This window comes from Triturus cristatus, chromosome 7, assembly GCF_964204655.1.
Source record: "Triturus cristatus chromosome 7, aTriCri1.1, whole genome shotgun sequence".
Taxonomy (NCBI): Eukaryota; Metazoa; Chordata; class Amphibia; order Caudata; family Salamandridae; genus Triturus; species Triturus cristatus.
In genome coordinates, this window is record NC_140590.1 from 902848213 (window position 1) to 902992391 (window position 144179).

The window sequence follows — 144179 nt, forward strand, 5'->3', positions numbered from 1 at the left end:
GGTCCTAGGAAGCTTGTTTCCGGTCCAGGGAAGGCATGGCTTGGCAGTTCGGGCTGGACTGTTCCCATGAGGCACAGGGTCAGACTGATTTGCATATGGCCATGTCTGAACTGGGGTGGCAGAGTGGGCTAAAGAACGGTGATGGATCAAACCCAGATCTGTTGACTGGGTGTGAGTGTTTGATTGGTTCTGATGCTCCGTCCATCACCACCCCCTTTTGTACCGCTTTGTTCGCCATAAGTTGGCAGGGTATGCTCAGACGTGAGTCCCATGCTCACTTTGCCACTGGATTCAAGCAAGCCTGGCTGAAGACGGCTGAAATGCCAGAAACCGGTCCTAGGAAGCTTGTTTCCGGTCCAGGGAAGGCATGGCTTGGCAGTTCGGGCTGGACTGTTCCCATGAGGCACAGGGTCAGACTGATTTGCATATGGCCATGTCTGAACTGGGGTGGCAGAGTGGGCTAAAGAACGGTGATGGATCAAACCCAGATCTGTTGACTGGGTGTGAGTGTTTGATTGGTTCTGATGCTCCGTCCATCACCACCCCCTTTTGTACCACCTGGAGGGGGTTAAGCAATTGTTTCCTAAAACGAGCTGGCTCCCCTCCATGAGGCACATGATTTAGCTATACAGGGTAAGATCCTGGTGTGAGTGGGTGTCTGTACATTTATTAATTTGATGAGTGAAAGGGTAATAAATAAATTGTAATGGTGTGCAAATTACAGGGCTTGACTAAGGCACAATGCAGACATTGTATGTTTTAGGCGTTGAGTGTGCATGAGCACGGGTGTGTTTGAATGCGGGTATTACTCACAATACTCATAGATGAGGAACTGCATTTTGGCATGCAAGCAGTTTGCTCAGAATCTTTTTTAAACAAACGCACTCTGGCTGTTCTGCAAAATACATTATCCTTTTTGATGTTGTGTGGTTGTATATTTATATATTGCATCCACTTAACCATCCAACCTTATCTCTTCTAGATAGTTTCCTTTTGGCACAGAAAAACCCGGAGTAAACCAAGGGTCAACTGGGTATTGTATGCATGCAATTAGCAAGCATGTAATAGGGAAGCACTGTTGGGAAATATAGGGTTCAATTAGTTCCTGAAGAAAGCGCGGGATCCCTGTTGGGGCCAGTTGGAGGCTGAAACATGCAGAATCGTTTGATATAACAGACCTGATTGTTTATAATCTGACAATTAGCACCATAACAGGGCTATCATTGTCCGTCTGCTTTTTAACCATCCCTCCCCCACAAATTAATAAAAGTTTAAAATGGAACCGGTTGGAATTTTTATTGGACCCCCCCTTCCCTTTTCTTTTTTCTCCTCAGTTTCCGGCTAATGCTTGAACTACAGCTTATTTGACATTAGAGGATTCCTTGGCGAACGTGGGGTGGTGATGATGAAGCCTGACACCTGGATGGTGTTTGAGGCAATCCTGTAAATTTTCTCGCACAACTCTGTGGGTCCATAATATTGGATGAACAGAGTAGCAAGAGTTTTTTCCTCGGTGAAGGAATACCTATACTATAAGGTGTGAAAAGCCCCCATAAGAGGCTGGGCTAGTAAACATAGGGGCTCCTTCGTTTCTTTGGTGGAATCCCTTTTTTCCCCACTGCCAACCATGCATGAGACTACTCTTCAAAAGAGGTGTCCTCATACAATGGAAATTAGTAATCAAACAAAAAGAGCAATTTCCAGAAGTATAATGCAGCCTAACTAAAACATGAACAGCCAGCTTTGAATAACAGAGGCGGTAAAAAACCTAATGCATCAAAGGGGCCCTTACTTCAACTCTTGGTAGCCAGAATGCAGAAAAGGACTATCTTTTGCGTGATGTTCCCCAGAGTATTGCTCTATCTGCTTTGCTGACTTGACATTTGTGCACTTTTCCCCTGCTATCCAGTAGTAAAGTGCATGTGCTTCTACTTTAAACATAGTGGAGGGCTTACTCCTAATTTGCACATTTAACTGGCCTATAAGTCCCTAATTTATGGTGTAGAAAGTACTCTTAGATCTGGAAGTTAAATTTCACTTGTTGGTTGCTGCAACTATTGTACCATCCACAACTGTGGAAGACAAACAGGAACTCAGGCCTACCTTGTGAAGTCTGACTACTGAAACCTGATCTGCATCCTGTCAATGTTAGACTTTTCCCCATAGAAAACCTTGTTTTTAAATAATGATATCACACCTGTGTAGGCCTTGGTATCCACAAGGTAGGGTGCATGGTATTTAAACATGTAATATGTAGAAATTCAATGTTACTATGGCCCTAGAGTGACTAGGCCTTGCATGCAATTTTCACTGTGGAAGGTTAAGCTGTGCTATGTAGAAAACCAGTTTACAGATTAAAATACTAATGCTGATAACTCAAAAAGGGAACAGCTGGAAAACTAAACAACTAATTGTAATAGCAATTACAACCCAAATCAATAGTGAAGTCAGATTTTTACTAAATATTAAGCAAAAATAATTTTTAGACATTTAAAAAATTTACCCTTTACCTGTCTCAGCTGCCAGAAGGCTAATTAGTAGAAAGTTCTTCCAGCTCTCAGCCTGTTGTCAGCCTAGAATAGGTGTGGAATAGTTGCGAAATGCCTCCCAGGAGCAAACAGGCTGAGCTGAATGGGCAGAGATCGCTCATCTGAACTACCCAGAATATTTAGAGGTGGGGGCTCTGGGCATTCTGTAGCATGACACTGTAAAATCCTGCTTGACAGGTCTGTTGAGCCACATGTAACACTTGAGGGACACTTGAAAGGCAGAGATTACAAGACTATCTGTGTGTATCCTCTGTTTATTACTTTTTTCCTGCCAGGAGTTTGTCTCTGGGTTTGTTGCTGGTACAGCGCCTGTCTCAAACCAGATTTTAGTGTTAGATGAGGGAGGACACTAGGATTACCATAGCAGGCTCGCCTCACACATCCCCAGCCCTTAGAGCACACATTTAGTGTTGCTGAAGACTATTGCAATCTTAGAAATACAATGACACATGGCATTTGGGGGTTATTTTCAGTAAAGCAAACAGGAACTCCCGAAAAAGGGGTAGGTTTAGCTCCAGGAACTTTTACATCATTGGTTAAAACTTGCCCAGGGTCACTCTCACCCACTAGCTAGTGTAAGGCATAAATGTGGCACCTCCAGGCACCTACCTCAGAACACTTTCAGGAACAGCAGAAGATCAGAAGATAACTGGGTCTGCTGTCTGTGACCCACAAAGAGCCCTGAAGGACTAGACCTGCTCCCTATTGTACCCAGGTTACATAAATTGTCTCAAAAGGTCAGTTTACCGACGTCCTGTGTGGCTACAGGAAGATAACAAGCTGGAAGAAACCTTTTTCAGGAAGTCCTGAACTGACCAGTGGCAATTGGACCTCTTCTGGACTCTGTTGTTGACCTGTGCCTGAGCCTTCCCCCTGAACTCATTGGGGCCCTGGAAGCATACTCCTGGGGTTGGTTTGGATTTGGAATACTAAAGGGCTGATTTATATTTAGGCAGCCTGCCCTCTTTCCACCACAGCTACAGAGTAAATTACTCTGTCACCCTGACGGAGGTGCCGATCACTAAGTTTTGAAATGTCTGTCAGCCCGGAAGGTATTTCAAACATTGACAGGAACCGCTGTGACAGCTATTCATGCCAGTGCATGGTAAACTAGCTGGATGGCTCCATGAATCATGATTGAATCATACTGCTAAGTTGCATTTTTGTTTATTTTTTAAAAGAATTCCAAAGCAGGATTTTCAGACTGAAAATAAAAAAAATCAATGCTCATCTCCCCATGGGAGTTTTCTCCCATGATGAGGGAGGGGGGCAGGGTTTATCACTTTTTAGTGCTCCTTACTGCCAAGTTTTTCCTGGTGGTGATGGATATTCAAAAATGCGTATATATTCGCTCATCGAAAATAGATGGGCCAACAGACAGCTAAATCTCTAACCGCCCTTACACCATCACGGTGTCAATGAAGTTTGACCACGGATGAGACACAGCAGTCTCCAGCATTATTAAACTGTAGTTTGCCTGAATCAAAATCGGATGGGCAGACCATAATGTTTTTGAGTAGGGAACTCTGTCACTGTTGTGATGGAGCACCCTCTCCACCAACATTTAAATCGGGCATTAAGTCAGAACGTAACATTTTTGACCAGGATGAACTTGGTTCATGTATCCAAACCTTGTTTCATCACAGTCAGTTTCAAGTCGAGTATAAGTCCAAGCCTACTGCAATTTATTAATTTATTTAAAAGGTTTTATATAGCGCTGGCTGGACCCGAGAGTATCAGAGCACTTTACAAGGGTCTAGGCAGGCAAGATTGCATTGAACATTTGGAAAATAGGGAAAAATACAAGCCATGGGGACATAAAAAACAATAAGGAAAAGACAGGGGAGGGTAAAATAAGGAACCCAATGGGTAAACATCCAATCCTAAGTGGATTCAGAGGCCAAGGTAAATGGGGATGGGGAGGAGGAGGGGAGTAAGGGTTGGGGGAAACAGTGGAGGATGATGGGTAGGAAAATAGTACGAGTGCAAGGGCAAAAACAGCGAGAGAAATCAAAGGGAGAGAGACAGTAGTATTGGAAGATAAGTCAAGAGGGGAGGGAAGAGGGAGTCAGAGCATCGAATGGAGGAAACCTATACAGTAGGGAAGGTGGTGGGGAATAGCGTCCAGATAAAAGAATTAAAAGCCCCAATATTTGTTGAGAAGGTGCAGCTTTCGGTCCTTTTTGAAGCTAGGGTAGGAGGGGTTACAGCGTATTTCTTTATGGAGGAAATTCCAGGTGGTAGGTGCATTTCCGGAGAAGGAACGTGTTTGAGTAGATTTCTTATTTAACAGAGGATGGGACTAGGACAAGAGCGTTTGTGCTCCTTAATGCTCTAGAGCAGCCGGCTTTGTGGAGTTTATCAGGGAGGTACTGAGGGGTGTTTAGATGGAGGGCTTTGTGAGTAATGCAAGCAGTCTTGTAGATGGATCTGCCTTCAACGGGAAGCCATTTGAGGGTTTTGAGAGCGGGGAAAATGTGTTCAGTATGCTTGCAGTACATAATGAGCCTGGCAGTGAGGTTAAGGACGGATTTGATTGGGGCTAAGTGTACTTTCGATGTTCCAGAAAGAGTGGCGTTAGCATAGTCAATTCGGAACAGGACCAGAGATTGAACCACTAATTTAAACTCATCTGTAGGAATGAAGGGTTTGATTTTCTTAAGGTGATGAAGAATGTAGAGTGCGCCTTTAGCCAAATTTTTGATGTGGGAAGTAAGACGGAGGTTCTGGTCAATACTGATTCCAAGGAATTTGCCTGTGTTGGATATGGTGAGAGAACAGTTGAGGGCTTTAAGGTCAGTGATCCAGTGTGGAATTGGGAGTGGGTTATTTTTAGGGGAGAAAAGAATGACTTCAGTTTTTTTAGGGTTGAGTTTAAGGTGGTTGTGATGAAACCAGGATTGAATCTTGGACAGAGTATCATTGAGGTGAAAAACTTCTGCACAGGATTTAATCTTGTAGTAAAGTTTGGTGTCATCAGCATAGAGGTGGCAATTGATTCCCGCTTGCTTAATGATGAGCTGTACAAAAGGGGGTGGTGATGGACGGAGCATCAGAACCAATGAAACACTCACACCCAGTCGACAGATCTGGGTTTGATCCATCACCGTTTTTTAGCCCACTCTGCCACCCCAGTACTGACATGGCCATATGCAAATCAGTCTGACCCTGTGCCTCATGGGAACAGTCCAGCCCGAAGTGCCAAGCCATGCCTTCCCTGGACCGGAAACAAGCTTCCTAGGACCGGTTTCTGGCATTTCAGCCATCTTCAGCCAGGCTTGCTTGAATCCAGTGGCAAAGTGAGCAAGGGACTCACGTCTGAGCATACCCTGCCAACTCATGGCGAACAAAGCGGTACAAAAGGGGGTGGTGATGGATGGAGCATCAGAACCAATGAAACACTCACACCCAGTCAACAGATCTGGGTTTGATCCATCACCGTTTTTTAGCCCACTCTGCCACCCCAGTACTGACATGGCCATATGCAAATCAGTCTGACCCTGTGCCTCATGGGAACAGTCCAGCCCGAACTGCCAAGCCATGCCTTCCCTGGACCGGAAACAAGCTTCCTAGGACTGGTTTCTGGCATTTCAGCCATCTTCAGCCAGGCTTGCTTGAATCCAGTGGCAAAGTGAGCAAGGGACTCATGTCTGAGCATACCCTGCCAACTCATGGCGAACAAAGCGGTACAAAAGGGGGTGGTGATGGACGGAGCATCAGAACCAATGAAACACTCACACCCAGTCGACAGATCTGGGTTTGATCCATCACCGTTTTTTAGCCCACTCTGCCACCCCAGTACTGACATGGCCATATGCAAATCAGTCTGACCCTGTGCCTCCTGGGAACAGTCCAGCCCGAACTGCCAAGCCATGCCTTCCCTGGACCGGAAACAAGCTTCCTAGGACCGGTTTCTGGCATTTCAGCCATCTTCAGCCAGGCTTGCTTGAATCCAGTGGCAAAGTGAGGAAGGGACTCATGTCTGAGCATACCCTGCCAACTCATGGCGAACAAAGCGGTACAAAAGGGGGTGGTGATGGACGGAGCATCAGAACCAATGAAACACTCACACCCAGTCGATAGATCTGGGTTTGATCCATCACCGTTTTTTAGCCCACTCTGCCACCCCAGTACTGACATGGCCATATGCAAATCAGTCTGACCCTGTGCCTCATGGGAACAGTCCAGCCCGAACTGCCAAGCCATGCCTTCCCTGGACCGGAAACAAGCTTCCTAGGACCGGTTTCTGGCATTTCAGCCATCTTCAGCCAGGCTTGCTTGAATCCAGTGGCAAAGTGAGCAAGGGACTCACGTCTGAGCATACCCTGCCAACTCATGGCGAACAAAGCGGTACAAAAGGGGGTGGTGATGGACGGAGCATCAGAACCAATGAAACACTCACACCCAGTCGACAGATCTGGGTTTGATCCATCACCGTTTTTTAGCCCACTCTGCCACCCCAGTACTGACATGGCCATATGCAAATCAGTCTGACCCTGTGCCTCATGGGAACAGTCCAGCCCGAACTGCCAAGCCATGCCTTCCCTGGACCGGAAACAAGCTTCCTAGGACCGGTTTCTGGCATTTCAGCCATCTTCAGCCAGGCTTGCTTGAATCCAGTGGCAAAGTGAGCAAGGGACTCACGTCTGAGCATACCCTGCCAACTCATGGCGAACAAAGCGGTACAAAAGGGGGTGGTGATGGACGGAGCATCAGAACCAATGAAACACTCACACCCAGTCGACAGATCTGGGTTTGATCCATCACCGTTTTTTAGCCCACTCTGCTACCCCAGTACTAACATGGCCATATGCAAATCAGTCTGACCCTGTGCCTCATGGGAACAGTCCAGCCCGAACTTCCAAGCCATGCCTTCCCTGGACCGGAAACAAGCTTCCTAGGACCGGTTTCTGGCATTTCAGCCATCTTCAGCCAGGCTTGCTTGAATCCAGTGGCAAAGTGAGCGAGGGACTCACGTCTGAGCATACCCTGCCAACTCATGGCGAACAAAGCGGTACAAAAGCCACTGGAATCAAGCTATCCTGGCTGACGAGGGCTGAAAGCCCGAAACCGGTCCTAGGTTGCTTGTTTCCAGTCCAGGGAGGACCTGGCTTGGCAGTTCGGGCTGGACTGTTCCCATGGGGCACAGGGTCAAGACTGATTTGCATATGGCTGGGTTCAAACTGGAATGGCATGGTGAGCAAAAAAACTATGGATTTAGGCCCAGATCTCTGTACTGGGGTGAATGTATGACATTGTTCTGCATTCTGTCCATCAATTGTTATTTTTGCATTTGTCACCCCGAGTGGAAAGGGTATGCTCAGACGTGAGTCCCTTGCTCTCTATGCCACTGGAATCAAGCTATCCTGGCTGACGAGGGCTGAAAGCCCGAAACCGGTCCTAGGATGCTTGTTTCCAGTCCAGGGAGGACCTGGCTTGGCAGTTCGGGCTGGACTGTTCCCATGGGGCACAGGGTCAAGACTGATTTGCATATGGCTGGGTTCAAACTGGAATGGCATGGTGAGCAAAAAAACTATGGATTTAGGCCCAGATCTCTGTACTGGGGTGAATGTATGACATTGTTCTGCATTCTGTCCATCAATTGTTATTTTTGCATTTGTCACCCCGAGTGGAAAGGGTATGCTCAGACGTGAGTCCCTTGCTCTCCATGCCACTGGAATCAAGCTATCCTGGCTGACGAGGGCTGAAAGCCCGAAACCGGTCCTAGGATGCTTGTTTCCAGTCCAGGGAGGACCTGGCTTGGCAGTTCGGGCTGGACTGTTCCCATGGGGCACAGGGTCAAGACTGATTTGCGTATGGCTGGGTTCAAACTGGAATGGCATGGTGAGCAAAAAAACTATGGATTTAGGCCCAGATCTCTGTACTGGGGTGAATGTATGACATTGTTCTGCATTCTGTCCATCAATTGTTATTTTTGCATTTGTCACCCCGAGTGGAAAGGGTATGCTCAGACGTGAGTCCCTTGCTCTCCATGCCACTGGAATCAAGCTATCCTGGCTGACGAGGGCTGAAAGCCCGAAACCGGTCCTAGGATGCTTGGTTCCAGTCCAGGGAGGACCTGGCTTGGCAGTTCGGGCTGGACTGTTCCCATGGGGCACAGGGTCAAGACTGATTTGCATATGGCTGGGTTCAAACTGGAATGGCATGGTGAACAAAAAAACTATGGATTTAGGCCCAGATCTCTGTACTGGGGTGAATGTATGACATTGTTCTGCATTCTGTCCATCAATTGTTATTTTTGCATTTGTCACCCCGAGTGGAAAGGGTATGCTCAGACGTGAGTCCCTTGCTCTCCATGCCACTGGAATCAAGCTATCCTGGCTGACGAGGGCTGAAAGCCCGAAACCGGTCCTAGGATGCTTGTTTCCAGTCCAGGGAGGACCTGGCTTGGCAGTTCGGGCTGGACTGTTCCCATGGGGCACAGGGTCAAGACTGATTTGCATATGGCTGGGTTCAAACTGGAATGGCATGGTAAGCAAAAAAACTATGGATTTAGGCCCAGATCTCTGTACTGGGGTGAATGTATGACATTGTTCTGCATTCTGTCCATCAATTGTTATATTTGCATTTGTCACCCCGAGTGGAAAGGGTATGCTCAGATGTGAGTCCCTTGCTCTCCATGCCACTGGAATCAAGCTATCCTGGCTGACGAGGGCTGAAAGCCCGAAACCGGTCCTAGGATGCTTGTTTCCAGTCCAGGGAGGACCTGGCTTGGCAGTTCGGGCTGGACTGTTCCCATGGGGCACAGGGTCAAGACTGATTTGCATATGGCTGGGTTCAAACTGGAATGGCATGATGAGCAAAAAAACTATGGATTTAGGCCCAGATCTCTGTACTGGGGTGAATGTATGACATTGTTCTGCATTCTGTCCATCAATTGTTATTTTTGCATTTGTCACCCCGAGTGGAAAGGGTATGCTCAGACGTGAGTCCCTTGCTCTCCATGCCACTGGAATCAAGCTATCCTGGCTGACGAGGGCTGAAAGCCCGAAACCGGTCCTAGGATGCTTGTTTCCAGTCCAGGGAGGACCTGGCTTCGCAGTTCGGGCTGGACTGTTCCCATGGGGCACAGGGTCAAGACTGATTTGCATATGGCTGGGTTCAAACTGGAATGGCATGGTGAGCAAAAAAACTATGGATTTAGGCCCAGATCTCTGTACTGGGGTGAATGTATGACATTGTTCTGCATTCTGTCCATCAATTGTTATTTTTGCATTTGTCACCCCGAGTGGAAAGGGTATGCTCAGACGTGAGTCCCTTGCTCTCCATGCCACTGGAATCAAGCTATCCTGGCTGACGAGGGCTGAAAGCCCGAAACCGGTCCTAGGATGCTTGTTTCCAGTCCAGGGAGGACCTGGCTTGGCAGTTCGGGCTGGACTGTTCCCATGGGGCACAGGGTCAAGACTGATTTGCATATGGCTGGGTTCAAACTGGAATGGCATGGTGAGCAAAAAAACTATGGATTTAGGCCCAGATCTCTGTACTGGGGTGAATGTATGACATTGTTCTGCATTCTGTCCATCAATTGTTATTTTTGCATTTGTCACCCCGAGTGGAAAGGGTATGCTCAGACGTGAGTCCCTTGCTCTCCATGCCACTGGAATCAAGCTATCCTGGCTGACGAGGGCTGAAAGCCCGAAACCGGTCCTAGGATGCTTGTTTCCAGTCCAGGGAGGACCTGGCTTGGCAGTTCGGGCTGGACTGTTCCCATGGGGCACAGGGTCAAGACTGATTTGCATATGGCTGTGTTCAAACTGGAATGGCATGGTGAGCAAAAAAACTATGGATTTAGGCCCAGATCTCTGTACTGGGGTGAATGTATGACATTGTTCTGCATTCTGTCCATCAATTGTTATTTTTGCATTTGTCACCCCGAGTGGAAAGGGTATGCTCAGACGTGAGTCCCTTGCTCTCCATGCCACTGGAATCAAGCTATCCTGGCTGACGAGGGCTGAAAGCCCGAAACCGGTCCTAGGATGCTTGTTTCCAGTCCAGGGAGGACCTGGCTTGGCAGTTCGGGCTGGACTGTTCCCATGGGGCACAGGGTCAAGACTGATTTGCATATGGCTGGGTTCAAACTGGAATGGCATGGTGAGCAAAAAAACTATGGATTTAGGCCCAGATCTCTGTACTGGGGTGAATGTATGACATTGTTCTGCATTCTGTCCATCAATTGTTATTTTTGCATTTGTCACCCCGAGTGGAAAGGGTATGCTCAGACGTGAGTCCCTTGCTCTCCATGCCACGGGAATCAAGCTATCCTGGCTGACGAGGGCTGAAAGCCCGAAACCGGTCCTAGGATGCTTGTTTCCAGTCCAGGGAGGACCTGGCTTGGCAGTTCGGGCTGGACTTTTCCCATGGGGCACAGGGTCAAGACTGATTTGCATATGGCTGGGTTCAAACTGGAATGGCATGGTGAGCAAAAAAACTATGGATTTAGGCCCAGATCTCTGTACTGGGGTGAATGTATGACATTGTTCTGCATTCTGTCCATCAATTGTTATTTTTGCATTTGTCACCCCGAGTGGAAAGGGTATGCTCAGACGTGAGTCCCTTGCTCTCCATGCCACTGGAATCAAGCTATCCTGGCTGACGAGGGCTGAAAGCCCGAAACCGGTCCTAGGATGCTTGTTTCCAGTCCAGGGAGGACCTGGCTTGGCAGTTCGGGCTGGACTGTTCCCATGGGGCACAGGGTCAAGACTGATTTGCATATGGCTGGGTTCAAACTGGAATGGCATGGTGAGCAAAAAAAAAAAAAAAAAAAAAACTATGGATTTAGGCCCAGATCTCTGTACTGGGGTGAATGCATGACATTGTTCTGCATTCTGTCCATCAATTGTTATTTTTGCATTTGTCACCCCGAGTGGAAAGGGTATGCTCAGACGTGAGTCCCTTGCTCTCCATGCCACTGGAATCAAGCTATCCTGGCTGACGAGGGCTGAAAGCCCGAAACCGGTCCTAGGATGCTTGTTTTCAGTCCAGGGAGGACCTGGCTTGGCAGTTCGGGCTGGACTGTTCCCATGGGGCACAGGGTCAAGACTGATTTGCATATGGCTGGGTTCAAACTGGAATGGCATGGTGAGCAAAAAAACTATGGATTTAGGCCCAGATCTCTGTACTGGGGTGAATGTATGACATTGTTCTGCATTCTGTCCATCAATTGTTATTTTTGCATTTGTCACCCCGAGTGGAAAGGGTATGCTCAGACGTGAGTCCCTTGCTCTCCATGCCACTGGAATCAAGCTATCCTGGCTGACGAGGGCTGAAAGTCCGAAACTGGTCCTAGGATGCTTGTTTCCAGTCCAGGGAGGACCTGGCTTGGCAGTTCGGGCTGGACTGTTCCCATGGGGCACAGGGTCAAGACTGATTTGCATATGGCTGGGTTCAAACTGGAATGGCATGGTGAGCAAATAAACTATGGATTTAGGCCCAGATCTCTGTACTGGGGTGAATGTATGACATTGTTCTGCATTCTGTCCATCAATTGTTATTTTTGCATTTGTCACCCTGAGTGGAAAGGGTATGCTCAGACGTGAGTCCCTTGCTCTCCATGCCACTGGAATCAAGCTATCCTGGCTGACGAGGGCTGAAAGCCCGAAACCGGTCCTAGGATGCTTGTTTCCAGTCCAGGGAGGACCTGGCTTGGCAGTTCGGGCTGGACTGTTCCCATGGGGCACAGGGTCAAGACTGATTTGCATATGGCTGGGTTCAAACTGGAATGGCATGGTGAGCAAAAAAACTATGGATTTAGGCCCAGATCTCTGTACTGGGGTGAATGTATGACATTGTTCTGCATTCTGTCCATCAATTGTTATTTTTGCATTTGTCACCCCGAGTGGAAAGGGTATGCTCAGACATGAGTCCCTTGCTCTCCATGCCACTGGAATCAAGCTATCCTGGCTGACGAGGGCTGAAAGCCCGAAACCGGTCCTAGGATGCTTGTTTCCAGTCCAGGGAGGACCTGGCTTGGCAGTTCGGGCTGGACTGTTCCCATGGGGCACAGGGACAAGACTGATTTGCATATGGCTGGGTTCAAACTGGAATGGCATGGTGAGCAAAAAAACTATGGATTTAGGCCCAGATCTCTGTACTGGGGTGAATGTATGACATTGTTCTGCATTCTGTCCATCAATTGTTATTTTTGCATTTGTCACCCCGAGTGGAAAGGGTATGCTCAGACGTGAGTCCCTTGCTCTCCATGCCACTGGAATCAAGCTATCCTGGCTGACGAGGGCTGAAAGCCCGAAACCGGTCCTAGGATGCTTGTTTCCAGTCCAGGGAGGACCTGGCTTGGCAGTTCGGGCTGGACTGTTCCCATGGGGCACAGGGTCAAGACTGATTTGCATATGGCTGGGTTCAAACTGGAATGGCATGGTGAGCAAAAAAACTATGGATTTAGGCCCAGATCTCTGTACTGGGGTGAATGTATGACATTGTTCTGCATTCTGTCCATCAATTGTTATATTTGCATTTGTCACCCCGAGTGGAAAGGGTATGCTCAGACGTGAGTCCCTTGCTCTCCATGCCACTGGAATCAAGCTATCCTGGCTGACGAGGGCTGAAAGCCCGAAACCGGTCCTAGGATGCTTGTTTCCAGTCCAGGGAGGACCTGGTTTGGCAGTTCGGGCTGGACTGTTCCCATGGGGCACAGGGTCAAGACTGATTTGCATATGGCTGGGTTCAAACTGGAATGGCATGGTGAGCAAAAAAACTATGGATTTAGGCCCAGATCTCTGTACTGGGGTGAATGTATGACATTGTTCTGCATTCTGTCCATCAATTGTTATTTTTGCATTTGTCACCCCGAGTGGAAAGGGTATGCTCAGACGTGAGTCCCTTGCTCTCCATGCCACTGGAATCAAGCTATCCTGGCTGACGAGGGCTGAAAGCCCGAAACCGGTCCTAGGATGCTTGTTTCCAGTCCAGGGAGGACCTGGCTTGGCAGTTCGGGCTGGACTGTTCCCATGGGGCACAGGGTCAAGACTGATTTGCATATGGCTGGGTTCAAACTGGAATGGCATGGTGAGCAAAAAAAAAAAAAAAAAAAAACTATGGATTTAGGCCCAGATCTCTGTACTGGGGTGAATGCATGACATTGTTCTGCATTCTGTCCATCAATTGTTATTTTTGCATTTGTCACCCCGAGTGGAAAGGGTATGCTCAGACGTGAGTCCCTTGCTCTCCATGCCACTGGAATCAAGCTATCCTGGCTGACGAGGGCTGAAAGCCCGAAACCGGTCCTAGGATGCTTGTTTTCAGTCCAGGGAGGACCTGGCTTGGCAGTTCGGGCTGGACTGTTCCCATGGGGCACAGGGTCAAGACTGATTTGCATATGGCTGGGTTCAAACTGGAATGGCATGGTGAGCAAAAAAACTATGGATTTAGGCCCAGATCTCTGTACTGGGGTGAATGTATGACATTGTTCTGCATTCTGTCCATCAATTGTTATTTTTGCATTTGTCACCCCGAGTGGAAAGGGTATGCTCAGACGTGAGTCCCTTGCTCTCCATGCCACTGGAATCAAGCTATCCTGGCTGACGAGGGCTGAAAGTCCGAAACTGGTCCTAGGATGCTTGTTTCCAGTCCAGGGAGGACCTGGCTTGGCAGTTCGGGCTGGACTGTTCCCATGGGGCACAGGGTCAAGACTGATTTGCATATGGCTGGGTTCAAACTGGAATGGCATGGTGAGCAAATAAACTATGGATTTAGGCCCAGATCTCTGTACTGGGGTGAATGTATGACATTGTTCTGCATTCTGTCCATCAATTGTTATTTTTGCATTTGTCACCCTGAGTGGAAAGGGTATGCTCAGACGTGAGTCCCTTGCTCTCCATGCCACTGGAATCAAGCTATCCTGGCTGACGAGGGCTGAAAGCCCGAAACCGGTCCTAGGATGCTTGTTTCCAGTCCAGGGAGGACCTGGCTTGGCAGTTCGGGCTGGACTGTTCCCATGGGGCACAGGGTCAAGACTGATTTGCATATGGCTGGGTTCAAACTGGAATGGCATGGTGAGCAAAAAAACTATGGATTTAGGCCCAGATCTCTGTACTGGGGTGAATGTATGACATTGTTCTGCATTCTGTCCATCAATTGTTATTTTTGCATTTGTCACCCCGAGTGGAAAGGGTATGCTCAGACATGAGTCCCTTGCTCTCCATGCCACTGGAATCAAGCTATCCTGGCTGACGAGGGCTGAAAGCCCGAAACCGGTCCTAGGATGCTTGTTTCCAGTCCAGGGAGGACCTGGCTTGGCAGTTCGGGCTGGACTGTTCCCATGGGGCACAGGGACAAGACTGATTTGCATATGGCTGGGTTCAAACTGGAATGGCATGGTGAGCAAAAAAACTATGGATTTAGGCCCAGATCTCTGTACTGGGGTGAATGTATGACATTGTTCTGCATTCTGTCCATCAATTGTTATTTTTGCATTTGTCACCCCGAGTGGAAAGGGTATGCTCAGACGTGAGTCCCTTGCTCTCCATGCCACTGGAATCAAGCTATCCTGGCTGACGAGGGCTGAAAGCCCGAAACCGGTCCTAGGATGCTTGTTTCCAGTCCAGGGAGGACCTGGCTTGGCAGTTCGGGCTGGACTGTTCCCATGGGGCACAGGGTCAAGACTGATTTGCATATGGCTGGGTTCAAACTGGAATGGCATGGTGAGCAAAAAAACTATGGATTTAGGCCCAGATCTCTGTACTGGGGTGAATGTATGACATTGTTCTGCATTCTGTCCATCAATTGTTATATTTGCATTTGTCACCCCGAGTGGAAAGGGTATGCTCAGACGTGAGTCCCTTCCTCTCCATGCCACTGGAATCAAGCTATCCTGGCTGACGAGGGCTGAAAGCCCGAAACCGGTCCTAGGATGCTTGTTTCCAGTCCAGGGAGGACCTGGTTTGGCAGTTCGGGCTGGACTGTTCCCATGGGGCACAGGGTCAAGACTGATTTGCATATGGCTGGGTTCAAACTGGAATGGCATGGTGAGCAAAAAAACTATGGATTTAGGCCCAGATCTCTGTACTGGGGTGAATGTATGACATTGTTCTGCATTCTGTCCATCAATTGTTATTTTTGCATTTGTTACCCCGAGTGGAAAGGGTATGCTCAGACGTGAGTCCCTTGCTCTCCATGCCACTGGAATCAAGCTATCCTGGCTGACGAGGGCTGAAAGCCCGAAACCGGTCCTAGGATGCTTGTTTCCAGTCCAGGGAGGACCTGGCTTGGCAGTTCGGGCTGGACTGTTCCCATGGGGCACAGGGTCAAGACTGATTTGCATATGGCTGGGTTCAAACTGGAATGGCATGGGGTTCAAACTGGAATGGCATGGTGAGCAAAAAAACTATGGATTTAGGCCCAGATCTCTGTACTGGGGTGAATGTATGACATTGTTCTGCATTCTGTCCATCAATTGTTATTTTTGCATTTGTCACCCCGAGTGGAAAGGGTATGCTCAGACGTGAGTCCCTTGCTCTCCATGCCACTGGAATCAAGCTATCCTGGCTGACGAGGGCTGAAAGCCCGAAACCGGTCCTAGGATGCTTGTTTCCAGTCCAGGGAGGACCTGGCTTGGCAGTTCGGGCTGGACTGTTCCCATGGGGCACAGGGTCAAGACTGATTTGCATATGGCTGGGTTCAAACTGGAATGGCATGGTGAGCAAAAAAACTATGGATTTAGGCCCAGATCTCTGTACTGGGGTGAATGTATGACATTGTTCTGCATTCTGTCCATCAATTGTTATTTTTGCATTTGTCACCCCGAGTGGAAAGGGTATGCTCAGACGTGAGTCCCTTGCTCTCCATGCCACTGGAATCAAGCTATCCTGGCTGACGAGGGCTGACAGCCCGAAACCGGTCCTAGGATGCTTGTTTCCAGTCCAGGGAGGACCTGGCTTGGCAGTTCGGGCTGGACTGTTCCCATGGGGCACAGGGTCAAGACTGATTTGCATATGGCTGGGTTCAAACTGGAATGGCATGGTGAGCAAAAAAACTATGGATTTAGGCCCAGATCTCTGTACTGGGGTGAATGTATGACATTGTTCTGCATTCTGTCCATCAATTGTTATTTTTGCATTTGTCACCCCGAGTGGAAAGGGTATGCTCAGACGTGAGTCCCTTGCTCTCCATGCCACTGGAATCAAGCTATCCTGGCTGACGAGGGCTGAAAGCCCGAAACCGGTCCTAGGATGCTTGTTTCCAGTCCAGGGAGGACCTGGCTTGGCAGTTCGGGCTGGACTGTTCCCATGGGGCACAGGGTCAAGACTGATTTGCATATGGCTAGGTTCAAACTGGAATGGCATGGTGAGAAAAAAAAACTATGGATTTAGGCCCAGATCTCTGTACTGGGGTGAATGTATGACATTGTTCTGCATTCTGTCCATCAATTGTTATTTTTGAATTTGTCACCCCGAGTGGAAAGGGTATGCTCAGACGTGAGTCCCTTGCTCTCCATGCCACTGGAATCAAGCTATCCTGGCTGACGAGGGCTGAAAGCCCGAAACCGGTCCTAGGATGCTTGTTTCCAGTCCAGGGAGGACCTGGCTTGGCAGTTCGGGCTGGACTGTTCCCATGGGGCACAGGGACAAGACTGATTTGCATATGGCTGGGTTCAAACTGGAATGGCATGGTGAGCAAAAAATCTATGGATTTAGGCCCAGATCTCTGTACTGGGGTGAATGTATGACATTGTTCTGCATTCTGTCCATCAATTGTTATTTTTGCATTTGTCACCCCGAGTGGAAAGGGTATGCTCAGACGTGAGTCCCTTGCTCTCCATGCCCCTGGAATCAAGCTATCCTGGCTGACGAGGGCTGAAAGCCCGAAACCGGCCCTAGGATGCTTGTTTCCAGTCCAGGGAGGACCTGGCTTGGCAGTTCGGGCTGGACTGTTCCCATGGGGCACAGGGTCAAGACTGATTTGCATATGGCTGGGTTCAAACTGGAATGGCATGGTGAGCAAAAAAACTATGGATTTAGGCCCAGATCTCTGTACTGGGGTGAATGTATGACATTGTTCTGCATTCTGTCCATCAATTGTTATTTTTGCATTTGTCACCCTGAGTGGAAAGGGTATGCTCAGACGTGAGTCCCTTGCTCTCCATGCCACTGGAATCAAGCTATCCTGGCTGACGAGGGCTGAAAGCCCGAAACCGGTCCTAGGATGCTTGTTTCCAGTCCAGGGAGGACCTGGCTTGGCAGTTCGGGCTGGACTGTTCCCATGGGGCACAGGGACAAGACTGATTTGCATATGGCTGGGTTCAAACTGGAATGGCATGGTGAGCAAAAAAACTATGGATTTAGGCCCAGATCTCTGTACTGGGGTGAATGTATGACATTGTTCTGCATTCTGTCCATCAATTGTTATTTTTGCATTTGTCACCCCGAGTGGAAAGGGTATGCTCAGACGTGAGTCCCTTGCTCTCCATGCCACTGGAATCAAGCTATCCTTGCTGACGAGGGCTGAAAGCCCGAAACCGGTCCTAGGATGCTTGTTTCCAGTCCAGGGAGGACCTGGCTTGGCAGTTCGGGCTGGACTGTTCCCATGGGGCACAGGGTCAAGACTGATTTGCATATGGCTGGGTTCAAACTGGAATGGCATGGTGAGCAAAAAAACTATGGATTTAGGCCCAGATCTCTGTACTGGGGTGAATGTATGACATTGTTCTGCATTCTGTCCATCAATTGTTATTTTTGCATTTGTCACCCCGAGTGGAAAGGGTATGCTCAGACGTGAGTCCCTTGCTCTCCATGCCACTGGAATCAAGCTATCCTGGCTGACGAGGGCTGAAAGCCCGAAACCGGTCCTAGGATGCTTGTTTCCAGTCCAGGGAGGACCTGGCTTGGCAGTTCGGGCTGGACTGTTCCCATGGGGCACAGGGTCAAGACTGATTTGCATATGGCTGGGTTCAAACTGGAATGGCATGGTGAGCAAAAAAACTATGGATTTAGGCCCAGATCTCTGTACTGGGGTGAATGTATGACATTGTTCTGCATTCTGTCCATCAATTGTTATTTTTGCATTTGTCACCCCGAGTGGAAAGGGTATGCTCAGACGTGAGTCCCTTGCTCTCCATGCCACTGGAATCAAGCTATCCTGGCTGACGAGGGCTGACAGCCCGAAACCGGTCCTAGGATGCTTGTTTCCAGTCCAGGGAGGACCTGGCTTGGCAGTTCGGGCTGGACTGTTCCCATGGGGCACAGGGTCAAGACTGATTTGCATATGGCTGGGTTCAAACTGGAATGGCATGGTGAGCAAAAAAACTATGGATTTAGGCCCAGATCTCTGTACTGGGGTGAATGTATGACATTGTTCTGCATTCTGTCCATCAATTGTTATTTTTGCATTTGTCACCCCGAGTGGAAAGGGTATGCTCAGACGTGAGTCCCTTGCTCTCCATGCCACTGGAATCAAGCTATCCTGGCTGATGAGGGCTGAAAGCCCGAAACCATTCCTAGGATGCTTGTTTCCAGTCCAGGGAGGACCTGGCTTGGCAGTTCGGGCTGGACTGTTCCCATGGGGCACAGGGTCAAGACTGATTTGCATATGGCTGGGTTCAAACTGGAATGGCATGGTGAGCAAAAAAACTATGGATTTAGGCCCAGATCTCTGTACTGGGGTGAATGTATGACATTGTTCTGCATTCTGTCCATCAATTGTTATTTTTGCATTTGTCACCCCGAGTGGAAAGGGTATGCTCAGACGTGAGTCCCTTGCTCTCCATGCCACTGGAATCAAGCTATCCTGGCTGACGAGGGCTGAAAGCCCGAAACCGGTCCTAGGATGCTTGTTTCCAGTCCAGGGAGGACCTGGCTTGGCAGTTCGGGCTTGACTGTTCCCATGGGGCACAGGGTCAAGACTGATTTGCATATGGCTGGGTTCAAACTGGAATGGCATGGTGAGCAAAAGAACTATGGATTTAGGCCCAGATCTCTGTACTGGGGTGAATGTATGACATTGTTCTGCATTCTGTCCATCAATTGTTATTTTTGCATTTGTCACCCCGAGTGGAAAGGGTATGCTCAGACGTGAGTCCCTTGCTCTCCATGCCACTGGAATCAAGCTATCCTGGCTGATGAGGGCTGAAAGCCCGAAACCGGTCCTAGGATGCTTGTTTCCAGTCCAGGGAGGACCTGGCTTGACAGTTTGGGCTGGACTGTTCCCATGGGGCACAGGGTCAAGACTGATTTGCATATGGCTGGGTTCAAACTGGAATGGCATGGTGAGCAAAAAAACTATGGATTTAGGCCCAGATCTCTGTACTGGGGTGAATGTATGACATTGTTCTGCATTCTGTCCATCAATTGTTATTTTTGCATTTGTCACCCCGAGTGGAAAGGGTATGCTCAGACGTGAGTCCCTTGCTCTCCATGCCACTGGAATCAAGCTATCCTGGCTGACGAGGGCTGAAATCCCGAAACCGGTCCTAGGATGCTTGTTTCCAGTCCAGGGAGGACCTGGCTTGGCAGTTCGGGCTGGACTGTTCCCATGGGGCACAGGGTCAAGACTGATTTGCATATGGCTGGGTTCAAACTGGAATGGCATGGTGAGCAAAAAAACTATGGATTTAGGCCCAGATCTCTGTACTGGGGTGAATGTATGACATTGTTCTGCATTCTGTCAATCAATTGTTATTTTGGCATTTGTCACCCCGAGTGGAAAGGGTATGCTCAGACGTGAGTCCCTTGCTCTCCATGCCACTGGAATCAAGCTATCCTGGCTGACGAGGGCTGAAAGCCCGAAACCGGTCCTAGGATGCTTGTTTCCAGTCCAGGGAGGACCTGGCTTGGCAGTTCGGGCTGGACTGTTCCCATGGGGCACAGGGTCAAGACTGATTTGCATATGGCTGGGTTCAAACTGGAATGGCATGGTGAGCAAAAAAACTATGGATTTAGGCCCAGATCTCTGTACTGGGGTGAATGTATGACATTGTTCTGCATTCTGTCCATCAATTGTTATTTTTGCATTTGTCACCCCGAGTGGAAAGGGTATGCTCAGACGTGAGTCCCTTGCTCTCCATGCCACTGGAATCAAGCTATCCTGGCTGACGAGGGCTGAAAGCCCGAAACCGGTCCTAGGATGCTTGTTTCCAGTCCAGGGAGGACCTGGCTTGGCAGTTCGGGCTGGACTATTCCCATGGGGCACAGGGTCAAGACTGATTTGCATATGGCTGGGTTCAAACTGGAATGGCATGGTGAGCAAAAAACTATGGATTTAGGCCCAGATCTCTGTACTGGGGTGAATGTATGACATTGTTCTGCATTCTGTCCATCAATTGTTATTTTTGCATTTGTCACCCCGAGTGGAAAGGGTATGCTCAGACGTGAGTCCCTTGCTCTCCATGCCACTGGAATCAAGCTATCCTGGCTGACGAGGGCTGAAAGCCCGAAACCGGTCCTAGGATGCTTGTTTCCAGTCCAGGGAGGACCTGGCTTGGCAGTTCGGGCTGGACTGTTCCCATGGGGCACAGGGTCAAGACTGATTTGCATATGGCTGGGTCCAAACTGGAATGGCATGGTGAGCAAAAAAACTATGGATTTAGGCCCAGATCTCTGTACTTCCGTGAATGTATGACATTGTTCTGCATTCTGTCCATCAATTGTTATTTTTGCTTAATGATGAGGGCAAGGGGTTCCATTAATGTTGAATAGAGAAGGAGAGAGTATAGATCCCTTGGTGACACCTAAGGAGACTGGCATGGATTTAGAAAGGCAGTCTAGTATTTTAATTTGTTGGGATCTGTACTGGAAAAAGGAGGAGAACCATTTGAGGACTAAACTGTGAAAGCCAAAACGATCTTTCAGAGTGTTAAGCAAGGCGGAGTGGTTGACAGTATCAAAAGCTGCAGAGAGGTCAAGGAGAATCAGAAGGGTGGATTACCCCGATCAAGGGAGTGATGAAGGTTGTTGTTTATGTTAAGCATGGCAGTTTCTGTACTGCGACCCTTTCTAAAGCCAGACTAAAATGAGTCCAAGTGGTTGAATGTATCAATATGTTTGTCCAATTGGGGTAGGGCACATTTTTCCAGTGCTTTAGATAGCAGAGGAAGGTTAGAGATAGGACGCAGATTGTTAAGGTCATTGGGGTCAGCTGTGGGGTTTCTGAGGGAAGGGGTGATTTGTCCAAGCTGAAGGGAGACAGGGACACAACTAGAGGCAAAGGATGAGTTGATTATCGAGGTCCAATATGGAGCAAAGGTGAATTTAAATGTTGGACCAGGTTAGCAGGGAGAGGATCTCTGGAATGGGAGGAAGGTTCAAGCTTGGTAATGATGTTGAGGACTTCAGGTTCAGTGACTGGGCGAAAGAAATGCCAAGAGGCATAATTTTTTGCTGGAGGTTGGTTGAGTAGGGGTCGGCAGGGGGACCAACAGGAGAGAGATGCAAAGCGCCATGGGTAGGGGCGGGTAGGGCGGGTTTCCATTGGCTAGTGGATCATGAGGGGGGAATGGGTAAAGCGGGGGGGATAGAGATAAAGGATTTATCAATTTTAGAGACTTTATCTGAAAAGAAGTTCGCAATTTCTTCGCATCTCTCAATAGTGGCCGACAACTTAGGAGAGGCAGAGGCTGTTTGATTTTTAACAATGTTAAATAGTGCACTGGGTCCGTTTTTGGCCCGGTTGAGTTGCGAGCAGAAGAAGGAGGTCTTTTCATTGAGAATGTGTTTTTTATAATTGGCCCTGGCTGCTCTGAGGAGTGTAAGATTAGGGGTGGACGGATGTTGCCTCCACTTGCGTTCAAACAACCTAAGTGAGCATCTCTCTTTGCTGAGATCAATGTTAAACCAAGAATTGGAGGGATTGTTTTTTGTAGTTTTAATTTAGCAGGGGCGATTTGGTCAAGGACCTTGATGATGGATTGGTTGAAGTGCTTGGTGAGGTCATTAGCATTTTGGGAGGGAGGAGCAAGCAGTAGTTGAGCTTTAACTTTGGTCTCCAGTTCCCCCAGGGGAATAAGTTTCAGATTTCAAGTCAATTTCCTGTGTTTAATGGCTTTAGGGGGAGGGAGAGGCAGAAAGCGGGAGATCATGAAGAGGATAAGGTGGTGGTCAGACCAGTCTAGGGGGGGGATGCGGGAAAGGGAGGCCAGATCATTGCTAGTGATGATGGCATCAAGTGTAGCCCCTTTAATATGTGTAGGAGAATGGCAAAGCTATTTCAAGTCATTAATGTCGAGTAAATCATTGAGTAGGTGGGTCGATTGTTCTTCGGTTTTGTTCCCATGGAGATTAAGGTCTCCGAGGAAGAGGTTTTTGGAGTTGGAAAGCGAGGATTGGGTAAGTAGGTCAGATAATTCCTCAGCAACGGGAAGTGGGTCACTAGGAGGATGATAAATATTATGTGGACGTATAGGAGGGAACTCTGAACTCTAAGTTCCGCTCCAAGGTGTTCAAAAGTGGTATAATCGGAGCTCTGAACAAGCGACAGTTGGAGTTTATTTTTGTGTATTATGGCTAGACCACCTCCAACTTTGCCAAGTCTATCTTTCCTGAGGATGGAGTACCCAGGGGGAGAGATTATCACTGATTATCATTGGCGCATTGTTCCCCTTATTGGATTTTTGTTATTTTGATGTCATGTTTATTCACTATTTTTCTACAATGTTTTGATATTTTTATTCTTTGATGTTTTGGCTTTCTTACTGTTTTGTTACCGCATAAATACTTTGCACATTGACTGTCTGCTCCATGCCATAGCTATAAAGTGGGATGAGCACAGGTTAATTTAATGACTTTGAAGGTTCACCCTGAAAAGAGTTGTGAATATTGTTTGAGGTATGTAATCACATGCCCCAAATAATAATCAATTTTTTTACACAGAGTTTACTGGGTAGTATTTATGGTGGGCACTGTCATTCACCCTTGAGTTGTACATGTGCTCCTTTAATACGTTTTACACTTCAAAGATACAATTGGAAAGCAGTTAGTTTCACTCCATTTAGTCATGGTAAGTTCAAATGTAGATACAATCTGATCACATTTTACTCAAAATAAATTCGATTCCCAGTCAGAGCTATAAAGTTTTTCATTTCAGGAAAAGGTATGGCAGTTTAAATATGACACAACAAAAAACACCAGAAAGTTCTGTCACATTCTCGGGCTGAGACATGATCCAAACTTTAATTTAACTCTTCTGCAGTAAGGAACACTAGTGCATTGCACCTAAGTCCCTACAAGCAAAGTTGTTCTCCAGTACTCTACTGGCTGTATTATGTGTTTCAGGTACCCTCCTCTAGTGAAATGCATCAGTGTACCCAACAATAGTATACAATACATCATAAGCTTTAGCTAAGCCAAAAGCTACGTCCTTTTGCATACCTATAGTAATTCAGGTCATTATTAGATGTCTCTTTGGAATCAGAAACAACAGCCATGAGTCTTAAACAAGGCTCCAGCCTTTCAACGCATTAGTAGATGTCCCTTGTCAGATGCAACTGTATAACAAGTCTATCGCAAAGCTGCAATAATTGACATTGTTACTCGTCCCTCCCAAGTCAGATGCAATTGCTTGCAATTTCCATCGCAAAATTAAGGGGATGCAGCTTCAACATTAAAATGTACAGATACATCTTTGATACTCTGATGAATTGAGTTTCTTTTTATATAGGATAAGCAAATATGTTAATTCTGGTATATGATGATGATGGGTGCAGCAATTTGCAAGAGAGGTGCATAAAGAAGCAAGAGCAGTGCAGTAAAAAACAACAGAGGTGCAGAAGGAGGCAAGAGGGGTGCAGAAAGAGGCAAGAGCATTGCAAAAAGAACCAAGAGACATGCAGGAAAAGTGAAGAAGGGTACAGAAAGAGGCACGAGGGATGCTGAAAGAAGGAATAGAAGTGCAGAGAGAAGCAACAGAGGTACAGAAAGAGACAAGAGTGGTGCAGAAAGAGGGAAGAGGGTGTAGAAAGAGGCAAGAGAGTTGCACAAAGAGGGAAGAGGGGTGCAGAAAGAGGCAAGCGTGGTGCCGAAAGAAGCGTTTGAGGTTCAGAAAGAGGCAAGTTAGGTGCAGAAAGATGCACAAGAGGTGCAGAAACAGGCAAGAGAAGTGCAGCAAGAGAACTGCTAAAAGAAGCAACAGAGGTGTAGAAAGAAGCAAGAGGAGTGCAGAAAGAGGCAAGTGAGATGCAGAAAGAGGCAAAAGAGGTGCAGAAAGAGGGAAGACGAGTGCAGAAAGAGTCAACAGGGCTGGAGAAAGAAGCAAGACAGGTGCAGAAAGAAGCATGGGAAGTGCAGAATGAAGCAACAAATGTGCAGAAAGAGGCAAGAGACTACTTCAGAAAGAAACAATAGAGTTGCAGAAGGAGGCAAGAGAACTGCAGAAAGAGGCAAGAGAGTTGTAGAAACAGGCAAAAGAGGTACAGAAAGAGGGAACAGGGGTGCAGACAGAGGCAAGAGAGGTACAGAAACAGGTAAGAGGGATGTAGAAAGAGGCAAGAGGAGTGTATAAATTTGCAAGAGAGGTGCAGAAAGAAGCAAGAGTAGTGCAAAACAACCAACAGAGGTGCAAAAAGAGGCAAGTGGGATGCAGAAGGAGGCAAGAGAACTGCAGAAAGAGGCAAGAGAGTTGCAGAAACAGGCAAAAGGGGTGGAGAAAGAGGGAACAGGTGGGCAGACCGAGGCAAGAGAGATGCAGAAAGAGAGAAGAGGGGTGCAGAAAAAGGCAGGAGTGCTGCAGAAATTTGGAACAGAGGTGTAGCAAGAAGTAAGAGCAGTGCACAAAGAACCAACAGAGGTGCAGAAAGAGGCAAGAGGGATACAGAAAGAGGCAAGTGAAGTACGGACCAAAGCAAAAGAGGTGCAGAAAGAACCAACAGAGGTGTCAAAAGAGGCTAGAGGGGTGCAGAAAGGGTTAGGAGAGGTATACAAAGAGGCAAGTGGGGTACAGAAAGAGACAGGAGGGGTGCAGAAAGAAGCAACAGAAATGCAGAAAGTGGCAAGAGAGGCACAGAAAGAAGGAAGAGTGGTTTGCACACCATTCATACCAATTTAACACCCACATATAGCAATAAGTAACAGGTGAGCATTCTAGGTTTGCAAAGGACCTTCAACCACACTGTAACACTTGTCGCTGCATTTTTGGTAATGTTTGAGCTATTTGAGCTAGAAACAAGGCTTTTTTTGTTCAAATCTGCAGATTAGACAGCAGATGATGGATTATGTGGCTAATGCAGAAAATGTATAATTGTGGGAAAGTTGGTGCAGTCAAACAGTCGCATAATTCCAGTGGCCCTGCTCATACCTCTGACTAGGTCCAGAAGTGCTCCTCAGTGATTCCTACTTCTTTTTGTCTCATTGAGTTCATAATTTAGCTTCTATGAAAATGAGGAAGACTAAACCTGAGGTTACTACTCCACAACACAGACTATCATACCACATAATTACTCTCCATAACGCATAATTCCACTCCTATTCCTATACACTAAATAGCACATACTTTCTATCCACATAGTTTCACTGCACAACATACCACATAATTCTACTACACACAAAGTACATCAACTCCACTCCAAAAAACATTAGTAAAACACGTTTAGATTTACAATGCCAATAGCTCTAACTCTTGCAAATGTGAGACCTATTACATTACAAATGCTTCTTTAACTGGTAGTCTCGTTTGCATAGTGGTGTAGTATGGGGGCTTGGCCTCCAACCAGCACTCAGGAATTAAGCTGCGTAGGACTTACAAGAGGTACCAGGAGGGCTACTTGGCTGCCAAAGTCCCTCAGGAGTAAAGTGGACGTCATCCCCCAACCAGTACTGTGCCAGGAGGCGCATTTGTAGAGTGGTGGAGAAAGATGAGCGTGGCCTCCGAAGACCTCTCAGCAATCCCACTGTGTAGGACTTACTGGAGGTAACAGGAGGGGTAGGTGGCCCCCAAGGTGAACCTTGGGGGCCATCTACCCCTCCTGTTACCTCCAGTAAGCCCCACACAGCAGGATTGCTAAGTTCTCATAGCAGGCCACACCCCTTTCCCCACCAGTCTGTAAATGCACTTCCTGGTGCCCTCTTGGATGAGGATTAATTTCCCCTTCGCTGCTGGGGGTCCTTAGGGAGCAACTAGCCTACCTGATACCTCCAGTATATCCCAGATAGTCGGATTGCTGAAAGGTGGACACAGGCCATGCCCCCTTTCTCCACCACTCTGCAAATGCGCCTCTTGGTGCATTCTGGGTTGGGGGATTAAGTCCCCTTGAATCCTGAGGGTCCCTTGGGGCCAACTAGCCCGCCGGGTACCTCCATTGAGTGCCACACAGCTGGATTGCTGAGAGTGAACCGAGTCCACATCCTCTTTTTACACCACTCTGGAAACGCGCCTCCTTGCACACTGCTGGTGGGGCAATGAGGTCCTCTTGTGTCCTGAGGACCTCAGGACTAAAGTGGACTTCATCCCCTGAGCAGCAGTGTGCCAGTGGTGTAAAAAGGGGGCATGGCCTCGGACCACTCTCAGCAATCCAGCTGTGTGGGGCTTACTGGAGGTACCTGTTGGGCTAGTTGGCTCCCGGCGACCCTCAGGATTCAAGGAGACTTAATCCCCTAACTTAGAAAACGCCAGGAGGTGCATTTGCAGAGTGGCACAGGGAGGGAGCGGAGCCTCTGGCAGGATGCCGGCATTTTTAAAAAAAAATAATTACATTTTCAGGAGGGGGGCCACATGGTCCGCCTTCCCTGGGCCACTACTGGCCCCAGGGACCCCATCCCCAGGGACCTGGCAAGCCTTGACATTTTTTTATTTTAAAGGGGGTCCGCGTGGCCCCCATTCTCAGGCCCCAGGGACCCCATCCTCCAGGGTCAGCCTACCATTTAAAAAAATAAAATAAATTAAAGGGTAAGGGGGCCGAGTGGCCCCCCTCCTGGGCAATGTCTGGCCCAGGGGACCCCATCCCCTGGAGCCTGGCCTCAGCGTTGGGGACCGTGGGGGAAGACCCAATGCCCCCATGGTCCCAGCCAGCTCGCGCACCTCCTGCGGGAGCCGGCATTGCTTTTGGGCAAGGGGAGCTGCTAACATTCAAGAAGCAAAGCAGTGTGTGGTATGGCAGGAGCCGTGCTCCCGCCCTGCCATAGCAAACAGCAATGTTCCGAGGGTGGGCACCCTGGGACATTCAAGGAGCCAGCCCAGGGCCATTTAGGGCTCCAGGAGGGGGGCTGCAGGCCCCCCTCCCAACTGTTGGAGGTCCCTGGGGCCTGGGGGTCCGCAATTGACCCTCATATCTAGATAATTAGTGCCCTGGGGAGGTGGTGGTCCCTGGAGCAGTGTGGGTGGGCAGGAGCCTCCCCACTTTATAATTTTTATTTAAGCCCCGGGGAGGTGGCACTCCCCGGGGCTTGGGGGGGGCCAATGAGGCCCCTGCCCATAATGATAAATGCCCTGGGGAGGTGGCAGTCCCCAGGGTGGCATGGGGGGCTGCGTGACCCCGCACATAATGGATAAAGCCCCGTGGAGATGGCTGTCCCCATGGATGCGGAGGCCCCCGTGGGCCCCCACTAATTTATTGCACAATGCCCCCGGGAACTGGCCCACCCAGGTGCTTATGGAAAAGGAAGCACGGTAGCCCACACTTCATTTTTTTTTTTTCTAGGCTTGCTTCGTGCACCCAGCATCGATTTGGATGATTTAAAAAAGTAAATGCTTTTTTTGGCCGTGGTGGTCCTTGTTGGCCCCCAGAGTAGGCCTAGGAGGTCAGGGTGTTTCTACCCTGCACCCTTTTTGTTTTTTATCAATTTTATAACTGTTTTCTTGTGACTCGGTTACCAAGTCACAAGATGGCCACCAACACTTCCTGGTTTGGAGTGTTGGCCACCAATCAAAATAAAGCTCATGCGCAGTAGGGTTTGCGAATCCTCGGTGCTCAGATATCAATATTTTTATTTTTTTACTTTCTCAGCAACTACTGAACGGATTTACACCATTTAAACAAACTGCACTTTCTTAACCAAGAGCTTCCTTTTTGCCAAATTCGGTGTAATTCCATTCAGCAGTTCAGGCTGTAGCCTGTTCCAAAATTCCTATGGAAATTAACATAGGGGAAAACGCTTTTTGGGACCCCCTTTTTTCTTGGCCCCCACTTGATGAATCACCCCCAAACTTTCAAGACAGGAGCTGGCATGAGCTAGTCATTACTTTGAAAAATTTCGCAAAGATTCGTCAAACGGTGCAAAAGATATTGACAAAAGAAAAAACGCTTTTTGGAGAGAAACAAGGTCCTAACTATAACTACCTAGTGGCGACCGCCAGTAGGTAATATACATGTGTGTATATATGTATATATATATATTAACTTAAAAAACCATAGGTTTCACACATGTTATAGTTAGCTGGACATTTCCCTCGTAAAAAACCAATGAAATTCCCCCGTTATAGTTAGTGCAGGCAGCTATAACTCGCGCGACCGCAATCCTCTGCTGATGACGTCAGATATTACATCACTGATTACATATGTGTCTTTCTGAAAAATAAATATTTGTAATATATGTATAGCTAAAGATTAATGGAAGAAGACATGGGTAAATAGGTGTCTAAATACAGTGATGCAATATCTGACGTCATCAGCAGAGGATTGCGGTCGCGTGAGTTATAGTTGCCTGCACTAACTATAACGGGGGAATTTCATTGGTTTTTTACGAGGGAAATGTCCAGCTAACTATAACATGTGTGAAACCTATGGTTTTTTAATTGAATTTGCAAGGTTTTTTAAATGCTAATTCCTAACTATAACGTGTGTGAAACCTATGGTTTTTTAAGTGAATTTGTACGTTTTTTTAAATGCTAAGTTATGTATTTATTAATATTTTTTTTTTCAGGTTTTTCACCGTGCGTGCACCGTGCGCGCGCAGTGGGCACTCGGTGCGCTTCACGCACCGAGCGCCCACGATGCGTTGTGCGTGCCGTGCGCGCCCGGTGCGCGCACCCCACGCTTTTTCGTCAAAAAAATAAATGTTTTTTTCACCCTTAGGGGTCCTTCAGTGACCCCCTGACAAAGGCTAGGGGGTCAGGAACTGTCCACCCTGCCCCCTTTTCACGTTCTCCACCTTTGTTTTTCACTGCCTCAGACTGCGAGAGACAAAATGGCGGCCGACACTTCCTGATTTCGACCGATTCGAATGTTTACTGACATTAGTAAGGCCTGCTCTCTTTCGAGACCAGACCTTTATGGGACGCCCCGTTGTGCGTTCCCTTGTCAACCTCTCCTTGGAGTCGGGGGTAGTTCCAACTAAATGGAAGCAGGCGGTGGTGTCCCCGATCATCAAAAAACCCTCCTTGGACCCGTCTAAGCCTGAAAGTTTTCGCCCCATCTCGCTGCTACCTTGGCCGGCAAAGTTGACAGAGGCCCATGTTAATCTGGCCCTGTCAGAACATCTAGCCCGGACCAACGCCCTCGATCCCACACAGAATGGCTTCCGTGCTGGTCACAGCACGGAGACCGCTCTCCTTGCAATGGTGGAACATCTGCGTGCAAGGCTGGATGCGGGTCAGACGGCGGCGCTGATATTGTTAGATCTCAGCGCCGCCTTCGACACGGTATCTCACAGCATCCTCCTGCATCGGCTCGAGGAGATTGGTATCAGTGGTCTGGCGCTGCAATGGTTCCGCTCCTTCCTGGACAACCGCTCCTTCTGTGTGGCCATTCCTCCCTTTTCGTCCAGTTTGCAGCCTCTGGCCATGGGGGTTCCGCAAGGGTCCTCGCTCAGCCCCACGTTGTTCAACCTTTACGTGAGACCGCTGGCTGATGTCGCGAGGCAGTGGGGCCTAACTTTGGTCTCATATGCCGATGACACTCAGCTGGCAGTTACTCTCAGCGGGGATGTACAACAAGATGCCCCCAGGTTTCAGTCTGGACTGAAGGCGGTGGCTAGCTGGTTGACAGAAAACTGTCTCCAGCTTAATGCCACAAAAACGGAGGTAATGGTTGTTGGGAACGGAGTAGAGCTTTGGGGCGATCAGTGGTGGCCTTCTGAGCTGGGCCCCACTCCGACCTCAGTGTCGGAGGTGAAAAATCTGGGGGTCTGGTTGGACGTTGGCCTTACCTTTATAGGGCATACCAAAAAAACTGCAGCCTGTTGTTTTGGTCTGTTAAGAGGACTTAGACCAGTTCTTAAATATTTCGATGCCCCAACCAGACAGCTTGTAGTCCAGGCAACTATCATCTCTCGTCTGGACTACGCTAGCTCTCTTCTGGCTGGGGCTAACCAGGCTGAGTTAACTCGCCTACAGCGGGTTCAAAATTCTGCGGCTAGAGCCATTGTTGGCCTACCCAGATTTTGTCCGGTGGCGAATGTCCTCCGCTCCCTGCATTGGCTCCCTGTAAGGAAGCGTATTCTTTTCAAGGTCCTTTGTTTGGTCTTTAAAATTTTAAGAGGTATAGGCCCTGAAATCTTGTCCAATTGTATCTCTTTCTATGTCCCCACCCGTAGTCTTCGATCTCAGGGCCAGGCCCTTGCTGTGGTCCCCAGATTTAGACTCAGTCGGATGGGGGGCCGTTCCTTCAGCGTGAAAGCTGCACTAATTTGGAACACCCTCCCAGTTGAAGTCCGTCAGTTAGATGATCTGCTGTCTTTCCGGAGAGCTATTAAAACTTTCTTGTTTTAGCTGTTCATTTTAGGTTTTTTCTTTTCCTGTTGTGTTATGTTTCTCCTTGTCTCTGCGCCGGGACGCTCCTTGGCTGGAGTAGCTGTGCGCATAATAAATTAACATAACATAACATAACATAACATAACATAACATCTAACAACCAATCAGAATTGCGCTCGCGCACGTCACCGTGCGCGCACCGTGCGCGCACCGTGTGCGCCTATAGATATATAGGTACTTTTAACTGAAATTGTCTCAGGAACTACTGAACAGATTGACTCCAGATATTCAAAAGGCACATCCCTGACCTGAGGACTACCTCTCTGCCAAATTTCAAGTAATTCTGTTCAGCCGTTCAGGCTGTACCTTGGACTAAATGTCCCTCTGGAAAAATGCATGGGGAAAACGCGTATTGGGACCCCCATTTTTTCTCGGCCCCTGCTTGACTAATCACCCCAAGACTTTCAGGGTAGGAGCGGAGCGGAGCGCCCCACATATTTTGAAAAATTCACGAGGATTCGTCAACCGGCGCCAAAGTTATTCAAAATAGAATTTTCAGATTTCCTATGGAAACACGGTCCTAACTATAACTATCTACTGGCGACCGCCAGTAGATAATATATATCAACAGCGCTGTTGTATTAAAGTTTCTATACACAGCAGCAACGGACTCTTGAAGGTTTTAAACACAGTGATTTATCAGCAGACAAAAACCAACTCGACGCGTTTCGGGACAAGTTCCCTTGTTCGCGAGTACTATGGTAACATCTTGTTTACACTTAAATAAACATGTGATGTATTCAAACAGGAAGTGAAAAAAGACTTACAAGGCCAGAGTTACTTCACTCTGCCTACACTTCTGCTTGCAATGGCACGTTACATAAATACAGTTTGTTTGACAGAATGCAAAGACAATGGCGTAAAGAAAATTAAGGGAACTTATCCCGAAACGCATCGAGTTGGTCTTTGTCTGCTAATAAATCACTGCATTTAAAAGCTTCAAGAGCCCGTGGCTGCTGTGTATAGAAACTTTAATACAACCGCACTGTTGATGTTTTGAGGCTCGCCCCCTTTCTACGGACCACCATTGGAGAGGCAGGGAAACGGCGATTCGGATGACCGTGCAAGAAGACACCCGCACTCCAGGAGATTTTTCAATAAGGTTTATTTGGTTGGGACATTTTGACCTGTCCGGTCTTTGTCAAGCCACAATGCCATAAGGGAAAGTGCCTATTTTCTATAAACAAAAGTTAGTTGCAAGAGTAGACTTGTGGGCTCGTTCAGTTATAATGTCTTACAAATTGAAAAAAAGACTGGTTTAGGTATTTTTGTAAAAGCGGTTTGATGTACAATGTACAATAAAATAAAACAAAAACATTTTGTTTGTGCACCAATTGTGTTTGTATATCCAAAACACAATAAAGACATGTGTGTATTATTTACATCAGGTTAACCACCACCTGCTCAGTGCAGTGTGGGGGGACCACATTCGCAAGCCTTTGCGAATATATTCCCTTTCCCAATTATTGGCCAGTGCCCAATATGAATTTTTGCACTTGTAACCCCTATGGCAGCTGAAACATTCCTCCACACATGTCCAATTCTTGTAAACTTTACCTATCAAACCGTGATAGTCTCAGATTGCATCCATTTGCCCGCTGCATGTGCATTTAATTACCAGTATCCAAAATCAAGGTCTAGTGACATAATCTGGATGATGACATCACCACACCTGTAGCTACTACCTGGCCCAGTACATTAAAAATAATTTTTCTTTTTTCATCCCAGAATATTGTCCAAAGGATAAACACTAAAAACCCCCCTAGGTACAAAGTGACAATTGTAAATAATAATGAAAAAAAGGAAACAAGATCTACTCTAAATGTGCAATTCTTAAAGAAATTAAGTTGCCATCAAAGTTCATTATTAATGGCCGCTACAAAGGTCTGTTATACGAGTTAAAAGCCACCTGAAGTTCGAAAGTAGACAATGGAGGTGTCTCCTAAATGTACGAGGCGCTCCTCTTCCTGGTTGAGGCCACCCGGATGTTTGCTGCTGAGGTGAATTATGTATTCTAATTCTAGATTCCTCAGAACTTGCTATTTGTCTCCTCATAGCAGCAAACTGTTACGTTCCTTCAACAATATTCTTTTCAAAACATCAGTGACACTATACCGTGCCAGATAAATACAGTTGTTTTATTTGTCATTTGAGATGTCATCAGGGATGTCATCAGTGATGTCACTGACCATGTCATGAGTGATGTAATATGTGAGGTATTAAGCGGTGCATTGCGGGGGCATGAGTTATAGTCAGCTCAGCTAACCACAACTGCTGAATTTCTCTTGTTTTGTCCCGATAAAAGGTCAGCCTAACTATAACATCCCAGTAACCTTTGTTTTTTTAGTGAATTCCTAAGTTTAAACAAATTCTATTTCCTAACTATAACAGCCCTGTAACTTTTGTTTTTTCTGTGAATTTCTAAGGTTTTTTACATGCACATTTCTAAATATAATGTCCCTGTAATAATCTTTCTTAATTGTAACTTCCATTTTTTTAAGTGACCCTCTAATATTTTTGTATTTTCTTTCTATAATTGGAGTTTGTATATTATATTTATATTATATGTGTTTATCGGAAAGTACATTAATAAGTGGTTTTCGTTTTAACAATTTTTTGGGTCGGCACAGCATTGTCACCTTTACTGTGGAGAATCTGTGATCAGCAAATATATTTCACATACTGAAAAATACACTTAAAGACTGTGGTGGCAATGACCTGGGCACATTGAATGGGGGGGCTGGAAAACCTAATGAAGAATACCTTTACAGAACTGATCTCGTTTTTCCCTCACATTGTCTTAGTGTACTTTAAGTTATGCCTTTTTAGGGGGTGCAAAACAAATATATGCACACATTTCACAATATCTGAGACACTAGGGTTTCATTACTGCACTGTATAAAGTCATACATTTTGTAGGGAGTTTGTATAAAAACAACCTTTTAAACCAATTTTCTGTTTTTACGGTGCTGCCGGGCATCGCGCTGATATCGGTAGCTGCGGTCACTGCAAATACATCACAAAATGACAAAACAAATGCAGACATTCAATAGCCACCACCACATTCAGAATAAAAGCATGTTCAACTCCCTAAATATCTCTATAACACAGTGTATACCTTTTCAGTGAGTGTAATCTATGACTGCATGCATCACTGTATCACTAAGTCTCACATTCACTGTATAAGTATTTGAGAGGATCTGTGAGACAGTGCACCAGTCTATCAATACTTCTGTAACGAAATGTGTGACTGCAGCAGTGCATCTATGAGTGGGTGCATCAATATCACAATGGGTCTATGATTTCTTGCGTAAGTCCCTTACTCAATCTGTGAGTAGGTGCATGAGTGTCTTTGTGCATTTGTAAGTATATGACAGTCTGACTGGATCAGTGAGTGGATACATGAGTGTCTAAATGTGTGTGTGAGTGGGTGAGTAAGTAGGTGACTGAGGGTCTGGGTGGATCTGTGAGGGAGTGCATGGGTCTCTCAGTCAGTCTATGACTGGCAGTGTGAATGTCTGAGTGGTTCTGTCAGTGGGTGCGTGGGTCTCTAAGTGTGACTGTGAGTGGTTACATGAGTCTCTGAGTGTATAACTGACTGGGTGCATAAGTCTCTGAGTGGATTTATGAGTGGCTGTGTGAGTGACTGTATGGGTATGTGAGTGTCTGAGTGGGTCGGTTAGTAGATGTATGAGTGTCTGAGTGGATCTGTGAGTGGGTGTATGAGTGTCTCAATGGGTCTGTGAGTGAGAGCATAAGTCACTGAGTGGGTGAGTGAATGGGTGCATGCATACATGTCTGAGTGGGTCAGTGACTGGGAAGGCAAGTGACTGGGTGGGTCAAGTCAAGTCAAGGAAAGCTTTATTCAGCAGTTGCATTTAACAATCATAAAAGCACATAAAACATACAGATAAAATTGCATTTAAAACTATACAAATTAGTAAAATGATCAAATATCAATATTTACAGAATAAATAAATATTAACCCCTTCCATGCTGCGCAAATTCCGCCGCTGTGCTGACGGAATCTTGCGCGGGCGTGGTCATGACGGAACGGTTCCGTCATGAGCACAGCTCAACCGTGGCTCATGACGGAACCGTTCCGTCATGAGCACCGAAGGGGTTAAATCAACTCTACTAAAAACCACATACAGAAACAGGGGGGATACACAGCAGTTATAATTCATCAGTTAACATAGTCTTCCTGAGTTGAAGCACCGTCTTCAGGAACATTGATAACCTCCATGCTACGTGCTCCGGTAACTGCAGTCGGATTAAAGCTGGGCGACATTGCCTCAACCCCTGTTGTTTATAAAGTGGTATTATCCACACTTTCGTCAACTCTACATAAAGGGGCCGATTCCAATCCTGGAAAAAGGCGTATGAATCGTCGTACGGAGCTTTTTCTCCATACGACTCGTACCCGGTAAACTGTCCCTACATCCTAGGAAGTACGATTCGTACAGAAAGCCTATTTCCGTACGAATCGTACAAAAGACCGTACGGGTAAAAAAAATCTCCGATTCTGATCCGGAACAGCCTGTACGCGACGTCCGGGTGTATTCAGGCAGCAGTTTCCAGCCCAGCAAGTACGATTCGTCCCTACGTCACTCTGTACGTCTCTTTTTTTACGGGAGTCAAACACAGCCAGAAAAGCAGAGTCCGACGCGAACCGCTACGCTACGGAGCCCCGGTACGCGACGTATATGCCATGAACCCCATCGTACGTGTCATCCCGGTCCTCTTGGCCTACGACCTGGTGCACCGCACCGGACGCACACGCCGCAGAAGGTGAGAACAACACCCAGGGGCCAGGGTGGAGGTTAGGGGCAGGAAACAAACCCCATACTCAAAGCCAAACCTATAATATGGAGGCCATACATTACCACCAGGGTCTGGTCACTTGGGGGGGCGTGGCCAGCAACCCCTGCGTACCGCAACAACGGAAGTGGATGTGTATGGTGCATTGCACACGTACCCCTACTGCACGATTAGAACAGTGATACGGACCGTACACACGCAATGAATGTGTGGGTACGGTGCATACCAAACGTACCCCTATGGCACAGTAGAACAGTGATACGGACCGTACACACGCAATGAATGTGTGGGTATGGTGCGTACCACACATACCCCTACGGCACAGTAGAACAGTGATACAGACCGTACACACGCAATGAATGCGTGGGTACTGTGCGTGTCACACGTACCCCGCTACAGCACCAGTACATTTGGGATGTGAGGCGTACACATGCCAGGAATGTGGGCTTAGAGGACAGGCCCAGCATCTTACCTTCATATTGGTGTGTGTGTAGGTCCAGGCCAGCAGTGTACTGCTCCAAGGGGGTGCGTGGGTGGGTGCAGAGGACTCCCAGCAGTGTCCAGACATATGAGGGGTGGGTGCATATGACTCACAGCAGTGGCCTGCAATATGAGGGTGGGTGCAGAAGACTCCCAGCAGTGTCCAGACATATGAGGGGTGTGTGCATATGACTACCAGCAGTGTACAGACATATGAGGGGTGGGTGCATATGACTCCCAGCAGTGTCCAGACATATGAGGGGTGGCTGCATATGACTACCAGCAGTGGCCTGCAATATGAGTGGTGGGTGCATATGACTACCAGCAGTGGCCTTCAATATGAGGGGTGGGTGCATATGACTACCAGCAGTGGACAGAGATATGGGGGTGGGTGCATATGACTCCCAGCAGTGGCCTGCAATATGAGGGGTGGGTGCATCTGACTCCCAGCAGTGGCCTGCAATATGAGGGGTGGGTGCGGAGGACTCCCAGCAGTGTCCAGACATATGAGGGGTGGGTGCAGAGGACTCCCAGCAGTGTCCAGACATATGAGGGGTGGATGCATATGACTCCCAACAGTGGCCTGCAATATGAGGGGTGGGTGCATATGACTACCAGCAGTGTCCTGCAATATGAGGGGTGGGTGCATATGACTACCAGCAGTGGACAGAGATATGGGGGTGGGTGCATATGACTACCAGCAGTGGCCTGCAATATGAGGGGTGGGTGCATATGACTCCCAGCAGTGGCCTGCAATATAAAGGGTGGGTGCAGAGGACTCCCAGCAGTGTCCAGACATATGAGGGGTGGGTGCATATGACTCCCAGCAGTGGCCTGCAATATGAGGGGTGGTTGCATATGACTACCAGCAGTGGCCTGCAATATGAGGGGTGGGTGCATATGACTACCAGCAGTGGCCTGCAATATAAGGGGTGGGTGCATATGACTCCCAGCAGTCTCCAGACATATGAAGGGTGGGTGCATATGACTCCCAGTAGTGGCCTGCATTATGAGCGGTGGGTGCATGTGACTACCAGCAGTGGCCTGCAATATGAGGGGTTGGTGCATATGACTACCAGCAGTGGCCTGCAATATGAGGGGTGGGTGCATATAACTCTCAGCAGTGGCCTGCAATATGAGGGGTGGGTGCGGATGACTCCCAGCAGTGTCCAGACATATGAGGGGTGGGTGCATATGACTCCCAGCAGTGGCCAGCAATATGAGGGGTGGGTGCAGAGGACTCCCAGCAGTGTCCAGACATATGAGGGGTGGGTGCATATGACTCCCAGCAGTGGCCTGCAATATGAGGGGTGAGTGCATATGACTACCAGCAGTGGCCTGCAATATGAGGGGTGGGTGCAGAGGACTCCCAGCAGTGTCCAGACATATAAGGGGTGGGTGCATATGACACCCAGCAGTGGCCTGCAATATGAGGGGTGGGTGCATATGACTACCAGCAGTAGCCTGCAATATGAGGGGTGGGTGCATATGACTCCCAGCAGTGGCCTGCAATATGAGGGGTGGGTGCATATGACTACCAGCAGTGGCCTGCAATATGAGGGGTGGGTGCATATGACTCCCAGCAGTGGCCTGCAATATGAAGGGTGGGTGCATATGACTACCAGCAGTGGCCTGCAATATGAGGGGTGGGTGCAGAGGACTCCCAGCAGTGTTCAGACATATGAGGGGTGGGTGCATATGACTCCCAGCAGTGACCTGCAATATGAGGGGTGGGGGCATATGACTACCAGCAGTTGCCGGCAATATGAGGGGTGGGTGCATATGACTACCAGTAGTGGCCTGCAATATGAAGGGTGGGTGCATATGACTACCAGCAGTGGCCTGCAATATGAGGGGTGGGTGCATATGACTACCAGCAGTGGACAGAGATACGGGGGTGGGTGCATATGACTACCAGCAGTGGCCTGCAATATGAGGGGTGGGTGCATATGACTCCCAGCAGTGGTCTGCAATATGAAGGGTGGGTGCATATGACTACCAGCAGTGGCCTGCAATATGAGGGGTGGGTGCAGAGGACTCCCAGCAGTGTCCAGACATATAAGGGGTGGGTGCATATGACACCCAGCAGTGGCCTGCAATATGAGGGGTGGGTGCATATGACTACCAGCAGTGGCCTGCAATATGAGGGGTGGGTGCATATGACTCCCAGCAGTGGCCTGCAATATGAGGGGTGGGTGCATATGACTACCAGCAGTGGCCTGCAATATGAGGGGTGTGTGCATATGACTCCCAGCAGTGGCCTGCAATATGAAGGGTGGGTGCATATGACTACCAGCAGTGGCCTGCAATATGAGGGGTGGGTGCAGAGGACTCCCAGCAGTGTTCAGACATATGAGGGGTGGGTGCATATGACTCCCAGCAGTGACCTGCAATATGAGGGGTGGGGGCATATGACTGCCAGCAGTTGCCTGCAATATGAGGGGTGGGTGCATATGACTACCAGCAGTGGCCTGCAATATGAAGGGTGGGTGCATATGACTACCAGCAGTGGCCTGCAATATGAGGGGTGGGTGCATATGACTACCAGCAGTGGACAGAGATACGGGGGTGGGTGCATATGACTACCAGCAGTGGCCTGCAATATGAGGGGTGGGTGCATATGACTCCCAGCAGTGGCCTGCAATATGAAGGGTGGGTGCAGAGGACTCCCAGCAGTGTCCAGACATATGAGGGGTGGGTGCATAGGACTCCCAGCAGTGGCCTGCAATATGAGGGGTGGGTGCAGAGGACTCCCAGCAGCGTCCAGACATATGAGGGGTGGGTGCATATGACTCCCAGCAGTGGCCTGCAATATGAAGGGTGGGTGCATATGACTCCCAGCAGTGTCCTGCAATATGAGGGGTGGGTACATATGACTACCAGCAGTGGCCTGCAATATGAGGGGTGGGTGCAGAGGACTCCCAGCAGTGTCCAGACATATGCGGGGTGGGTGCATATGACTCTCAGCAGTGGCCTGCAATATGAGGGGTGGGTGCATATGACTACCACCAGTGGCCTGCAATATGAGGGGTGGGTGCATATGACTCCCAGCAGTGGCCTGCAATATGAGGGGTGGGTGCATTTGACTACCAGCAGTGGCCTGCAATATGAGGGGTGGTTGCATTTGACTACCAGCAGTGTCCTGCAATATGAGGGGTGGGAGCATATGACTACCAGCAGTCGCCTGCAATATGAGGGGTGGGTGCAGAGGACTCCCAGCAGTGTCCAGACATATGAGGGGTGGGTGCAGAGGACTCCCAGCAGCGACCAGACATATGAGGGGTGGATGAATATGACTCCCAGCAGTGGCCTGCAATATGAGGGGTGGGTGCAGAGGACTCCCAGCAGTGTCCAGACATATGAGGGAAGGGTGCATATGACTCCCAGCAGTGGCCTGCAATATGAGGGGTGGCTGCATATGACTACCAGCAGTGGCCTGCAATATGAGGGGTGGGTACATATGACTACCAGCAGTGGACAGTGATATGGGGGTGGGTGCATATGACTACCAGCAGTGGCCTGCAATATGAGGGGTGGGTGCATATGACACCCAGCAGTGGCCTGCACTATGAGGGGTGGGTGCAGAGGACTCCCAGCAGTGTCCAGACATATGAGGGGTGGGTGCATATGACTCCCAGCAGTGGCCTGCAATATGAAGGGTGGGTGCAGAGGACTCCCATCAGTGTCCAGACATATGAGGGGTGGGTGCATATGACTCCCAGCAGAGCAGTGGCCTGCATTATGAGGGGTGGGTGCATATGACTACCAGCAGTGGCCTGCAATATGAGGGGTGGGTGCATATGACTACCAGCAGTGGCCTGCAATATGAGGGGTGGGTGCATATGACTCCCAGCAGTGTCCAGACATATGAGGGGTGGGTGCATATGACTCCCAGTAGTGGCCTGCAATATGAGGGTTGGGTGCATATGGCTACCAGCAGTGGCCCGCAATATGAGGGGTCGGTGCATATGACTACCAGCAGTGGCCTGCAATATGAGGGGTGGGTGCGGAGGAATCCCAGCAGTGTCCAGACATATGAGGGGTGGGTGCATATGACTCCCAGCCGTGGCCAGCAATATAAGGGGTGGATGCAGAGGACTCCCAGCAGTGTCCAGACATATGAGGGGTGGGTGCATATGACTCCCAGCAGTGGCCTGCAATATGAGGGATGGGTGCATATGACTACCAGCAGTGGCCTGCAATATGAGGGGTGGGTGCATATGACTACCAGCAGTGGCCTGCAATATGAGGGGTGCGTGCAGAGGACTCCCATCTTTGTCCAGACATATGAGGGGTGGGTGCATCTGACACCCAGCAGTGGCCTGCAATATGAGGGGTTGGTGCATATGACTACCAGCAACGGCCTGCAATATGAGGGGTGGGTGCATATGACTCCCAGCAGTGGTCTGCAATATGAGGGGTGGGTGCATATGACTACCAGCAGTGGCCTGCAATATGAGGGGTGGGTGCATATGACTCCCAGCAGTGGCCTGCAATATGAGGGGTGGGTGCATATGACTACCAGCAGTGGCCTGCAATATGAGGGGTGGGTGCATATGACTACCAGCAGTGGCCTGCAATATGAGGGGTGGGTGCAGAGGACTCCCAGCAGTGTCCAGACATATGAGGGGTGGGTGCATATGACTCCCAGCAGTGACCTGCAATATGAGGGGTGGGTGCATATGACTACCAGCAGTGGCCTGCAATATGAGGGGTGGGTGCATATGACTACCAGCAGTGGCCTGCAATATGAGGGGTGGGTGCATATGACTACCAGCAGTGGCCTGCAATATGAGGGGTGGGTGCATATGACTACCAGCAGTGGACAGAGATATGGTGGTGGGTGCATATGACTACCAGCAGTGGCCTGCAATATGAGGGGTGGGTGCATAGTACTCCCAGCAGTGGCCTGCAATATGAGGGGTGGGTGCAGAGGACTACCAGCAGTGGCCTGCAATATGAGGGGTGGGTGCATATGACTACCAGCAGTGGCCTGCAATATGAGGGGTGGGTGCAGAGGACTCCCAGCAGTGTCCAGACATATGCGGGGTGGGTGCATATGACTCCCAGCAGTGGTCTGCAATATGAGGGGTGGATGCATATGACTACCACCAGTGGCCTGCAATATGAGGGGTGGGTGCATATGACTCCCAGCAGTGGCCTGCAATATGAGGGGTGGGTGCATATGACTACCAGCAGTGGCCTGCAATATGAGGGGTGGTTGCATATGACTACCAGCAGTGTCCTGCAATATGAGGGGTGGGTGCATATGACTACCAGCAGTGGCCTGCAATATGAGGGGTGGGTGCAGAGGACTCCCAGCAGTGTCCAGACATATGAGGGGTGGGTGCAGAGGACTTCCAGCAGTGTCCAGACATATGAGGGGTGGATGAATATGAATCCCAGCAGTGGCCTGCAATATGAGGGGTGGGTGCAGAGGACTCCCAGCAGTGTCCAGACATATGAGGGGTGGGTGCATATGACTCCCAGCAGTGGCCTGCAATATGAGGGGTGGGTGCATATGACTACCAGCAGTGGACAGAGATATGGGGGTGGGTGCATATGACTACCAGCAGTGGCCTGCAATATGAGGGGTGGGTGCATATGACACCCAGCTGTGGCCTGCACTATAAGGGGTGGGTGCAGAGGACTCCCAGCAGTGTCCAGACATATGAGGGGTGGGTGCATATGACTCCCAGCAGTGGCCTGCAATATGAAGGATTCTTCGCAGAGACATTGTGATGGCACACAGATACCATGGTCCACCTCATGACCATTGTTGGACCCGGCCTCGTAACATGGCTCTACTGGTCCCCACACCACCTAACCTGGTGCCGGAGGCCCCAATCCCCCGGCCTCACCAAGCCTTTCCACCAGAACACACGCACTCAACCCGGACACCCTCGTCCATGGCCTCTCTCCTTTCGGCCACCCCGGGCCCGCGTGCCCACTTCATGCACCAAGATGGCCGCCCGGCCCCAGCGCGACCCGGGCCTAGAGGCGCCACTCCGGCTGGAGGACATCACGCTTCCAGGGGTTGAGAGAGGGAGGAGCAGTTTCTATCGCACCTCTGAACTCCCCTGGGACGATAGGTTTCGATCGGCCCTCCGGCCTCCCTGAAGGCTGGCTCCACGCCTGCTGGGTGTCTGGGACTCCTCCCGACCCGGCCCTGAAAGGATCAAAAGACAATGGCAGGAAACCCCCGACAAGCGACCCCCAGGTGACAAGACCCCTGCCTGCACAGACTCCGGACATCAAAGAGGGGTCGACCTATAACCAGGGGTGCTCTGGGACTGTCCGGCAGATTCGAGGCTGGAACAACGAGAGCCTGCTGACGCGGTCGCGGCTCCTGGAACTTAGAACTACCTGAGCCCTGCTGAGCGACTCGCGGCTCCCCGAAGATCGTAAGACCTCCGAACTTGTACCTGAGCCCTGCTGAGTGACTCGCGGCTCCCTGAAGACCGTAAGACCTCCGAACTTGTACCTGAGCCCTGCTGAGTGACTCGCGGCTCCCCGAAGATCGTAAGACCTCCGAACTTGTACCTGAGCCCTGCTGAGTGACTCGCGGCTCCCTGAAGATCGTAAGACCTCCGAACTTGTACCTGAGCCCGCTGAGTGACTCGCGGCTTCCACAGACTCCACTGGTCCCGCCGGACCCCATGACAACCAGCCTACCCCCCAGCTCGAGGATTGTGAGCTGTGCGCCGGGTACATCCTTACCTTGAACTTTTGTGCCAAAGACTGTCCCGCTACCCCATATCCCTTCCGAGACTCATTGAGCCCGCGCTCTCCTTGTACATATTTGCAGTGCTAACCTATTTGATAAAGATTGGTTCCTGAGAACGCACGGTGTGTTGTTTCTGTGTCGTGTGGTGCCCGAAGTACGATCCTCGATACGAGACTTCTCCTCCTGAGGAGTCTCCCGCCAGTGCCCGGCTACGATACTTGAGGGTGGGTCTCAGGGTAGTCAGGACTCCCTTCCCGGGCTCCTCTGAGGTCGCCGTCTAACATTGGTGGCAAGCGACGGGATTCGGGCCCATCACCGAGAGATCGTACTGTGAACGACGGACGCACTACCAACAAAGATGGCAGAAGGAAACACCGTGATCCCCGCAGAAATCAACGCCAACAGGGTGTTCCAGGTGGAACAACTAGAAGAATACACACACAAAGAACTAAAGCAATTCTGCAAAGAACTTAGAATCGCTACCACCGGTCTCAACACCAAGGAAGATTTGCAGAAAGCACTGAAAGCCTGGGTGGATACCGGGGCCTCCCGCCCGGAAAACACGGGGGAGCGCCCCGACGAGGCTGAACCTCCCCAAGGCGAAAGCAGCAACAATCAGGTGCGAAACATCGTACCAGAAGGGGGCCTATCCCCGGAGGAACTCGCGGACAGAGAGAGAAGCCACAATCACGAACTCGAGTTAGCTAAGCTCAAAATCGAAGGCAAATTAAAGTTAGCAGAGAAAAAGCTAGCAGTAGAGCAAATGCGCGTGCAAGGCGAGCTAGAAGAGAAGAAGCTCCAACGGGAACACGAAGGAAGGAAGCTCCAACTGGAGCACGAACGCAGCTTGAAGGAAATCGAACTCAAGGCCAGAAGTGAGGAAGGGAGGTCCCCGGGAAACCGAGAGGCGACCTCCCCAGCGGAGCAGAAGGTCCACATCCCCAAAGATGTGGTCAAGGAATATTATAAAAACGATGACATTCAGCAATGGTTCAGGGCCTACAAGGTCGCCATGACCTCCCATCGGGTCCCGCAGAAGGACTGGGGGGCAGGGTTGTGGGGACGATTTCTGAGCGAAGGAAGAGACACCCTGCTCGACCTACCCCTCTCTCTGCAGACCTCCTACAGCCACATGAAAGAGGCTCTACTCACAAGGTACGGTCTCACCCCCGAGATGTACCGTCAACGATTCCGGGACTGCAGGAAAATCCCGGGCACCACCTGGGTAGAATATGTAAACTTTTTTAGTCGGGCCTTCGATGGGTGGGTCAAGGGCAGCAAAGTCACCACTCTTGAGGAACTCACCGACCTCCTATTGTGGGAACACATGGCTGCGAACTGCTTTGTGGAACTACGCCAGCATCTGCTCGACAGCAAACTCACCGATCCCAGGAAGCTGGCGGTGGAAGCAGACCGCTGGACCAACACCCGGGTCACCCGGGGCATGGTAGGAGAATACCCCCGAGCCAGTCAGGGACCACCCCGCCAGAGAGGAGGGGGGAACCAGGGAGGCCAGAGAGAGTCCCAGCCTAGTCCTCCGAAGACCCAATCTCCACCTTTCCCAGCGCCCCCCCACCAGTAACCGGACCCCCCGGGAGACGGGGACACAGGGTAACCGTCACTTGTTTCCCATGCCAGAAGCCCGGGCACTACGCCAATGACCCAGAGTGCCCCATGGCCACCCAAAACACCCCTGCAAGACAGATAGCCAACGTAGCTCTGGGGGAGGAGGTTGAGGAAGCTGGGGAATGGGAACCCGCAGCCATGGCCCTAGTATCCCTGGGAGATAGGGAGATGGTCCCTGGTAGCCTCCTGCCCTCCAACACGAAGAAATACGGGCAGCTCGTTAAGATCAATGGCCACCAAATAGAGGCCCTGCGGGACACCGGGGCCAGCATCACCGGTGTCCTTAGGCACTTAGTCCCCGAGGAGCAGATCCTCCCCAACGTCTTTTGCCCAGTCATTTCCGCCGATAATAGAGAGAGTATGTGTCAGGTAGCTCTGGTGCCGTTTGAGTGGGGTGGAGTAATAGGTAAACTGAGGGTGGCCGTAAGAACCTCCCAGCCGGTCGACTGCCTCCTAGGGAACGACCTGGAGAGTTCGCCCTGGAAGCACGTCGAACGCAAGGCCCACCTAGGGATGATGACCCGAGTGGGTGTGCGCCACCACCCGATCTATGTCAGCCCGACTCACCCCCCTGGGAGAAGTCGAAGACGCCCCGACCGAAGAAGTCAGAGCAGTAACCCCCGAGGGTCCTCCCGTCCCCCCATCGGAGGGGCCCGTCGCCAGCGACGAGCCCTCCCTGTCCGACACCGCCCCGGTCCCTGAGTTAGGCGATCTACCCGAGTTGGCCCAATGGCGCCACGAGGGTGGACCCACCCGGGAGGAGTTTTGCCGGGAGCAAGCCACCTGTCCTTCCCTGGTCGGACAGCGGCGCCAGGCCGAGGGCCAAGCCGCAGGCGACCAAACTGGCACGCACCGAATTTATTGGGAAAATAGCATTTTGTATAGTGAGCAGAAGTCGGTGGAGCTGGGATCCGGACGGGTGCTGGTGGTACCCCTCCGCTTCCGAGACTTCCTCCTGGGCTTAGCCCACGACGTCCCCCTTGCCGGCCACCTGGGTCAAGACAAGACCTACAGCCGTCTCGTGACCCATTTTTACTGGCCTAAGATGAGAGCAGCCGTAGAAGCCCACTGCAAGTCCTGTCCCACGTGCCAAGCTAGCGGGAAGAGTGGGGGGAAGCGCAAGGCTCCCCTCCAACCCTTCCCAGTCGTCAGTACCCCCTTTGAACGAGTCGGGATCGACATCGTGGGGCCCCTGGACCCCCCCACCTCCCAAGGTCACCGTTTCATCCTGGTGGATCACGCCACCCGATACCCTGAGGCGATCCCCCTACGCACCGTCACGGCCCCCGTAGTGGGCCGGGCCCTGATGGGGATCTTTTCCCGGGTAGGGTTCCCCCGCGAGGTCGTGAGCGATCGCGGCACTAATTTTATCTCGAGGTACATGACGTCCCTGTGGCAACAATGTGGAGTGTCCTACAAATTCACTACCCCGTACCATCCCCAGGGGAACGGCCTAGTAGAGAGGTTTAACCGGACTCTGAAAGGGATGATCACCGGCCTAGAAGAGCCCCTCCGGCGTAAGTGGGACGTCCTGCTCCCCTGCCTCTTGTTCGCTTACCGAGAGGTCCCCCAGAAGTCCCTAGGGTTCAGCCCGTTTGAGTTGCTTTATGGACACCCCGTCCGGGGTCCCCTCAGCTTGGTTAAGGAAGGGTGGGAGGCGGCACCCCAGACCACCCCACGAGATGTGTTCCACTATGTTCTGACCTTCCGGAACCAGACCAGGAAGTTCCAAGCACTGGCCGAGGCCAACCTAGAGACAAGCCAAGAAGAGATGAAGCGCTGGTACGACCAGAATGCCACTCTGGTCGAGTTCCAGCCGGGCCAACAAGTATGGGTCATGGCTCCCGTGAAGCCAGGCGCCCTCCAGGACAGGTGGACCGGGCCCTACAAAGTGATTGAGCGGAAGAGCCCAGTCACATACTTGGTGGACGTCCAGTCGCCCCGGGATCCCCTCCGGGTCCTTCACGTGAACCGCCTCAAGCCTCACTTCGTGCGGACAGAACTAAGCCTCCTGCTGGCCACCGATGACGGGGCCGAAGATGAGTCCGATCCCCTCCCGGACCTCCTGTGTGTCAAGGAGCAGGATGGCTCCGTGGAGGGAGTGAATCTCTCCCCAGCTCTCACTACCCAGCAGCAAGAGGACTGCCGCCAGCTACTAGGACAATTTGCCGACCTCTTCTCCCTGATCCCCCGAGTCACCGACTGGTGTGTCCATGACGTGGACACCGGGGACAGCCCGCCGGCGGGACACCGAGCCTACCGGGTCCCCGACCGGGTCCGGTCCTGCATTCAAGCTGAAGTCTCAAAGATGTTGACCATGGGAGTGATCGAGCCATCTGACAGTCCCTGGGCCAGCCCCGTGGTCCTGGTCCCGAAGGCAGCGGCCCCCGGTGTCGCCCCCGAGCTCCGGTTCTGTGTGGACTACCGGGGGCTCAATGACGTCACCCGAGCCGATGCCCACCCCATCCCACGAGCCGACGAGCTCATTGACCGACTCGGGGCAGCACGGTTCCTCAGCACCTTCGACCTCACCTGCGGATACTGGCAGATTGCGCTCACCGAGGGGGCCAAGGAGCGGTCTGCCTTCTCCACCCCAGATGGGCATTACCGCTTCTGCGTAATGCCCTTCGGAATGAAAAATGCCCCTGCCACCTTCCAGCGACTGGTAAATAGAGTCCTGGCCGGGCTAGAACAGTTCAGCGCGGCATATCTGGACGACATCGCCGTTTTCAGTTCCGGATGGAGTGAGCACCTCCAGCACCTCCGGAGGGTGCTAACCGCCCTGCGCCAGGCAGGCCTGACAGTAAAAGCCAGCAAGTGCCAAATTGGACAAGGATCAGTAGTCTACCTGGGGCACCAGGTCGGGAGTGGCCAGGTCGCCCCTCTACAACCAAAAATCGACGCCATCGTGGCCTGGGAACCCCCCACCACCCAAACGGAGGTCCGAGCCTTTCTGGGCCTCACTGGCTACTACCGCAGATTCATCAAGGGGTATGGCAGCCTTGTCGGCCCCCTCACAGAACTCACATCCAAAAAACAGCCAAAAAAGGTTCAGTGGACAACCGCCTGCCAGGAGGCGTTCGATGCCCTAAAGAAGGCCATGTGCACGGCCCCCGTCCTCCAGGCTCCCGACTACTCCAAGGAGTTTGTAGTCCAGACCGATGCCTCCGAGCATGGCATTGGGGCCGTCCTGTCCCAGATGAATGACCAAGGCCTGGACCAGCCCGTCGCCTTCCTCAGTCGGCGGCTGTTACCCAGAGAACAGCGATGGAGTACCATTGAGCGCGAAGCCTTTGCCGTGGTCTGGGCACTCAAGAAACTACGCCCTTACCTGTTCGGCACCCATTTCAAAGTCCAAACCGATCATCGGCCCTTGCGATGGCTTATGCAGATGCGGGGAGAAAACCCCAAGCTACTGCGGTGGTCAATCTCCCTTCAGGGGATGGATTTCACCGTGGAACACCGTCCTGGGACGGACCACGCCAACGCCGATGGCCTCTCCCGGTTCTTCCGCCTCAGCGAAGAGAACCCCCCAAGATGATGGGCAGTTCTCTCCGGCTTTCAGCTGGGGGGGACGCGTGTTGGACCCGGCCTCGTAACATGGCTCTACTGGTCCCCACACCACCTAACCTGGTGCCGGCGGCCCCAATCCCCCGGCCTCACCAAGCCTTTCCACCAGAACACACGCACTCAACCCGGACACCCTCGTCCATGGCCTCTCTCCTTTCGGCCACCCCGGGCCCGCGTGCCCACTTCATGCACCAAGATGGCCGCCCGGCCCCAGCGCGACCCGGGCCTAGAGGCGCCACTCCGGCTGGAGGACATCACGCTTCCAGGGGTTGAGAGATGGAGGAGCAGTTTCTATCGCACCTCTGAACTCCCCTGGGACGATGGGTTTCGATCGGCCCTCCGGCCTCCCTGAAGGCTGGCTCCACGCCTGCTGGGTGTCTGGGACTCCTCCCGACCCGGCCCTGAAAGGATCAAAAGACAATGGCAGGAAACCCCCGACAAGCGACCCCCAGGTGACAAGACCCCTGCCTGCACAGACTCCGGACATCAAAGAGGGGTCGACCTATAACCAGGGGTGCTCTGGGACTGTCCAGCAGATTCGACGCTGGAACAACGAGAGCCTGCTGACGCGGTCACGGCTCCTGGAACTTAGAACTACCTGAGCCCTGCTGAGCGACTCGCGGCTCCCCGAAGATCGTAAGACCTCCGAACTTGTACCTGAGCCCTGCTGAGTGACTCGCGGCTCCCCGAAGATCGTAAGACCTCCGAACTTGTACCTGAGCCCTGCTGAGTGACTCGCGGCTCCCTGAAGATCGTAAGACCTCCGAACTTGTACCTGAGCCCACTGAGTGACTCGCGGCTTCCACAGACTCCACTGGTCCCGCCGGACCCCACGACAACCAGCCTACCCCCCAGCTCGAGGATTGTGAGCTGTGCGCCGGGTACATCCTTACCTTGAACTTTTGTGCCAAAGACTGTCCCGCTACCCCATATCCCTTCCGAGACTCATTGAGCCCGCGCTCTCCTTGTACATATTTGCAGTGCTAACCTATTTGATAAAGATTGGTTCCTGAGAACGCACGGTGTGTTATTTCTGTGTCGTGTGGTGCCCGAAGTACGATCCTCTATACGAGACTTCTCCTCCTGAGGAGTCTCCCGCCAGTGCCCGGCTACGATACTTGAGGGTGGGTCTCAGGGTAGTCAGGACTCCCTTCCCGGGCTCCTCTGAGGTCGCCGTCTAACAACCATCATACAAAAACATTTCTCAGAACCCTAACACATTACCAGAACACCAACTCCAGGAGCCTCATCGCCAACATCAAGTACCTGAAATGCAATAGTGTTGAAAGTAAAAGAAAAGGCTTTATTCAGCACCAAAAAAAAAAATAATTAAAAAGAGACTATGTACAAAGGCCAATGGCCAGTCCGTTTCTCAAGTCCAAGGGTGGACTCTACCACAGGGGGTGGGGCAGCGCCGAAGGTGGAGGCGAGCTCGGCGCTGCACACCGCTGCCAGTGCCTCCATCTGAACCCCTGCACCTGAGGATTCCCCAGGGTCAACAGAGTGTGTGGTGGGTGAGGGATTGGGTGGACATGATGGGGGACTCAACTCCCGTGCCTGGGGACTTCCTCACCTGCTTGTGGGGTGGTGGCTCAGTGGGGGTGAGGTCCAGCCCACCCATATAGATCTCCTTGGGTGAGTGTTTGGCAGGGGAGCTAAGGGGAGTGGTCTTGGAGGAACAGGGTTGTGAGGACTGCGGACTGTGACTGTGGCTGTTGTATGTCGTCTGCCCCAGACCCTGTGGGTGTGCCTACATCCCCCTGAGAGTGCGTGCCAGGAGGTGTGCGCTGTGCCTTACTTGGGGGTGTGCTGGATGTGTCTGGTGGGGTGCGTGCCTGTGACTGTCTGGGTGTGCGTTGGGCAGGCATGGGAGAGGGCAGTGTGGATGGGTCCGGGGTAGAGGGGGGGACGGAGCGCTGCAGGAGAGAAACTGCTGCTGTCAGGGAAGAGTCCATGGACCGCAGAAACCTGCGTTGGTCAGACATTGTTGCTGACATGCCCTCCATGAACGACACCATCTGTGTGAGCAGTTTAGTGTGTCCATGGAGGACATTCAGCACCAATGCCTGCCCAACCTGCAACTGCCGCAGTATGTCCACAGACTCTTCACTGAGGGCAGCAGGGGTGACAGGGGCAGGGGGTGCGGTGCCTGGGCCGAAGGAGACATGGTGGGCCTCTGCACGGACAGAAGGGATGGGAGCAACTGGGAGGGCGGAGATGGTAATGGAGGAGGCGGGGACAGATGTGGGGATGCTGCCAGATGGTGTTGCAGCCTCCGCCTCCTCAAGGAGGTCAGCCTCGGACCCGTCGGCGCCGTAGCTGCTCTCGCCTCCAGACAGGTCCTCCGACTGACTCCCCTCGCCCTCCGTGCCACTGAGTCCTTCTGAATCCACAGAACTGGTGGCACTGTCGCTGGGTCCCTCCTCCAGGTCCATGCAGGTGTCTCCCTCGGTTGCGGATGATGATGCTGTGGGCAAGGAGAACAAACCGAAATGCATCAGTCACCTGTATACATCTGACACATGAGCACAAGAACAATTGGTCACAGTGCATATCAGGCAATGCATCTTGAGTAACAGCTAGATAACTCCACACATATGTAAGCCCTGTACTGCCCAGTTGGTAGACCTACTATGCCACTTGGACACCAGGAAAAAAAGAACACAAAAGGCCACAACTTGAATGAGAAATACACTGAGAAGCTAGTGTCTGTGAACCGGTGAGTACAGCAATACAATGAAGTCATGCCACCTCTTGTTTACCCTGAAAGAAGCAGTAGTGGTGCACCCAACATAAACTGACACACCTCAATACACAAGGTGTCACCACACTCAGAGACCTGTAAGTACTTTGGAACACAAAATGAAAAAAATTTGCTACCTTGGGACTCACAATACTTTACACAATCTACATGTTTTGAATGTGCCAATTCGCCATTTCGTGAAAAGAACATGTGCCTGCATGAAATATGTCGCATAAGGCAGTGCACACAAAAGTACATTTACACTGTCATTGAAGAAGCTGGCACCTTTTCTAAGAAGCCACTGTTAGAAATAAATGGTGTTGCAGAAAGTACATACACATGGGCCCACGGAGGTCTTGATGTCTTGAGACTCGTCAGTTTGTATCACCAACAACAAAGGAGTCTCACAAAATCAAGAGCACTGTGGGAACATGTATATGGAGAATCTGCAACACCATTTAATTCTAACAGTGGCTTCTTAGAAAATGTGCCAGTGTGTTCCATGAAAGTGAAAATGTCGTTTGGTGTGCACTTCCTTGGGAGACTTTTTTCATGCAGGCACATCAGTGTTCTTAACACAAATCATCAAATTTCCACATTTAAAACATAAAGAACTGTTGACAAGTGCTGTGAGTGCCAAGGTACAATTTTTTTAGAGTAACAACTTGAATTAAGTCAGTTGTCACATGGCCATCCGTCACCTGATTACACAGTTGGCTACACATATGACCTACTGCCTGTCATCTTGAGTGGCACACATGTCCACACCCAGGACAATGCATAAGCTAATGGGCCTGCAATTGGGTTGCAAAAAGCCTAGCTGTACTGTGGGGACACCCTCATGGCAAGCCAGAATGTACACACAGATGTCAGCACACAAAGTTCAAACTGCGTTGCATCTGAACCACACACAGGTGCAAAAAATGTATGAGCAGGAATCATGTTTTTATAAAACTGACACAGGCTGCAAAGCACGAACATTAAGCACTGGCCAGCATCACAGGGGCACTGCACGGTGATTCTTTGTACAGCCAAGTCTCACACACAAGTCAGACCTGGCAATGTAAAATCAGGGTTGCACATGTATGCCTCTCCCACACACCCCACCCCATACCTGAGTCAATGTGATTGATACAGATCAAGAAGTGACACCTCTTGTTCAGGGTTACAATAACTGTGCTGGAAAAATAGCTTCATTTACACAACATCACCTCGTGGGGCTGTCAACACATGTTTGTGACAAACAACCATCAACAGATTGTTGTGAATAGCCACACAGGCACTGCCCAGTGTGAGTATGCACAAGCAAAATGGTGTATCCCTGTCCAGTGGACACATGTAGCACACATTTTCTAAATACTAACTAGGCCAGGGAACAATGCCACAGAGGCAGACCTATGCAGAACCCACAGAGAATGTGCACAGTGTTGGATGACACACATGATTAGGAGGCCAGGGTGTCTCAGGGGACTGTAGTGGGCACACTGCTCCGTGGTCCTGGAATGAGCTGACTGTATCATGTTCAACCGTCATGGCAATATGCATATCTGCCACTCATGCACATCATGTCTGAGGCCACAACATTGGTCATGCATGCTGCAAGGGTGTTCAGTTGAAATCTTACACTCCTATGTTGAGAATCATCATCAGTGACAACAAATATGGACCCCCAACATAGTGAACAGGTCATGCCACAGGCAAGGTACCAACACAAGTCATAGACCACCCTCCCACATGATGCAGAAAGCAATGTGCACTTAGAATTACTGGCACCTTAGATGACCATGTGCAAATGTGATTACACACAGACCAGGGGACACATGTCAAGGAGGAGAAGGGATGAAAAAGAGCACCAGGTGACATTGGGTAACCAAAAATGCACTGCACATATAAACTCTGGGAGTGTATCTAGGCTACAGGGCACTTCCAAAAGCTGGCGACACATAACACGACAAACAGCCATGTACCTACCCCCTCCTTGCTGCAGTCTCTCCTGTAACTGCCTATCGAGCTCAGGAAATACCACCGCCAGGACACGTCTCATGTGGGGGTCAGGCGTCGGTTGCCGCCATGGGGGTGAGGACTGTCGAGCCCCAGCTGGACCCGGGCGATCCGCCGGGTCCAGCACCGGATGTCCTGCCACCTCTTGCGGACCTGTGGCAGCTGCCGACTACGCTCCCCCTCAGATCTCTCGGCCCTGGCGATGTTTTTCCAGATCACCCCCTTCTCGTAAGCAGTTAACTGTCAGGATGACAAAGTGACACAACATCAATACACCTGCTCCATGTCCCAGAGACACACATTTGAACATCATTGAAATATTGAACAGGGCATAGGATGCAGACAGGAATTACATCATACACAATAAGAAATTGGCCTGTGTGCAAGCCCCAATGCACTACATGGCATTGAAAGTCAACAGGTTGGCATGAGGGGTGCGACACACTCACTGATCATGCCACACACTGTGCAGCACATGCAACAGCCGGGTGAAGGCCAGCACGTGCCAAGCAGTCACGTCCCACTCCACTGACGCACCATCAGCAGACTAGACAGACACACCCAAGCACAGATCACTCGCCTGTCATTGACAACATCGGATACAACCCTCACTCTGCACATGTGCCACTTGCCAGTGGGGTGTCACAGGTGTCATGCTAGCTCTGCAAGTCAGACACACAGCACGGCTTACTTGTCACATCAGATGGGTTGATATGTTGCCTCCTCCATGCAGCTGTGTTGCAACACTTCACATAGACACTCACCCACATGACAAGGAGCATTCACACACATCAATGTCCATGAGGTTGTACACATCATTTGGACACTCTCACCACAGGTCCACTCAACTCATACACATCTGTGGGTACAGTCACCTGTCACACCGGGGAGACCACTGAATCACCTCAGGACAATAGGAAAAAAAGCCACCAAGGATTTGCCAGGCTGAAAGTGTCATGCACTATGCAGTGAAAGTCACAGTAAGCACAATGCAAGTGAGGAGTGCACACAGGAACTACATCATGCTCTGCATGAGAGACATCAGCATGTCCCTCCCACGGGACCCACTCTAAACAACATTGCATGTCTGTCCCACCTGGACACAATATTGACAGTTACACAACAGGGGAATAGGCAAAGGTAGTGGACTCAGCACTCACCTGCTCCCCTGGTCTCCCATACAGCTTGGTGTACTGTGAGAGGAGGCAGTCCAGCAAGGCCCCATTCTCCTCCTGGGTGAATGGCTGGGCCCTCTCCACAGGGCATTCATTTAGAGGAGTACATAGTGGTTGGTCAGACTCATTCACATCCTACGTTTACTCCAATCCCTTTAAACATAGACCAATGACTTTAAACATACACCAATGACAACATTCGCATCGTTCAAATTTTGAGCATCATGTCAAGTCAACAACCACTTTGCAACTTTGTATTTTGTGGCCAACTGACTGTTCCAGTACACATGATCGACACTTTTCAACTGAAAACTCTGCCTCCATGACAACCAGCATGCATATAGGGCCTAATACTTGTCCCTTATGTGTCCCCTATGAAATTTTGAAATCCACACACAGGTACAGTGCGTTTCACATGTACCCCTACGGAACAAGTACAATGGTGAAACGAAGCGTACACACGCGATGATAGCCGGTGTATGGTGCGTTTCACACGTACCCCTACGGCACAAGTACAATGGTGAAACGAAGCATACACACGCGATGATAGCGGGTGTGCGGTGCATTTCACACGTACCCCTACGGTAAAAGTACAATGGTGAAACAAAGCGTACACACGCGATGATAGCGGGTGTACGGTGCGTTTCACATTTACCCCAACGGCAGAAGTACAGTGGTGAAACGAAGAGTACACATGCGATGATAGTGGGTGTACGGTGCGTTTCACACGTACCCCTACGGCATAAGTACAATGGTGAAACGAAGCGTACACACGCGATGATAACGGGTGTACGGTGCGTTTCACACGTACCCCAACGGCACAAGTACAATGGTGAAACGAAGCGTTCACATGCGATGATAGCGGGTGTACAGTGCGTTTCACACGTACGGGTACGCACTAGTAGTACAGTGCGTTTGACACGTACGGGTACGCACTAGTTCACACATACAGGTACGCACTAGTAGTACAGTGCGTTTGACACGTACGGGTACGCACTAATTCACACGTACAGGTACGCACTAGTAGTAAAGTGTGTTTGACACGTACGGGTACGCACTAGTTCACACGTACAGGTACGCATTTCACATGCTTACAATGGTAATACAGGCGCACACATGCCAGGAATGGAGGGTTACGAGTCGCACAAGGATGTTCATCAAGTACTTGTCATTGCATACTGTCATGTGCAGGCCCTAGGTGTGGCAGCCAGTGATATTGCACAGGTCATCTCATCTAGTTGCACAATTGATGTGTGATGACCTGTGGACACATGTCATGTGTGATGGGGCACTATGTGGCACACATCACCTTGACGCTTGCCACATTGTGTCTGTAGTCCAACTGTGTCCTGCACAGCAGCAGTGGGATGGCACAGTCATCAACACCCGCACCTGTCTCCTGATGCCAGGGACAGGGACACTCTATCAACTGACATGTCACGATCAGCGTGCCCCTTTGTGACTATGTCAGGTGTGTGTCATGTGTTCCCATGAGCTTGATGTCAGTGTTCCGTCAACTGCAACTGCTGTTGGTGCATCCAACATAGGTCTGTGTGGAGATGGGCATGGAACACATCTACGCACACCATGCCACATGTGGATTCCCACTGCTGTAGGGTTTGTGTGCATCGGACATCATATTTTCCCAGTCATACATGTCTGCGTTGTCTCAATGGCTGTGTCTTTCTCTTGTCACGTGTACCCCTTCATCGCAATGTGTTTGATATGTACATTTGACATTCCATGTGACCTGTGCGTGTGCCTTGCAGTCAGCTGTGTGGATGAGATGACATTCTTCCAATGCAGCTATGTGGTTGTGTGTCACTCCGGTGATATCTGTGGCTCTTCACTCAGACTGGCCACCAACTCATTTCAGGGCATGTCATGTAGACTTGACAATCAACAGGTGTATCTGGCTTTTTGTAGGAGTGCCAGCAAGCTGGCATATGTGTCCTGTATGTATTGCACACACCCGACTCCAAAGTTACCTGATGTGTATTAGCAGTGTAGCATGTGCTATGTTCATTGACATTGATATTGGCAGACTCTCAATCTACATTCTTACAAACAATGTCTTGCAGGGCACAGCCTGTCCCAAGAACAATGCCAGACTTGGGTGCCATGAGGGAACGTGCCTGCATCCGCTGTTACAGATTCACTCGCAAGTTGATTGAGGACTTGACAGACAATCTGGCACCACACCTGCAACCGCGACACAGGTATCCTACTGCACTGACCCCCAAGATGAAGGTGATGGCAGCCCTACATTTTTTTGCCACAGGTACGTTTCAATTCACAATAGCTGATGTTGGTGGCATGTCACAGACAATGTTCAGCTGTGTCCTGCGTGATGTTTTAGCAGCCATGTTGGAGCACCTTGATGAATTCATCCAATTTCCTACTCCTGAGGAGTTGACAGATGTCAAGGGTGATTTCTATGCCCTGGGAGGGATGCCCCGTGTCATTGGGTCCATTGATGGTACACCTGTGGCTTTGGTACCACCACAGGCACAGGAACAAGCCTATCGCAATAGAAAACATTACCACTCGATAAATGCCCTTGTGGTGTGTCTTGCTAACATGCTGATTTGCCATGTCTGTGCATGTTTTCCAGGATCAGCACACAATGCCTACATCATGAGATGTAGCAGGGTGCCACAAATGATGCTGCGGCTGCACAACGAACGAGCATGTCTAGTTGGTGGGTATACTCTGTTTGTCCTGTGTGTCCTTTGGCTCTTACGGCATCTCCTGACCCACTTTTTTACATGATGTTTCCATGTAGGGGACTCTGGGTACCCCAACATGCTTTGGCTGCTGACACCTCTCCGCAACCCAAAAACAGCTGCAGATCACTGGTACAACAATGCACACGGGCAGACCAGGCGAGTGATTGAGAGGACGTTTGGACTCCTGAAGAGCCGATTCCGGTGCCTGAACAAGACAGGCGGCTCCCTCCCTTATGCCCCGGAGAAGGTCTGCCGAATCTTCCTCGTGTGCTGCATGCTGCACAACATGGCAGTTGAGAAGGCAGTGCCACTCATCCTGGATCCGGATGAGCATGAACATCCACCTGTGCAGGATCAAGGGCTTGCTCACGAGGCTAGTGATGAGGAGGAGGATGATGATATCCGGAGTCAGCTCATACGCAGGTTCTTCTCATAATGGTGAGTCACTGGGTATGAGTGTGCAAGCTTTGTAGCATTGAGTGGCATATGTTGCAATGTGTGTGTCCAGCTGACTGAATGCAAAGTGACTTTGATGTGTGTTCTGATGTGTCACTCTAGTGATGATGTCATGCCACACAGTTTTGCGGAGAGACTTTCTTTGAAATTTACATGTGTCTAACATTGTTCATGTTTTGTAAATGTCCATGTGTGCGGTGAGAATTGTTTTAGGTGACTTCTTGTGTGTCTGTCATTCCCAGGTTTTTGTGCATGTTGTCTGCTTGTGCCATCATTGTCCTCCTCCGTGTGAGCTAGGTCATCAGAATGGTTCCGGACAGGAGAAAAAGCAGTCACCAGAACATTCAAGGTGGGGATTCGTTTTTGTAAAAGGCTCAAAGAATTAAAAGGGGAAAACTTGGATTACGTGGGTGTGCATTTGTTGGCGAGGTACAACGTAATGAGAGTTTAGAGGGGTTTAATGTGTTCGAGCGCAGGCACTGAAATGAGCAGATACACTCTTAAGAATTCAGCGGGCATCACATTGATTAGGGGACTCACCTTAGTTGTATACATGTATGTTTTGAACTGTATTTATGTGTTTAAGGTGATCGACATGATTTATGTAACAAACTTTAGCTAATGTTTATGTTTTTCGATTTATAGATAACCCCTGACGAAGGGCCAAAAAGGCCCGAAATGCATTGGGTATTGAAAGCAACATAATGAGGAATACTTATGTAAAACGCCATGCAGTAGAGTAAAGCCGATAGTGGCATTTCTTCAGCATTAAGGATTGTGTTTACATAGAGGTCCACCGCGTGACTGAGAAAAAAAGACGACTGTTTAACAACTGTGGATGAAAATGAAAATAAAAACTTTTTGACAAAATTGGAGTAAACGTTGCATATATATGCATGAAACTACGGCTGTGCGCCTGATGTGGGGTGGAATGTCGCCCCACTTTTTCTAGTGATCATTGTCCTCCTGCCATTCCTCATGAGGATTGCAACGTGTGCTGAATCAGCGTTACATGCATGGACATGTGGAAATGTCAGTTTGGGTAAGGATTGCAGCAAGGCTTTTTGGTGGTGATACGGGTTCGGAATGTGTGGGCCTGCTTCTGTGCATGTTGTGGTACCATGCATACATGTCTTCTCACCATGGAGCATATAACATGTAGCATCACTCCCATGACATGATAATCACCCTTCTTGACAGTCATCTGTAGTGGAGTGTGGCATCTGATGAAGGCATCAATGTGTGTAAACCTTGCCTCTGAAACATTGCGGATGCTACGGGTGGACATAGTGTGGGACATCACAATAACAGGCTCCATGGGGAATTGCAGCCTCTCCGTGTGCAGCAGGATGTGTTTGGCTCATCCCCTTAACTTGTGTGCCAGTTCATTGGGATTGACATCATCCGTGTCGTGAAGGGGGGGTCCAGCGTATGTCCCACATGTTCTGTCAACTGACCTGTGAGTCTGTTCACATGGATGCATTTCCCTTTGTGTGTGTATGTGGAATAAAGATGTTCAGCACAATCCAAAGTGCCTCATCTCTGTCACTGCAGCTCTCTTGCCAGTTTGCATGCGTCATCTATGGCATACTTGTCAAATATTGAGCATATGTGTATGTGTACTTCGGCAACATGCATGCAGTTCTTCATGGCTAATAATATCTATTCTGCATGAAGTCCCTGGTTGTGTATGTATTTGTGCAGGCTGCTCCCCACAACGGGACGTGAACACATGTTGATGGTGTGTCTCCAGTGCGCAGCTCCGCATTTTGTTGCCTGACCCTGTGGTCGTAATTTTTGGTGATTGGTCATACATTTTCTCGTAGTGACCCATGAGTAACCTGACACTCCTTCCTTTACATACACCTGTTGCACTGTGCCTTTCTGACCTCCTTGTCTTTGTGTGCTACTTTTTGCCTAGTTTCTTACCCCTTCCGCCTGCTGCTGCCTCACCTGCGGCACCGCCCCGCTGAATGCCCTGATTCTACAACCCACACGCCTCCAAAATGCTCCTCCCTTCCCCCTCCACCCATTCTTAATGCAGCCTGCAGCTTGTCTGTGCAACTGTTGCGCCAACACCGTGCCAAAAGCAGGACCGTCTGTGCCTGCAACGTGCACAGTGCACGAGCCTCTGGTCTTTGCATGACCCACGTCACATAACAGGCTCATGCTGCAGCCAACCTCCAAGCAATGTCCTCCAGACAATCATCCGCCTGCTATCAGGCAACCCCTAAGCGCACACACGACACCTTCGCATGCTGAGTGTGCAACTCCAACTGCCTACAAAGCACTGCCCAGCCTACCAGACCCTGTCAGAACAACCAGGTCATGTGCCTCCTACTCCATACCCGCTCCGTCCACCAGCACGCCATTGGACTCTGTTACCTCCTCAACACAACAGCCCCACACATCACCTTCATGACAGTAACCTGGACATAAGCATCCTCAGCACACGACTTATTCATTGCCATCTCAGACGGATACAAGATCACCCGCAGGGACGGCACCAACAATCCCGGAGGATGAATTGAAATTTATTCACAAGTACACCCTCAGAGTCACAAATCCGGGTTTGCAGCAACACCCTGGCAACCCTCAGAGTAACACTCATCTACAGATCTCCAGGCCTACATCCACAATTGCACTAAGCCATCAACACGTACTGTCAGGAATCACGGGAGGTTTCCTCCCTCAATTTCCACTGTGGCTACTATTTTTGCTTTACAAACCCATTCAAGTGCAAACGACCTCTTTAGTTGGAGCAATTGCTGGCATCGCAGAAATTCCAACATGGCTGCCAATAATCCGATACTGCTACAGCATACCGCTGTTTAGCAGTCTAGTGTTTTTTGTATCAACTGCCTGAGGAATGTTCTTCAACATTCCTCAGTGCACTTCACTGAGGAAATCACGAGAGGAACACCTGTTTACAAACGTCGTGGAAGATAGTTAGGGTAGAAGCGTTAACTCGGGGTTAGTAAGCGCCGGTCTACATACACTTCAGGAATCAGGTTAGCCTAAACTTGTTATTATTAAATAATACTATTCTGAGAGAAAAAAAATGTCGACTTCCTTGGTCAACTAAATAGAGTTTAGTGAATTCTAATCTACAAATAAAAGAGGTTCATAGGTGATAAATCATTTTGGCAAGCACAACTATTTCCTTCCGACTTGTAAATTCAAATGCAAGCGTTTAAACCTTTCTGACGCTGCACTTGAACTTCCTTTGAGGCTCACTAGGAAAATCCTTGGCGATAAATCTGCTGGTTTAAACTCTTGCCTAGCGAACATGAGAGCGTGAAACCGGCATCCCTCGAAACCGCCAGTCGGAGGCTTCCGCTGACGAATTCTTTAACCAAGCCTTTTCCAGAAGACAATTAGCTCGACGCTGGCTTTCCTCAAGCAGCGCGACTTTGCTAAAAAAGGATTAACGCCACTGAGGGAATTCATTTTCTTTTTTTTTTTTTTTTTTTTTTTTGTAACGAATACAAAACAGATTTATTCTGCAACCTTTAGTACCCAACTGTTTAGACAGGGTTTCGACTTTTGGAAAGACACAATTGACACACAATCTGGCTGGGGTACAAAAGATTGGCAAGTGCAGGGGATAGAAGCTTTGTTTAGAGCCTGCATCATCCCACAGCAGATAATGTTTTTTTTTTTTTTGAAATATTTTTATTAACTTTGCAAACACAAAAGAAAAAGACCACTCATCAATCTTCATGTATGGCAGGAGGTTACTACAGGCAGAATTAAACAGTGCAGTAGTATTACTATTGAGACAGAAAGACATGAAATACGGAACATATCGCCTCTCCCAGCCCGCACCTGTGCATCCGACCATCACATCACTCTTGATCACTGAGTTCATCTTCCGACCCTTCCGGTGGGGGCTCGCAAATATTCCCTCTGTATACATTCCACCCGCTCCACACCTGTGTCCATTTCCGGGGGCACCCCCTATGTACATATACCGATTTCTCAACCACCATTACTTGGTCCATGTCACGTATCCATTGCGCCAGGGTAGGCGCCTGCCCCGTACCCCATCGTTGGGCTATATTGCGTTTTGCCAGCATAATCCCTAACGTAACCCATAGCTGCACCATTCTCTTATGATCAGTTTGTTCCCATATGTTAAGGAGACAAAGCCGGGGCTCAGGAGGTGTCACAATTTTAGTCACCTGGGAGAGCGTATGCATCACCGCCCTCCAGTAGACCTCGATGGCAGGGCATTCCCATATGGTGTGGAAGAAAGATCCCTCGTGACCACAGTCTCTGAGACATTGCGGGGACTCTGCACGCCGTAACTTAAAGAGGAGTGTGCGGGTGTAGTAGGTGCGGTGCAAGATTTTGAGTTGGACTAGTCTGAGCTTGGACGAAATGCCCACCTCCCTGGGGGACGACAGCGCGGACTGCCAGTCCGTCTCCTCGAAGTCCCCAAGTTCTGCCTCCCATTTACTCTTAAGGGTCGGGAAAGGATCAGGGCGATTATTTATTATTTTCCTATATGTGAGGGACGTCGCTCTTTGAATAAGATGTTCTGTCAGGAGCCGGTCCTCTAGGGGCGATGACTCCGGGAGCCGAGTCCCCGGTGGGATCGCCGCCCGGAGGGCGTGGCGGATTTGTAAGTATCGGAATGATTCAGATTCAGCCATGTCGTACTCCGTCTGCAATTGAGGAAACGCAACCACCTCTCCCCGTTTCCAGAGGTCCCCGACCCTGGAGATACCGATGAGGTCCCATTGATGGAATCCCTTGGTGGTGCGGAGCACCCCGAGCCGTTTCGTGTCCCAGAGGGGCGTAGCCTGGGTGATCCTTCCGGCCCAGCCCATTGCGCGCTGTGCCGTGAACCATAGCCGGAGAGTGTGGGACGCGGGCCCCTCCGGAGGGTGACCTTTTTTAGGGTTGTATAGGGCTCCCAGCACCCCCTCCCCCCCAACAGCTGTCTATCCATGCGGTAAGCAGGGTCATCCTGAGGCGCGTGGAGCCATTGGTTTACGATCATAAGTTGCGACGCCCAGTAGTAGGTCTTGATATCAGGGAGGGCTATACCACCATCGTACCAGCCGCAGGTGAGCTTGTGTAGGGCTATTCGTGGTGCCTTGTCTTCCCATAGGAGGCTGGTAACCTCTGCATTGATAGCCGTGAAATAGGAGGCTGCCACCGGGAATGGGGTATTTTGTAGCATATATAGGAATCTAGGGAGGGCCAGCATTTTGAAGAGCGAAGCCCTTCCCAGCAGCGTCAGAGGCAACGAGCGCCAGTGTTTGACGTCTGCCCGTAGCCTGTGTAGGGGCTTCATGAGATTTTCAGCCACAAATTTGTCGCGGTCCGCCGTCACATAAATGCCAAGATATTTGAAGCCATCAGGGGCCACTCGGATATTACAACCCCTAGGAAGGCGGGGCGGGGAGCCCTGGAGCATGTAGAGGATGGATTTCTCCCAATTGATCTCATAGCCTGACCTCCTCCCGTATGATGCACAGATGTCAAGGAGACAGGTAATGGAGCGTGCCGGCGAGGCTAGGTACAGGAGGACATCATCGGCGTACAGGGAGATACGGTCCTCCCATCCCATCGTCCATTTGAGCCCCCTTATCACAGGGTCCTGCCGTATCCATGCAGCTAAAGGTTCTAGTGCCAGCGCAAAAAGGAGCGGAGAAAGGGGACACCCTTGTCTCGTCCCCCGTCCCAACGGGAAGGCGTCCGAGACGTGGCCGTTAACTACTACTTGCGCGAGTGGCTGGGAGTAGAGAAGCTGGATCCACGCGCAAATTTTGGGGCCAAGTCCCATGTGGCGAAGAGCAGCAAACAGGAAAGGCCATTCTACCCTGTCAAATGCCATCCGCGCGTCTAGCGACAGGATGGCCGCGTCCTCCTCTATCGAGGAGCGGCACGCAACAATGCCGTGCAGACGTCGTATGTTCAGGGCAGTGTTACGGTGGGGCATGAATCCCGACTGGTCCGGGTGTATTAGGGTATGGAGGTAAGGCTGTATGCGCGTCGCAAGCACCTTCGCCAGAATCTTCGCCTCCGCATTCAGTAACGAGATCGGGCGGTAAGAGGAGCAAAAGTGCGTCGGTTTGTCAGGTTTAGGGATCGCCACTATCGTGGCCATCCTCTGATCACGGGGGAGGATCCCGGACGAGAGCCCGTCCCTATACATAGCTAGTAAGCGTGGGACCAGTAGGGAGGAGTTTTGTTTATAATATTCAATCGGGATTCCATTAGGCCCCATCGCCTTCCCGGGGCGAAGGGCAAGAATAGCAAGCGTGAGCTCCTCAGCCGTCAGGTCCGCATCCAGGGCCTCTACTCCAGAAGGGGGCAGCCGAGGCATCGCGATGTCTCGGAGGAAGAGCTCATTGTCTGCGACGGTAAAGGAGGCCTCCGGGGTGTAAATCTTTTTGTAGTGGGGCGCGAAAGCCTCAGCTATCTGCCTGGGCCCCGATATATAGTCTCCGGGCCCCAGCTGAATCCGGGCCACCCAACGCGCCGCACGGTCCCCTCTCTCCAGCCATGCCAGGAGTTTACCGGCTTTGTCACCCAGTTCGTAGATAGTGTGGTGTGTTGCCACCTGTTTAGCTCGTGCCGCCTCCCAGAGATGGGATCTGTATTCCTGCTGCGCTAGGCGAACCGCATGCGCAGAGTCCTCATCAGCCTGCGTGGTATGGAGCGTTTCTGCCTCGTTCACCCCCCGCTCAAGCTCGAGCACAGCGAGTCGCTGGGTTTTCTTATGTGCCGTAATGACGGAGATGGCCTGTCCCCGAAGGACAGTTTTAAAAGCCTCCCAGAGGGTTGATGGGCTCCCGACAGAGTCAGTGTTTTCAGTGAAATAGTGCTTGGTTGCCGTTTTAAGGGCCTTACTGATTTTAGGGATTTTTAGAAATCCAGGGTGAATAGGGAACACGGTGCGGTTACAAAGGTCGATGGCCGCAAACGAGATGACCACCGGTGAGTGGTCCGAAATGCCCCTCGGGAGGTGTGAAACTTCAGACATCCCTTTGAACCCAGCGGGCGATGTGAAGATGTAGTCTATGCGGGAAAGAGTGTTGTGTGCACTGGACAGGAAGGTGTACTGCCTCTCCTCTTGCCTATACGCCCTCCATGTGTCTATGAGGCCCAACGCCACAGTAAATTCTCGGAGAATGGGGGTGTCACCGCCGTGTGCCCTATTTGTCGATCGATCGAGAGAAGGGTCCATGGTAGCGTTAAAGTCTCCGCCCATGACCAGCTCGCCCTGAGGCAGCGCCAAAAGGAATTCACCCAATGCCCTGAAGGAGGTCTGGTGCAATGTCGGGGGGATGTACACGGTCACTAAGTTGTATACCTTCCCCTCCCATTGGCAGGTCAGTGCAGCAAAGCGACCATGTTCCTCTCGACGAGAGTCAAGAATAATCAGGGGGGAGCGCTTGTTGATCAGTATACCCACCCCTCTGGATCCAGTTGTAAACTCAGAGTGTATCGCCATCTTGAACCCCCATCTGTCCAGGGCTTTGGTGGTAGTGCCTACTAAATGCGTTTCCTGCAATAGCGCCACCGCAGGCCCTCTGCGCTTAAGGTATTGCAGCACTAGTCCCCGCTTAATCTTGTCCCCCAACCCGTTAACGTTCCAGGACAGAATTGTGAGAGACCGACCGCGCTGTTGTGTGTGGACTTCTAGGAAGCTAGCATTCGTCTCTGATGCCATAGTGGGTGATGCCATAATAGTGTATGGTTGCGGGAGAGGCGAACGGTCTAATGTCGCCCCTGTGTGACTGCACATGTCTTTCTAGCCTAGCGGACCAATGAGTAGTGAAGAAACCTAAAAGAAAACATAAACAAACAACCCCAGGGAACTCCATACCCCCCACCCCCCTCCCTGCCTCCCTGCCCAGCGGATTTAGAACTACCCGCCACCCCAACTTAGCAGAGTGCTTAATTCCCATTAACTTGATACTTGCGTGTGGGGGGAAGCTGCTCACAGTCCTGACGCCGTTCCCCACACCATATGTTCATCCCTTCACATGTCCAAAGGTATGATGAGGCGACAAGGTCAAGAGTCTGAGGCCCCTTTTCGCCTCCCGGCCTCCACGTACTCCATGCGCCCCGCTCCAGGCCCAACCACCATCCCCAAGGAAGGCTATTTATGGATAAGCTCAATCTCAGGGCACGCCATCCTCCGCCCCGGACCCTCCGACGTCCAAGTCCCTAGGGGAGGCGGAGAGGCCGCCATGGGCACGCTCCGTGCGACTCTTCGCCTTCGTTGGACGCCATCCCTCAAGCCACTCCGACACCTCTGGAGGCGATGCAAAGAACCATGCACGACCCTCAGCCTCCACCCGAAGCTTCGCCGGGAAGAGCATGGAATATTTAAGTTCTCGGGTCCGGAGTTGAGCCTTGACCGCTGTGAAGTCCCGTCGCTGCCGCATCACCGTTGCCGTGTAATCCGGGTAGAGGGCGACTGTGCTGTTGTCCACCCGGAGTGGGGGCGCCCCGCGGGCCGCCTGGAGGATCGCATCTCGGTCGCGGAAGTTGAAGATCCGGGCCAGGATCGGGCGCGGGGGGGCCCCCGGGCGGGGCCTCCCCCCCGGCACCCGATGCGCCCTTTCCACCGAGAAGAATTTTGAAAGCCCACGAGGCTGCAGCTGTTCGGTGATTAATTTTTCTACAAAGAGGTCCAGAGCCGGGCCAAGCTCACTCTCCGGTACCCCCACGACCCGGATGTTGTTTCTTCTGGACCTGCCTTCCTGATCATCAAGCTTGGCCAGCAGCTGTTTCTGCACCTGTTCGAGAGTTTGTATGCGCTTCTGATGGTCAGCCGTGTCGTGGGTGAGGGTGGCAGCGGTCGCCTCTACCTCGGAAAGCCTGGAGTTGATTTTGGCGACATCGGCCCTGAGGAGTGTAACCTCTGTGGAGACAGTGCCGATCGAGGCCTGCATCTGAGTCAGCGTGGCCATGACATCCGCAAGCGTAAACTCCGCTGTCTTATCCGGGGGGGGGGTTGCACCCTGGTCCTTAAGGAATGCATACTTTTCAAGCTTCGCTTGTGCCCCTCCGCGGTGACCCTTTCCCCCCATGGTATCGGGCTCTTGCTGCGTCCGCCCCAGGCCCAGCCGGGACCCGGGAGGTCCGGAGTGTGTGAGACACGTGTGGGGGGGTGCGCCCGCTGAAGGCTCCGTCCGCGTCCGGGGCTGCGATGCGTCGCAAACAGGAGTTATGGCAGCACTCGGACCGAGCCCCAAGATGTAGTGCAGGCCGGTCTGCTATGGCCTCCGGGCCACTCCCTGCAATGTCACTGCTGTATGCCGGGCCCCCCGGGCGTCAGGGACCGCACAGTCTGTTAGGCACATTAGCGCCCGCAAGAATACCAGTCTGGATTCCCACAACCAAGCCACCGCTTCCCAAATGTCTCCAACACACCAGCAGTGGGAGACCATGTGTCGCCTACCAGGCGAAGCTGTGTTGGTCGATACTGAGGCGATGTCCTTCCCTCGTGTCGTCGGAGGGCAGCGCTCCCCGGGGAGACACCACCCCAGCCGCGTCTAAGGAGAGGTCCGATGCTGTAAGCAGGTGTCTGGCGGGCCCCGATAGCATTCCCCGGGGCCTCAGATGTGGCCTAGCGCCCAGCTCACTCTCCGTTCCTCGTGCATCAACCAGGGCGCACCGGGCACGCTCTGTCTGTAAGGCTGGCGCAAAAATGTCCGGAACACTCACCCGCTGGGTTCCAGGGCAGGAACGCTCACTCAGCGGTCCCTTCTACGTTGTCTCCACCCCGGCGCAGGAAGCCTCGCGGCCCCGGTCCCGGCCGGGCCGCCACGTCCAGGCCCGGAGGGGGGATGGGCGGTCACCGAGACTCCTGGTTCCAGGCACGCAGGGCAGGCTCCCCCGTTCGCGCAGCGGGGACGAGCGAAGGCCAAAGCAGATAGCGCCCCGTCCCTTCTCCTGCAGGGAGCGAGAAGGGGCCACGAAAGCAGCTCTCTTTGGGACCGGCACGCTCCAAAGCTCCGTCCCGCACGCCGGGCGACGCAGCTCCGCCCCGAGGTCACCCCAGCCCGGTGAGCCAAGGCCCAGCACCTCGCCCGCAGGCAAGCCCCGTAACTTTGGATTGGGGCGGCCGAAGGGGCCCGGAGCCTCAGCGATGGGATGCGGAGGCACTCAGGCTCAAGGATCCAGCACACATATGGAGGTTAGTGGTGAAGGGAAGTCGGATAGTTACAGGATAGACTGGCGGCGTGGAGGAGCTCGAGGCTCAGGCGGCCATCTTCATCGCGAGCCAAGCTCCGCCCCCAAGGGAATTCATTTTCGAGCAAGATAAATTTTGAGGAAGCAAACACGAGTTTAACCTCGGCAGCACTCCATTTATGATTCTTGGAGAAAGAATCATTATTAAAAAGCGTTACAGATAAAATAAACGTGTGTAAATAAAGGCATATTTTTTGAGTAGCGGGAAGATTAAAGATAGCGCTACTTAGCTCTTGTAGGATTCAATAATTAGGGTGACAGGTTAAAAGCCCTCGTTAAGGAAACAACTAAAAGACAGCAGGATACACGGAGAAGCTATCTCTCCGGTTCAGTAACAAAAGACAACAAAGAATCAATTATCCAGTGACCATAATACCAGGCTTCACCAGTTTCTAGATATCGTGAGTGGAGAAAGTGAAAGACATATAGAGCCACTAACATACTTACATTTATAGGAACATACTCACCCCATCTTTCTCACTGTCTCTTCAGTGCAGAATTAAACAGGGAGACAGCCTGCAAAAGAAAAAAGAAACAGAGTGAAGACTTCACTTGGTGTAGTACAACGCACAAGAGAAGTAAGAAGAGTAGCAAGCTCCAAAAGCCTTCCTGGTAAGATAAGTTATCTATAGATTAAAATACAGTAAGTTGAACAGAAGTATGGATTGTAAATTGCGTTAAAAAATGTTTTAGCCAGACGAACCAGAAGAAGACCGAAAGAAGACGTAGCAGGCTTGGCAGAGTTTTTTGGAGCTGTCTCTTCTCGTCCCATTCCCCTTTCCCCCCTTGGAACTTACCTGCAAGGAGTCCAAATACCTGGCGGGAAGTTCTGAGAGGGGCATGGGTGCTTAGCATCATTCTGCTTCTGTGCAGCCTTGCAAGTTAGTTGCAGTTCTGACAGAGTGAAGTGCCCACGTTGGTACTAGCACCCGAGCAGAATGGCAGAAGGCTTAGATCTAAAAAGGCTAAGTGACATTCTGAGTAATATACAAAGGGATTTAGAGGCAGTCAGGGAGGACAATAAGGCGTTAAGACAAGAGATTATAACCTTTAAGACAGGAGCTTCAGGTCTAGGAATTAGTCAGGGTACCACTTCCTTTGGGGCCCAAAATCCCAACCCTAGTACTTCGTCTTTTGCCCCTACTCAAGTCATACACTCTTTGTCCCCAGTAATTCCTCTAGCCCCACCAGAGAGATTTAATGGAGACCCACAAAAGGCCCAAATTTTTTTAACTCAATGTTCACTCCATTTTATGTGTCGCCCCACGATATTCCCCGATGCTCAGTCCAGGGTGGCATTCATTTTATCCTACCTCAGCGGGGATGCAGCTTCATGGTCCATGCCATTAGTGACTAAAGATGACCCAATCCTATATAATCTGGATGATTTCAAGAAAGAATTCCTTCGAATTTTTGACCGGAGAACAGCTTCTCAGGCTTCAGATAATGAGCTGTTAGAGTTGAGACAGGGAAACAGGGAACTCGTGACTTACCTAGCTCAGTTCAATAAGTTAGTTGTGGAAACCAACTGGCCCGAAGATAAACAAGCAGCAGTGTTCTATAGGGGTCTACGAGAAGAATTGAAAGACGCCTTATCGCAAATTCCAAATTGTCCTACCGAAATCTCAGCATTGGTGGATTTAACATCGGAAATCGACTATAGGCTAAGTGAACGAAAGGGTGAACGAAGAAGAGAGTTTAGATCAAGTGTCCCTCGTTTCGACCGAACCAAAACGGAGACTATTCGGTCGGCAGAAAAAGCTTCAGGAACAGAGCCTATGCAAATTGGATTAGTTAGAGGCCCACTCACGAAAGAAGAGAAAGAGAAAAGAAGATTAAACAAACTATGCCTATACTGTGGAGGAAGTGGGCATTTTGTCAAGAATTGTCTGAAAAGACCCAAGTTGCCGACAAAGGAGAAGGGAAACTAGAGGCACCACAGGTAAGCGGAGTTGGACCTGTGGATGCGAATAGAGCAACAACTCCAAACACTCACCAATTGGCAAACACTTTACAAGTTTCTTCGCCCCATTTGATTATGACAGTGACACTAAAATTCCGAGGAAATATTTTGAACGGAGTGGCCGTCATGGTGGATTCTGGAGCAACAGGGAATTTCTGTGACCACAAATTCGCAGGCCAAATTGGATTGCAAGCAGTCAAAAAAGAAAAGGTGGAAAAGGTCCGCGCAGTGGATGGTACGGAGTTAACTTCTGGGCCAATTACAAGCCACACTGAATTAGTACATATGACCACAATCGAAGGACATCAAGAGGCATTGCAATTCAACTTGATCGACGCCCCTCAATTTCAATTAATTGTAGGACTTCCATGGTTAACTGAACATAACCCTTTGATTGATTGGGGAGCCCGAACAATTCAATTGAATTCAGAATATTGTATGAAACATTGTTTTGCAGAATTGGCTAATCATACTGAGACCGGGGTGGTTACACAGTTATGTACTAATGGCAGTTCTGTATGTGCGATTCAAACTATGGAGATACCAGAAGCCTATCAAGATTTTGCAGACGTTTTTGATGAGATCAAGGCTGAAACTCTACCACCTCATAGGCCCTATGACTGCAAAATTAATCTAGAACCTGGTGCCAATTTACCTTGCAGCAGAATATACGCCTTAACTGAAAAGGAGAATACCCACTTGAAGGAGTATCTAACAAAAAATTTGGAGAACGGTTTTATCAGGCCATCCCAGTCCCCAGTCTCTTCTCCCCTTTTTTTTGTTCCGAAGAAAGGAGGAGATCTTAGGACCTGCATTGACTTTAGGGCCATCAATAGAATCACAGTAAAAAACCGATACCCATTACCCCTTATTTCAGTACTGATTGATCAAGTGAAGGAAGCTAAAATCTACACTCGTCTGGACCTACGAGGGGCGTACCATCTCATTAGACTTCGAGAAGGCGATGAGTGGAAGACTGCGTTCAGGACCAAATTCGGACTTTACGAGTATTTGGTGATGCCTTATGGTCTCTGCAACGCTCCCGCTGCCTTCCAGTATTTCATCAACGATGTGTTAAGTGACTTCATTGATCAATGTGTCATAGTTTACATCGATGACATTCTGATTTATTCACATTCGACCGCAGAACATCAGGACCAGGTTAGAGCTGTGTTGCAACGTCTACGTGAGAACTCGCTCTACGTAAAATTGGAGAAATGTCTATTCAACACCGATACCGTGGAGTTTTTAGGCTTTGTGTTGTCCCCTAATGGAGTTCAAATGGATGAACAGAAGGTGCGGGCAATAACTGATTGGAAATTCCCTACCAGTATCAAGGAAGTTCAAAGTTTTATCGGATTTTCAAATTTTTACAGAAGATTCATTCATGGGTTCTCTTCCAAAATTTTGCCACTGACTCGTCTCTTGAAAAAAGGTGTTTCCTTCCAATGGTCTGCAGAGGCGGAACAGGCCTTCCAGTCGATGAAGAACAGTTTTATCACAGCACCAGTGTTACTCCATGCGGATCCTTCAGAACCCTTCTATTTGGAAACGGATGCTTCGGATCTAGCCATTGGAGGAATACTTTCTCAGAGGCACAAAGATACGGGGCAGTTGCATCCAGTGGCCTTTCGCTCCCGCAAACTCAACCCTGCGGAATGCAACTATACAATTACTGAAAAGGAACTCCTGGCTATTAAGGATGCTTTCAAAGATTGGAGGCATTACTTAATGGGGGCTAAACACACTGTCACGGTGTTTACAGACCACCGCAATCTGAAGTTTTTGCGTTCTGCTCGCACTCTGACTCCACGCCAGTTGCGTTGGTCTCTGTACTTCGCGGATTTTGATTTCGTTATCACCTTCCGTCCGGGCTCAAAGAACGGGAAGGCTGATGTTCTTTCCAGATTGGATACTGAAAATCAAACGCCAGTCATTGAAAATCAACAAATCATACCAGAAGAAAAATTCATCGGACTCATTGCAGTGGAACCTTTTGAGCAGCTTGTTCGTGATTCATTATCGAATTTGGATATGGAAACCTGGGCCTCTGAAGATCCATTTCGCTCCATCTGCCATGGCCTCCCTTACCACGGTTCCACTCTGTATTTACCCACTAAAGAACTCCAACTAAAAGCAATGCAGGAATGTCACGACCACCCTCTGGCTGGCCACAAGGGTATTTTCAAAACCGAAGATTTACTCAAACGAAAATTTTGGTGGCCATCCATGTGCCGCGATGCTCGTCAATATGTTCTAAGTTGTGAACTCTGTGCACGGGGTAAACCTGATAGGCAAGCTCCAAAAGGTCTATTACAACCCTTGCCCACCCCTCCATATCCCTGGCACACGGTTTCCCTAGACTTGATTGTTGATTTACCTTCATCTCAGGGCTATGACACCATTCTGGTAGTGGTTGACACCTTCAGTAAAATGGCACACTTTGTCCCTTTCAAAGGTACACCCACATCTAAACAATTGGCACAACTTTTCAACCAACACATAATTCGCCTTCATGGTATTCCTAAAGTACTCATTTCGGACAGGGGCTCCCAGTTTCTCTCACATTTTTGGAAGGCTTTTATCAAGGGCCTTCATATTGATCATCGTTATTCCACTAGTTTTCACCCAGAAACAGATGGTCAGACTGAACGTGTTAATCAAGAACTTGAACAACACCTTCGATTATATCTGTTAGACGAGGAGGGTGATTGGCCTAATCATTTATGGACTGCTGAGTATGCTTACAATAACGCCCTCAATGTCTCCACAGGTTACTCACCTTTTTTTATCAATTCAGGCAGACACCCGAATTCCTATGTTAATTTTGAAAATGCTACCACTCCTGCCATCGAAGACATTGCCCAACACTTTACTAGGATTCACCACACTGTAACCCAGAATTTGACCACTGCTAAGACCCGTTACAAACACTTTGCTGATCGTAAACGAAAACAAGCACCTGAACTCCATGTGGGAGAATTAGTCTGGTCGTGCACAAAAAACCTCAAACTCAAGGGTCCACGTAAATTTCAGCCCCGTTTCATGGGTCCTTATCCCATTGAGAAGGTCATTAATCCGGTCATTTATCGTCTATCTCTCCCTGGTTCTACCAAATTCCATCCGGTCTTTCATGTCTCTCTACTAAAACCAGTTCACCCAGGGTTGCGTAGGTCTTCTCCTCCTGATCCTTTGATCTTACATGGTGAGCCTGAGTATGAAGTCAAACGGATTTTAGATTCAAAATTCATCCATAATGACCTTTTTTATCTTATTGACTGGAAAGGTTATGGTCCGGATGAACGCTCTTGGGTAAAGAATACTGAGGTCCATGCTCCTCGTCTAATTAAAACATTCCATGCCAAATTTCCTACTAAACCCCATCAGGAGGAAACCCCGTTGGGAGGGGGTACTGTCAGGAATCACGGGAGGTTTCCTCCCTCAATTTCCACTGTGGCTACTATTTTTGCTTTACAAACCCATTCAAGTGCAAATGACCTCTTTAGTTGGAGCAATTGCTGGCATCGCAGAAATTCCAACATGGCTGCCAATAATCCGATACTGCTACAGCATACCGCTGTTTAGCAGTCTAGTGTTTTTTGTATCAACTGCCTGAGGAATGTTCTTCAACATTCCTCAGTGCACTTCACTGAGGAAATCACGAGAGGAACACCTGTTTACAAACGTCGTGGAAGATAGTTAGGGTAGAAGCGTTAACTCGGGGTTAGTAAGCGCCGGTCTACATACACTTCAGGAATCAGGTTAGCCTAAACTTGTTATTATTAAATAATACTATTCTGAGAGAAAAAAATGTCGACTTCCTTGGTAAACTAAATAGAGTTTAGTGAATTCTAATCTACAAATAAAAGAGGTTCATAGGTGATAAATCATTTTGGCAAGCACAACTATTTCCTTCCGACTTGTAAATTCAAATGCGAGCGTTTAAACCTTTCTGACGCTGCACTTGAACTTCCTTTGAGGCTCACTAGGAAAATCCTTGGAGATAAATCTGCTGGTTTAAACTCTTGCCTAGCGAACATGAGAGCGTGAAACCGGCATCCCTCGAAACCGCCAGTCGGAGGCTTCCGCTGACGAATTCTTTAACCAAGCCTTTTCCAGAAGACAATTAGCTCGACGCTGGCTTTCCTCAAGCAGCGCGACTTTGCTAAAAAAAGAATTAACGCCACTGAGGGAATTCATTTTCGAGCAAGATAAATTTTGAGGAAGCAAACACGAGTTTAACCTCGGCAGCACTCCATTTATGATTCTTGGAGAAAGAATCATTATTAAAAAGCGTTACAGATAAAATAAACGTGTGTAAATAAAGGCATATTTTTTGAGTAGCGGGAAGATTAAAGATAGCGCTACTTAGCTCTTGTAGGGTTCAATAATTAGGGTGACAGGTTAAAAGCCCTCGTTAAGGAAACAACTAAAAGACAGCAGGATACACGGAGAAGCTATCTCTCCGGTTCAGTAACAAAAGACAACAAAGAATCAATTATCCAGTGACCATAATACCAGGCTTCACCAGTTTCTAGATATCGTGAGTGGAGAAAGTGAAAGACATATAGAGCCACTAACATACTTACATTTATAGGAACATACTCACCCCATCTTTCTCACTGTCTCTTCAGTGCAGAATTAAACAGGGAGACAGCCTGCAAAAGAAAAAAGAAACAGAGTGAAGACTTCACTTGGTGTAGTACAACGCACAAGAGAAGTAAGAAGAGTAGCAAGCTCCAAAAGCCTTCCTGGTAAGATAAGTTATCTATAGATTAAAATACAGTAAGTTGAACAGAAGTATGGATTGTAAATTGCGTTAAAAAATGTTTTAGCCAGACGAACCAGAAGAAGACCGAAAGAAGACGTAGCAGGCTTGGCAGAGTTTTTTGGAGCTGTCTCTTCTCGTCCCATTCCCCTTTCCCCCCTTGGAACTTACCTGCAAGGAGTCCAAATACCTGGCGGGAAGTTCTGAGAGGGGCATGGGTGCTTAGCATCATTCTGCTTCTGTGCAGCCTTGCAAGTTAGTTGCAGTTCTGACAGAGTGAAGTGCCCACGTTGGTACTAGCACCTGAGCAGAATGGCAGAAGGCTTAGATCTAAAAAGGCTAAGTGACATTCTGAGTAATATACAAAGGGATTTAGAGGCAGTCAGGGAGGACAATAAGGCGTTAAGACAAGAGATTATAACCTTTAAGACAGGAGCTTCAGGTCTAGGAATTAGTCAGGGTACCACTTCCTTTGGGGCCCAAAATCCCAACCCTAGTACTTCGTCTTTTGCCCCTACTCAAGTCATACACTCTTTGTCCCCAGTAATTCCTCTAGCCCCACCAGAGAGATTTAATGGAGACCCACAAAAGGCCCAAATTTTTTTAACTCAATGTTCACTCCATTTTATGTGTCGCCCCACGATATTCCCCGATGCTCAGTCCAGGGTGGCATTCATTTTATCCTACCTCAGCGGGGATGCAGCTTCATGGTCCATGCCATTAGTGACTAAAGATGACCCAATCCTATATAATCTGGATGATTTCAAGAAAGAATTCCTTCGAATTTTTGACCGGAGAACAGCTTCTCAGGCTTCAGATAATGAGCTGTTAGAGTTGAGACAGGGAAACAGGGAACTCGTGACTTACCTAGCTCAGTTCAATAAGTTAGTTGTGGAAACCAACTGGCCCGAAGATAAACAAGCAGCAGTGTTCTATAGGGGTCTACGAGAAGAATTGAAAGACGCCTTATCGCAAATTCCAAATTGTCCTACCGAAATCTCAGCATTGGTGGATTTAACATCGGAAATCGACTATAGGCTAAGTGAACGAAAGGGTGAACGAAGAAGAGAGTTTAGATCAAGTGTCCCTCGTTTCGACCGAACCAAAACGGAGACTATTCGGTCGGCAGAAAATGCTTCAGGAACAGAGCCTATGCAAATTGGATTAGTTAGAGGCCCACTCACGAAAGAAGAGAAAGAGTAAAGAAGATTAAACAAACTATGCCTATACTGTGGAGGAAGTGGGCATTTTGTCAAGAATTGTCTGAAAAGACCCAAGTTGCCGACAAAGGAGAAGGGAAACTAGAGGCACCACAGGTAAGCGGAGTTGGACCTGTGGATGCGAATAGAGCAACAACTCCAAACACTCACCAATTGGCAAACACTTTACAAGTTTCTTCGCCCCATTTGATGATTATGACAGTGACACTAAAATTCCGAGGAAATATTTTGAACGGAGTGGCCGTCATGGTGGATTCTGGAGCAACAGGGAATTTCTGTGACCACAAATTCGCAGGCCAAATTGGATTGCAAGCAGTCAAAAAAGAAAAGGTGGAAAAGGTCCGCGCAGTGGATGGTACGGAGTTAACTTCTGGGCCAATTACAAGCCACACTGAATTAGTACATATGACCACAATCGAAGGACATCAAGAGGCATTGCAATTCAACTTGATCGACGCCCCTCAATTTCAATTAATTGTAGGACTTCCATGGTTAACTGAACATAACCCTTTGATTGATTGGGGAGCCCGAACAATTCAATTGAATTCTGAATATTGTATGAAACATTGTTTTGCAGAATTGGCTAATCATACTGAGACCGGGGTGGTTACACCGTTATGTACTAATGGCAGTTCTGTATGTGCGATTCAAACTATGGAGATACCAGAAGCCTATCAAGATTTTGCAGACGTTTTTGATGAGATCAAGGCTGAAACGCTACCACCTCATAGGCCCTATGACTGCAAAATTGATCTAGAACCTGGTGCCAATTTACCTTGCAGCAGAATATACGCCTTAACTGAAAAGGAGAATACCCACTTGAAGGAGTATCTAACAAAAAATTTGGAGAACGGTTTTATCAGGCCATCCCAGTCCCCAGTCTATTCTCCCCTTTTTTTTGTTCCGAAGAAAGGAGGAGATCTTAGGACCTGCATTGACTTTAGGGCCATCAATAGAATCACAGTAAAAAACCGATACCCATTACCCCTTATTTCAGTACTGATTGATCAAGTGAAGGAAGCTAAAATCTACACTCGTCTCGACCTACGAGGGGCGTACCATCTCATTAGACTTCGAGAAGGCGACGAGTGGAAGACTGCGTTCAGGACCAAATTCGGACTTTACGAGTATTTGGTGATGCCTTATGGTCTCTGCAACGCTCCCGCTGCCTTCCAGTATTTCATCAACGATGTGTTAAGTGACTTCATTGATCAATGTGTCATAATTTACATCGATGACATTCTGATTTATTCACATTCGACCGCAGAACATCAGGACCAGGTTAGAGCTGTGTTGCAACGTCTACGTGAGAACTCGCTCTACGTAAAATTGGAGAAATGTCTATTCAACACCGATACCGTGGAGTTTTTAGGCTTTGTGTTGTCCCCTAATGGAGTTCAAATGGATGAACAGAAGGTGCGGGCAATAACTGATTGGAAATTCCCTACCAGTATCAAGGAAGTTCAAAGTTTTATCGGATTTTCAAATTTTTACAGAAGATTCATTCATGGGTTCTCTTCCAAAATTTTGCCACTGACTCGTCTCTTGAAAAAAGGTGTTTCCTTCCAATGGTCTGCAGAGGCGGAACAGGCCTTCCAGTCGATGAAGAACAGTTTTATCACAGCACCAGTGTTACTCCATGCGGATCCTTCAGAACCCTTCTATTTGGAAACGGATGCTTCGGATCTAGCCATTGGAGGAATACTTTCTCAGAGGCACAAAGATACGGGGCAGTTGCATCCAGTGGCCTTTCGCTCCCGCAAACTCAACCCTGCGGAATGCAACTATACAATTACTGAAAAGGAACTCCTGGCTATTAAGGATGCTTTCAAAGATTGGAGGCATTACTTAATGGGGGCTAAACACACTGTCACGGTGTTTACAGACCACCGCAATCTGAAGTTTTTGCGTTCTGCTCGCACTCTGACTCCACGCCAGTTGCGTTGGTCTCTGTACTTCGCGGATTTTGATTTCGTTATCACCTTCCGTCCGGGCTCAAAGAACGGGAAGGCTGATGTTCTTTCCAGATTGGATACTGAAAATCAAACGCCAGTCATTGAAAATCAACAAATCATACCAGAAGAAAAATTCATCGGACTCATTGCAGTGGAACCTTTTGAGCAGCTTGTTCGTGATTCATTATCGAATTTGGATATGGAAACCTGGGCCTCTGAAGATCCATTTCGCTCCATCTGCCATGGCCTCCCTTACCACGGTTCACTCTGTATTTACCCACTAAAGAACTCCAACTAAAAGCAATGCAGGAATGTCACGACCACCCTCTGGCTGGCCACAAGGGCATTTTCAAAACCGAAGATTTACTCAAACGAAAATTTTGGTGGCCATCCATGTGCCGCGATGCTCGTCAATATGTTCTAAGTTGTGAACTCTGTGCACGGGGTAAATCTGATAGGCAAGCTCTAAAAGGTCTATTACAACCCTTGCCCACCCCTCCATATCCCTGGCACACGGTTTCCCTAGACTTGATTGTTGATTTACCTTCATCTCAGGGCTATGACACCATTCTGGTAGTGGTTGACACCTTCAGTAAAATGGCACACTTTGTCCCTTTCAAAGGTACACCCACGTCTAAACAATTGGCACAACTTTTCAACCAACACATAATTCGCCTTCATGGTATTCCTAAAGTACTCATTTCGGACAGGGGCTCCCAGTTTCTCTCACATTTTTGGAAGGCTTTTATCAAGGGCCTTCATATTGATCATCGTTATTCCACTAGTTTTCACCCAGAAACAGATGGTCAGACTGAACGTGTTAATCAAGAACTTGAACAACACCTTCGATTATATCTGTTAGACGAGGAGGGTGATTGGCCTAATCATTTATGGACTGCTGAGTATGCTTACAATAACGCCCTTCAATGTCTCCACAGGTTACTCACCTTTTTTTATCAATTCAGGCAGACACCCGAATTCCTATGTTAATTTTGAAAATGCTACCACTCCTGCCATCGAAGACATTGCCCAACACTTTACTAGGATTCACCACACTGTAACCCAGAATTTGACCACTGCTAAGACCCGTTGCAAACACTTTGCTGACCGTAAACGAAAACAAGCACCTGAACTCCATGTGGGAGAATTAGTCTGGTTGTGCAGAAAAAACCTCAAACTCAAGGGTCCACGTAAATTTCAGCCCCGTTTCATGGGTCCTTATCCCATTGAGAAGGTCATTAATCCTGTCATTTATCGTCTATCTCTCCCTGGTTCTACCAAATTCCATCCGGTCTTTCATGTCTCTCTACTAAAACCAGTTCACCCAGGGTTGCGTAGGTCTTCTCCTCCTGATCCTTTGATCTTACATGGTGAGCCTGAGTATGAAGTCAAACGGATTTTAGATTCAAAATTCATCCATAATGACCTTTTTTATCTTACTGACTGGAAAGGTTATGGTCCGGATGAACGCTCTTGGGTAAAGAATACTGAGGTCCATGCTCCTCGTCTAATTAAAGCATTCCATGCCAAATTTCCTACTAAACCCCATCAGGAGGAAACCCCGTTGGGAGGGGGTACTGTCAGGAATCACGGGAGGTTTCCTCCCTCAATTTCCACTGTGGCTACTATTTTTGCTTTACAAACCCATTCAAGTGCAAATGACCTCTTTAGTTGGAGCAATTGCTGGCATCGCAGAAATTCCAACATGGCTGCCAATAATCCGATACTGCTACAGCATACCGCTGTTTAGCAGTCTAGTGTTTTTTGTATCAACTGCCTGAGGAATGTTCTTCAACATTCCTCAGTGCACTTCACTGAGGAAATCACGAGAGGAACACCTGTTTACAAACGTCGTGGAAGATAGTTAGGGTAGAAGCGTTAACTCGGGGTTAGTAAGCGCCGGTCTACATACACTTCAGGAATCAGGTTAGCCTAAACTTGTTATTATTAAATAATACTATTCTGAGAGAAAAAAATGTCGACTTCCTTGGTAAACTAAATAGAGTTTAGTGAATTCTAATCTACAAATAAAAGAGGTTCATAGGTGATAAATCATTTTGGCAAGCACAACTATTTCCTTCCGACTTGTAAATTCAAATGCGAGCGTTTAAACCTTTCTGACGCTGCACTTGAACTTCCTTTGAGGCTCACTAGGAAAATCCTTGGCGATAAATCTGCTGGTTTAAACTCTTGCCTAGCGAACATGAGAGCGTGAAACCGGCATCCCTCGAAACCGCCAGTCGGAGGCTTCCGCTGACGAATTCTTTAACCAAGCCTTTTCCAGAAGACAATTAGCTCGACGCTGGCTTTCCTCAAGCAGCGCGACTTTGCTAAAAAAAGAATTAATGCCACTGAGGGAATTCATTTTCGAGCATGATAAATTTTGAGGAAGCAAACACGAGTTTAACCTCAGCAGCACTCCATTTATGATTCTTGGAGAAAGAATCATTATTAAAAAGCGTTACAGATAAAATAAACGTGTGTAAATAAAGGCATATTTTTTGAGTAGCGGGAAGATTAAAGATAGCGCTACTTAGCTCTTGTAGGGTTCAATAATTAGGGTGACAGGTTAAAAGCCCTCATTAAGGAAACAACTAAAAGACAGCAGGATACACGGAGAAGCTATCTCTCCGGTTCAGTAACAAAAGACAACAAAGAATCAATTATCCAGTGACCATAATACCAGGCTTCACCAGTTTCTAGATATCGTGAGTGGAGAAAGTGAAAGACATATAGAGCCACTAACATACTTACATTTATAGGAACATACTCCCCCCATCTTTCTCACTGTCTCTTCAGTGCAGAATTAAACAGGGAGACAGCCTGCAAAAGAAAAAAGAAACAGAGTGAAGACTTCACTTGGTGTAGTACAACGTACAAGAGAAGTAAGAAGAGTAGCAAGCTCCAAAAGCCTTCCTGGTAAGATAAGTTATCTATAGATTAAAATACAGTAAGTTGAACAGAAGTATGGATTGTAAATTGCGTTAAAAAATGTTTTAGCCAGACGAACCAGAAGAAGACCGAAAGAAGACGTAGCAGGCTTGGCAGAGTTTTTTGGAGCTGTCTCTTCTCGTCCCATTCCCCTTTCCCCCCTTGGAACTTACCTGCAAGGAGTCCAAATACCTGGCGGGAAGTTCTGAGAGGGGCATGGGTGCTTAGCATCATTCTGCTTCTGTGCAGCCTTGCAAGTTAGTTGCAGTTCTGACAGAGTGAAGTGCCCACGTTGGTACTAGCACCCGAGCAGAATGGCAGAAGGCTTAGATCTAAAAAGGCTAAGTGACATTCTGAGTAATATACAAAGGGATTTAGAGGCAGTCAGGGAGGACAATAAGGCATTAAGACAAGAGATTATAACCTTTAAGACAGGAGCTTCAGGTCTAGGAATTAGTCAGGGTACCACTTCCTTTGGGGCCCAAAATCCCAACCCTAGTACTTCGTCTTTTGCCCCTACTCAAGTCATACACTCTTTGTCCCCAGTAATTCCTCTAGCCCCACCAGAGAGATTTAATGGAGACCCACAAAAGGCCCACATTTTTTTAACTCAATGTTCACTCCATTTTATGTGTCGCCCCACGATATTCCCCGATGCTCAGTCCAAGGTGGCATTCATTTTATCCTACCTCAGCGGGGATGCAGCTTCATGGTCCATGCCATTAGTGACTAAAGATGACCCAATCCTATATAATCTGGATGATTTCAAGAAAGAATTCCTTCGAATTTTTGACCGGAGAACAGCTTCTCAGGCTTCAGATAATGAGCTGTTAGAGTTGAGACAGGGAAACAGGGAACTCGTGACTTACCTAGCTCAGTTCAATAAGTTAGTTGTGGAAACCAACTGGCCCGAAGATAAACAAGCAGCAGTGTTCTATAGGGGTCTATGAGAAGAATTGAAAGACGCCTTATCGCAAATTCCAAATCGTCCTACCGAAATCTCAGCATTGGTGGATTTAACATCGGAAATCGACTATAGGCTAAGTGAACGAAAGGGTGAACGAAGAAGAGAGTTTAGATCAAGTGTCCCTCGTTTCGACCGAACCAAAACGGAGACTATTCGGTCGGCAGAAAATGCTTCAGGAACAGAGCCTATGCAAATTGGATTAGTTAGGGGCCCACTCACGAAAGAAGAGAAAGAGAAAAGAAGATTAAACAAACTATGCCTATACTGTGGAGGAAGTGGGCATTTTGTCAAGAATTGTCTGAAAAGACCCAAGTTGCCGACAAAGGAGAAGGGAAACTAGAGGCACCACAGGTAAGCGGAGTTGGACCTGTGGATGCGAATAGAGCAACAACTCCAAACACTCACCAATTGGCAAACACTTTACAAGTTTCTTCGCCCCATTTGATTATGACAGTGACACTAAAATTCCGAGGAAATATTTTGAACGGAGTGGCCGTCATGGTGGATTCTGGAGCAACGGGGAATTTCTGTGACCACAAATTCGCAGGCCAAATTGGATTGCAAGCAGTCAAAAAAGAAAAGGTGGAAAAGGTCCGCGCAGTGGATGGTACGGAGTTAACTTCTGGGCCAATTACAAGCCACACTGAATTAGTACATATGACCACAATCGAAGGACATCAAGAGGCATTGCAATTCAACTTGATCGACGCCCCTCAATTTCAATTAATTGTAGGACTTCCATGGTTAACTGAACATAACCCTTTGATTGATTGGGGAGCCCGAACAATTCAATTGAATTCTGAATATTGTATGAAACATTGTTTTGCAGAATTGGCTAATCATACTGAGACCGGGGTGGTTACACCGTTATGTACTAATGGCAGTTCTGTATGTGCGATTCAAACTATGGAGATACCAGAAGCCTATCAAGATTTTGCAGACGTTTTCGATGAGATCAAGGCTGAAACGCTACCACCTCATAGGCCCTATGACTGCAAAATTGATCTAGAACCTGGTGCCAATTTACCTTGCAGCAGAATATACGCCTTAACTGAAAAGGAGAATACCCACTTGAAGAAGTATCTAACAAAAAATTTGGAGAACGGTTTTATCAGGCCATCCCAGTCCCCAGTCTCTTCTCCCCTTTTTTTTGTTCCGAAGAAAGGAGGAGATCTTAGGACCTGCATTGACTTTAGGGCCATCAATAGAATCACAGTAAAAAACCGATACCCATTACCCCTTATTTCAGTACTGATTGATCAAGTGTAGGAAGCTAAAATCTACACTCATCTGGACCTACGAGGGGCGTACCATCTCATTAGACTTCGAGAAGACGACGAGTGGAAGACTGCGTTCAGGACCAAATTCGGACTTTACGAGTATTTGGTGATGCCTTATGGTCTCTGCAAAGCTCCCGCTGCCTTCCAGTATTTCATCAACGATGTGTTAAGTGACTTCATTGATCAATGTGTCATAGTTTACATCGATGACATTCTGATTTATTCACATTCGACCGCAGAACATCAGGACCAGGTTAGAGCTGTGTTGCAACGTCTACGTGAGAACTCGCTCTACGTAAAATTGGAGAAATGTCTATTCAACACCGATACCGTGGAGTTTTTAGGCTTTGTGTTGTCCCCTAATGGAGTTCAAATGGATGAACAGAAGGTGCGGGCAATAACTGATTGGAAATTCCCTACCAGTATCAAGGAAGTTCAAAGTTTTATCGGATTTTCAAATTTATACAGAAGATTCATTCATGGGTTCTCTTCAAAAATGTTGCCACTGACTCGTCTCTTGAAAAAAGGTGTTTCCTTCCAATGGTCTGCAGAGGCGGAACAGGCCTTCCAGTCGATGAAGAACAGTTTTATCACAGCACCAGTGTTACTCCATGCGGATCCTTCAGAACCCTTCTATTTGGAAACGGATGCTTCGGATCTAGCCATTGGAGGAATACTTTCTCAGAGGCACAAAGATACGGGGCAGTTGCATCCAGTGGCCTTTCGCTCCCGCAAACTCAACCTTGCGGAATGCAACTATACAATTACTGAAAAGGAACTCCTGGCTATTAAGGATGCTTTCAAAGATTGGAGGCATTACTTAATGGGGGCTAAACACACTGTCACGGTGTTTACAGACCACCGCAATCTGAAGTTTTTGCGTTCTGCTCGCACTCTGACTCCACGCCAGTTGCGTTGGTCTCTGTACTTCGCGGATTTTGATTTCGTTATCACCTTCCGTCCGGGCTCAAAGAACGGGAAGGCTGATGTTCTTTCCAGATTGGATACTGAAAATCAAACGCCAGTCATTGAAAATCAACAAATCATACCAGAAGAAAAATTCATCGGACTCATTGCAGTGGAACCTTTTGAGCAGCTTGTTCGTGATTCATTATCGAATTTGGATATGGAAACCTGGGCCTCTGAAGATCCATTTCGCTCCATCCGCCATGGCCTCCCTTACCACGGTTCCACTCTGTATTTACCCACTAAAGAACTCCAACTAAAAGCAATGCAGGAATGTCACGACCACCCTCTGGCTGGCCACAAGGGCATTTTCAAAACCGAAGATTTACTCAAACGAAAATTTTGGTGGCCATCCATGTGCCGCGATGCTCGTCAATATGTTCTAAGTTGTGAACTCTGTGCACGGGGTAAATCTGATAGGCAAGCTCTAAAAGGTCTATTACAACCCTTGCCCACCCCTCCATATCCCTGGCACACGGTTTCCCTAGACTTGATTGTTAATTTACCTTCATCTCAGGGCTATGACACCATTCTGGTAGTGGTTGACACCTTCAGTAAAATGGCACACTTTGTCCCTTTCAAAGGTACACCCACGTCTAAACAATTGGCACAACTTTTCAACCAACACATAATTCGCCTTCATGGTATTCCTAAAGTACTCATTTCGGACAGGGGCTCCCAGTTTCTCTCACATTTTTGGAAGGCTTTTATCAAGGGCCTTCATATTGTTCATCGTTATTCCACTAGTTTTCACCCAGAAACAGATGGTCAGACTGAACGTGTTAATCAAGAACTTGAACAACACCTTCGATTATATCTGTTAGACGAGGAGGGTGATTGGCCTAATCATTTATGGACTGCTGAGTATGCTTACAATAACGCCCTCAATGTCTCCACAGGTTACTCACCTTTTTTTATCAATTCAGGCAGACACCCGAATTCCTATGTTAATTTTGAAAATGCTACCACTCCTGCCATCGAAGACATTGCCCAACACTTTACTAGGATTCACCACACTGTAACCCAGAATTTGACCACTGCTAAGACCCGTTAAAAACACTTTGCTGATCGTAAACGAAAACAAGCACCTGAACTCCATGTGGGAGAATTAGTCTGGTTGTGCACAAAAAACCTCAAACTCAAGGGTCCACGTAAATTTCAGCCCCGTTTCATGGGTCCTTATCCCATTGAGAAGGTCATTAATCCTGTCACTTATCGTCTATCTCTCCCTGGTTCTACCAAATTCCATCCGGTCTTTCATGTCTCTCTACTAAAACCAGTTCACCCAGGGTTGCGTAGGTCTTCTCCTCCTGATCCTTTGATCTTACATGGTGAGCCTGAGTATGAAGTCAAACGGATTTTAGATTCAAAATTCATCCATAATGACCTTTTTTATCTTATTGACTGGAAAGGTTATGGTCCGGATGAACGCTCTTGGGTAAAGAATACTGAGGTCCATGCTCCTCGTCTAATTAAAGCATTCCATGCCAAATTTCCTACTAAACCCCATCAGGAGGAAACCTCTTTGGCTGGGGGTACTGTCAGGAATCACGGGAGGTTTCCGCCCTCAATTTCCACTGTGGCTACTATTTTTGCTTTACAAACCCATTCAAGTACAAACGACCTCTTTAGTTGGAGCAATTGCTGGCATCGCAGAAATTCCAACATGGCTGCCAATAATCCGATACTGCTACAGCATACCGCTGTTTAGCAGTCTAGTGTTTTTTGTATCAACTGCCTGAGGAATGTTCTTCAACATTCCTCAGTGCACTTCACTGAGGAAATCACGAGAGGAACACCTGTTTACAAACGTCGTGGAAGATAGTTAGGGTAGAAGCGTTAACTCGGGGTTAGTAAGCGCCGGTCTACATACACTTCAGGAATCAGGTTAGCCTAAACTTGTTATTATTAAATAATACTATTCTGAGAGAAAAAAATGTCGACTTCCTTGGTAAACTAAATAGAGTTTAGTGAATTCTAATCTACAAATAAAAGAGGTTCATAGGTGATAAATCATTTTGGCAAGCACAACTATTTCCTTCCGACTTGTAAATTCAAATGCGAGCGTTTAAACCTTTCTGACGCTGCACTTGAACTTCCTTTGAGGCTCACTAGGAAAATCCTTGGCGATAAATCTGCTGGTTTAAACTCTTGCCTAGCGAACATGAGAGCGTGAAACCGGCATCCCTCAAATCCGCCAGTCGGAGGCTTCCGCTGACGAATTCTTTAACCAAGCCTTTTCCAGAAGACAATTAGCTCGACGCTGGCTTTCCTCAAGCAGCGCGACTTTGCTAAAAAAAGAATTAACGCCACTGAGGGAATTCATTTTCGAGCAAGATAAATTTTGAGGAAGCAAACACGAGTTTAACCTCGGAAGCACTCCATTTATGATTCTTGGAGAAAGAATCATTATTAAAAAGCGTTACAGATATAATAAACGTGTGTAAATAAAGGCATATTTTTTGAGTAGCGGGAAGATTAAAGATAGCGCTACTTAGCTCTTGTAGGATTCAATAATTAGGGTGACAGGTTAAAAGCCCTCGTTAAGGAAACAACTAAAAGACAGCAGGATACACGGAGAAGCTATCTCTCCGGTTCAGTAACAAAAGACAACAAAGAATCAATTATCCAGTGACCATAATACCAGGCTTCACCAGTTTCTAGATATCGTGAGTGGAGAAAGTGAAAGACATATAGAGCCACTAACATACTTACATTTATAGGAACATACTCACCCCATCTTTCTCACTGTCTCTTCAGTGCAGAATTAAACAGGGAGACAGCCTGCAAAAGAAAAAAGAAACAGAGTGAAGACTTCACTTGGTGTAGTACAACGCACAAGAGAAGTAAGAAGAGTAGCAAGCTCCAAAAGCCTTCCTGGTAAGAAAAGTTATCTATAGATTAAAATACAGTAAGTTGAACAGAAGTATGGATTGTAAATTGCGTTAAAAAATGTTTTAGCCAGACGAACCAGAAGAAGACCGAAAGAAGACGTAGCAGGCTTGGCAGAGTTTTTTGGAGCTGTCTCTTCTCGTCCCATTCCCCTTTCCCCCCTTGGAACTTACCTGCAAGGAGTCCAAATACCTGGCGGGAAGTTCTGAGAGGGGCATGGGTGCTTAGCATCATTCTGCTACTGTGCAGCCTTGCAAGTTAGTTGCAGTTCTGACACGTACATCTGCATGCACACCCTCACCTCCACAGGCTACATGTGGCTGGGGGCCAGTAACTTCTGGCTGGAGGAGAACCACACCACCATCCATCATTGGTCCATCAACATTTTAATCGACGTCTCCGACAAGCAACACACTGCCCCACACCCCACTAATGATCCCCCAAAGATGCTTGATGTAAGTCACCACAGACAAGATGTGTGGGACACTCAAAACAACACCAACACAACACCCTGAAACCTCACGCACTGGATCAGCAACTGATCCAACAATCTTGCCACATTGACGGACTTTCCTGTGAAGTACAACAACAGGTAAGGCACCTGGGACAAGGCAGACCTACTGGACTCCTACAGACCTAGCCGGACCCTTTTGCAAACCTTGCAACACAAAGAGCCATCATTTACCTTATAGGCCTGGAAAAGACCACACACAGACATCACCATATCATCAGCAAGGACAAGTGGAGATCCTTCAGATAGTGCCGAGACACCAAAACACACGACATCAAGGAGCTCATCGGCATTGTGAGTGAACTGACAGCAGATCTCCATCCAAGACACCCCACCCTTGCAAGGCAGATCACATCCCTTGCAACTTTGTACCAGTGCTAGCTCATGGCCATACACAACAGCCTTGGCACACAGAGGCAGACAGCACTATTATCCGCAGGACAAACCCCCCTCAGGTCCTGGACTCCCGTCAGCAGCAAGTACACCACCTGGCTCATGTGCACCATCCACTCTGGCTCTCCATCAGGCCCCTTCCCACACAACATCTCAACCACATCATTCCTCATCCTTGAAGCCCACGTCCAGCGCGTCATGAATGTCTCCTTTGAGTTAGCCACATTCCATAGTGCTGGAGGCATGCAGAGACCCAGGCCCTTCTTAAACAATGCACAGCAGTACCGCAGGATCTCCTGGTACATCACTCTGCTTCCCTACCCAGCAAATGTCATCCGGAAGACACTCAACAAGCAACTGACAAATTTCCTCCATGCAACCAGCTCCAGGCAACCAGCACCAGACCATATTCCACAGTAATCACACCACTGCAACCGTCATCATTGCCACCACCAACGACAACTTTGCCCTGCTCAACAATGGTGAGCCCACCCCCCTTGACCTCTCAACATCATTGTACACCATGTGCTAACACACTGTCAGCTCACACATCTCCAACACTGGTATCCAGAGGAGGGCCCAGGATTAAATCAGAAAGTAGCTCACCAGCAAGACCCAGGGAGTCGGCCTCCACCCTGCAGCGTGTAGTACACTGGGGTCATGTGGCACATGCCCCAGGGCTCTTCTCTCATTGTGACAATCTTCAATTTCTCCATGACCCCCCTCTCCACCAACAGATGTGCACACGACCTCATCATCATCTCGTATGCCATTGACACCCAGCTGCTCCTCAAACTCACCAAAGAGCAAGCCATTGCCAGATCCAAACTTCAAGAAGGCATGAGATCCGTTGACGAATGGCTGAACATCAGCCACCTGAGGCTGGACGTGGACAGGACTGAGGTCATCATCTGAGGATTGTCCCCTTATAGCTGGGTCAACTCCTTCTGTCCCACTGGTGTGGGCACCGCACCAGCACCGAGTGGCCACGCGCGCAAGCTGGTGTTCATCATGGACCCATCGCTCACAATTACCATGCAACTCACCACCATCTGCACCTCATGCTGCAACACCCTCTGCATGCTGCAAATGATCCACAGATAGATCCACTACAAGGCAAGACAGACCGTCCCCCAGGTCCACGACCCCAGCCAGCTCAACTACAGCACCGTCCTCTACGTAGAACAACAGCAAAACTGCAGGAGAACTTGTCCACATCCAGGGTGCATCTGCACACCTCATCTTCAACATCCCCAGCCACATCACCGTAGAATGGCTCACTGTCTGCTGCAGGATCACCGTCAGACTCCTCAACCACACTCAGGAGGCAGTCCACAACCCCAGACCCAAAACAAACCTTGGACGTCTGTCATCCAAAACCCCGTTGGCCCAACTCCATGCAGCCCACCTTGCCCTGGACACCATTCATCACATCCACATAAAAACTGCATGCAGGAGATAGTTCTCCCACCTCGCCAAACAGACCTGGGACTCCCTCCCCGGGCACATCAACATGACCCATGACCTCTACACCTTCATGATACTCTTCCAAATTGGTCTGTCTGAGCAGGATTGAAAGCCCCCCCTCAGCAGCTCGAGGCCATCACAGGTGAGTATTGGGCTCCATGTCGGTATTTGGTGATACATTGAGACACATGTGTGTCCTCGACCGGACTGAGATCCAAGTGTATGGATGGCTGGAGTTAGTTCCACACTCAAGCATACTTTGACATATCCCCACACGTATGTTGTGGGCTCATGCTAAATGACTGCAACATAAAATTTCATGTATTAATTATTTAATTATAGCTCTGTGGCTTGATTTGTGCACTGAAAAAGGTGCAATGCAGGGACCATAGAATCCAAAGTTCACAGGGGGAGATGGGATCCTTGCCATTTGAAGTCATCAGAGTCCAGACCACAGTGTTTGGAATCATTAGTCAGACTGTGACCAGCAGGTCTATGTGGCAGATGATGTCAGTCAATAAGGTGATGCTGTCACACATGAAGGCCAGGTGACCTGGGAGATGTGGATGTGCCGCTGCCTCTCACGGTCTTTTCCATGGACGACCCACCTTCCTCAGGGAATCCTCCTCCTCCTCCCTCCCTGTGGCTGGTGGTGGTCTTCACCTAGTGGCACAGGGAGGGTTGCCCATGGTGTTGGCGATCCGACGGAGTGAATGGCTTATGTCCCTTTGCACCGCCAGGAGCTCTACCAGTCTTGCCTCCATCCATCCTTGGTGTTCTTGTTGACTGGCGTGTTGCTCGGCCTGCTGGTTCTTGATCTCTGTGAGGGTCACTACTACCTGGCTGAACTCCCTGGTGTCACGCCGGTATGCATCCATGATGTTGTGTATGTGTGACATACCGGTCCCTTCAGCTGGCTGGTCAGGTTCTTGCCTCCGCCTGCCTCCACTCCCACCACCCCTGCCCACATGAGCCTGGCCTGCCGTTGTGGGCAAATCGGGTCTACGGGACCCCTGAGGGATGGCAGTGGTGGTGTTGTCTGCCTCCTCCTGGGTGCCTGGCGCTCCTTGTCCCTCCTGGTCAGACTGGCTCAGTTGTTCACTGTGGGCAGGGCTCCTCTGTGTCTCCTGAGATGTGGCAGGAATGGGGGTGGTGGTTGGCACAGATGGTCCTGAACCAGGTTCAGCAGGGGCTTAGACACCAGAGGGTCCAGGTCGGTCGGGGTCATCCGCGGAGTGTTGAGAGGCGTCGCTGTCGGTGGGATCAGGTTCCTCCCGGGCCAGGGACTGTGAATCTTCACCCCCATTGTTGGGGGTAGATTCATCACGTTGCCCTGTGTGTGAGAGACAGACAATGTTAATGCTGTTTCATGCAACATGCATGTATCATACACATTCAAGTTGGCACTGTTCCTCCAGGTAGTTGTATGTGCCTAGCATTCTCCTCAATGTTCACTTGTGGATGGGTATGTTGCGGGGGACAGATTGATATGTTCTCCTGAGTCTTTGACGTAGATTTTTGGCTTGGATGCTTCTTCGGCTATGTATTGGTGTTGTTGTGTTACATGTCCATTGTGACAGTGGGTAAATCCATTGCCTGTCCCGGGGGTGTCTGCTTGTGTAAGGGGTGTGTGTGACAGGGCCTGCTGGTGGGTGTAGTGTGATTTGGCACTGGGGCTCCCAGGTGATGTAGCTGTCCCCCCATGGAGCATGCTGCCATGACAGTGAGTGTGAGTTCCTGTCCTAGATATCTGACCTTGTTGTCTTGGTGTTTGTGTTTGCACTGGTCACAGGAGGGCCTTGTGCTGCCTACACCCGGGCCGGTGTGAGCTATCTTGTCAGTACTTTCCCAATCCCTGTGCATTGCGCATAGTGCATGGGTATGTACCTGGGCCATATGGGATGAGGGCAATTGTGTCTGATTTGGAGTTCAACAATGTGTTTTGTGCCACCCACCCTCCCAGCAAACCGGACATCCATTCTTGGGTTGCTGCTTCGTGTAGCATGGGACATAGCATGGCCTTGCTTTCTCAATGGAGCATACACATGTTAGTGGCATTACCGTTATTTTTGACTGTGGTTCTGGCTGGTGAGGGCTTGGGGGTAGTTGCGTGCATTTGGTGTAGTTGGGGTGTGGATGCCATTACTCCCATGTTACCTAAGTTGTTTGTGTACTCACCAGGCTCTGGAACTCCTTGCAGTCCATGTACTCCCACCGGCGGAAGCAGGGCCATCACCTTCTCCTCCCAGGGATGGAAATATACTGGTATGCGGGGCCCACCACCTCCAGTGATGTTGCTCTTGTCGTAGTCATCATTCATTTTGCGCTTTACCGCCCTCTGCAGATCGTACCACCTGGCTTGGCATTCATTCCTGGTCCTTCTGATGGGTGCAACAGCATTCACCCTATCGACGATCCTCTGCCAAAAGCATGATTTTTCAGCTATGCTGGTCTGTCTGACCAATGTTCCAAACAGCTGTGGCTCGACTCTGATGACTTCATTGACAAGGATCTCCAGCTCCTCCCTTGTGAACTTTGGATTCTTGTCTGTGGGCATGGTGTGGGGTGAGGGTGTGGATGGTTATGGGTGTGTGGGTCTGAATGTGACAATGTGGGTCTGAATGTGAAGAGGGGGTATGTGTGAAGGAGGTTATGTGAAGGTGTATATGTTAAGGTGGATGGGTGCAGTTGTTGGTGTGTGCTCTCTAGCTGCAGTGAGTCTGTTGCAAAGGCTCATGGTTTGTGTGTGTGGGCCCTTTTTATTGGTCCATTTGTTGGTGGGCCTCAGTTTGAATTTTTGGTGGGTGTGTTATAAGGGGTGGTTGTGAGTTTGCCCCTCTGTTTGCCTGTTTGGATGTGTCCAGGTCAGTCACTTCCATTTGTTGTGCACTGTAGACGTGTTTTGCGAGTCGAATAGACACTCCTTGTGCCGTTTTACAGTGTCCGTGGTTCAGTACGGTACAGGGGCACGAGTCGTACAGGCACACACCCCCATGAGTTGTGTATGTACGGTGTGTACACAGACATTGCTATGTACGGTGCGTACACCGCCATTGCGTATGTACGGTGCGTACACCGCCATTGCATATGTACAGTGTGTACACCGCCATTGCATATGTACAGTGCATACAACACCATTGCGTATGTACGGTGCGTACACCACCATTGCGTATGTACAGTGCGTACACCGCCATTGCGTATGTACGGTGCGTACACCGACATTGCTATGTACGGTGCGTATACTGCCATTGCTATGTACGGTGCGTACACAGCCATTGCGTATGTACGGTGTGTACACCGACATTGCTATGTACGGTGCGTACTACAACATTGGTGCGTACAACAACATTGCGTATGTACGGTGCGTACACCGCCATTGCGTATGTACGGTGCGTAATACAACATTGGTGCGTACAACAACATTGCATATGTACGGTGCGTACACCGACAGTGCATATGTACAAGTCATTCCCCGTGTACGGGACGTTTTCTGTACAAATCTTAAATCGTAAAGCCGGTCCGGATCGTACTTGTAAGCTCGGACTGTATTTTTATGATTCGTACGGAAAAGTGTCCGGGTCCGTCTCGTACAACTTTTCCCGCTACGATTCGTACGGATCGGACTGATCTGTATGTACTTTTTCCCGTACGAATCGTACTTCACAGGTCGGACGTGACTTGTACGATTCGTATGGAAAAAAATACGGATACGAGCCGTACGGGAAAAAAAAATACAGGATCGAATCGACCCCAAAATGTACAAAAAAGGACTAAGTGGATGGTGGATTGCTCAGATCGTTTATCGCAAGGGCAGAGTATCAACGTATGTGACCAATCGTTCATTTTTGTGAATGTCACTAGTCTGTGAACATTGCCCAATCTAAATCTCATTAAAAGCAACCTATCAAATCCACGGTGTACATATGATAAATACGGCTCCATTCCCAAGGTAGTGAGCATCAGTTGGTGTTGCATGACGCTAGGCTTTAGGATTTCCTCTGACATTCTTATAGAGTCCAATAATTCGAGACCCTCTTTATTTAAGGCCTTTCTGGTAGTCACCAACATGGCGCTAGGGTTAGTGAAGTGGTCTGGATTACCCAGATCATTCATGAAATCCAGGACAAACCTAAACCAGGGAATCTTAAGGGCCCCCTCCAATCTGAGAGTATCTTGCATAATCTCCCTATTTAGTTTGGTCTGATCCTTACTCCATAACCTATACCATAAAAGTATAGGTTCCAACTTAATGAGGTCAGAAATAAAGGGGAGGCCCAACTCCTTGTGCCAGGCATAAGAGGAGGTACTGGGTGGAAGGGATAAGATGGACCTCAGAAAGGAGTTTTCCACAGTTTGGAGTGCAGATGAATTAATATAACCCCACACCCCAGCCCCATACATCGTGGTGGAAATGCACTTGGCCTTATATATTTACAGGAGTTCGCCTGGTGGCTTCCTGCCAAATATATGACGTTACAACACAAACAAATACAACGCATGCTTTTATAACACGACTTTTACAACGCAACTACCATTTTTGAATATCTGGAGTCAATCTGTTCAGTAGTTCCTGAGAAAATTTCAGTTAAAAGTACATATATATCTATCGGAGCACACCGTGCGCGTACGGTAAGCATACCGTACGCGCACGGTGCCGTGCGCAAGCGTAATTCTGATTGGTGATTACATGACAGTAAACATTCCAGTCGGTCGAAATCAGGAAGTGTCGGCCGCCATTTTGTGTGTCTCACACTAAAAAACAAAGGTGGAGAACGTGAAAAGGGGGCAAGGTAGAGAGTTGCAGACCCCCTAGCCTTTGTCAGGGGGTCCAAAAAGGACCCAGAAGTGTGAAAAAGGCTTTTTTTTTTTTTTTTTAAATCACGGCGTACGCGTACCGTGTGCGTACGGTACGCGTACGGCGGTAAAAAAAAATAAAAAAAATAGAATTAAAAATCAAAATGAAATGTTTGGATGTTGGTTGGCTCTAAAAAGAGCCGTTGTGTTCATTGAGTGTTTTTTTGGTACCTACAAGTAAGTACCGATGCAGAGTCTAAAGTTCAAGAGGAAGACTCTGTTCCCTTCATCATTGAAATGTACACCGTCTCCTCTATAAATGTCTTGCATGTTGTAACGCAAGTTGTTGTGGTATATAGAACCCATACCATAGTCTCTGAGGAAAGCAGAAACAGACTTATTGACGTGCTTTCTTGCTTTGTCAATCTGCGGACAAAATTGGTTGGACCAGTTCCACTTTTGCCTTTGGCATATATTAGAATATACAAAGGCAGTTTGTGGAAAAAGTGACATCAATTGCACAAAGGTGTTCTTAATAAGCATTTCCAGACCTACCCCAGTTAAAGTGCCTAGGTCATTTCCACCACAGTGCACAATAATAAGGTTAGGCTGTGGGAGATGTAGAAAGGTTTTCACCAAAGGCATTAATTGGTGCCACTTTAACCCTCTCTGACCAATCCATTTAATGTCTACATTTGGCAAAGCAAGGTCTTTCACAATACCTTTTTTTTCTGCAATCTTTTCACTCATGAAGACATAGCTATGACCTACAATCCACACTGTGAACATCTTTCAAGGAGATCTGGATGCACTCAGATGGTGTCTTTCAGTAGAATGGCAATATGAAAAGAAAGATAGATGTAAAATGGAGGCTAACATACTTAAAAAAAAAAAAGAACTGATTGGCTGATTCAAACCATTTTACAGTTAAAACTAGGCTGTATGTTTAGATTTTTACAAGCATGTTTTGTATTGGGTCAGAAAAATGTGTACCCACAGAACATTACTTTGGATTTGTTGTTAGGTTTGAAAAGTCAAGCAATCTTGCTCTTTGGATTAGAAACATTGTGTGCTGAACTTCTGAACTCTCTGCTCACGCCAGTGTTCCATGATCTGTTGCTATGGTAGCAGTCAGAAGTCATGTTGGGGGAAGGGATCATTTGGAAAGGGTTGAAATTTGCAACCAATAGAAATGTGTGTTTCCATTTGAAAAAATTGTGGGAAGCACTGTGATTTAGAGTTAACATGTATATGTTTGGAAAAAGAGAGACCTTGCAGGTCTCTCACAATGATCTGATCTGGTGTAGCTTGCCTTCCCACTTACATATTAGCCGAAATGAGTGACCCTAGGAATATGCCACACCCTTGTCTCGGAGTTGGGAGATCACTTCTCGGAATTCTCGTCTTTTCTGTAGGGTGATGGCTGCTAAGTCTTTGTAGAGAGCTATGGAATGGCCCTGGTGTTGAAGTGGCTGTTTCGCTCAGACCTCCCAGAGGATGCGTTCCTTGAGGGGGTAGTCTGGCAGAAAGGCTAAGATATCCGGTGGTAGTGCAGGGGCCCTCCGCTTCAACCCTACTCTGTGAGACCTATCAATACAGATCTCTAGGTCTGAGTGGGCCCCTAGGAACTTCTGAAACATGACTTACAGGTATTGGATTATATCTGTCCCCTCTGCATCCGATGGCACCCCCCGCATGTGAATATTATTCCATCAAGAGCGGTTTTCCAGATCCTCCATATGGGCCTGGATGTGTTGTTCCCTCAAGCGGATCACCTCTTGTTGGAGTTGCGTTAACTCATCCTCTCTGTCTTGGTCTTGGACTTTTCTCGCGGCCACCCATTCTCCCAACGTGTCCACTTCCCACCGGATCTCTCTCACTTCCCCCGCTACTTCGCTTTTCAGGGTATGAAAGTCATCCTGGAGGGTATTGAACAATGTCTCTAGAAAAGCTCGGGTAATCTGGGCCTCCGCCCCATCTGCATCAGGATTCACTTGCGGGGGTTTGGTGAGCATGTCCTTTAATGATCTGTCCTTCTTCGCCCATTGCGTGGTCATGCCAGCGATGGTCAATGCAGGGCCCTGGATGGGTGTCTGCCCCAACCGCGGTGTAGGGCTGCGTATGCCCTCTTTCGCCCCTGTGTCTGGCATGTGGTAGTAGTGCTTGCGGACCCCTAGGATTTGCCTCTCTGTTCCTGCAGCTCTCTCTCCTGGAGGCTCGCTGTGGAGGCCCACGTCCTCAGATGACCAGCGTTGGGTGTGCCTGTTACTGACTCGCCCCGCGCTGTGTAGTCGGCGTCACCACTCGATGCTGCGTTTCCCGTGTAGTGGGTCTATTAGTGTGTGTAGAGTCAGTGGGTCCCCCCGGGCTCTGAATGATGGAGAGCGGCACTCCCGCTTTGGTGTGTATGTGCAGTGTATTTTGTGCGGCTTGCTCTCCTCGCAGGGCGACGAGCTCCCCTCTCCCTGCACTGAGCCAGTTCTCTGGAGTCCCGGAGACTCCCAGGTGCCAGTCAGTGGTCCTGGCCGAAGCCCCCCTGCACTAGGAGGGTGGACCCCATCCACCGCTGCTGCGCCCCAACCGCTCTACTGTTGAGCCTGTTACTGCTATTCCTGGGCACGGGCAGCCTACCTGGAATCTCTGGGCCCCTGTTCCACCCGGGTCTCTCTCACCCTCCCAGGCGCAGGACCACCAGCTGAACTGTCTGGCCAAACGCCCTCTAGTCTGGCCGGTATTGCGGGGCCTTCTCTGCTGTCTTTGGCGGGCCGCTATGTTTCGTGGTTGCTACCATCTGCGACCCTTAATACCTGCCAGGCCTTTCTGTGATCAGTCCGCCGCCGTGTTCATGTGGTGACCAGTGGTAGTAGATCTACCCCATGATTTCAAGGCCGGGCTGTCAGGCTGTTCCCTGGCTGATGCCCTTCTGATGCTGTTTCCTGCTTCTGCAGGGCACTGCGGAGCCCCGGACCCCTTGCGTTCGGGCGCTTCGTGGCCTACCAGGCCTCACCTCTTTTCCCGTCTTTGGTCGTTTGCTCTGTTCCCTCCGCCTCTAGTCATCCATGGTGCATTGCCTCCAGCCGCTCTCTGTTAGGGCGTACTTCACATGACGCGTGCCTCTCTTGCTGTGGCAGCCACTTGTATGTGCGAAACTACCCTGCTTGGGGGCCAGCTGATAAGTCTGGCCAATGCCCCCTTGCACCACTTGACTTCGTGGCCAGTTGACCCAGCGCCGCTCTTACCGCCTCACTGAGAGCCTGTGGGCCCTTTGTGGGCCGCCAGTGCCTTCCGGATCCTCGTCAGCACGGCCCGTAGGGCTAGGGGAGAGCCCCGGTCCTGGTGTTGTCGTAGTGGGGGAGGACCAGCCAACCCATCTGGCTTAGGCCCCTCACCTCCGAGCTGTCGCCCCCTTTCTCTCTGTGCTATGATCGGTGACAGGTTGCAAACCGCCTATCCGGCTACAGCGATGCACCCATTGCGCCTTAGTTCCTTTTGCCAGAGCGGATGAGACAGGACGCCATTTCCAGTGCACTGTGCTCGGACCCCGGCATGTAGTCTAGGTCGTCCATCTAGCCCCCAGCCACCTTTCGCACCGTTTCAAAGCTGTTATCAGGCTGAGGGTGTATTCCTCTAGCATCGTTGTGCTTTGGAGGAGTGAAAATCACAGTTTAGGGCTCTCGGGAGCGTGGAGACGATGCGAGGCACGTCCTACCCGCTCCCCATCTGGGCCACGCCCCCAAGCTCTGGCTTTTTGACAATATTTGGTGTAATTCTATTCAGCCATTTTGCTGTAGCTCTGTACAAAACTCCCTATGGAAATTGCATGGGGAAATTAAGTTTTGAGACACCTCGTTTTTCTCTGCCCTCTGCTTGAAGGAACACCCTGAATCTTTCAAGGAAGCAGTTGAGGTGCATCAATTTTTGGGGGAATGTTCCCAAGTTCTGTGAAGATTTGTTGAATGGCACTAAAGTTAGTAGTAAACCAAAAAATCCATCTCCTATAGTAAGCAGGTCCTAACTATATCTACCAAGCTACCCATTAAAATGTGTACATGAATGTATGTTTGGGTATGTGTGTGTAAATATATATATATATATATATATATATATATATATATATATATCTCCACAGAAAAAAACATAGGTTTCAGGCACGTTATAGTTAGAAATTAGCATTTACAAAACCTTAGAAATTCACTGAAAAAAACATAGGTTTCAGGGACGTTATAGTTAGTTGGAGATTTCACTTGTATAAAAACATAGAAATTCAGCCGTTATAGTTAGTAGACCTAAATATGTCACGTCATCAGCAGTGCATTTCGGGGGAGCGAGTTATAGTTAGGCCTACTAACTATAACGGCCGAATTTATATGGTTTTATACCAGTGAAATCTCCAACTAACTATAACGTCCCTGAAACCTATGGCTTTTTCAGCGAATTTGTACGGTTTTTAAAATGCTCATGTCTAACTATAACGTGCCTGAAACCTATGGTTTTTTCAGTGCATTTCAAAGGTTTTTAAATGCTAATTTCTAACTCTGCCTACAAAGGTAGGACATGTGAAGAAAGAGAGAGAAAATCGCAAAAAGAAGCATGACAAATGCAGAAAGAGGCAACAGAAGTCCAGAAAGACAAAGAAAAGTGCTGGAAGAAGAAGAGATGTGCAGAAAGAACCAACAGAGGAGCAGAAAGAGGCCTTATTGCAAAATCATCCTGTGCGCACAACTTTTTCAGATGGGTACTGGTGGTAACTGACACTGACTAACCAGGCCTTGAGTCAGTGCTATGCTAAAAGACACTTAGAATACAGTGAAAACACCTACATACACTAGGGAACACTATGCGTTGGGGTACCCCTGTGATTAGCATGACCTCCTCTGTATGGCCCTAGTACATAATAGAGCAGGGGGATTAAAACTACCTCTAAGTCAGAGGTGCAGAAATATGCTACTTTAACTAGTAGTCGCGTTTGCAGAGTGGTGGAGAAAGGGTGCTGGGAGTCCAACCATCGCTCAGGAATTCCACTGCGTAGGACTTACAAGAGGTACAAGGTTGATTCTTGGCCCCCAAACTCACTCAGGAATAAATTGGACTTCATCCCCCATCCCGTAGTCTGCCACGAGGCACGTTTGCAGAGTGGTAGAGAAAGGGAGATATGGCCTCCGAAGATGTCTTAGCAATTCCACTGTGTGGGACTTACTGGAGGTAATAAGAGGGGTAGTTGGCCCCCTAGGACATCCTTGGGGTGCAACTTCCCAAACTATTATCTCCAGTCAGTCCCACACAGCAGCATTGGTAAGTACTCGTATCAAGCCACGCCCTCTTCGCCCACAGCTCTACAAACACGCTCCCTGGCATGCTCTTGGATGGGGATTGAAGTCTCCCTCACTGCTGGAGATCCTTTAGGGGCCAACTAGCCTACCTTTTACCTTCAGTAAGCCCCACGCAGTGGGATTGGTGAGAGCTAGACAAAGGCCATGCCCCCTTTCTCCACCACTCTGCAAACTCGCCCCCTGGCACTTTTTAAGTTGGGGGATTAAGTCCCCTTGAATCCTGAGGGTCCCTGGGGTCCAACTAGCCCACCAGGTACCTCCAGTAAGCGCCACAGATCTGCATTGCAGAGAGGTGTAAAAAGGGGCATGGCCTGGACCACCTCTCTGCAACGCAGCGCAGTGGTGCTCACTGGGGGTACCTGGTTGGCTAGTTGTCCCCCTGGGGTCCTCAGGAATTAGGGGGAGTTATTTCCCTAACTTAAAACGCTCCACAGGGCGTGTTTGCACATATAACATAACATAACAGGTGTATTTGTAAAGAGCACGATTACCCGTAGGTGTACTGGCGCTGAATAACAGATGTTTACCTCCAGAAAGCGCCACAGAGCCTGGGCCCCCCTCCCATGAATCTCATTGAGTACTTTTAAAGCAATACATCATTATTCCTCTTTTATGCATTAGGAAATTAGTCTTACCCACTAAATCATTGACATCAATTTAATTTCTCTAGTTTTTCTGTATAAAAGTTCTTGAGTGAAATATAAATGTTTAGTAAACTTGCATTTTTTCTCCACTTAACCCTCAAATAAGGCCTGTCATATCACGTGTATGAGTTAAATGGCGTATCTGTTACTTTTTCTGCTAGGTGTACTTCGAATATCTGTACCTTCTAAGGAACTGGAAGGTGATCTAAAAAGATGTAACTTTTTGAAAGCCATGACAGTAGAAAAAATTCTAAAGATTCATACCCTGCTATTTCTCCTAATTATATGTAATAAGAAAATAAACTGCGAGGTGCACAGAAATAAAAAACAAATAAACCCAAAGAAAACCCTAATTAATGCATACAATTTGCGAGAAAAGGACAGTCTTTTTTGGTGAAGCCTCTCACTGTCTCGGTAATGTTAATGATTGTATCTCATTATTGCCTTGCTTTTGGTGTAAAGTTCGGAGGTCACATTACACAAAGTGCAAATGGGTCTTTGTTCCCACTTTGCGTGCCCCCAGGGCACTTTGGGATTATAGAAGGGGCCGCAGATGCTTGTGTGGTCCCTTCTGTAATATTGAAAGAGCTGGAGCACATATAGTGCCTTGGATTTCTAAAGAGGGTATTCTCTCATTTGTGTGGGGGCATGGACCCACACTAATGAGAGAATTTGCCCCCTATTTGCAGCCGGCACACCTGTTTTAAGGTGCACCGGGTGCAAACAGGGAGAGTGTGCTCTACACATAAGAGGGACCCAGATGTTCAATGTGACATGCAGCTTAAACTAAAGAAGGAGCTTTTAATGAGGAGTATTGCAGCTGAAAACCTGGGTTTGCTAGTTGTGATATTAATCACCCTTTTTGAAAACATATGCATGTTGCAGGAGCAGGATGGATGTACTATGCTTTTTGCCAACAGTAATGTCAAATGTTTTTCCAACTGCCCCACTCAGAAAGGAAAGACAAAGACTGTTGCGAAAATATATAGAATGCATCCCTTTCCCAAAGCTAATGTGGAGTCTTCTGCTAATAAAATGGACATCCTGTATGGTAATTATAAATCAAATTAATTGTTGCATTAAAAAAAGAAGGAGGATGTTGTCTGGAAATGACATCCAGCACTGTACTGGAAAGTCCGCTACCACTAGGTTCCGAGAAAGGGGTTTGCATTAGTTATAACTACAGAACATTGAATATCAAATAAATGCAAGCATTTGCTCTGGATACACAGATGATAAGAATGCCTCACCTTGAGAAAATGGATGACAGAAATGAGAATTAAGGAGAGGAAGCTAAGGACTGAAAACTATTAGACGACCTTGTCCGAATGGTCACGCTCAAACTGTTTTCCTTCACCACTCCTGTTTTCTGAATTTTGTTTTTGTTGACATTAGGACCCTGTGCACCTTACCACTGCTAAAACAGGTTTTAGTAATTGTGCTCACTTCTTTAAATCTGGTCAAATTGGCATAAAGCCAATTGCCACATTTAATTTACTTGCAAGTCTCTAGTGAAGTGGTACTATATGTACTCAGAGCTTGTAAATGTAATGATGCTCGTGGGCCTGCAGCACTTATTGTAGCTCTTTAGAACATGTCTCAGGTCTCCATTGCAGCCTTTGTGCAGTTCTTAACTGTCAATTCAAACTACACCTCTTTTTTAAATATATATATATCAACCCTATGGTAGACTGAAAACAGCCCATAGGGCAGAATGCAGTGCATTTAGAATGTTGGACAGGTAATTTAAAGTTGTATATGTCCTGGAAGTGAAAAACTCCTAAATTAGGTTTTTACAACTGCAAGACCTACCTCCCCATAGGATAACATTATGTTACACTGTTATATTTATTAAGCGTTGACATTTGATTGAGAAGAGGTACAAATGTCATGTTTGGTCTCAAAAGAATTATAATTTAAAATCCACCTTAATGATAAAGCTGGATTTCAAGCCACTATTCTAAAAATGCCACTTTTAAAAATGTTGCTTGTTTTTACTAACCATTTGGTGCCTGCAGTCTGTCCTGGGCCACATGACTGTGCATAATTGGCAGTTGTCATTTGTACATTCCTACCAGAAAGTGAGACAAACGGGGGATTAGGTGGTGGCAGGATGAGCTATCCTTCCACGATCAAAGGGGCAGGGCTGTTCTCTGAACCACTTAAATTTCAAAGGGCTGCCTCGAGCAACCCCACAAAGAAAATTATGCCAATCCTTTGTCATCTTAGACCTCGAGGAGCCTTGGCAGGGCAGGAAGATGCTGCGAGCGCAAAGTAAGTGGTTTTATTTATTTAATAATACTTATCCCGTCATCTGTCAACTTCCACCACCCCCACCACGCCTCACCCCACCCCTCACCACTCTTACCTGTACGAGCCTCTACTGGTGTTCCCCACGGTCTACTGGGGTTGGGAGTGCCAGACATATGTGTGGATTCATAGGCTTTAGAACTGATCCAGACTCTAAACACCAGGGGATGTTTTGATAGTGGAGCTTCAGTAAGTGATGTCAGGAATAATGGGCCAATTGGAACACAAGGGAAACCCCAGACATTTCTAAAAATTAAAGCTTCAGTGGACTTCAGGGTGATGTGGATTTTATGAATCAAATACAGATGAACACCCAGAATGCAATTGTAGAAAATATGTTATTCCATTTTTGGTTAAAAATAACTTCAGAACTTCTGGCAAATTGCAAAAGCTTCACCATCCAAAGCTCGATCACTTTTCCAACAACACAAGTGGTTCTATTGCTCAGGACAGGAATATGCTAAAGGTATGCCCGATCCTTTATGATTTGCCCACTCGAAGGAGCTATTGATCATTCAAAGAGTGGTATCAATGTTGCTGTACATCACAAATTCCAGAACAATCTGTTCCAGAAAAGCAAACAAATTCCCTGTTTAAAAGAAAGTTTGACATTTGCAAGGCATTCTGTGTAGGAGAAAGAGATGGCATCCAAACAGCAATGCCAACCCGGACTCCCCTTGGTTTGTAGTTTTCAGAAGTGTCTCAGCTTTCCATAAGAGGCAGCTGACCCTGTCCTCAATTTCCATAGCTACAACATCCCAAAAATCAACCAAATTCTAAGGCTCTTTGTTGTGTTTTCCACTGTCATTTTCTTGGGCACATTGTGTGCCAACTAAAATGTTCACCCACACCTGTGCGGTCATTCCTTATATTCTCACTTCTTATTTTAAACCATTGTCCACAAAAACACCTTTCATAAAACATCCTCGGTGTTGCCTGACTTTATGCATAATTCTGAATAGTTTAAATTATACCTTTTTTTATTCTCTTGGGGACAATTCAAAAAGAGATAGGGGCAGATTTACGTTCCCTGGCACATCCCTGCAAATCAGCAGGGATGCGCCAGGGAAGATGCGTCATGCAAGTTTGCCCATGTGCCACCGCAGAGGCGCTGCATTTACAATGCGGTGCATCGTGGTGCAAGGACAAGCAGATGCGTGACGCATCTGCCGGCGTAAGGTTGGCGCAGTGCTGAAGTTGTGTCGCAAGTTCGACGCAACTCCAGCACTGTTCCAACCTGCCCTATCCCTAACATGGTGCATCACGCCTTACGCCTGCTTAAAGCAGGCATAAGGATTTGACGCGCCAGCGTCAGAAAAGTGACTGCGTGAAATCTTGTAGATTTCACTGTGTCACTTTTCCAAGGCTTTTTCCGATGTAACGCCCACCCTGCATACATTAAACCTGATGCGGGTTTAATGTGTATTGTATTGTATTGTATAAACTTTTATATAGCGCAGCTATCTCCCATCGGGTATCCTGGCGCTTAGGGACCATGATGACATGCAGCAAAACAGAACGACTGGGCCACTGATCAGGAATGTTGCTACCTATTCCTGGCAAATAGCCAGGTCTTAAGGTTCCTCCTAAATTCCAACAAAGAATCAGCTTGTCTAAGGTTTTGGGGGATCTCGTTCCAGGGACGAGCTGCTGCCGTACCAAAAGCCCTACCTCCCAGCTTTGCCAGTTTCACTCTAGCAATAGACACCAGACTTTGGCTTGTGGACCGGAGGAGTCTTTTGGGCTCATACAAGGAGAATCGCTCTCGTATATGTAGCGGGCCTATATTGTGTAGTGCTTTATAGACCATACACAGAGATTTAAAGCTAACTCTGTCTTTAATAGGCAGCCAATGTAAGTCCCTCAGTGCCAGCGTCACGGAGGCGCTGCGCTGTCTCTTAAGAGCCAGTTTAGCTGCCATAGACTGGACTCTTTGCAACCCCTGCAGAATGTATTGGGGGGCACCCAAATACAGGGAGTTGCAATAGTCCAGTCTGCTCAGAATTATGCTTCGGACCACTAAGGGTCTCACCTCGCTTGGTAATAGAGGAAGGATTTGGCGAAGAGCTCTCAGCAAGGCAAAACAGGTGCCAATCGTTTTGTTGGCCTGGGTTTGCTTCTGAAGATCCTCATCCACCATGACCCCCAAGCTGCGAACCGTTTTTGCTGCCACTATGGGGGCATCCTCTGGCCTAAACCTGAATTCGCCCATTAGATGTTTAGACATTTTTGCTGCAGAACAGTACAACAGCTCTGTTTTCCCGGCGTTGAGCTGTAGGGTGTTGGCCCTCAGCCAGTCTGAAACCCGCCCCATGCATGCCTGAAAGGAACTCATAGGCAATGCATGCTTTCCTTTGATGGAGAATAACAGTTGGATATCATCGGCATAGTTAACCACATCGATCCCAAAAGATTTTATAAGGGGGCTTAAGTAGACATTAAAAAGACTCTGGCTGATTGCCGAGGCCTGGGGTACTCCATAGCAGACTGGGGACCAGGGGGAAACAAATGCCGTCATAGTAACCGCCTGCTCTCGATCTAACAGATAGGATTGCAGCCCTTTCAGGGTGCATCCCTTCACTCCCAGTCTTCCCAATCTTGCTACCAATACCGCATGGCTAACCGTGTCGAATGCGGCCGACATATCCAGTAACACCAACACTGAAGAATTCCCACTGTCGGCACGCATTCGAAGTTTGTCCAACAATGTTGTCAAGGCGGTTTCCGTCCCGTGCCCCGGCCGAAATCCAAACTGGTCCCTGTCCAAAAGATGGTTCTCTTCCAAATAACATGACAGGGACTTCTAACTATCTTTTCCATCTTTTAATGTGGCGCAGGGCTTTACAACGTGACGCATATCCATAGATGCGTCACATTGTAAATCTGTCGCAGCATGGCGCTAGCTTTGCGCCACCGCTGCGTCACAAAAGTGACGCAACGGCGGCGCAAAAGTGGCGCATGGGGCTTGTAAATCTGCCCCATAGTTTTTATTCATACATAATTTGGATTCACCAGCATGTCCTTTGACAATTGATGCATGGTCAGTACACAGTAGAAAAACATCATAAACCAAGCTTGATATTTGGCTCTGGGTACTGTGGGTTTTTGAACCAACTACCAATACTATTCTTGTGTGTGACACAAAATTCTGTGCCCCAGTAAGATTGTAGGTACTTAGGGCCTCATTTATGAAAAGTGACGCATCACTGCGTGAAAACAGTGATGCGTCCCTTTTCACTGCGCCCTCCCTGCGACTCCAATGATGCGTCATATTTGCAGTATGACACATCATGTCGCAAGGAGTCACAGATACGTCAGTATTTCTGACGTATCTGTAGGCGCAAAAGTGACGAATTGCTGGAGTATGTCACAAAAGTGACGCAACTCCAGCAATGTGTCCTTTCACATGGGGCAAGCCCCATGTGAAATGTGCCTGCGTCAGTTTTACGCCTGCTGTGAGGCAGGCGCAAGATATTGACGCATTTGCACCCTAGAAGTGGCGCAGTGAAATCTCGTAGATTTCACTGCGTCACTTCTACGATGCTTACTTACGTGGGAACGCCCACCCTACATACATTATACCTGACACAGGTATAATGTAGCGCAGGAGTTTACAAAGTGACGCATCTAGGTAGATGCGTCACTTTGTAAATATGGCGCATCATGGCGCATGTTTTACGCCACTGGTGCGTCACAAAAAGGGATGCACCGGTGGCGCAAAAGTGACACAGGGGCTCATAAATGAGCCCCTTACTTTTTATGTACTAAGAAAATCTACACAGCTTCCGGCTCCTCTCTGAGACATAGACCGGTGTGTCTGTGTCCCATCAGCAAGCTGTAGAACGTTAAGATTTTTTCTTAGGCTAATGATAATATTACATTTTCATCTTTATCCCTGCTAAGGCACTGACATGTGTGCCTGTGCACCAGAAAGGAGTGAAATGATTATCACATTATTTTAGTTGTGTAGTCAAGTAATTAAATCTTTTATTTCATTGAAAGAATAAAACATCCATTACAATCAAAACCACAAAGCTAAGTGCATTTAATTTACTTTTAAGTCCCTAGTAAAGTGTACTGCATGTGCCCAGGGCCTGTAAATCAAATGCTACCAGTGGTCCTGCAGCACTGATTGTGCCACCCACTTAAGTAGACTTTCAAACATGTCTTGGGCCTGTGTGTGCAGTTTAACCTGCCATTTTGACCTGGCAAAATTAAAGAGGACAGAGTCCAATGTATATAAAAGCAGGATATGAATTTTTAAGTTTTACATGTCTTGGTTGTGAAAAACACTTAAAAGCCTACATATCCCATAGGATAACACTGGGGTTACCTTATTACATATTGTAAGTGTAATTTCCAAATGGGAAAACATAACTGCCTCAAGTTTGATATCTCTGAAATCCTAATTTAAAATCCAAACATGGTGAAGCCGAATTTTAAATTACAATTCTGAAAATGCCACTTTTAGAAAATACCATGACTACATAAATTGTTATATAAATGATGTGACCATTGGTACTTTAGAGGATGTATGACATCATTTACTTATTATTTCTACAGTCAAAACAAAATGTCTAAGACTTGAACTTCTTTCCTTTTTGATGTTGCTCCCCACTTCATTTTATGCGCTATATGTTTGAATAACTACATTTAAATCCATTGAGATTTTTGACATAGACTTTATTATATTTCAATGTGTTACGTTTTGTGATATCCTATGGTAAGGGGCCGACTGTTCCTTTGCAATACTAATACCCATGGTCCCTTATATACCTGTGGGTTCACTTGTTTGTTGCAAACATGTTTAGAAAGTTGCCATTTTCTTGTCTTATACATTTTGTACCTGCAGCCTGTCTCTGGTCCCATGACTGGGCGTAGTTGACAGTTGTGCTTTGTGTATTCCTTCTAGACAGCCACATTCAATGGGAACTTCGGTGTGTCTGAGTGGGCCTGGACCCAGCCTCACTTACACCTGAATAGGCTGTATCATGTCCCCACACAAAAAGGTACATGCCCCCCTGCAGTTAGTCTGGAGCCAGGGCAGGAAAGACAGGGCATTTTTACAAATCAGAAACATGCCTCTAGAAGCTTCTCCCCATGTCAAAGGAACAGCTCCGAAGGACCTCAGACACAACCACGTTAGTATACTACAGGACCTGTGGATACTCTATCATGAAAAAGGACTTCTGTGCTGCTGAAGGACTGACACTCTTCTGGACTGCACACTGCTGTACTCCTGCTTTGCTGTGCTGACTGTTGCCTGCTGCTCTCTTTCCTGGGTAAGAAGGACTGGACCTGCATCCCTTGAATCCAGAACCCAGAGTGATTCCAAGGGCTAGTAGGGTGGCCTCCTGATCTGAAGCCTCAGGGCCATAGTAGGCTTCCATCAATTATGCACCTGCACCTGGACTCTGCCATCTGTGAGTTTGCCCTTCCAAGTGGTTCCATCCCAGTCCTGACTCTTAAAAGTGGGCCTAAGGTGCTTACCAGCGAAACTGATGCATCTTCTCTGCTGAGTGGTGCATTCCCAAGCAGAACCCGCACAACTCCTTGGCTGGGATGTATGACGTTACAACGCACACTATTACAACGCATGCACTTACAACGCATTTTTTACAACGCATAATCCATTACAACGCATGACATTACAACGCATGACACTACAACGCATTTTAAAAAAATACCTTTACAACGCACTACCATTACAACGCATACTACCTTTACAACGCATACCATTACAACGCATAATATTAAATTACATTTAAGGTAAGTATTAGATAGTATAGGGGTAAAAATTACTATTCTAACTCCAGGGGGTGCAACAGTAGGGTAAGTGTTGGATAGTGTAGGGGTAAAAATTACTATTCTAACTCCAGGGGGTGCAACAGTAGGGTAAGTGTTGGATAGTGTAGGGGTAAAAATTACTATTCTAACTCCAGGGGGTGCAACAGTAGGGTAAGTGTTGGATAGTGTAGGGGTAAAAATTACTATTCTAACTCCAGGGGGTGCAACAGTAGGGAAAGTGTTGGATAGTATAGGGGTAAAAATTACTATTCTAACTCCAGTGAGTGTAACAGTAGGGTAAGTGTTGGATAGTATAGGGGTAAAAATTACTATTCTAACCCCAGGGGGTGCATCAGTAGGGAAAGTGTTGGATAGTATAGGGGTAAAAATTACTATTCTAACTCCAGGGGGTGCATCAGTAGGGTAAGTGTTGGATAGTATAGGGGTAAAAATTACTATTCTAACTCCAGGGGGTGCATCAGTAGGGTAAGTGTTGGATAGTATAGGGGTAAAAATTACTATTCTAACTCCAGGGGGTGCATCAGTAGGGTAAGTGTTGGATAGTATAGGGGTAAAAATTACTATTCTAACTCCAGGGGGTGCATCAGTAGGGTAAGTGTTGGATAGTATAGGGGTAAAAATTACTATTCTAACTCCAGGGGGTGCATCAGTAGGGTAAGTGTTGGATAGTATAGGGGTAAAAATTACTATTCTAACTCCAGGGGGTGCATCAGTAGGGTAAGTGTTGGATAGTATAGTGTAATATTATGCGTTGTAATGGTATGCGTTGTAATGGTAGTATGCGTTGTAATGGAATGCGTTGTAATGGTAGTTTTTAAAAATGCGTTGTAGTGTCATGCGTTGTAATATCATGCGTTGTAATGGATTATGCGTTGTAAAAAATGCGTTGTAATGGTAGTGCGTTGTAAAAGTTGCGTTGTAAAGGTTGTTCCCCCCTTGGCTGAGCGGCGCATCCCTGAGCACAACCGACGTATTGCCACTGCTGCATGGATTGGTCTGTTGCTGTTTGAGTTTGTCTGTGTGCCACTTGACTGGATGCATGCAGTGTTGTGTCCATATAGGTGGTCTGTACTCCACAATAGTGTAGAACTGCTAACTTGTTTCCGTGTAGGTTTCTTGTGACATGTTTTGTGCATGTGTATTGCATTTCTCTCCTGTTCTGCTGTGCTTTTGACTGTGTCTTGTGTCTGTCCTTCTCAGGGTACTTTGCTGTTGTTTGGTGAACACTGACCCCCAACACACAGAATCCAACACCAGTGTGGGAGTTGTCAATTCCCATCAAGTGATGTGCCACACACCCCTGCACTTCAATTCTTCGACACTTTGTAACCGTGTGTCCACTGTAACGTACAATTACCTTACAACTATTGTGGAATAAACATGTTGCTGATGTGTGATGAACCTGTGCTATGCTTTGTTAGGTGTGTTGTCTGTCTTCCCACATCTGACTGACATTTGCTTACCTTACCTGTGGACTTGTTACCAATGACTGTGGATAGGTGTTGTGTCTGTGCATGCCAATGTATTACAGGTCAACATCATTGTGTGGGATGAGTTACATGGACATGGTGAGTATGTGTTGTGGTGCCATAGTGGTGTGTCTCCCTCACATGTGTCACATCACCATGACTCACATAACAGTGGTCACATTGTTGTAGTATTTGGCATGCACTGTGTTGTTTAGCAGATCAACATCTCCATGACACATGACAAGTTGGAATCACAACAGAGGCAAGTATGGTGTACTGGTGAGATGATTTACAAAAATGTGTGAGGATAGTGCACAGGACGGTGGGTGCTGTAAATTGGGTTTTGAATTCAAAGTTCACAGTAGAGTTGGAAGTGTTGGTAGCTGAAATGTCCTGAGTAAAGTCCACAGTCATCTGCTACATTGGACCAACATGAAACCTCCATGTCATGTAGGCGAGATGTGTCAGATACGACCAGGTGAACGGGTTGCGCACAAAGAACATTGTCCTGAACAGGTTTAGAGGCCCTGGGGGATGTGCAGGGACATCTGCGTCTCACTTGTCCTTCTTCGGACCACCCCTCCACTTCTTGGGGGGGGGATCCTCAGGTGCAGGGATCTGCGGTTCATGGGACTCTCCACCAGAGTCATCCTCCCTCCCTGTGGCACTAGCAGATGGTGTGGCAACAGATATTGTGGCCACACAGGGAGGTGTGGACATGTTTGTGCTGATCTGGCGGAGGCATAGGAGTATGTCCTGATGCACCGCAGTAAGTGCATCCCACTTTGCCTCCATGTGGACATGGTGGGCAGCCTGCTCCTGTTGAATGTCCTTGGGTATCCCCACTACCTGGCCAAATCCTCTGGTGCTATCCTGGTACGCATCTATGATGCGTGCCAGTTGGGTGTCATCATGCAGTCCAGACCCCTCTACAAGGCACGTCCTCTGCCTCCCACCCCTCCCAGTACCCCTATCCACACGGGGAGGACCTGCGGCAGCACACACAGGTGACACTGGGACCCCTTGGGTGGTGTTGCTGGTGGTGTTGTCTGTAGCTTCCTGGGGGTCCTGTGTCCCTGTGCTGTCGGTGTTCTGTGGTCTTGGTCTGTCTGTGTTGGTGGGGGTGCCCTGTCAGTTTCCAGATGCCGGAGGCGTGGGTACAGGGGGTGCAGATGTTGGTGCTGCTGGTGCTGCATGATAACTCACACCGGAGGTGCCAGATTGTTCGTCGTCATCTGAAGAGGACAGAGACGGATCCACACCAGAGAGCTGAGGGTCCACCAGAGTCTGGGACAGGGACTCTGCTTCATTTGGTGCTGTGTCCCCAGCACTTTCATTTGGTGCTGTGTCCCCAGCACCACCTGTGTTTGGAAGAGACACACAATGTAAGTTAGGTTTCTACACGCATCAATGGTTCACATACATGCCATTTTCTACTGTACGTCTATATGCCTGCCTGTACACTGCTTGTCCAGGGTTGTCACGGAAAGAGATTGATATTGTTGTTGCACATTGCCCAGCCAAAATGAAACATTTCAATGTGCATTTCGAAGTGTGTGCATGCCCAGCTCATGTATAGATTTGTCTGTACATGACCATTACTACTCAAGGGCCATCACGTTGCTCACACAGGTGTGTCATCCCTGTACACATGTGAGCTTTAACAAGGACATATGTGCTATTCCACTGAGGATATGTTGTAAGATTGGGGCATGTGTGGTAGCAGATTTTGATAGTCTTTTTGTGCCACATTGGTGTATTGGTACGACATGGTCACAGTCCGGTATGCCTGTGATCACTTTGGAGGAAGTGTTTTTTTACATTGTTCCTAGTTCCCATCTCATTTCATACAAGTGATGATGTCACCATCGTTAATGAGTCTGGTGCTGAGTTTTGTACGTGTATATGTGATTTGACTTGTCAAGGTTCTCCACAGTGACATGGATTGGGCAAGGTAGCACTCTGGCTTTTCAATGCTCAGGACAGTGAGGGCCGGTGGTGTGTGTGTTGCAGTTTGGCTGCTGTGAGTAGCATGTCTCCTCCAATGCAGTCAAGGTTAGCCCTTGTGTCTACATTGTCTATGTCAGTGAGTGGTGTGTTGTGTGAAGGATGCATATGTTTCAGCACAATGTAGGAGTGGAATGCAGCTCACAACAGCACCGAGTGTGAATGAGACCATGCTATGGTGTCGGATATATTGGTGTGTCCATTCCATTCCCTGTCAGATGTCCCCTGTCAATGATGTATATGTGAGTTCCTGTGTGTTTTGTGCAATGTACCATATATGGCTCTCCACACTTGTCATCTGCAAGACACACCTCCCCAGCCCGGCCAGGGGGCGCCCCTGGACACTGCACCCCCAGACAATGAGTTTGAACATATGGTTGCAATGGCTGTGTGTGCGACTGTGTTTTGTTTGGCCAGTGCAAACGTGTGATTGTCAGCCACATCATTTCTCAGGCCCAGTGTCAGACATCTTGTCAGTCTATTCCCACTCCCTGTGAGGCGAGCATGGTTCAGTGTGAGCTTGATGGGCCTTGTGGGTGGGTGGGGAATGTCTGTGACTGCAACTCCCATCATGCTCCTGGCTACACCCTCCTTGCCAGCATGCCCATACTTCCTTCCTTTTGACTCTGCTTCCCTGTGAGGGGGTGTGACAGCAATGGCAAGATGGCTGACTGTGCAGTCCTGGTGTTTGTTGGTGCCCAGTTCCCAGCAGGGCCTTGTGCTCCTAACAAGAGAGCCCAGTGTCAGACATCTTGTCAGTCCATTCTCACTCCCTGTGAGGCGAGCATGGTTCAGTGTGAGCTTGATGGGCCATGTGGGTGGGTGGGGATTGTCTGTGACTGCAACTCCCATCATGCTCTTGGCTACACCCCCCTTCCCAGCATGCCCATACTTCCTTCCTTTTGACTCTGCTTCCCTGAGAGGGGGTGTGACAGCAATGGCAAGATGGCTGACTGTGCAGTCCTGGTGTTTGTTGGTTCCCAGTTCCCAGCATGGCCTTGTGCTCCCCACAACAGAGCCCATTGTCAGACATCTTGTCAGTCCATTCCCACTCCCTGTGAGGTGAGCATGGTTCAGTGTGAGCTTGATGGGCAATGTGGGTGGGTGGGGATTGTCTGTGACTGTAACTCCCATCATGCTCTTGGCTACACCCCCCTTTGCAGCATGCCTATACTTCCTTCCTTTTGACTCTTCTTCCCAGTGAGGGTGTGTGACAGCAATGGCAAGATGGCTGACTGTGAAGTCGTTGTGTTTGGTTGGCTACAGTTCCAAAGAGAACCCCTGTGCTTCATACAGCAGCACCCAGTACAGTGTATCTTTGGCTGATATTTCACTACGGTGTGAGTCAATGCATTCTACACGGTGAGTTGTGTGGAGTTTGTGTTGAGGGGTGTGTGTGTCTCCACATGCTGGTAAGTATGGTCAGAGCTGTCAGTCCTCCTTCCCACCCGGCCAGACATCCCACCATGAAATGTGCTTCCATTGGAGGGCGTGCAAGTTTTCTTTCAGGATGTCAGTCAGTGGTGTCCTGCTTCTGATTGGCGCAAAAGCCCTACCAGGGCCTTGTGCTCCCCACAGCAGGACCCAGTATCAGCCATCTTGTCAGCCATTTTCCACTCCCTGTGATGTGGGCATGGTTCAGAGAGGTCTTGATGGGCCAATTTGGAGGGGGAGCATTATCTGTGACTACAAACCCCATCATGCTTTTGGATACACTCACTTCACCTGCATACCCAATATTCCTTCCTGTAAGTCAGCTGCACTGTGAGGTAGTGTGTTTGTGGTGGCAAACTGTCTGGAAGTGTTTATTTGTCTTTGTGCCACTGCCTTGCTCTATTTGTTTGTAGGTTGGTACATGTCATGACACATTTCCAAGTCACTATGAAATGGCAGGTATTGTGTTTGTCTGACTGGCATCCACATCTTGGGATGATTATCTATTGGTTACTGTGGCTTTGCTAACCGTGCATGGTTTCACTGTCCCCTTGCCACACAATATTGAGCATGTTGTTTGTGTACTTACCAGGCTCTGGTATGTCTGCTAGACCATGGACGCTCTCTGGTGGTAGGATGTCCCGCACCTTCTCCTCCCAGGTCCTGAAGTATACTGGTTTTGCAGGAGGGCCACCACCAGTGCGCTGACTCAAGGCGTGATCTTTCTCGATGATTTTCTTGACCCTCCTGCGCATGTCATACCACCTGTTCTGTATATAGTCCTTTGTGCGCAGCGTTGGTGCTTGTGCGTTCACCTTGTCCACAATCCTCGCCCACATCTTTGTTTTCTGTGACATGGGGGTCCTTTGGACCTATGTACCAAACAAATGTGGCTCTATTCTGATGATCTTGTCTACCAGCACTTCTAACTCATCTGTAAACTTTGGATTCTTCTCTGGGGGCATGGTGATGGGTGGTGAGTGATGTTTGAGTGAGGGTGCAAGTGAGGGTGGGTTAGTGTTGGTTTTGCTAGCTGTATGTGTGTGTGCTTTTGGTGAGGTGCTAATGGTGTGAAAGTTGTGTGATGGGTGAGTTGTGAGTGTGTCTGTGGTTGCTGTGTGATGGTGTTTTCTGCTGGCTGTTGTCTCCTATTTGCAAAGGATCATGGTAGTGATTGATGTCCTTTATATAGGTGGAGTTGTGGGTGTGTCTTTGTTCCAGGTTTTTTTTTCTTATATATTTATTGACTTTGTCATTGCTTGTTTGGTCCTTTTTTTGTATTTTTCCTTTGGGTTGTCTAGGCATGAAGGAGACGTTCTTCTGACTGAGACGGACGCTGATGTTTGCTCGTGCGGGCTTCTCCGGCTTGTTCACGCTGACTTTCTTCTGTGTTTCATATGCGTCGGCCGCGGAGATCTCTATTGCTTGAGGTCCCTGTTTTCTGGGCGTGTCAGTCATGCGGCTTGGGCTCCGTGTGAGTCGGTCTGGGTTTACACGCATTGCATCGTACTGTGCGGATCGGACATCGCGGGTACGTGTCAGTCGGGTTCATTCCTGGTACGTGTCGGTCGGTGCAACTCGCGTCGGTAGTCCGGCTGAATCACTGTTTTCCCTACGGCTCGGTCGTACGGCTTGTATTCCGTACGTGTCGGTTGTAATTCACACACGTTGCATCGTTCTGCACGGGTCGTACGGCGCCGGTCCATGTCGGTCGGTCTCCGTTCTGAATCCGTGTTGGTCGGTACGTTTTGCGGCTGGAATCGGAATCGGCCCTAGGTTGTATCAATAATTAAGACAACACTGAATAAAAATGTTATATTAGGAGAATCTTATGTGCTGTGATATTTGTTGTAATGTTCCTATTTGCCTGTAATAGAAAGCAAATGTAAGTGTGATCTAAGAATGAAGTCCATTTTCCAATAAGTCAGTTGCAGAAAAGCTGTGCATGATAGTTTCCCAAATCATCCTACAAATGGTAATGATGAATGCGGTGCTCATATATTTTTTCTTCAGGTCCAATAGAGACAGACCTAGGCAAATAATCTGTTCTATTGAATAGCACTTGTAACCGCAGAGGTGAAATGTTTTCGAGGGTAGGTATTATGTATTCCATGAACTTCGATTTGGGATTTTGGAATGCGTATGTGATGAAATCCTAAATGCTTAGGTATATGAATCTGTTGGGTAGTTTGCACGTTTTTACTTCTGTAGAGCGATAAGGTTAGCAAGTCTATTAGTTTTTCTCAAGGTCTCTGTGGAGGGTTGTTGGTTCAATGGAGGGGTTACCCATGTTCAAGCAGGAGCCACAATCCTTGTCAGGTTGGACCACAAAAGTCACTAAATTAACTGTGCTTAACCCACTGGGATAAATGGCACAAAAGCAGTCAGGCTTAGCTTAGAACAGGGGTCTTCAAACAGGGGCCTTCAAACAGTGGGGCCTTAACTGATGCCAGAGGGGGCACCAGCTTCGGGTCAAAAGAAGCATCATGCCGATAGCAGTGCTTTATTTAAACTGAAAACAAATGATCAGCAGTAAGCTGTGTAATAGGCCATTACTAACACCTTTTCAAATTTGTATCTAGCTAGAAGAATCTTTCAAAAGGGAACGGACTCCAAATATTTTTCAGACCTCCCCACCCCCATTTCGGATAATCACATTGTTGATACATTTACACATTAGTAAGGTCTAGGTAACCAGAATAGTATGTTTGACAAGCATGCATTTGATTGCATTTTTAAAAGGTTAAACACTACTTTAATTTTTAAATAAGTCTAGACATATTTAAACATTGCTAATTTAATACAATATTTGTGAAAAATTCTGTGGGGGCACCAATACATTTTTTTTTGTAGTTGGGGTGCAGCATTAACAAGTTTGAAGACCACTTGCTTAGAGGCAATGTGTAAAGTATTTAGCATTAATACAGCACAGAAACAGCAAAAAGTAAATTTTTATAAATTATTTGACATAAAAACAACAAAAATCCAATCACTAGAACTGTGCCTAAAAGATCAAATTGCCAACCTTTGATATCTAGTCATGCAACACCGGGTCAAAGTCGAAAAATATGTCAGAACGCAATGGAGTGTGAGTCAGAAGCAAAAAGTGGATTGGGCCTGGTCAATGTGTTAAATGGTAGCGGCAGTTTCAGTCGATAACCTTTCAAGAATTGCCCGGCGGTAATCGCCTCTCATACCACTCGATAATTTACCAATGAAAGAGGCAGGCGCCGGAGACTGGAAGGCAGGAAACAAAGTTTTATTCCGTCGGAGCAGAACACATCAGATCAGACAGCAAGGTATCGTCACGAGGTGCTCTAACTGCATCTCTGAGACCTGGTCTCTTATACACAGGTTTATTGCTTTATTACATATGGTACATTCTTGTTGAGGCTTTGATGTACGGAAAGACATTTCTTGGAACCCCCACTTCAAGCTCGTTCCCACACATATCTACAGTAGAAGTCCCCACCCCACCCACAGTAGGAGATGGCTATCACGCAGCTGGATATTCCGCCAATTCCCGGGGGTGTGTGCAACCGGCCGGGTCTCAGGGGGTAGGGGCTTTGATCCACCGTAATCCCTTTGATGTGGGGTGTTTCCCTTACAGTAGGAGCAATAAACTGCATCCGCAGGGCTAGGTGATGGCCTGGGTTCGGTTCGGACAATGGGGCGCAGTGGAAGGGGGTATATCAAAGAGGGGCATGACCATGTATGGGATGTCGGTCAGGTGTGGGATGTGGTCCCATGGCAGGGTCGCGCTGAATGAGAGAGTTTATGGCCCGTGTATGAGAGAGCGGGGGTGGCCGGCGCGCGGGGGATGCTCGCAGCGCCAGGGGAAAGCGCTGGCGATCGAGAATGAGCGGGGAGAGAGTGGGGTGCCTAAAATGGCGGCCGTGCATTCGCTGTGCGTGGCGCTGGGGAGAGGCAAGATGGCGCAGATAATGTTCAGTTACAAGCTAAATTTCCACAGTCCTCCCTTTTAACATATCTCGCCAGCTTGTCTAGTTCGGATCTATCCCCATAATACTCCGAACTTCCACCTCATACAGAGCTTTCATTCGCTCTGTTTCAAAGTCCAAAGTCTTAGGGCAGATGCAGTTCATAAAAAGCGAACATAAAGGTGGCAGACACTGAATCCCCAAGCAACATCCACATAGTATCACAATTGGTATGAGGATAAATGAAAACAGCCTCCATCCCCAACTTTTAATAGTGTCCCAAAACCAACTCCCCAGTGACCATTCTTCTTGCTCTTGATGGACCTCTGCGGACAGTCTGTGGAGGTGTTCAATTGCTTTGTAGACTGAGGGTGAGTTATCCGGTACGTAGGTACAACAGCTGGACCCAATGATGCGGCATGCTCCTCCACGATCAGCCAGAACCACATCTAGAACGAGGCGGTTCTGAAGGGCCACTAAGCGGACGGCCTGGAGCTCGGCGGTGTTGTTGGCGAGGGCGCCAGCCGTAATGTTCATCGCCGTTTCGACTGCCTGGGTTAAGTGGCGGATGGCACGGCTGTTTGCCATTGGACCCCAAAGTGGAACAAGGCCTTTCACTGCGTCCATGAACTGTGCTCCGGCGGAGTCGGCTTGCACAATGTCTTTGGCCCGCTTCTGTCGGTGATGGTTTGCTGGAGCCACATATGTCGGAGGAAGGACAAAGGCGATGTAGCAGGTGCCTCCCCAACCTTTCGGAAGCCAGGTGTAGGCCTTAGTACCACAGACGAAGTACATATTCGGGGAGGCAACAAAGGAGGGTGGGTCAACTGAGTCCAATGTTCGGGTGATGATGCAGGAGTTGTGGCCCACCAGCTGCGCCCCCAGGCCTTCGAGGCACACAAATCCAGTGATGTTGATGACGGACAGGGCCACTGTTAGGGTGGCGGCCGTCCGTTTCTGGAGGTAAGAGAAGGTGGGTCTGGCTGGGTTGTTGAACACTTGCATTTCAACTCGTTCTTTGGCAGGGATGTCCATGTGAAAGGAAGTGTTCGATCTCAGAGGGCAGAAGAGGGCAGAAGTTCTTCCAGTTTTGTTCAGCCAGAACCCATGGTAGAAGTGTGACATGGTTCTGCCGGAAGTGGCATTGTCCTTGTAGCTTTCTTGCAGGAGGATTAGCCAGGCGAGGCAGGAACCATGGACAGAAAAAGGTGAAGGGATGAAAGGGACAGAGTGTCCAGTGGCATGTGGTAGCAATCCACAGATCCAGCAATTAGTGGCGTTGGCAGCAAGATTGTGTTGGTGGAGCAACTGCACAAAAGAGTTATTCCAGAACTCCTTACGCCTTTCTCAGAGTTGGGGTGAAAGTGAGATCAGATGGTGTTCTTTCGTGGTGGTAGGTTGAACGGTGGTCAGCAATATCTTATGAGCGGGTGTGCCCTCCTCCATGATCCAGAAGGTGACCACGAGGAGAAGGCAAAAGAGAAGGGTAATGAAAAGTGCAATAGTCTTTAAGCTGTGCATTCGGTCAGTCTTTGGGTTTTTGTAGTGGATCTTCGGACGTCCGGTTGCTTCCATCATCTTCATGTCGGGCGCTTCCATCACCTTCAAGAGACTCGGTAGCGGGCAGAACCACAGACTTCGTTTAGTTTCTCTCCTGGTGGCCTTTGAGGTGACTAGGCTACTGCTCTGAGATTTCCACTTAGCCTGTGGTCTGCTTAGCCGAAGTTCTCTCCTTTCGTCGCAAGTTATACCCTTCCTTGGATGGCACGGTGGGATCAGGATATCTTACTAACTCGAGTGTCTCTGTATCTGGGCAGCGGCTCAGGGATGGTCGGTCTTTGTCCAGAAGTTCTTCTTGGGCGGTGATGTTGTCCGTGGTTGTCAGGGTCGGTGATACCTTCTTGCAGTGGTGTGCATGCAGCCAATTGCGTTTCCCCTCCACTCGAAGAGCTGTTCGGGTGGTGATCAGGACTTGCAGGGGGCCCGTCCACCGGGGCTCCAGACTCTTGGTGCGCTGGAAGTTACGCACTAAGACAAAGTCACCGGGTTGGATGTCGTGTCCGGGGCCCCTGGAAACATTGGGAATGGCGTGCAGCACCTGCTGATGGATGACAGACAACGTTTTAGTTAGGTTATACAAATAGTCAGACATGAGGACGTCCGGGACGTCGTGGATGGATGTTGGCTTTGGAGCAGCCCAAAGGTTCATGGGCCGCCCGAAAATGACCTCGTAGGGGGTTAAGTGGTGTTTAGTGGGGGTGGAACGCATTGATAGCAATGCTAGCGGGAGAGCGTCTGGCCATCTCAGTCCTGTGGTGGCGACTATTTTTGCTATCTTAAGCTTCAAGGTGGCGTTGTGTCGCTCAACCAAGCCTGCAGATTGGGGATTGAAGACCGCATGGAATTTCTGTTTTACACCCAACCCTTTTAAGATGAGTTGGATAACTTCGGCTACGAAGTGGGGGCCGTTGTCGCTCCACAAAATTCGACAAAGGCCGTATCGGGGGAAGAATTCCTTCAGTAGTACTTTTGCGGTAGTCATGGCGGTGTTGTCGTGGGTTGGATAGGCTTCCACCCACTTGCTGAAGGCACACACAACGACAAGTACGTACTTCAAACCTTGGCACCTTTCTAACTGGACATAGTCCATTTGTAGGACTTCAAAAGGGTGATTGGGGACCCCGAACCCTCCCCGGGGTACAGCAGTTCCTTTCCCAGGGTTGTGTTGGAGGCATACTAGGCATTGTTGGACCAGACGTTTGGCTGAGTCTGGGATCTTGTCGTTGTGCCAGACTTTGGAGATGAGTTCGATCATGGGGGCAGACCCTATGTGTGCGGGGGAGTGTGCCATGGTCAGCATGGGGATCAAGTATGAGTCTGGTAGAAACCATTTGTTCGAGTCTTTAGTCCGCCAGCAACCATCATCGTCCTTCAAACCCACCCGTGCCCATTCAGTTAACTCGTGTGGTGTACTGGCTAATTGGATGTCCCTAATCGTTTCCCTAGCATCCTTCCATTTCTCAGCTTGTGACCTGGTCACGTACATACGGGTCGTGGACCTATTCTCGGCTGTGGTTCGGGCAGTAATGTCAGCTAGTGCATTTCCCTGTCCTATAATGTCTGTCACCTTCTTGTGTGCTTGGCATTTGATCACAGCCAGCCGTGTGGGGAGGAGGACCGCTTCGGTCAGGGCAGAGACTAGATCTCCATGCAGGATGGGTGTGCCATGAGAAGTCAAGAATCCCCTCTCTTTCTATAAGAGCCCAAAGTGGTGAACTACCCCGAAGGCGTACTGACTGTCTGTGTAGATGTTTGCGGTTGTCCCTGCTGCCAGGATGCAGGCTCGTGTGAGAGCAATTAGTTCCGCCGCTTGTGCGGATCGCTGTGTGATGCGGGCTGTCTCAACAACTGTTCGGGCTGTGGTGACTGCATAGGCAGCTGAGGTGGTGCCATCGGGGAGCTTGATGCATGAGCCATCCACCCACAGTTCTCCGTCAGGGTCCGGGAAGGCAGTATCTCGGAGGTCGACCCTACTCTTGGTCTGTTCGTCGGTGAGGGTCACACAGTCGTGTATAGGGGACGCATTGGGATCAGTGTCAGGGAGAGGTAGTAGAGTAGCTGGATTCAGAGTGGTGCATCGTTTCAATGTGATGTGGGGTGCAAGCAGAGTCAGTTCGTAACCAGTCAGTCGTGCGCTAGTCAGGTGTTGAGTCTTGGTTTGGTTCAGGAGGGTGTCAACCGCATGGGGTACCAATACTGTGAGGGGGTTTGAGAGTACGATCCCCTCGCTTTGCCGGATAGAGATAGCCGCGGCGGCTACTGCTCGAAGGCATGCGGGCAAAGCTCTGGCTACAGGGTCAAGAGTGGCAGAGAAGTAGGCACAAGGGCGTTGTTTAGGGCCTATGGACTGGGTTAGGACAGACAACGCACATCCCTCCCTTTCGTGGGTGTAGAGGGAGAAAGGTTTAGTGTAGTCTGGGGTTCCTAGGACTGGGGCCGAACAGAGGGCGTCTCGTAATTCTTTGAAGGAGGATTGACATTCGGGTGTCCAGGGGAGGGGGAAGGGGACATCTTTAGCCAGCAGGGAAAGCAGAGGTTTTACGATAAGACTGAAGTTTGGCAACCATTGTCGACAAAAGGAGGTGAGGCCTACTAGGGACCGCACTTGCTTCTGAGTTTTGGGAACAGGGGTTTCTAGGATGGTCTGAATTCGGTCAGGGGTAAGCTTCCTCCCGTCTTTGGATAGTAGGTGGCCTAGATACGTTACTTGGGGCTGGCAGAATTGCAATTTCTTTCTGGAGACCTTGTGACCGTTCTCCGCAAGGAAGCGGAGGAGGTGAATGGTGGCTGTGACGGCAAGTGGAGTGGTGTCGGCCGCCAAAAAAATGTCATCGACGTACTGTATCAACACCACTCCATCGGGTAGTTGGACTGCATCTAGCTGCCTCTTGAGGGCTTGGCTATAAATACTGGGACTCTCAGTGTAGCCTTGGGGTGCTCTGCAGAATCTGTACGAACGGGCTTTTAAAGTGAAGCCGAACAGGTAGCGGCTGTCTGGGTGGATGGGGATGGAAAAGAATGCGTTTTTGAGATCAATAACAGTAAAGGTGGTGGCAGTGGATGGAATCAGGGTGAGGATGGTGGTGATGTCTGAGACCACGGGGTACTGGGGTATGACTACTTTGTTAACCTCTCGCAAATCAACAATGAAACGGTAGGCTTTCTCATCTCCCTCGCCTTGCTTCTTTACAATGGGTAGGATAGGGCTGTTGCAAACATTACTGACTACTTCTTCTACCACTCCTGCCTCGACTAGGGACTCGATGATTTCCACCAATGCCTTCTCGCCTTCGGGTGATATCCGATACTGTGGAAGCTTTGGGAGCACTGCGTCCGGTCGGACGGCTTTGTGTACCGGGTCGATCACCATGCGCCCTACATCTGAGTCGGTTTTAGCCCATAGATGTGAGGGTAATGTGTCGAGTAGGGACATGTCAGCATCGGTTATAGAGAGCATACGCCGTGTGTGACAGGGTCTGGACAGATCTGGGTTATCGTGTAGGATGACTCGAACTCCGTCTGGGGAGCATCTGATGGTAGCTCGAAAATGTTTTAGCAAATCAAGTCCCATAATAGCATCGGGGGTGTTGGAGGAGAGCAGAAAGGTCGTGTCAGTGGTGTTATCTTCTAAGTCAAAGGAGATTAGTGCTGATAAGGGGTTAGTGGAGGGCGTTCCATCGAAGCCTATTGAGGTTACATGTGAGCCAGACAAGGGTGCCCTAGGGATCAGTCGTTTGGATAACGCACTACGTGTCGCCCCAGTGTCTACCAGGAATGGAGATTTTGTGCCCAAGACCTTAGCAGTGACGTAAGGACCTTGCTGGTCAACACGGAGTTCGACTGGATCCCTCCCTTGCCCCTGGCGGTCCTATACGAAGTCATGGGTGCTTTCGTAGTCGGACTGCTGACACTGGTTTTGTCGGGGGCGATCAAAGGTGTTTGGTCTGCCTGGCCTGTCGTTGATTGCGTCGTTCGTGTGCCCTCGTCCCTGTCCTCTATTTCTGGGGTCATATGCTGTGTCTCTGGGATCCCTATTTTTGTTCAGTTCCAGAAGGACCGGGCACTGGGATTTCCAGTGTCCGAACCCTCTACAGAACGCACATTGGTTCCCATCTAAGTCTCTCCGTCCGTTGTAGGGTGCAGCTGTATGGTCTCTATGGGGTAGCTTTCTAGGGGCGGTTGGTTGGTAATTCCCTTTCGGGGGTTCCCTTCCTATGGTCACCCCTTGCAACTGTGCTATCATTACCCTCTCCTTCAGTTCCTTTTTCTTCCTCTCTGACGCCCTATCGTTCTCGTTCTTCTGGTTTTCGTAATATTGGGCCATCTGGAGAATTGCTGCGGGTTTGGAGGCTGCCCAACTACTCTCGCTGGTCTGTAGCTTCTGGGAAACTTCTTGTGACAGACCCTTCACATAATTCTGGACAAAGAGGTGATGTCCGGTTGCAGTGGTCATGTCCTGGCCACTATAATCGGAAAACACAGTCTCGAACCGAGAGAAATATTCAGACACATCCTCCTGGGGTTTCTGGCGACAAGCCGTCACTATTGACCAATCTACCTTTCTTTCCGGGATTAGAGTCTTCAACTTAAGTACAATCTTGTCTGGGAGCTCTAATATGGCTTTCGGGGGTTTCTGTCCCGGTTCTCGCTGTTTATCTATGGTATCGAGTTGTACCCAGGTATATCCGAACGGCTCAGCGTGGTCAACTTTCCGGATTTGCTTCCACACATCAGCCGGCAGACATAGCCCAAAGAACAAGTCGATATCTGCTAAAGTCATTATCGTAGAACCTAAGGCTGTACCCAGTTCAGTGTAGAAGGCAGTCGGGTTCTTTCTCAAGTCGGGTAGAGTTTTTCTAAAGGTCAAAATATCTTGTCGGTCCCATGGCTGGTAGACCCAATTATATACAACCCTTCCCTTCGCATCTTGGTGGTTGATGTCGTCATGTGTTCCCTGACATCGTGGGGGGACCCAGTAGGGGGCAGCCTCTTTGATGGGCATCATGGTATCAGCCCTTCCTTCTTGGGGCTTAGTCGCTATGGGGGTTTCTGCTTTGGTGGTCTGCCTGTGTTCTCTAAGGTGTCGATAGACCTCGAGTGTACGAGTGAAGAGGTTTGTTACATCGCCCTCTCCTTCTTCCCCAATGTCTACCTTCCTATATAGGATCGCTAAGCCTTCGGGACCTTTATCTCGGTACCTATCCTCATATGCATTTAGGGCATGATAACAAAGTCGTACGACAAAGTGTCGTCTGCGGCTGTCTGCATACGAGTTATATACGTCTGTTATATACTCCTCACTTTCCTTACGCTCCACTAGTGTCTTTACTATTTTGTCGATTCCTGCTCGTTCATCCTTCGTTAGTCGATTCATTCTGGTGGAATCTTTCTTTCTCATCTCAGGGTCATCCAACGTTATTGCCGACGTTGTGTTCAGTACAGGAGGCTCGGCCGGCGCGGAGGCCGTGAGGACCGAGGCCCCTGTACTGCTTTCGTTCGTGTTTGGGGGTTGTGGGTGTTGCACTATTGATTGGGAGGGTGCGTATGGAGGGGGCATGTAAATGATCGGGGGACCTAATAGTAATTCATCATTCGTTCGCTGCTTAGAGGATAACTCAGGGTAGAGCAAAGAAGGGGTCCTAACAGCGTACTGGCCTGATGTTTCGGGCTCCTGTCTTAGTTTAGTTTCCCTTCTCTCCTTTATTTCTTCTTCTAACTTTCTAGCGGCAAGGTGAGCTGCTTTTCGTAATTCCTTTTCTGCTTTTACTTCTTCCCTCTTTTTCCGTTGCGTTGCTTCTTTGCGCCACATGCCGATACTGTCAAGCATAGTAGGCGTCGTCTTATTGCTACGCAGAGCTATTTCTAGCACTTCTATCTTATGGTCGTCGAAGGATCCCATCAGTGGCCACTGACTCTCGGGGTCCTTCTTTGTATATTTATGCCATAGCTTGGTATAAGCTACGGCGACTAGTCCATATTTAGTGAACATGTCCTTATTAGGGGTGCCTTCCAGTGGGGCCGGATGGTCCACCTCTAATAAGCGGTCCGGGCAGAACCAACTGCCAATCAGTGGGGAGAAGATAGGCATGACGGGTTTCAATGGGGACAAAAGTCAGCACTACCTATCACTGCTTGCAAAGACTAGACAGAATATCTCTATTCCTCGTTATTTGAAAGCAGAGAATACCTCCAAAAGAACCAATATCGAACAACTAGTGTTCGGACAATCAATCAATCAATCAATGGGGAGATAAAGATAGGCACGACGGGTTACAACGGGGACAAAAGTCTGCGTTACCTACCCTTCACTATTTGCAAAGACTAGACAGAATATTTCTATTCTACGTTATTTGCAAACAGAGAATATCTCAAAGAGCACTATTCTTCAAAACAATCAATGTTCGGACAATCAATCAGTGGGGAGATAAAGATAGGCACGACGGCTTTCAACGGGGACAAAAGTCTGCGTTACCTACCCTTCACTATCTGCAAAGGGAGAGAGAGAGAGTATTTCTACTCCTCCCCGTTTGTAGACAGCGAATATCTCAAAGAGAACAATCAATGAGCACAATCAATGAGCAATACTAGTATTCCAGAGCTTCAAACAATCAATCAATTATTTCGCAATTTGTCGTGTATCACCGCCGCGTGGACAGTTTCTCGTCTTCCGCCTCCAGCGCCCGATCGTCCTCTACTCTCCGTATTTGCCGCGGCACTCCTGATGGTTCCCAGTCAGGACCGTAGATCACTCGAGAGAGGTCTGCTCGGAACCAGTGAAGTTCGGATGATCGGCTGCCAGACAAGGGTCTATTGGGCAGGAGCTCTCCCGATCGTTGCAGTCGTTCACTCTGTCGTCAGGACCTCTCCCACTGGATCCACGTGTCGCTGATGGGCCCCACGTTTGGGACGCCAATTGTTAAATGGTAGCGGCAGTTTGAGTCGATAACCTTTCAAGTATTGCCCGGCGGTAATCGCCTCTCATACCACTCGATAATTTACCAATGAAAGAGGCAGGCGCCGGAGACTGGAAGGCAGGAAACAAAGTTTTATTCCGTCGGAGCAGAACACATCAGATCAGACAGCAAGGTATCGTCACGAGGTGCTCTAACTGCATCTCTGAGACCTGGTCTCTTATACACAGGTTTATTGCTTTATTACATATGGTACATTCTTGTTGAGGCTTTGATGTACGGAAAGACATTTCTTGGAACCCCCACTTCAAGCTCGTTCCCACACATATCTACAGTAGAAGTCCCCACCCCACCCACAGTAGGAGATGGCTATCACGCAGCTGGATATTCCGCCAATTCCCGGGGGTGTGTGCAACCGGCCGGGTCTCAGGGGGTAGGGGCTTTGATCCACCGTAATCCCTTTGATGTGGGGTGTTTCCCTTACAGTAGGAGCAATAAACTGCATCCGCAGGGCTAGGTGATGGCCTGGGATCGGTTCGGACAATGGGGCGCAGAGGAAGGGGGTTTATCAAAGAGGGGCATGACCATGTATGGGATGTCGGTCAGGTGTGGGATGTGGTCCCATGGCAGGGTCGCGCTGAATGAGAGAGTTTATGGCCCGTGTATGAGAGAGCGGGGGTGGCCGGCGCACGGGGGATGCTCGCAGCGCCAGGGGAAAGCGCTGGCGATCGAGAATGAGCGGGGAGAGAGTGGGGTGCCTAAAATGGCGGCCGTGCATTCGCTGTGCGTGGCGCTGGGGAGAGGCAAGATGGCGCAGATAATGTTCAGTTACAAGCTAAATTTCCACAAATGCTTACCTTCTGAAGAAATTTTGAAGAAAATTGTCTCAGAAGGTAAAGTTCAGCAGGGCAAAGCTACAGGCAGTATCCGAGGAGGAAGCGCCATCGCCCGGGAGCTGGTGAATGAAGTTGCCATGAAGATTTCTATGTTCAGACTTAGTCTTTTTTTGGAAATTTAAAATTTCCAGCAGGATGCAGCTGAAGGCTGTAGCTGCTGACAAGAGTTCCAGGAGGCCATTACTGAAGGACTGCTGAACAGGATTTACTGCTGTGGAGCAGAACATACCAGGAGCTGCCGCACAGTCAGCCAGACCGGCAATGAACCTTGGACAGATAGATGAGCACTCTGGTTCCAGTCATCTTTTGGTTCTCAGAGCAGTTTTTCAGAGAAAAATAGTTACAAGGCCCAAGTTTAGTATTTTGGCAATCTGCGAACACTTAACACCATCAGCAAGGGTCTAGGACTGGAAGGGCACCTCTTGGGGGGTAGGACCCAATCAAGCTGGGTTCAGGTGCAGGTGCAAGATGGTTGGACCCTTTTCTGTAGCTGAGGCTCTTATCAGGAGGTCAGTCAGCTAGCCCTTGGAGTCATTCTGACAGTCCTGGGTTCAAGTGATGAAACAGGGCTCAAGCAAAAGTACAGCAGTCTTGTGTAGTCTTGTGGAATACACAGCAGGCCACATCAGCAGACAGTCCTCTAAGAGTCCTTCTGTAGGTCCTATTTTATACCTATGGCCTTCTTTGAAGTAGTAGAAGTTTCTAGAGAGGTCTCTTTGAGGTGCTTGAAGCTCTCTGACTTCAGGCTGACTGCAAATACAATGCAGGGTTGATAAGTCCTTTGTGTGAATCAATCAAAAGTTAACACTTGATAAATGTAATAAGTTAACCCAATGTTATCCTATGAAAGAGTAGGCCTCACAGTAGTGAAGGCCTAAATGTAAAAGTACATGTCCAAACCTTTAATTACAATCCACCCTGCCTGATGGGCTTCCTAGGACCTACCTTAGGCTTGACCCATATGCAATAAAAGGGGAGTTAAAGGCTTGGCAAGGGGGTTATGTTGCCAAGTCAAGTTGCCAGTTTAAAGCTGCATTAAGGCTGCAATGGCAGACATGTTTTAAGGGGCTACTTAAGTGGATGGCACAGCAAGTGATGGTGGCCCAATAGGAGCATTTAATTTACAGGACCTGGGTATATGTTATACGACTCTACAAGGGACATATATCTAAATTAAATATGCAAATCAAATGTAAGCCAATTTTACCATGTTTAAGAGAGAGAGAGCACAAGCTCTACAGCACTGGTTAGCAGTGATAAAGTGCACAGAGCCCCAAAGCCAACATTACTAAATTTCAACAAAAAGTGGAGGGCAAAGACAAAAAGGTTGGGGGAAGAGCACACTAAGGTTGACAGGTCTAAAGCTCTCTAATTGACAAAACTTTGTGAGGATGGTTAGTGGCAGCGCATTCCTTTCTTTAATGGCTGTGTCTGAAAACACAAAGCTCAATTCTGTGGTATATCCAGTTGTACTCATGAATGTTTTGGATATAAGGTATCATTAGTAAAGTTCATTAGCCATGATAGTCACACGTGTTTACCATTGCCCCCTTTGGTCTTGCAATTAACGATTTCAGAAATAATTCTAGTCTGAGATGAGAAGTAGGTGGAAGAAGGTTCAGAAAAAATCTAATATCTCTTATGTAAATTTAGTTTAAGTCCTTAACTATTGTATCCTGGAAGCTGATGGAGGCCTAAAGTTAAAAAAAAGGGGTATGTTAGCATCTATTGCTTTAACAGATGGGAAAATAGTGTAAACTCCATAGATGTTCTAAAATCTCTTTACTGATTGTGCAATGATGTGGGCTTTAGCTTTTGTACTACGCTGTTATCTGACCATGATAGATTGTTATCTACAGCTAGACTTATGTAGCTTTAGCAGGTAGCTCATTCTAAGATGTTATAATTGATTTTCAGCCTCAATCAGTTTTAAGGCTTGTCAAATTAAATGTTTTTGTTTTCCCATAATTGATTTTTTAATAATTTTCACAATTGTGTTTTATTACTAGAATTGGAGACCCGATGGAGTCAGTGAAAAGATGAGTATATCATCTGCATAATCTAGATAGCTGATGGATTTAGTTCCTAGCTTAAGTGGTAAACCTTCAGCATGGTCTAGAAACAATATCAGATCTGCTATATACAGCAACAAATTTGGGGGTCAATAATACATCCCTTCTTTAGGCCAATTGTGGTTGTTGATTTTGGTGATAAAGCAATCTTTGTCAATTAAATTTGAAGCCATGCACAATGTAATAGTGTGTGGCTGACTTCCCCAGTTTGATAATATGGCCAAGAGTTTTCTCCTACCGACTTTGTCAAATGTAGGACAAAAGTCGATATAACAAGCATTTAGCGTGACATGTTTTCTTATTTTTTTGTTGACTAAGAGATTGAGTGCAATAATATTACCAGTTATGGAACAGCCAGCTCTGAAACCACTTTGATTTACTGGGATTAATTTGTTATTGGTTACTCAAGCATACAAATCATTTAGTTTATATTTGCCAAAACATTTTCCTTCAGCATCAAGGAGGGCAGTTAAATGCAATTCTTTTTAGATTCTCCCTCAATCCTCTTTTATCTAAAGGATATATTACAGCTTCTTTCCATGAAGATGGAATTTTACTTCAAGTATTTATGAAAAGAATATATGTGAAGGAGTGTGCTCCAAAGATTGGGGTCCTTTTTAGGTCTCGCCTGATCCAGCGCATGTGCTGGTCTGGCGAGACTTATTGAGAGGGCTCCAAAAAGTGCTACCAGGCCAGCCTAGAGCTACAGTGCATGTGCGCGGGCGCGCGCGGCGCACTTTACCGCAATTACTTTCACTTTCGTGGCCGCGCAGCTGCTTTGATGTGTGATCGCGATCACTTTCACTTGCGGCCGCTTTGCATAGCCAATTGGTCTCGCTTTTGGGACCTTATAAGTATTTAGTTATGCAACTGTTGCATGGCTAAACACTTATAAGTTCCCAAAGGCGAGACCTATTGGCTATGCCAATGCTTGTTTACAATGTCAATGTGTATCCTGTTTGGGTCAGCCACTTTTGAAGATCGGGATTTCTTAATCCATGTTAGGAAATACTCTTCAGAAATCCGCAAATCCACATTTACATAGTCACGCATAGTGGATGTACTGCTGGCTGAAATATTGTGTATGTGTGACTTTCATGTGTAATATGATATAAAGTGATATCTGGCTGCTCTATTGGACCCAGTGCCACAATACATCAAAGACCAGAATAATAACCAGTCCGCATTGTTTGTTTAAATTGCAAAATGTAAATTTGTCCAATCTTCTTCGTGATGCATTGTGCAGATGTTTGATATTTCTTACCTGTAGTATTTTGTTTATCGTTTATCTTGAATCTTGATTGGGAGACTGTTGATTCTTTAAGTTTAGCCTCCTCTACCTAGGGTATGTTTCCTTTCTGCTAAAACGATTGATCTGTGCTGGTGGAGTGAGTGATTTATCTGTTGGTTAGCTTAGTGGAAATAAAGTTAAAGAGTTTCTGAAGCAGATCTTACTAGTTGCTAGTCCAGTAGGTTAGTGCAGGATAATTGCTAGCCTGGTACTCGAGTATTGAAATAATGAAGTCTTGTTAAAAGTGAAATTTGGGGGGGCGTGGCCAAGATGGCGGCGAGGTAGGACGCGTTTGCTGGAGCTCCTGCCCGCCGTTCACCGACATGAGCTTCGTTTAGCCCTTAAGCGACCTGCGGATGACCGCTGGCACTGGCGCGGACTGTCCCGGGAGGTGCCGACCCTGACTGCCGTGGAGCTTGGCGGCGTCCGACCTCTCTGTGTAGCCAAGTGCGGGGCGGCAGCGAAGCAACAAGGCCGGCGCCCGGGGGGCGCCCCGTGGAGGCTTCACAGGAGCGGCGGCCCCGCGTGGGGACCGTCGAGGCCAGCAACCTTTATCCCGGCCTCTACCCTAGGGCCCGCCGGCCGGCACGCCGGGTGGGCCACTGGAGCTTTGGGACCGCAGCGACCTCGGCGGAGAAGAGAGGCGGCCTGCCGGAAACCGTGGAGCCCTGGGATTCGGCGGACCCGGAGCGGGGGTCGTTCCTCCCCCACGTCAGCGAGGCCTGGGCTGGCACTGGACGCTGCCCCCTGGGGTAGCCCCAGAAGAAGGCGAGGACCGGACGGGGCCCCGGAGAGGGCGGAGGGCCGCGCTGGGGGGGCCCGGATCAGGCGGCCCTCCACACACATCTTTACCTTCGCGGACTGCCTTCCTCCTATCCCCGGATTATCCCGGAGCCCAGCAGCGGTGGTGACAGCGCCCGTCTCTTGGTTCGGGGCGGAGCGGTGTACTGCGGCGCTATCTCGCGGACACGTGGTGGAGGCCTGGCCGGATCCCCGGCCTGGAGTGGAGAGAGCGGCCCGTAGCATGGTCTGGCTGAGCCCGGAGGCGCTGAGACTGAGACACGTGGCGGCCGAGCCCAGGTAGGAGACGCCTATATTCATCCGGGAGTGGGGGGCTCAGCCCTCCAGCGCAGTGGCGGAGAAGACCCGGGCGGCTGGCCCTAGCCTTGCACAGCGGAGGAGCGCCGGCCGGAGGGGTGACAAGCCGGATAGCTGGGGGCCGAGAGGCGACCCGGTGGAAGACCCGCGGGAGAGAGGGATTGAAGTGGCTGGACACCAGGCCCTGGGGTGTGTGGGCCCCTCCCCTCTAAATACTCGCATGGACAGTGTGGCTCCCTGGCCGGCACCCCCACAAGACACTCAGCTTGGCCCTACTTGGCAGCACGGGGTGGGGGCCTGGAGACGGCTTGTGACTTTGGATCCGCCCTACTGGGGTTTATGTCCTGGTCCCCCCCGCTCGTAGCTGGTCCGACGTGCCTCTTGGTGCGAGCCCTTTAGCGGAGTCCCTATGAGTATGCCCTCATCTAGGGCGAGGAAGCAGAAACCTCTAAGGGACATCTTTGGGCGCGCTCATTCTGTATCCAGCCCCGTGGCCGTGACCCCCGCGATGGCGACTCCTCAACACCATCCAAGTGCCGGGGATGAGCCGATCACTAAAGCGTACATGGAGTCCCTATTCCAAACCCTCAGGGCGGATCTTCAGATGGTGAAGGCTGACCTCACGGCTGAGATAAAGGAGATCCGCCGTGATGTTGATGCCATGGGGAGCGTGTGGCCACCCTGGAGGACAAGAGCGATACCACCGCGTCGGGCATAAATACACTCCAGCAGGAGGTTCTCCGCCTGCGGGATCAGCACCTAGACGTCCAAACTCACCTGGAAGATTTGGAAAACAGATCCCGCAGGCATAACATCCGTATCCGGGGAGTGAAGACATCGGACGACACCAAAGACCTCTCCGCCTTCGCCGCAGGCCTCTTCCGCCATATCCTGGCCGCCCCGGATGGCACTGAGATCGTCTTGGACAGTGCACACAGGGTTGGCCCGCCTCGGGGGCCTAATGCCCCCCCAGCAGACATACTGGTGTGTGTTCAAGACTTTAAAACCAAAGAAGTGATCCTTACGAAGGCGAGAACCCTCCATCCTATCTCCTACAGGGGGCACTCACCGGTGCTATACAAGGACCTGGCCCTGATTACCTTGCAGCGCCGCCGGCAGTTTCGCGCAGTGACTGAACACCTTCGGCAGCGGGGTATCCCGTACTCGTGGGGTCACCCCTTCCGCCTCATTTTTAGACTAAACGGCAAGCTCCACCAGCTACGCTCACTCACTGAATCTTGCAGACTGCTGGACATGCCACCGCCAAGCGGGGATGATGACTGTCAAAGCATCGGCTCAGGGCACGAGGCTTCTACATCGGAGTGGCGACGTCAGGGTGGCCGACGGCAAGCCTGGAGACCCAACAAAATTGACATAGCTGAGAGCCAGCGAGATGCATTGGCCTCCGCGACGGACGCTCTGGCCGGGGCGGATTCCGGCGGCGAGTGAGCGGCTGAGGCACATGCTCTACCGCACCTGGTCCAGGACCTTCCGGTGGACGGCGGGGGGGCCGAGCCTCTCCCCCTTGATCACATCATGGCCCCCACACAGACGCTCTCCTGGTTTATCCAAGGAGACGGACAATTTCTATGGATATTGATTTCTTTGTTTGTTTTTGCCAGTGGTTTTTATCGCTGGATCAGTTGTTTAGTAGGGGGTATTGGGGTTTGTTTGGGGTACGAACTCCCTCGTCCATATATCCCTATTGCACTTCATATGCTGCTGCGCTGTCGAGCCACCGGTCTGGGTTGTCGCTCTCTTGTGTTTCATGTGGCTAATTGCCTGCACCGCTACCTGCTCTACCCCTGGTCCCTAGATGCCACACACCCCTCTTAAAGTCCTCACGCTAAATATCCGAGGCTTGAATAACCCCATCAAACGGCGAGCAATCCTCAGCTACTTGGAACACTCGAGAGCGGACATATGCCTCCTACAGGAGACCCACCTTCTGGCTAAGGACCACCACCGACTACAATCCCGGGCCTTCCCTACGCAGCTGTTCTCCTCTGCCAACTCCAAATCCGCTGGGGTAGCTATATTGGTGTCCCGCTCCTTTCCCGGTAGGGTCCTACAAAAAGGGGCGGAGATAAAGGGCCGCTTACTCACATACCAATTCCTATCGGGGGGGGTGACCTTTGGGGTTGATCCATATATGCGCCCAATTAAGGACAGATCACATTCCTCCTCCAGGCCCTCGAGGAAGCCACGGCAGCCGCGGACCGCCGCCTGCTGCTGGGTGGCGACCTCAATATTGTCTTTGATAACACCTTAGATCGTTCCTGTCAGAGAACGGGGCAAAAGGGGGTTCTCACAGCTATCGGATGAGCCCGACTTCGAGATGTGGGGCTGTCGGACCTATGGCGCCACTTTCACCCGACCAGTCGCGGTTATACCTTTTATTCTGGGGCCCATAAAACATACGCACGCTTAGATTACTTTCTCAGTTCCCTGCCACTCCAGGCCCATGCCTTGAGCACTGAAATTTTAACGGCCTCCCTCTCAGATCACTCCCCGGTCCTAGCTACATTCCAGCTTCCGCCCTCCCTGCAGCCCCTTCGACACTGGCGCTTGCGCGACATGCTGCTACACCAACCCTCCGTCACCGAACAAATCCAGACAGCTATCACAAATTTCCTCACTCACAATGCTAACTCGGACACGACTCTGGCAACACAGTGGATGGCGCTGAAAGCAGTCATGAGGGGGGAATTTATAGCTATTTCCTCTGCCCACAACCGCGAGCGAAGCCGCAAGCGGGCGGAACTGTCTCAGCGCGTTTCAGAGCTCGAACAGATGCATCAAAGAACGGGTGCCTCCCGTGCTTGGCGACAGCTATGCGTAGAGAGAAAGCAGCTTGCAGCCTTAGACCAGGACAGGGCTGAGTTTGCGGCCATTCGGCTCCGACACTCGTATTATACGGGGGGGATAGATGCAGTCGTCTTCTGGCAAACAAGCTGCGGGAGACCAGCCAGAAGCAGGGGGTTCACACAATTCAGACCTCAGGGGGGGAGGCGGTGACAGACGATGCAGCCATAGCAGAAGTATTCCGAGACTTTTATGCGGACCTCTACACAGGGGAGCCCCTGGAAACCCAGTGCAGTGCTGATTACATAGACGCGGGCCATATGCCCTCTTTAACCCCAGCGCAAGCAGATCACTTGGACAGGGCTATTCAGACAGAGGAAGTCATCTCTGCAATATCGCGCCTCAAGCTGGGTAAGTCGCCGGGCCCGGATTGTTACACTGCTGCCTTTTATAAGACATTTTGCGGCCAGGTGGCCCCACTCCTTACGGGCTTGTTCAATACCTTTGACCAAATGGGAGCTATCCCAGGGGAAATGTTAGAGGCCGCAATAGTGGTCATCCCCAAGCCGGGGAAGGACAGGACCACCTGTGGCGCCTACAGGCCCATATCCCTGCTGAACATAGACATTAAATTATACACTAGCATCTTAGCGACTCGACTGGGCCCGCATATGGCCCAGCTGGTTGATCCTGACCAAGCGGGCTTCATCCCTCAGAGGCAAACAAGTGACAATACTAAGCGTGTTCTACATCTGATTGAAAAGGCATCCCGCACACAAGGGGAATATATGCTCCTGGCCATCAACGCGGAGAAGGCCTTCGACAGAGTGCACTGGCCGTATCTGGAGATGGTTCTGGTACGGGCCGGCTTTGGGGAGAAATTGCGCACCAGAATCTTAAACTGTTATCGTTTCCCTTAGGCGACAGTCCGAGTTAATGGCTATACCTCCTCTCGCTTCCCCATAAATAGGGGCACTCGGCAGGGATGCCCCCTGTCGCCCCTCCTATTCGCGCTCTACATGGAGCCCCTGGCCCTTCGAGTCCGGCGGCACCCCCTTATCACCGGGATTAAATTTGGAGGGGACGTTCATACAATTAGTCTTTATGCGGACGATATTCTGCTCTCCCTATCCGACCCAATACCAGCTTTACGCGCTCTCTTTGTCGAGCTTTATGGCTTTGCGCGCGGGTCAGGGTTTAAAATCAACCTGGACAAATCCATAGCGCTTAACATCTCACTTTCCCCGCCCACTCTGGCCCATATTCAGGAGGAGCATACCATGAACTGGGCATCTGCCTCGATCCCCTACTTGGGCATTCAACGGGCTCCAACCCTCCAGGCCACGGCAGACATTAACTACTCTAGCCTCCGGTCCCACATACGCAAAGAATTGAACAGGTGGAAAAATTGCACACTCTCCTGGCTGAGCAGGATCGCGGCCACCAAGATGACAGTGCTTCCGCAGATTCTGTACCTCTTCCAGACCCTCCCTCTTCGCCCCCCGTCGGGTTGGATCCAACAGACTCAGGCGGATCTTGCACGTTTTATCTGGCACGGCCGCAAACCCCGATTCCGACACGCAGTAGCAGTTCTCCCGCCGGAAAAGGGCGGGGTAGGGCTCCCTGACCTCCAGCTATATTTCCACGCCTCTCAGCTTAGGTATTTAGTAGAATGGCACCAACTGAAATCGGAGAAGCACTGGTTGTTCCAGGACCAGGCGGTGGCAGCCAGGCCGCTGCAAGGCATTTCCTTTCTCCGTAAACAGCATAGACCACCCAATCTTTATGCCTCTTACATTACCAGCACTGTTTTGGAATCCTGGGATCGCACTAACATTACCCATCAATTGACTTCCTTTCCGTCGCCTCTCACCCCAATATTTGATAACCCAGAGTTTCACCCTGGTGCCGACGCGCGGACCTTTTGCGCCTGGCGTTCCTCCTCTTGTAGGTCTTTGGGTCATCTTTTTGATTTTGATGGCATCATCACATTCCCGCAGCTCAGGGAACACTACGGCCTCCCGGAATCAGAGCGCTTGGCCTATTTGCAAGTCAGACATTGGGCACTCCATCCTCAGATCAGACCCCAGGCACAGCGCCTGCTGACCCCTTATGAAAAATGGCTGGTAACGCGTACGTCCGATAAGAAAATAATTTCTGATCTCTACAAGATGCTGTTAGACACTACCGCACACACATACAACGCTAGCAGGACTCGTTGGGAGAGGGACCTAGGTAGATCCCTGAGCCACAAAGAGTGGGAAGGCATCTACCATAGAGCACGGCACTCAGCATACCACATGGGACTTACAGAGACCATGACTAAACTCGTCACTTATTGGTACTACACGCCGGAGCACTTGCATCGCTTCGACTCTCGTCGGAGTGCATTGTGTTGGAGGGGGTGCGGAGAAGTGGGCACTTTGGAGCATGTTCTCTGGAGTTGTACTTGCATACAACCGTACTGGTCCCAGGTCCTAGACGAAATAGACCTCCACCTGGAGACGCAGCTCCCGCGATTTCCCGCCTATGTCCTCCTGGGTCTGCCCAACGCGCTAACATACCCACTCAAGTCTCGGAGAGGCCGGTTGATTGCCATTGCTTTAGGCGCAGCGACACAAAACATACTGACACACTGGCGCTCTGCTCAGCTCCCAACTTTCTCCGGATGGCTCCAAAGACTCTGGTTAGTGCTAGGCATGGAGAAACTCACCCTCACTTCAGCTGGTAGAGGGTCCGAATTCCCTGAGTTATGGAGGCCCTTTCTGACCCTACTGGTGTCAGAGTTTCGTGAGCTGACCTGCCCCCGTTACCTTCGATTGTTGCGCTTAGCAGACACACAGATTCCAGGGGCCGCTTCCCAGGACCGTCGTAAGCGGCGGCGCTGATTCTGACCCTACTGGTGTCAGAGTTTCGTGAGCTGACCTGCCCCCGTTACCTTCGATTGTTGCGCTTAGCAGACACACAGATTCCAGGGGCCGCTTCCCAGGACCATCGTAAGCGGCGGCGCTGATCCCTAGAATGTATCCGCACTCCTTTTGTTACTATGGACGAGGGGAGGGGAGGAGGGAGGGGGATATTATTGGGTGTTTGTATGTTTTCTTCTATTTTTGTAGGCCCGCTTCACGCTTGTTGCCTTTGGCAGCGATATGATAGGCAACTGGGTTGTCTCATTGGCATTGTGCCTACGGGGATGTGGGTTTTGTTTCAATGTTTGCATAAAATCAATAAACAGATTTAAACCATAAAAGTGAAATTTGGTGATAAAGGGCACCGTTCCAACTAATTGATCTTTGATTTATCGAGAATAAAGTGCCTGTAAGTGAAAATCTTCATAGTTGAATAATAGTGTTATTTGTCATGGGTCACAAGCGCTTACCTTCCAAAGCACAATTTAACAATTCATGTGCAAGAAAAAAGTGTTATAATACAATAGAGTTATTCAAGTATGCTTTTGGAGTTTGAAGAGATGAATGTGTGTCCTGTTGGTTGGTAAGTTGGAAATCTCCCATTTAGGTGCCGATTACGATCCGGTAAAAAAATTCCCTGTACGACTCGTATCCGGTCTTTTTACCGTACGAATCGTACAAGTGCCGTACAAACTGCCAATTACGATTTGCATGGGAAAAAGACCATACAAATCGCATTGGGAATAATTCCCCACACGTCCTCGGGTCGGAAAATGTGTCCGACACGTCCCCGGACGATTTGCCGTACAAATGTGAAAAGTGAAGTCCGACCGCGGAATCACGATCCATCCCGTGCGTCCGATGTTACAACCGTATGGAAAAAACACCGTCCGCACCAAACACCCATAGCAACCATGGAGACATGTGCCCGCATACGCGCTGACCCCCCCAGCCCCCGTACGTTCGAGTCGTACCCCCCCGTGTATGTACACCCCCACCCGTGTATGTACACCCGTGTACATACGAGTCGAACCCCCCGTGTATGTACACCCGTGTACGTACGAGTCGAACCCCCCGTATATGTACACCCCCACCCGTGTATGTACATCCGTGTACGTTCGAGTCGTACCCCAACCCGTGTATGCACACCCGTGTACGCGTCGTACCCCCCGTGTATGTACACCCGTGTACGTTCGAGTCGTACCCCCACCAGTGTATGTACACCCGTGTACGTGTCGTACCCCCCGTGTATGTACACCCGTGTCCCTTCGAGTCGTACCCCCACCCGTGTATGTACATCTGTGTACGTTTCGTACCCCCTGTGTATGTACACCCGTGTACATTCGAGTCGTACCCCCACCCGTGTATGTACACCCGTGTACGTTCGAGTCAAACCCCCCGTGTATGTACACCCCCACCCGTGTATGTACACCCGTGTACGTACGAGTCGAACCCCCCGTGTATGTACACCCCCACCCGTGTATGTACACCCGTGTACGTGTCGTACCCCCGTGTATGTACACCCGTGTACGTTCGAGTCGTACCCCCACCCGTGTATGTACACCCGTGTACGTGTCGTACCCCCCGTGTATGTACACCCGTGTCCCTTCGAGTCGTACCCCCACCCGTGTATGTACACCCGTGTACGTGTCGTACCCCCCGTGTATGTACACCCGTGTACGTTCGAGTCGTACCCCCACCCGTGTATGTACACCCGTGTACGTGTCGTACCCCCGTGTATGTACACCCGTGTACGTTCGAGTCGTACCCCCACCCGTGTATGTACACCCGTGTACGTGTCGTACCCCCCGTGTATGTACACCCGTGTCCCTTCGAGTCGTACCCCCACCCTTGTATGTACACCCGTGTACGTGTCGTACCCCTGTGTATGTACACCCGTATACGTTCGAGTCGTACCCCCACCCATGTATGTACACCCGTGTATGTTCGAGTCGAACCCCCCCGTGTATGTACACCCCCACCCGTGTATATACACCCGTGTACGTTCGAGCCGTACCCTCACCCGTGTACGTATGGAGCGTACCCCCCACCCCAACAGTGTATGTACGACCCGTACCCTCACCCGCGTATGTATGGAGCGTACCCCCACCCCAACCGTGTATGTACGACCCGTACCCTCACCCGCGTATGTATGGAGTGTACCCCCACCCCAACCGTGTATGTACGGACCGTGAAGTACTGGGTATTTAGACCCAGCGGTGCAGGGGCACACACCCTATGACTTCTGGGTTCACCCTGTTCCAGACCTACAGAAACACAGAGTCTTCTGGGTGAAGTCAAAGATCGTTTATTGGCTGCAGACCAATTACAGGTATCCTAGAAGTACAACAGCGTGTATGTTCTCAGGAGACTTCATCTTAAATACACTTTTCCCTGCCTCAAGCATACATTCCTAGGTTTTATGATACGGCAATATACAAGTGTACATTACAAAGAAAAGGCAGAGTCATGATGACCATCCCACATTCCAGTTCGGCCAGCCCCCAATGATTTACACAGTAAGGTTCAGATCCCACATTTGATATCAATAGGCCCCAATAAAACACGGGCAGCTCCTGTTTTGGGAAACAAGTCATAAAGCAGGAACAGTCAGGTGTGAAAGAGATTAGCCGGAGGCTCGTGTAGAATGAAAGGGTTTTATGATGGGTCAAACCCTTATGCTAATCACAGGTGGACGGAGGAAGGGGAGCTCGTGAGACCAGTTTGACCTGGGGCAGCAGAGCCAGCTGCCCAGGTCACAGAGAAGTCACGGGAAAGCACATGTACTGTGAGGCCCGTATTTGCTCCATTATAGCCTATGTGAGGGCAATGACAAGATGGCCACCGCTCTCAAAATGGAACCCGCGTAGTGAAGCAGAATAACGTGTACACAGTGCATTCATAGCTAGAACGATATATAAAGCACTCGTACATACCGCATTAATCATTTGCGGTTCGCCAATACCAGGATAGACAGGGGTAGGGCCCTGTCCCCTACACGGTCACAGAGATTAAAGTACGACAGACCCTCCTTTTGCCCTTACATAGGCAATCATTATACTCATCTTAATCCGAGTCCAGGTCAATGTTCACAAAGTCATGGAGATGTTGCTGTAGCATCATCCTATTACTTAGCTCATCCCTCGATACAGGTTTCCTTACACATAAGGTAGCACAGAGGCCACATATCGCAGGAGCACACTGTATGCACAGACAGAACAGGAAAAGAATGGCTAAGATCATTCCAATGACCATCAGAACTTTCCAACCCCAGGCAGATATCAATTCCCAGAACCACCCCACCAGTGACCAGTCTCCCTTATCCACGTGTATGGATTCAGATATTTTATGGAGTTTGGAGATGGCTTGATAGACTGTTGGAGCGTTATCTGGTATGAAAATGCAGCAACTAGATTGGATAACCTTACATACCCCACCGCGGTCTGCAAGAATAATGTCTAGAACCATGCGGTTCTGCAAAGTCATAAGGCGATCCGCTTGGAGCTCAGCGGTCAGATTGCCAAGGGCACCAGCCGTTACATTTACAGTGGATTCAACCACACGTGTCAGTTGTCTCAGGTTCCTACTATTCACCATAGGTCCCCAAAACGGCAGGAAGCCCAAAAAGAAGTCTCCTGCTTCCTGACCGGCAGTATCCTCCTTACTAATCACACCTCTCACAACTCTGGTCTAGTGATAATCAGAGGCAGCAGTAAATGTAGGCGGTAGCAAGTTCGCAATATAACATGTGCCCGAGAAATCAGGGGGCAACCATGTATATGCTCGGTCATTGCAGATGAAATACGTGCCCTTGGCAGCCAAAAATGCAGGGGAAAACTGTGACGGGAAAGTGTACGTTTCAGTACAGTCACTTCTTCCCAGTTGAGCTCTAGGATTCTGACCTCTACCCTGTAAGCAGAACCGACCTATGTGGGGTACGACCCAGATTGGAGATGAGATTTTTCGCTGTCTTTCACCCAAACTAATACTATAACCCGTCGCGTTCCATCCTACATAAGGTCTCAATTCTTCTTTGGGAATGGATGAGTATGCATCAATATCTCTGCTCATATCGGCAACGCCTTTCATCAAAGCCTTATTATTGGTGATAGGTCTGATGGAACGCGGTTGGCGAGGGGAGTACGTATCTAGAGCATAGAGAAACATAGTCTGGAATGCCCATGATGATCCATTGTAACTAAAGGGCAGCACCAAATAGGGGATACCCTTGTTAATGGTATGTGGCATTAAACCACACACCCAGCAATTGGTTGTGTTGGTCTCTCCATCTTAAAAAACTCCATCCTCTAAACGGGCCGCTCGCGGCGGATGAGTTTCTTCTGCTAAGGAGTACGCCTGTCAGTCCAGGGAAACGCCCTAGACCAACCAGAACCGTTGACCTAACGTCTTCGGCCTGTACCCCAAAGTCTTGGCACCGCGACCCTGCAGCTGAACCCGGATGGTGGTTCGAAAAACAAAATCAAGAAAGTCCTTCAGATGGGAGAGCCAAAAATGTCAAAAAGGGAATAGTAAAGAAATCTTTATTTGTCCATGGGCCTTGGTCTCAAATTATAGCGGAGACGGCCAGGTGCTGTTTGGTCTTGGAACAAAAGTTCAGGCTCAGTGGTGTCCAGTCGACTTGATGGTGGCAAAGCTTCTTGCAGAATATTGTCACTCTCTTGGTCTGAAACTGTGTCTCTTATGCGTGCGTTACTGAATGGTACAAAACGAGGTACAATGTCTGCCTCAGAGTCGGAGATACCTTCCTGGACCCACCGGTCATATGGCAAAGGCAAGGGGACTACTTTGCAGTGGGTGCCATGGATCCAGTGCTTCTTCCCTTTTACTCGCACCGCTGATCTTGTTGATAAAAGCACAAGGTGAGGGCCGATCCAGCGAGGCTCGTCGTTGCTCTTGCGCTGGAAATTTCGGACCAGGACCCACGAGCCAGGGTTGATAGGGTGTCCAGGAGGTTCAGAAGCTTGGGGAAGAGTATCATGTACCTGTTGGTGCAAAACACGCAGTTTAACAGTCAAATCATACAGGTAATCGAGTAGTACTGGATGCTCAATCTCACTAAATTTCGTAGGCCTCGGTACACCCCATACGTTGGCCGGGCGGCCAAAAACCACTTCGTAAGGACTAAGTCCCACTCGTGAGTGTATGGTCATTCTGGTGGACAGGAGTGCTAAAGGCAGAGCATCAGGCCATTTAAGACCGGTGCTCGCCTGAATTTTGGCCAGCTTGAGCTTTAAGGCTCCATTGTAGCGCTCTACTAGTCCAGCTGATTGGGGGTGATTTGCAGCGTGGAACTTTTGCTTTATGCCTAAACCTTCACATACATTCTTCATCACTTTACCCACGAACTCACTTCCATTATCACACCACACCATTCTTGGCATTCCAAACCTGGGGAAAAATTCTTTCACAAGGGCTTTGGCTGTGGATAGGGCAGTGTTATCTTTCAGAGGATAAGCCTCTATCCATTTTGAGAAAGCACAAACAATCACCAGTACATATTTCAGGTTGTTGCATCTTTCCATGTGAATAAAGTCCAGCTGCAAAACTTCGAATGGACATGATGGGGGTGCAAAGTGACCAGCTGGAGTTAGGGTTCCCCTACCAGGGTTGTATTTCAAGCATACCATGCAATTCTTGACCACATTCTCTGCACATTTGGGAATTCCAGCATTCTGCCATACTGGGGCCAACAACTTACAAATTCCTTTCGTACTGATATGTGCCATTCCATGTGCCATAGTAACCACTGGGAGCACATATGCGTCAGGTAACAACCATCGCCTATGTTCTGTCAGATCAATCCAACAACCATTCTCATCCAACTTACCCATACTTTCTCTCCACTTGCTTAGCTCTTTCTCTGTGGCCTCAGCTTGAAGCGACTTCACACTGTCTATTGTGTTCTCACACATTCCAACATCATCAATCCATCTTGCGGGGCCTGCAACATACATTCTAGTCTTCACATTCTGTGCTGTTTCTTTCGCGGTCTCATCAGCAAACGCATTCCCACGTCCAACATCATCTGTGATTTTCCTGTGCGCACTGCATTTCATGATCGCAACTTGCAACGGTAGGGTCAGTGACTCAAGGAGATCATTCACCAACTTGCCATTCTGAATTTTAGCTCCATGCGACGTCAGAAACCCACGCTCTTTCCACAGTCGCCCAAAATTATGAGCCACGCCAAAGGCGTACTGGCTATCTGTGTAAATATTCACTCTCATTCCCTCAGACAACACGCATGCTCTCGTGAGGGCGATTAATTCTGCTGCTTGGGCCGAATTATGTGGCACTCGTGCAGTTTCCACGACCGTGTGTAAAGTCGTGATAGAATATGCAGCAGTCGTGTCACCATTAGGGAGCTTGAAACACGAACCATCCACCCATAAAGTGCCATCACACTCAGTCAGGGGAGTATCTTTTAGATCTACTCTCCCTTTCGTCTCTTCTTCTGTTCTGAACAGACAGTCATGTTGCTCAATCTCATCTGAGTCTGTTGGGATTGGCAATAACGTAGCTGGATTCAGCGTACTGCATCTCTTTATGTGTATGTGATTTGCTAACAGTGTAAGCTCATAGCCTGATAATCGCGCACTAGTCAAGTGTTGTGTCTTGGTCCTATTTAATAATGTGTCTACAGCATGTGGAACCATAACGATCAATGTGTTGTCCATTACCAAACCAGCAGATTGTCGGATAGACATCGCTGCAGCAGCTGTCGCTCTCAGACAGCTTGGCAATGCCCTCGCTACAGGGTCCAAGGTGGATGAAAAATATGCGCATGGGCGCGGTCTGTCACCAAAGGGCTGTGTTAACACTGACAACGCACATCCATCTTTCTCGTGAACATACAACGTAAAAGGCTTGCTGTAGTCAGGAGTACCCAACACAGGAGCTGAGCACAATGCATTGCGCAATTCCACAAAACTTTTCTGGCACTCTTCAGACCGTGAGATAGGATTCGGTGTGTCTTTGCATGTTAAGGCTAACAAAGGTTTTGCCAACAAGGAAAAATTAGGAATCCAATGCCTACAGTATGAGGTAATGCCCAAGAAAGCACGTACTTCTCTCTGTGTTCTTGGCACACTCAACTGTGCAATGGCTTGAATTCTTTCTGGGGTCAGTTTCCTTCCCTCCTTCGACAAGAGATGACCTAAGTAGGTCACTTCTTGTCGACAATATTGCAGCTTAGAGAGAGACACTTTGTGATGGAAAGCAGACAAATGGCGCAACAATGACAATGTGGCTTCTTTACAGATGTTTTCAGTATCCGCGGCGATTAGTAAATCGTCCACGTATTGAATCAGAATAGCGCCACTAGGTAAAACGAGTGCATCAAGCTGCGCTTTCAAAGCTTGACTGTATATGGATGGACTCTCACAGTAGCCCTGGGGAGCGCGTTTGAAGCGGAAGCTTTGGCCTCCTAGACTAAAGCCAAAAATATCTCTGCTCTCCTTTGCGATTGGGATGCTAAAGAAAGCATTCTTTAAATCGATCACTGAAAACCATGCAGCAGAGGCTGGAATCATCGTTAACAAGGCAGTTATATCAGGGACAACCGGAAACTGTGGCACAACAATCTTATTAACCTCTCTAAGATCAATCACAAATCTGTAAACAGGTGGCTGTGAGGGGTCCGTTCGTTTTAAGACAGGTAAAATCGGACTATTGCAAACGTTGCCTCTTGTTTCTTCAATCACACCCTTATTAATCAAGTCGCTGACAATGTCTAACAATGCTTTCTGGCCTTCATTAGAGATCTTGTACTGGGGAATACGTGGCAGTCTGACATTAGCCTTTAAAGTCACCACGTATGGCGGT